At 34.1% G+C, this 108,975-nt stretch overlaps 9 protein-coding genes and 2 pseudogenes across 22 annotated transcripts; 5 read left to right on the top strand and 6 right to left on the bottom strand.

Annotated features, from left to right (window-relative positions):
• Positions 1 to 16,163: 16,163 nt before the first annotated feature.
• LOC110663451 (protein PLASTID TRANSCRIPTIONALLY ACTIVE 16, chloroplastic) lies at positions 16,164 to 20,284 on the bottom strand. Its single transcript, XM_021822743.2, has 5 exons — positions 18,189 to 20,284; positions 17,343 to 17,795; positions 17,148 to 17,216; positions 16,939 to 16,997; positions 16,164 to 16,843 (listed from the first exon to the last, which is right to left on the bottom strand). Exons 1-5 carry the CDS (start codon positions 18,753 to 18,755, stop codon positions 16,306 to 16,308), a joined length of 1,686 nt encoding a protein of 561 aa, XP_021678435.2. The 5' UTR covers positions 18,756 to 20,284; the 3' UTR covers positions 16,164 to 16,305.
• Positions 20,285 to 22,515: 2,231 nt separating this feature from the next.
• LOC110663452 (uncharacterized) lies at positions 22,516 to 30,209 on the bottom strand. 9 transcript variants are annotated; one of them, XM_058138028.1, is made up of 15 exons: positions 29,994 to 30,209; positions 29,770 to 29,859; positions 29,494 to 29,616; positions 28,983 to 29,150; positions 28,813 to 28,899; positions 28,542 to 28,675; positions 25,709 to 25,756; positions 25,565 to 25,618; positions 25,178 to 25,291; positions 24,494 to 25,093; positions 24,209 to 24,397; positions 24,048 to 24,101; positions 23,766 to 23,915; positions 23,426 to 23,617; positions 22,516 to 23,325 (listed from the first exon to the last, which is right to left on the bottom strand). In XM_058138028.1, exons 1-15 carry the CDS (start codon positions 30,012 to 30,014, stop codon positions 22,677 to 22,679), a joined length of 2,673 nt encoding a protein of 890 aa, XP_057994011.1. In that variant the 5' UTR covers positions 30,015 to 30,209; the 3' UTR covers positions 22,516 to 22,676. The 9 variants fall into 9 exon arrangements, with proteins under 9 accessions (XP_057994011.1, XP_057994012.1, XP_021678436.2 ...); XM_058138029.1 differs by having other exon boundaries at positions 25,595 to 25,618; XM_021822744.2 differs by having other exon boundaries at positions 24,494 to 25,291; positions 29,994 to 30,208.
• Positions 30,210 to 36,368: 6,159 nt separating this feature from the next.
• On the top strand, positions 36,369 to 45,906 carry LOC110663453 (transcription initiation factor IIA large subunit). Of its 2 annotated transcripts, XR_002496544.2 has the most exons (12): positions 36,369 to 36,761; positions 37,007 to 37,177; positions 37,510 to 37,731; positions 37,915 to 37,966; positions 38,041 to 38,099; positions 38,334 to 38,453; positions 43,997 to 44,149; positions 44,762 to 44,825; positions 44,948 to 45,114; positions 45,266 to 45,349; positions 45,461 to 45,546; positions 45,633 to 45,906. XR_002496544.2 is itself a non-coding variant. In XM_021822758.2 (11 exons), the coding sequence occupies exons 1-11, from the start codon at positions 36,636 to 36,638 to the stop codon at positions 45,482 to 45,484; spliced, it is 1,242 nt and encodes a 413-aa protein (XP_021678450.2). In that variant the 5' UTR covers positions 36,370 to 36,635; the 3' UTR covers positions 45,485 to 45,906. The 2 variants fall into 2 exon arrangements, 1 of the variants encoding a protein (XP_021678450.2); XM_021822758.2 differs by having other exon boundaries at positions 36,370 to 36,761; positions 45,461 to 45,906.
• An 804-nt stretch (positions 45,907 to 46,710) lies between these two features.
• Positions 46,711 to 50,828, top strand: LOC110663455 (D-xylose-proton symporter-like 3, chloroplastic). Its single transcript, XM_021822760.2, has 14 exons — positions 46,711 to 47,141; positions 47,231 to 47,319; positions 47,715 to 47,793; positions 47,929 to 47,988; positions 48,102 to 48,168; positions 48,257 to 48,381; positions 48,480 to 48,581; positions 48,672 to 49,049; positions 49,220 to 49,267; positions 49,369 to 49,431; positions 49,559 to 49,639; positions 49,752 to 49,850; positions 50,165 to 50,302; positions 50,424 to 50,828. Exons 1-14 carry the CDS (start codon positions 46,917 to 46,919, stop codon positions 50,556 to 50,558), a joined length of 1,689 nt encoding a protein of 562 aa, XP_021678452.2. The 5' UTR covers positions 46,711 to 46,916; the 3' UTR covers positions 50,559 to 50,828.
• Positions 50,829 to 53,074: 2,246 nt separating this feature from the next.
• LOC110663454 (L-type lectin-domain containing receptor kinase IV.2) lies at positions 53,075 to 55,784 on the bottom strand. The gene has a single exon (XM_021822759.2). It carries the CDS (start codon positions 55,539 to 55,541, stop codon positions 53,529 to 53,531), a length of 2,013 nt encoding a protein of 670 aa, XP_021678451.2. The 5' UTR covers positions 55,542 to 55,784; the 3' UTR covers positions 53,075 to 53,528.
• A 3,832-nt stretch (positions 55,785 to 59,616) lies between these two features.
• LOC110635293 (L-type lectin-domain containing receptor kinase I.8-like) lies at positions 59,617 to 62,005 on the bottom strand. The gene has a single exon (XM_058138323.1). It carries the CDS (start codon positions 61,918 to 61,920, stop codon positions 59,899 to 59,901), a length of 2,022 nt encoding a protein of 673 aa, XP_057994306.1. The 5' UTR covers positions 61,921 to 62,005; the 3' UTR covers positions 59,617 to 59,898.
• Positions 62,006 to 62,958: 953 nt separating this feature from the next.
• Positions 62,959 to 64,516, top strand: LOC110636245 (L-type lectin-domain containing receptor kinase IV.2-like; annotated as a pseudogene).
• Positions 64,517 to 65,902: 1,386 nt separating this feature from the next.
• Positions 65,903 to 69,750, top strand: LOC110635267 (L-type lectin-domain containing receptor kinase IV.1). 5 transcript variants are annotated; one of them, XM_058137626.1, is made up of 4 exons: positions 65,903 to 66,049; positions 66,436 to 66,604; positions 67,335 to 68,192; positions 68,268 to 69,750. In XM_058137626.1, exons 3-4 carry the CDS (start codon positions 67,445 to 67,447, stop codon positions 69,344 to 69,346), a joined length of 1,827 nt encoding a protein of 608 aa, XP_057993609.1. In that variant the 5' UTR covers positions 65,903 to 66,049; positions 66,436 to 66,604; positions 67,335 to 67,444; the 3' UTR covers positions 69,347 to 69,750. The 5 variants fall into 5 exon arrangements, with proteins under 5 accessions (XP_057993609.1, XP_021640242.2, XP_057993608.1 ...); XM_021784550.2 differs by having other exon boundaries at positions 67,335 to 69,750; XM_058137625.1 differs by having other exon boundaries at positions 66,436 to 66,615; positions 67,335 to 69,750.
• Positions 69,751 to 72,123: 2,373 nt separating this feature from the next.
• LOC110635283 (L-type lectin-domain containing receptor kinase SIT2-like) lies at positions 72,124 to 74,230 on the bottom strand (annotated as a pseudogene).
• An 11,285-nt stretch (positions 74,231 to 85,515) lies between these two features.
• Positions 85,516 to 87,401, bottom strand: LOC110635261 (uncharacterized). The gene is made up of 4 exons (XM_021784527.2): positions 87,268 to 87,401; positions 86,881 to 87,123; positions 85,922 to 86,731; positions 85,516 to 85,665 (listed from the first exon to the last, which is right to left on the bottom strand). The coding sequence occupies exons 1-4, from the start codon at positions 87,377 to 87,379 to the stop codon at positions 85,622 to 85,624; spliced, it is 1,209 nt and encodes a 402-aa protein (XP_021640219.2). The 5' UTR covers positions 87,380 to 87,401; the 3' UTR covers positions 85,516 to 85,621.
• A 14,680-nt stretch (positions 87,402 to 102,081) lies between these two features.
• Positions 102,082 to 108,633, top strand: LOC110635248 (protein TOC75-3, chloroplastic). The gene is made up of 7 exons (XM_058137517.1): positions 102,082 to 103,386; positions 104,022 to 104,243; positions 104,343 to 104,450; positions 104,565 to 104,756; positions 104,854 to 105,102; positions 107,596 to 107,850; positions 108,073 to 108,633. The coding sequence occupies exons 1-7, from the start codon at positions 102,190 to 102,192 to the stop codon at positions 108,310 to 108,312; spliced, it is 2,463 nt and encodes an 820-aa protein (XP_057993500.1). The 5' UTR covers positions 102,082 to 102,189; the 3' UTR covers positions 108,313 to 108,633.
• Positions 108,634 to 108,975: the final 342 nt, after the last annotated feature.

Raw genomic sequence — 108,975 nt, 5'->3', positions numbered from 1 at the left:
TTTTTCTTTTTTTTTTTTTTCCCTGATCTTCTATCTTCATTTTCATTTTCGACCCTTCCAAACATGAAACATTGTCATTAATTAGTAATTAACGCGTGAGAAGTCCAATGCAGAAGTTTTAGGAGAATTTTCTTGCCATTTATTTTGTCTTTTTCTTTGGTTAATTGGTGATGCATACATGCTTTTTGTCGTTAGTTAATCGTTTTTTCCGTTGGTGTCCTTGTTATCCTTGTTGTCATTGTTATGGCCATCGCTATCTTTCTCTTTCAGGTTGACAAGCTGTTCAATGATCATATGCTCTCTTAAAAAACAATTAAGAGTTTAATCATCATCTACCTCATAAAAGCCATAAACCTCATTAGTGTGTATATATATATATATATATATATATAATAGTGAGATTTTTTCTTGTTACTAATACATAACATTTTAATTTTTGATGTTACTACATGAAATTATAAAAAAAGAAGATTTCCTCTCGCTATTGTCACGTATCATTTTAAATTTTAATGCTTACACGTGACATTTATCATATAGGAATTATTATATTTAATAATTATTATAATGAATATAAATAAATATTAAAATTATTATTATAATTAAATATCTTTACTATTATCATTATTATCATAATTTTTATGACAAACTAATTAAAAATATTAGATATATTTCAATAATTTTATAAATTTTAATGATTCTTAAAATTTTAATTATTTCATTTAATTAAAAAATTTAAGAATTATAAATCTTAAAATTAATAAAATAATTTAAAATTATACTATAAAAATTATTACATAGAGTTAAATACTTTGCCATTTCTCCTTTTTATATATTCAATAAATTTTAATTTATTTTAATATTATTTTATTTTTGTTTATCTTATTTTAGTACACATTTAATAATGATATATTTTCAATTATATATTGAATGCTATGTATATAAAAATTATGAAAAAACAAATAAAGTTTTATTTTCATAGTTATGGCAAATAAGAAATTTATATTAATATTCAATTTTCATTATTTGTTTTGACATTTTTTATAGTATAATTAATAAATAATTAATATTATTACTTTGGTTCATATTACTCATGTTTTATTGTTTTATTATTATTTAGAAAAAATTTTAAATTATATATCTATGCCAAGTAATTTCATTAAATTCTTTTTATTTTTTATTAATTAATTATATAATTTTTTTAAGTTATAATTAAGTTATTAATTTCCTAATTATGTATATATAAATTACAAATTATTTGATTATTACACTTTAAAATTATAATAAGTAGCTATTATTATTATTATTATTATTATTATTATTATTATTATTATTATTATTATTGTTACCACTATAAATGCCTAGAAAGCTCAATTTAATTTGAGGTGGGGAAAAACTAAAATTTAATTAGATTAATTTATTAATTATACTCAATAAACACATATATCAATAAATATATTTATATATATAAATATAAATATAAATATATATATATATAAAATAGGAAAGTATTCATAAGAAAATGCCATGTGACACTTTTCTTGAAATAACTCTATTTTACATTAATTATTATTTAATTTTTTTTATTTTTCTTTCAATTTTTATTATTATTTACAATACCACCTTAACATTTATTATTTAAATTATTATTTTCTTTAAAATTTGATTTTAAAATTAAGATCTTTTTGTAATTAAATGCAATATTTAAAAATTATTTATATTATTTTTTTATAAATTTATTTATACAAAAATATTATTTACCACATATCACCCTTTATAATAATAATAATAATAATAATAATAATAATAATAATAATAATAATAATAATAATAATAATAATAATAATAGATCATTGATGGCCATTAATTTAAAAAAAATTAACTATTATATAATTTAATCAACTTCAAAATATTTCACATCTTTAATAAATATTTTTATTATATTATTATATATTTTATTATTTTTATTATGAAATTTTTGTAAAAAAATTGAGAGACAAAAAGTGTAGTCTACATAAAAATTATAAAGATAAAATATAAAAATTTGACTTATTTATAATTAGTATATATTATTTTTATATTAATAATTTAATATTATTTTTATTTCATTTTTTTTAATATTAATTAATACTTATTGTTATTATCATTATGGTCAACTTATGGTCGTTAAATTCAAATAGTCAAGCAAATGGGAAACATTTTACTATTAAAAAAATTGAATTTAAATGTTTTTATCACCATTTTTCAATTAAATAATATTTAGTTATAAAATTAAATTTTTATTTAAATGATTTTCATTTGTTTGTCTATATATAGTATGCCATATGAGACATTTGATACACATCAATCACTCTCTTCTCACTAAGTATTTTCATTTCACTTAAGTGATCTCAAATCTTTTTTTTATTTACTCTATTTTTTATTATTTTTAAATTTTAATTAAATATTTAAATTTATATACATAAATTAAATCTCAATTATATTTTTTATATAGAAGTAAAATTTTAAAAATAGATTGCAAATATGATTATATAGAAAAATTTAACTACAAATAAAAACAATTAAAAGAAACTAAAATTACAATATTAAAATTATGAGATTGGTTTTTTTAAAAATGGTATGTATTTTTAACATTTATTCTATTAATAAAAAATGATGATATTTTAAAATTTTAATTTTTATAAAATATATTTATTTTATATCATAATTTATATAAAATGATAATATTTTCGTGAAAGAATTATTTTATAAAAAATATATCATATTAATAAAAAAATTACACGTTATAATATTTTTAAAAAATAATATAATAAAATATTATTTTTAATTAATAACAATATTATATATTATTATTATTATTATTAAAATCAAATAATTTAATTCATTATTAGCCATTTAATATATTTTTTATTATATTAATAATAAAAAAATTATATTTATATATTTTTAAAATAACATTATTTTCTTATTAATCTAATATATTTTCTGTAATCTACAAAACGATTTCATAAGTCATGAGATAAAATAAAAAAAATTTTATAAAATTTAAATTATTTTTTAATAAAATAATTTATTACATTTTAAATAAAGTAATTATGAAAACTAATATATATATATATATATATATATATATATATATATATATATATATATATATATAAAGAATTAAATAGATATTTTTAATTAATTATATCATAAATTAATTAAAATTTTATTATTATAATAAGTAAAAATTTATTCAAATTAAATTAAATAAAAGAAAAATTTTAATTGAAATTAATTTAATAATAATAATTTCTTTATTTAAAATGTAACTAAAAATTAAATTAAAAAATAAAAATTGTAAATTATGCAAGAATAGGAATTATGCTAATTTATAGATAATGTTATTATCGACCGACCAAAGACGTGAGATAATCTTTCTGCTTTCTTATTATACAAAACTTAAGAATATACACCTTTGCACTGCCTTAGGTATGAGGTTTTTTTTTTTTTTTCTTTTTTGAATTATTAAGTTTTAATTTAAATAACGAAAGTGAATTTAATATATAATGTATAAAATTTAATTCATAATATTAATTTCTCTTTAAATTATTAAAAAAAAAACTTAAATCATAACCAATATCTTATAAACTTTATTTTAAATAAATCATTTTAAAAAATTAATTGAATTTTCATATAATTATATTTAATTTTTATTTTTTTATTTAAAAATAATTAAAATTTTTATTTTAAATATTTAAAAATAAATAAATTAATCAATTAACTCCAAGCAGGAAGATATAGTAATAATGTTTACTTATAAAATATGAACGGAGATTTTGTAAGGGCCATTTGCTTAGTTAGCTAACAGCATTTTGTTACTGAGAAGCCACCGAGTTTCATCGCTATAGCATTTAAACTATAATCAACATTTAATCATCTAATAATAATCATTATTATTATTATTCACAAAATAATTTTTTGTAATAAATATAAAACCACCGTAAAAAATTTCCATCATTTTTAATAACTCAATATGAATATACTATAAAAATAAATAAATAAATAAAATAGAGGTATTCGTTTTGGCGGCATTTTTTTTTTCTCACTTCCTGTCCTAGCCGTTTATAAAATAACGGCGGAGTGGGAATAGAAAAATCCCCTCCCAACACGTCCAAAAAGCGCGAGTATTTAATTTAAATTGCATCAAATCGGGTTAAATTATTATAATTAAATTAATTAAATTATTATATTATAAAAATTAAATTAAATTAAAATAAATAAAAATTTAAATTAGATCGACTTATTTTATTTCGATTTTATGCGATTTGAATTAATTAATTTTTGAATTTAAATAAAATTTTAAATTTAAAATTAATTTTTAAATTATTTAATATAATTTTGATTTTATTTTAAATATAATAATAATTAATTAATTAATATAATTCAATAATTTATATATATAATATTATATAATTCATAAATTTTTTATAAAAATAAATCAATAAAATAATTTTATTCAATTAAGTTTAATCGTTTTTTTCCTTAAAATCGAATCGAGTAAAAATGATTAAAATTTTTAAAATATAAAATAAAATCAAATCAAATCAAATTATCTTAAAAATTAAATTAAATTATCAAATTAAAGCGATTCGATTTGATTTATTCGATTCAAATTGAATAATACTCATCCTGCTCTTACTAAAATACTTCCCTAAATAAAACGAAAATGAGTAACAACCCACATTATAATAATACAATCAATTTAACTATTCAATAAAAGAAATTACATTTTTTTTTCTTTAAGATACTTTGCAAATGATTGGATGACCCACATGCTAAATTAAACAGAGTTGATCATTAAATCTCAATTACCAAGAACAGTCTACACTAACTATTGCTTAAAAAATATACAAGGTTTAATTTATTTAATTAATTAATATATATATATATATATATATATATATATATATATATATAGACAGAGGTAGAAATTTAAATTAGGGATCAATTTTTTTTTTAAACGGGGAGTTTAATTAAAATATATAATTTAAAAAATAATATATAAAAAATAAATAAAAATTCATAATAAAATTTATTTAGACAAAATTGACTTGTGAAAAATTCATTGATAGTGTCAAGAGGTAATGATGTTCAGGAATTATTTTTTAACAAAAATATTTATATTTCGTTATTGATATCATTTTTTCAATAAGATTACAAAGAATTTAGAGTTTTTTTTTTTATTTTTTATAATATTAGTAATAAAATATTAAAAGTTTTTAAAACATTAGGCACTCCATCAAAATCTGATAAATAATAATAAAAAGTACTGATTTTTACAAAATTATTACACTTCTTAAAAAAATTTTAAATTTCATAGAGTTCAGTACCATCAAAATTTAATAGGTAATAATAAATTTTTTTGTGAAATTACCATTACACCCTCAAAAATTTTTAAAATCCCATGGGTCCAGTGCCCCCTTGGCCATGAGTGGCAACATCTCTGTGTGCGTCTGTATATATATATATTACAAATTTTAATTCCACGATAATATAATTAAAAAAATATTAAAAAAAATTAAAATATATAATTCTTGTAAAATTATTATGTGTCAATTATTGTAAATGTCACTGTAATTTTTATACATTTGACTCCTTATAATTTATAATGGCATTTTAATGCCACAAAAATGTAATTTTCTTTTAGTGGTTATAACCATTTGACTAAATTTATGTTAAACTCAAAATAGCCTAATATGAATGCCACACAAAATTGAAAATTAATGTGATAATCTGCATGAATTTATTTGAAGCCGACTTGTAGTTGAACTAAACTCTTGTAATAAAATTAAAATAAAAATAATACTTATAAAATTATAAATATTAAATAAAACAAAACCTTTAAATTCTTTTTAACACTATGAACTATAAAAAACATTAAACAAAGAAAATAATCTCAATCAATCAAAGATGAATATTAATTTTAAAAATAAGCTAAAAGTACAATTCATAAGAAATTTTAGTTTTCTCTATATATTTATATCATTATAATTATAATTTCTTAAAAACTACTATTCTATAGCTATCGTTATAATTATAGATATGAATATCTATCTCTAAACAGAAGGTTATAGCTCAAATCCTGAAAGCCCTGACCCCTTTAAAAATTTTTTAATTATTTTTTTTTTTTTAAAAGGAAAGAATTTATCTCCTGGTTAGACCTAGCCTTGAAATTGCCTTTCGGAATTTTCACCACTGGTATGAGTCAGATTGTCCTCCTCAAATGCCTCGCAATTTAGAATTTAAGTTCTTGTAATCTCTTCGTGTTATTTTGCTCTCTTGTAGACTCAGTACTGTACAAGTCATTGCTCTGGCCTGAAAGTTCATTACTCCAGAGATAAGTGCTAATGGGAGAGCAATAAGTGCTTTGTCACGACCCAACCTATGAGCTGGACCGGCACTAGGACCTGGGCCAGCTTAAAGCCCCCGAAACTCGTAGTAAGCCTAACTATTCACTTAACCCAACTCTAAGGCCCATTTGGGCCCAATTTCAAGAAATTAACCGGACAGAGTCCAGCCATAAAATGGACCTTTCAACGGGGAGTTTTTGACTCACCCGACCTGTAAACACAATAAATACTCAATTGGGGAGCTCAGCTCACCCTCCACGTAATCATCAGCATAAAAATAAATGGGAGCTCAGCTCCCTCATCCAATCCATCAAACATGCATAGAATATTAAGTTTACATGTCCAAAATAATAATTTAGTTTACAGACCCATATCAAATAAATATTTCTAACACATGCGGAAATTCTAAGATTTAACAAGTTCATACAAACGTTAATAATCGACCTGCGAAGAAGAAAACAGGTTAATCTAAAAAATATCCTCCTGTGGCCTGAAAAAAAATATTGAACAGGAGTGAGCATTCGACTCAGAGAGTAAAATATCAATTTTAACCATAATCTCTATAACTATTTAAAACTAATACACCCTGTAGAGTGAAATGCAACATCAACCACATTTTCACATCATAACATCAAAAAGGTAATTTGGAGCACTCACGCACCCGATAATATCAATCATAATATATATGGGAGCTGATCCCCTATACAACTCTCTTAATTCCAACTGTGCCAGCGAAGAACTCAGCTCGGACTTCCACTTAATAACCAAATCGGGGTCCCAGCGAAGAACTCAGCTCGGACTTCCACTTAATAACCAAATCAGGGTCCCAGCGAAGAACTCAAGCCGTGTCTACCCCGAAGGACCGGGTCCCAGCGAAGATCTCAAGCCGTGTTTACCCGTCCTATCCATAGTCCACATCACATCACACGCACGCCAATGCACGCACACTGCTCCAAATTAACACAACAACATACATGGCACTTTCACAGTTATGAATGCAACATAAATTGTACCTAAAGTTTATCTACATAGATATATGCATATAAGTGATGCATGGGCATGCTTGAACATATAATAATAGTGAAATTACAATTAAAATTAATATTTTACTCACAGACATGACAACGGTCACTGTGGCGGCTGGGCGGAGGAAGAAGGCTGTCCCGGCTCACCTGACAATTACATTACAATTATTTAATACAAATGACTCAATACAATCAAGAAAACACCAAATACGTCCTAAGTCGTGCCGAAAATCTGGCAGAGTCTCCCCTATACCTAGGACCTACCCAACCTGCAAAAGGGCCCAAAACACACTTCTATATTCACAACCCATATATCTGCAACTCAATCACATCACATAGCCCCTCCTGGGCCCATCAAATCAGTCATCCATCACAATATGTAAAATTTTAATTTAGTCATTATAATTTATCATTTTTGCAAAAACTACCCAAATAAGCTCTAAAAATTCTAAAACTTTGTCTCGCGGTCCTTAACGATATTACTAGGCTATTGCAAAAAGAATCATAATTTTCTGAGCTACCACGAATATTTTATGAATCATAACGATATTACTGCGCGTTGTTTCTGGGGCCGTTTTCCGGCGTTCCAGGCGACAGTGTGGGGAGGGTCAAGTGGGGCGCCGAGTGGGGAGGCAGGTGGCGGAGCGGTAAGGAAAGGAGGGAGGAGAGAGAAAAGAGAGAGAGAAGGGGAGGAGGTCGGGACGCGCGAAAGAAAAGAGAAGAAGCAAAAGGAGCCGATCCGATTCGATCGGTCCGATCCGGTTCGGTTCGATTCGGCCGGTTCGATTCAAAATACAAAATTTTGAATTTTTACTCTGCCTCGGGACCGAAAACGAGGTACAAAAATTCCGAAAAAATTTCAAAAAACTCAAAAAAATTCGTAGACTCCAAATATATTTTTAGTTTTGCCACATGGTCTTTAAATTAATTTTTAAAAATCATCAAAGTTTATATTTTCAGAAAATCGAACCAGATTTTTAAAATCCGAAAAATCTCAAAAAAATTCCTAAAATTTAAATAAAATTAAAATACCAAAAATGCTCATAAAATAATAAAATTTAAAATTTTGGGGTGTTATATTCTTCCCCCCTTACAGAAAATTCGTCCTCGAATTTTACACAAGGCAGAATAAAGCACATGATTATACATTGAACAGATAAGGGTACTTGCTACGCATGTCCCGTTCTGACTCCCAGGTGCACTCTTCCACTGACTGGCTCCTCCACAAGACCTTAACCATAGGGATCTGTTTTGATCTCAGCTGTCTCACTTGGTAGTCCACTATGGCTACAGGTTGCTCCTCAAATGTCAAGTTCTCTTTTAGCTCTATTACATCTGGTTGTAGTACATGAGAAGGATCTGGAATGTATTTCCTGAGCATGGAGATGTGAAATACGGGATGAACGTGAGAAAGGTTGGGTGGTAGCTCCAACGGGTAGGCAACTGCTCCAACTCTATCCGTAACCTCAAAAGGTCCGATATACCGAGGTGCCAACTTGCCCTTCTTTCCAAATCTCATGACTCCCTTCATTGGAGAAACCTTCAGGAATACATAGTCGCCTACTGCAAACTCCACATCCCTCCGTCTGGGGTCTGCATAACTCTTCTGCCTACTGAAAGCTGTTTTCAGTCGTTCCCTGATTAAAGGAACTACCTCTGAAGTGTACTGTAATAGGTCTACATCATGCACCTTCGCTTCCCCCATTCCGTCCAACACAGAGGAGACCTACACTTTCTTCCATATAGTGCCTCATAGGGTGCCATCCCTATGCTGGAATGGTAACTGTTGTTGTAGGCAAACTCCACCAAAGCTAGCTGATCATCCCATTGACCTCCAAAATCCAAGACACTCATGCGAAGCATGTCTTTCAGTGTTTGGATTGTCCTTTCGGACTGTCCATCTGTCTGAGGGTGGAAAGTCATACTAAAGTTCAACTGTGTGCCAAGTACCTCCTGCAACTTTCTCCAAAATCGAGAAGTGAACTGGGGCCCTCTGTAAGATATTATGGAAGCTGGAACTCTATGCAATCTGACTATTTCTCGAATGTAGAGTCGGGCGTACTGTGCCACTGAATACGTAGTCTTCACAGGCAAAAAGTGAGCTGATTTGGTTAGACGGTCCACAATTACCCATATCGAATCATATCCTCGCGTGGTACGAGGCAACCCAGTCACAAAATCCATAGTGATCATTTCCCACTTCCATTCTAGGATAGGGAGCTCTTGCAGCTTCCCTGACGGTCTCTGGTGTTCAAACTTCACCTTCTGACAAGTCAAGCACTTGGACACAAAGTCTGCTATGTCTCTCTTCATGCCATTCCACCAATAGCTATCTTTCACATCATGGTACATCTTGGTGGAGCCTGGGTGGACACTGTACAGTGTATAGTGTGCCTCTCGCATGATTTCATTTCTGAAATTGTCCACATCGGGCACACATATCCTAGAACCTTGCACTAAGGCGCCATCATTGGCAAATCCAAACTCACCACCTTCACCTTGCTGTACTCTTTCTATGATTTTCATCAATTGTTGGTCTCTGTGCTGGGAAACTCTAACTCTGTCTCTCAAGTCTGGCCTCACTGAAAAATGAGCCAGCAATACCCCCTCATCTGAAAGATCTAGGATTAAACCTTGATCCATCAACTCATGTACCTCCTGAATCAATGGTCTCTTCTCTGCTGAAATGTGCGCTAAACTGCCAGAAGATTTTCTGCTCAAAGCATCTGCTACTACGTTAGCTTTCCCAGGGTGGTACTGGATGGTGCAATCATAGTCTTTCAGAAGCTCCATCCATCTCCTCTGTCTCAAGTTTAAGTCCCTCTGTTGGAAGATGTACTTCAAACTCTTATGGTCAGTGTATATCTCGCACACCTCACCATACAGGTAGTGTCTCCAGATTTTTAGTGCAAAAATTACAGCCGCCATTTCCAAATCATGGGTGAGGCAGTTCTGCTCATGCCTCTTCAGCTGTCTTGAAGCATAAGCCACTACTTTTCCATTCTGCATCAAAACACACCCTAGGCCAACTCTGGAGGCGTCACAGTACACGGTGTATCCTTCACCACTCATAGGTAGTGTCAACACAGGGGCGGTGGTTAGACACTCCTTAAGCTTCTGGAAACTCCTCTCACAGTCATCTGTCCAAATGAATGGAACATTCTTCCGGGTTAACTTAGTTAGGGGAGCTACTATCCTGGAAAAATCCTGTACAAAACGCCTATAGTAGCCAGCTAGACCCAGAAAACTTCGCACCTCAGTGACTGTTGTAGGCCTAAGCCAATCGATTCTGACTTCAATTTTCTTGGGATCCACTTGAATGCCGTCACTAGAAACCACGTGTCCCAAGAATGAGATGCTTTCTAGCCAAAATTCACATTTTGAAAATTTGGCATATAGCTGATGCTCCCTCAAAGTCTGCAACACCATCCTCAAGTGCCACACGTGTTCTTCCTCGGTCCGAGAGTATACCAAAATGTCATCTATGAATACGATGACAAAACGGTCCAAAAATGGCTTGAACACCCTGTTCATCAAGTCCATGAAGGCTGCTGGTGCATTAGTGAGTCCAAAAGACATCACCAAGAACTCATAATGACCATATCTTGTCCTGAATGCCGTTTTGGACACGTCCTCATTCCTGATTCTCAACTGATGGTAGCCTGATCGCAGGTCTATCTTGGAAAAGAATCTAGCTCCTTGGAGCTGATCAAACAGATCGTCGATCCGAGGAAGTGGATACTTGTTCTTCACAGTCACCTTGTTCAGCTGTCTATAGTCAATACACAACCTCAATGACCCATCCTTCTTTCTCACAAATAGAACAGGAGCACCCCAGGGTGAAGTGCTCGGACATATGAAACCTTTGTCCAACAGCTCCTGTAGTTGCTCCTTTAACTCTTTCAATTCTGCTGGGGCCATCCTGTAAGGTGGCATTGATATGGGGTTTGTACCCGGAACAACATCAATGCAGAACTCTATTCCCCTTTCTGGTGGCAACCCTGGAAGCTCTTCAGGGAAGACATCCATGAATTCTCTGACAACAGGAACATTTTCCATGTTGGCACCTTCTACAGATGTATCTCTCACCAATGCCAAATACCCTTGGCATCCACGCCTCAACATTTTTCTAGCACTAATTGCTGACACCAACTTATATGGAGCCACGCTCCTGTCACCATCAAAGCTAAACTCTTCCACACTAGGTATGTGGAAATGCACCTTTTTGTTCCTGCAATCTAAGATGGCATAATGAGTTGCCAACCAATCCATCCCCAAAATTACATCAAAATCCATTACTGGTAGAGGAATCAAGTCTGCTGGGAGGATCTTTCCATCCACTACTACTGGGCTACCCGGAAAAACCATATCTACATCTATGTTGTCACTAAGTGGGGTAGCTACCGACAAAGGGCATTCTAGAGTTGTAGGGTTTCTACCCAATCTCATGGCAAACACAGGGGAGACAAATGAATGCGTAGCACCCGGATCTATCAAAACACGAGCCTCATAGGAACAGACCAGAAGAATACCTGCCACAACTGCATTTGAAGCTTGAGCATCCTGGTGGGTCAGGGTGAAAACCCGAGCTTGACCCCTACCCTGAGTGGCAAAACCTTGATACTGACTTCTCCCTCCTGATCTGCCCCCAAATCCACGTCCCCCTTGTCCTCGGCCCTGTTGGCCCCGAATCGACTACACCGCCATCTTTGGAAGCACCGGATACAATCGACGAGGAACATTCGCAGAACCTCGTGACCCCATCGTGGCTCATTGAACACGGGGCATTCCTAGCAAAGTGACACAGTTGGCCACACACAAGCATACTCTGAACCCATCAAACAAGGTCTGAATGTCCTCTTCCACTCTGTGCAGATGGTGCCAAGGAGGATCCTAAACCAGACCCAGAACTGCTGTACCCCGAACTGTGACCACTGCTGGATCTGTACCCTGGTCTGAACCCTCGGGATTTGTGTCTAAAACCACTCCTCTTATTCCTGCTTCTTCCTCTGTAAGTAGTTTGGCCACCACTATCCGTAGTACCCATGTGGGGAACACCTGAAGAACCCTCTGCTCTGTTTTTCTTTGCTCTTTCATTTGTCATCCATGACATAGCTAATCTCTATCATGCAGCTCGATCAACTACCACATCAAGCAGTGATTAGACATCATGGCCAGGTTTGCATATCTCCTGTCAAGCCCCTTTAGGAATCTTTTCACCTTCATAGTCTCTGTAGATACTGCTGTGGGGCATACCGCTCGATTCGAAGTGCAGCATACTCATCTCTGCACTGCCATTCTGTCTTAAGGCCTCAAAGGCCCACTGCTTTTGATCCCTGAAGCTTTCTGGTACAAACCGGTTGATGAACAGTTCCACAAACTGAGTCCACGACAAACCCTCCATCCGAGGTAATATGTAGTCATTCATCCATTGTCTAGGCATAGGCCCCATGACATGCTGCATACACTCTATTAGTCTTCTATCAGTCAACTGCAATTCTGTTCCTGCCTGTCTGCAGGAATCCAAAAACCGATATGCATCGTCTGACACATCATAAGTACCAGGCACTAACTTCTTGAAATTGATGATCTGTTTGTAAGGTTCCCCTCTTGGTACAGTGGACTGCTGCTGCTGTGGAGGGTGGACCATATACTGCGCCATCATATCAATGGTCCTCTGCAAACCAGTTAGAGTAGCTGCCATGGGGTCCATGGGACCCTGGGCCATGAAAGACTGATCCTGAACTGTTGGCAGTTGCTCTTCTACTTGAGCAGCTCTAGGCCTCCTACCCCGCCTCCTCGGGGCAGGCGCCTCATCCTGTGCTGACACCTCGTCAGGCACATCCAGTTACAGTGCGATGGCGGCTCTCACCTTCTACGTATTTTCCTGAAATTCAGCAGCATTAGCCCACAAAATTCAAAACTGCACGTTACACAGCTCTATAGACTCATATTTACACACAATATATGAAGCAGAGACTAGAAGCAAAGATGACAATGCAAGACGAATGTGGACTCTATTTTTTCGCATGTGACCCCTAGTAGACTCTTCCCAACACTTTAGATGAACATTCCCTAAGAATCTGGAGCCTAAGCTCTGATACCACAATTGTCACGACCCAACCTATAGGCCGGACCGGCACTAGGACCTGGGCCAGCCTAAAGCCCCCGAGACCCGTAGTAAGCCTAACTATTCACTTAACCCAACTCTAAGGCCCATTTGGGCCCAATTTCAAGAAATCAACCGGACAGAGTCCGGCCATAAAATGGACCTTTCAACGGGGAGTTTTTGACTCACCCGACCTGTAAACACAATAAATACTCAATTGGGGAGCTCAGCTCACCCTCCACATACTCATCAGCATAAAAATAAATGGGAGCTCAGCTCCCTCATCCAATCCATCAAACATGCATAGAATATTAAGTTTACAGGTCCAAAATAATAATTTAGTTTACAGACCCATATCAAATAAACATTTCTAACACATGCGGAAATTCTAAGATTTAACAAGTTTATACAAACGTTAATGATCGACCTGCGAGGAAGAAAGCAGGTTAATCTAAAAAATATCCTCCTGTGGCCTGAAAAAAAATATTGAACAGGAGTGAGCGTTCGACTCAGAGAGTAAAATATCAATTTTAACCATAATCTCTATAACTATCTAAAACTAATACACCCTGTAGAGTGAAATGCAACATCAACTACATTTTCACATCATAACATCAAAAAGGTAATTTGGAGCACTCACGCACCCGATAATATCAATCATAATATATATGGGAGCTGATCCCCTATACAGCTCTCTTAATTCTAACTGTGCCAGCGAAGAACTCAGCTCGGACTTCCACTTAATAACCAAATCGGGGTCCCAGCGAAGAACTCAAGCCGTGTCTACCCCGAAGGACCGGGTCCCAGCGAAGATCTCAAGCCGTGTCTACCCGTCCTATCCATAGTCCACATCACATCACACGCACGCCAACGCACGCACACTGCTCCAAATTAACACAACAACATACATGGCACTTTCACAGTTATGAATGCAACATAAATTGTACCTAAAGTTTATCTACATAGATATATGCATATAAGTGATGCATGGGCATGCTTGAACATATAATAATAGTGAAATTACAATTAAAATTAATATTTTACTCACAGACATGACAACGGTCACTGTGGCGGCTGGGCGGAGGAAGAAGGCTGTCCCGGCTCACCTGACAATTACATTACAATTATTTAATACAAATGACTCAATACAATTAAGAAAACACCAAATACGTCCTAAGTCGTGCCGAAAATCTGGCAGAGTCTCCCCTATACCTAGGACCTACCCAACCTGCAAAAGGGCCCAAAACACACTTCTATATTCACAACCCATATATCTGCAACTCAATCACATCACACAGCCCCTCCTGGGCCCATCAAATCAGTCATCCATCACAATATGTAAAATTTCAATTTAGTCCTTATAATTTATCATTTTTGCAAAAACTACCCAAATAAGCTCTAAAAATTCTAAAACTTTGCCCCGCGGTCCTTAACGATATTACTAGGCTATTGCAAAAAGAATCATAATTTTCTGAGCTACCACGAATATTTTATGGATTTTTAATCCTATTTAAGCACTAGAAAATTACGAAAAAGCAAGGTTCGGGTTTACCTTTGCCGATTCTGACTTCGGGAACGCGCTCGGGATGTCTGACAATGGGGGGGTAGCCAAAACCTCGGTCCAATTCGGAGACTTTTCCGGTAACGGGTCTTTTTGGCTGGAAATTCACAGACCCGAGCAACTGTCGAATTTCCTTGAATTCAAGATACCTACATGAAGCCCACGACACGGGGGTTAGTACATAAATTTTTCAGAATTTTCTAAGCTCATTTAATGCTCGAAAAGACACTGCGAAGTTCCGTGGGACCCACCGAAAAACGGTGTCGGAAAAATTCGAAATTTATGTCCCCGCGAAGCTCTCGATGAGTGGAGCGTTCTGGTACTCTCGGTTTTCTCGTGGGATTCACGGTTTGCTAGAAATCTAGCCCAAAAGTCAAAATGGGCTAAAATTTCCCGGGCAAAAATTGGACAAACCGCTCGATGGATTTCGGTGTTCTTGGTGTCTATGGAAAGCTCTCGACGAGTAGATGATTTTAGACACAAGACCCGGTCCAATTGGTAGCCGGATCGGCCGGATTTTGGCCGGGAAGCCGAGGAGTCACGCTTCGTCTTTGCGTTGTTTCGGGCCGTTTCGCGTTCAGCGGCGCGGCCGTGGGGAGGGTCAAGGGACGCCGACGAGGTGGGGAGGCAGGGGAGGTGGCGGCGCGGCAAGGGGAGGAGGGAGGAGAGAGAAAAGAGAGAGAGAAGAGGAGGAGGTCGGGATGCGCCGAAGAAAAGGAGCCGGTCCGATTCAACCGGTCCGATCCGGTCTGGTTCGATTCGGACGGTGCGATTTGGAATACAAAATTTTAAATTTTTACTCTGCCTCGGGACCGAAAAGGAGATAAAAAAATTCCGAAAAAATTTCAGAAAACTCAGAAAAATTCGTAGACTCCAAATATATTTTTAGTTTTGCCACGTGGTCTTTAAATTAATTTTTAAAAATCATCAAAGTTTATATTTTTGGAAAATCGAACCCGATTTTTAAAATCCGAAAAATCTCAAAAAAATTCCTAAAATTTAAATAAAATTAAAATACCAAAAATGCTCATAAAATAATAAAATTTAAAATTTTGGGGTGCTACATGCCTGGAGCCTTTGAAAATTGAAGAAATTTTATTTATGTCACAGGGAAAATGATTGAAAAACTTAAAACAGTACACATTTTCTGTTTAGAATTTAAATGACATCTTAATCAGAGTAGCTCAAAAGATAAGGGTTACAAAACAAAGTATTATCTCATTCGTCATCAACATATATTGTTTCTTGCTGAAACAGGCCTCCAAATAGTTTCTTTACTTCGGTCTTTGACTCCGTCTCTTTGGCCTTTGGCTTTGGCTGCTCTCTTGGCTTCAAGGCAGGAAATTTCGGGGTTGGTCGTTTAACAACAGCTTTTTGGACAGGAAGAGAACGAGCCTTGGCTTGTCCTCTGACAGTAGCAATCTGCACATTTGGTTTTTCTCCATTAGTCGTTTGAACTGCAGTTGCAATCTGTGTACTAAGTTTCTCCCAAGAAAATCCTGCTCTGATGTCTTTTGCTCTATTCAGGAGGTTTTCCACTGAAGTCCCTGCAGCCTCAGCCTTTTCCTGGGCGTCTTCAGCTAGACTAGTTGCTTTAGCTTCTTGCTGTGAAAGCTTTTTCACTTCTTCTTTAAGCTTCTTCGCTGCATCAGCTGCATCACGAGCTTTCTCAGCAGCTACCCTTGCTTCTTCCTCAGCCCTTGCCTTTGCAAGAGTTTCTGCATAAGCTTTTCTTCTTCTATCTTCAGGAATGGCACTAAATGTAGTTGCTTATGATTAGCAAGCGCTTATTTCAGGAAATGCAAGAAGTTGCAATTTAATGATAAGAAGATAACAGAACCACAATTTTACCTGAAAAGTTCATCCACAGCCCTTGGGGGTGCTGATGGATCAGTAAAAACTTCCACCACCTAATTTGGAATATAAGCATAAACCAACCACAATTTTTCATTTCATTTAGAAACCAGTAATTGTTGTTGGGTATCCATAGAAATTAAGTTGGTCAGTTCTGGTATAACATGTTATCCCCGTAAAATGAGCAAAATCAAAATTAAATGCACCTTATTTTCTGTCACTTCTGTATTTGAGAAAACATCAGCCACTACGGTTGCTATCCGAGACTTTGCCACCTAATAAACATAATTCAAAGCATAAAGAAAGATAAGGAACGCAAAGAAAAGGAAAAAAAAAAAAAGAACAAAAAAAAAAAAGAAACTAAATTAATGAAACAGAAATAATTGCATACATTACATTACTTTGTAGTCGTTTGAACCAGTCCTTCCTTCAGCAGATACAACAACATTATAAGAACTCTCGGGTGAAAAATCTTCAGTCAAGCTTGTCTTAATGAAAGTATAGCTAACGTCTGTCTCGATTACTTTCTGCAGGAACTCAGGTATGGACAATGGCTGAGATTGTGAGAACAAGTTGTTAAAGAATGAAGTGAAGCCATCTAGGACATTATAAGTCGAAGCGCCAGCGGCATTTGAATCGTAGATTATTGCAACATGGCCAACACCTGATAGCTGAGCAGCCTGAATTACTTTCAAGGCGTCAGATGTAGAGACCTCAGAGGTAGGACCATTCTCTGCAGGACCAATTGTAACCACAACTTTGCTTGCATTACCAATTGCTTTGGCAATTGATTCTGCATCTATAAAAGTGGATTGAACAGCGTTGAGACGTCTTGATTCTTCCTTTGATATGATCTGAGATATGTACGTAGCATCAAGTATTTATAAACATAAAATTGATATGATCTGTGATGTGAATGTAGCATAAATAATAGATAAACATCAAATAACACATATTAGCTTTCTATCAGTAAGAGACTGTACGCTAATTGCCACTGAAACGTAGGAAGATTTTATCATCCCATTTTCGGTGAGTACAACAAGCAACGTAATAATTATCTGTGTACATTAAATAGAATGCACTTTTCTTGGCATATTATATTACCCTTCTGTCAATTCAATCGATAAGATAAAATTCACCCACAGCAGTAGCAAAAGGCATTGAAAATGCCAAATAACAACTATATTTTCCTGCCGCAACAAATTCAGATTGAATCACAACGTTACTAGTTGTTAAAGTTAGCTAACCTTGTACTCCGCCGCAAAACGAGCCAACTCCTGCGCAGCTTCTAGCTCTGGAACCCCAGCTCTAACCCTAAAACCTTCACGCAGTAAAGTTTGTGCAATTCGAATGCCTGCCTGGCCAGTAGCACCAGCCACAAACACAGTGCCAGGATCCTTCCTTCTTGGAAACGACAAACCAGAAGCAGGCTCACTCACAACAGGTATCAAGGACTTTACATCAGGTACCTTGCCAAAGTTGAAACTAAAAGGACTCGAATTGCCTGAACCATTAGTTTCTGATGCACTGTCATCTTTAGGTTTGCCAAGCTGAAATGGGGAGAAGGGTCCAGCTCTCTTGGCAAAGACTCTGAGTCTTGGGATTCTGACAGTGTGTCTTGAATGTGGTTTGGGGGTAAGGAGAAATGAATTGGAGGTCAGAGTTGGAGCCATGAGGGGCACAAGAGAAGTTTCCAAATGATGACTCTCCCTTCCAAGTTTAATTGTTTTGAGATTTTCTGGGAATCTCACTATATCCAATTGCCTTGCATTTGCTGCCTGCGGCAATTTTAGTAATTTTGGTTTAGATATCATCTAGATGTGGAGGTAAGGGACGGCTAGCAAATGGGCTAAAGCCACGTATTCGTAGGTTATCCACTTGAGAGAGTTGAACACCAGACGTTTTTGGTAGCATAATTTAGTGCGTTCAACCCCCTAGAAAATGACAAGAAGCAGGGGCCTATGCCAAATTCAGACTTACCTTATGGACATGCCTTGGGCCCAATACAAACAGAGTCCAACAAGAAAATAAATAATACAGATACCAGCACCACCCAGTAACCTTACTCAAAATAAGCAAGTCTCAAATAACCAAAAGCTAGGAGGCTCATTACCCATGCCCATGATCCAAAAGAAACAAAACAACTCAAATCAAAACAAATGAAACCGGTTGACAAGATAAAGAACCCTAACTAAAAGGACCCGAACCGCATTTGCAAGATCCAAAAGAGGAAGAGTGCCTCCTTCACACTCTGACAACACCCCAAGGAAGATCATGAACAACAGATGAAGCATCATAGGGTACCCATCTAAGCCATGAAAGAGGAAGAGTGCCTCCTTCACACTCTGACAACACCCCAAGGAAGATCATGAACAACAGATGAAGCGTCATAGGAGACCCATCTAAGCCATAGCTGAGGACTCCTCAAAAACTTGGCAACTCCAGAAAGTTTCGCATTCTAAAAGGACCCTAAATTAACGATTTAACCAGAGCCAAGGGAGAAGGGTAGCTCGACCAAAGCACCGCAGATTGCTTAAGGAGGGTGATAAGGCAGAGCTTGGTTGACAAAAGCCCTTGGAATCGACCATAGAAGGCAAAGCCGGCCAAAAACCCCCCAAGGTACCTGCATCCCCCAAGACAACTCTTTGCAGAACCATAAAGCTAGAGGCTATAAAAGAGCACCCAAAGCTGCACGCATAACCCAAGGCCGAACTAAACAGCATCATCCATGGTAGAACCGATGGAAGCTCTCCCTATTCAACACCATCTACAACAAAAATCATCAAATCCTCATTTCTTCACAATCTCCATCCGAAGATGAGAGAGCAAAACCCACTACCGAGTAGAAGAGAGGGGGGTCTTCCCTGCCCACATAGGACAAGGGAGACCGCAGAATCCGGCAAAGAAAGAAGCTGAGTACCTCAGAAATCAACCTTACAAAGAGGAAATTCTGTCTCTAAAATCGTTAGAAAAGAGTGGAGATAATATTGTTCTTTCCCAATCAAATGATACTTGATGATTTCCCTTTGAACGTATTGATGTTGATAGAACTCACTCCAAATTTGTGATCATAGCCAATATTTGGATGTACGATAGTTACCAGATTAAAATCGGGCACTGGAACCAAGACAAATTGGGCATTGTAGCCTCCACCCCCAATATTATTAGATTCAGAAATCGTTCAGTCATGGAATACGGTCACACGGTCGGCCTAGCTTTCAATCAGCAAATACATGCAACGCACCAGAAGTCTAAAGTGTCAGATTAGTGAAATGCACAAAACCTCGCATGATTTGATTCCGCCGTCTGAACCTTTAAGCTGCTAATGTCAGGCGCAATCAGAGATGAACCAGAAATCTATCAATAAAGGAAGATATGCCATCATCTTAGCATCATAAAAACAAGCTGCTCGAAATTATGTTCATAAGGCCACGTTATAAACACAAACCCAAGCAACAAAATCCATATGAAATTATACACGTTTAGAGGTAAATACACTTTATGCCAAACCCCAAATTATTGTGCTTGAGCATCTTGATCCACTAAAATAGGTTGTGATCAATATGCTTTTCCGTCCTCTTAAATTTCTCCACAGTAATATTGGAACAGCAACACTGCCGCAAGTGATTGAAAACCATACTCATAAATGGGACAAAGTCTTTTTTTTTTTTTTTCTCTTACAAAAAAAAGTACTCATCTAACACAAGAGTGTGTGAATGTGCATGCACATCCAGTCCACAACATACTAAAGTATCATTTGTCACCGGACGGAAGACCGAAATGTTAACAGTACAAAATGGCATTCATCGCAAAGCAAATTCAACATCATTCCTGGTCAAATCATTTGATCATTTAAATTATGGCCGTTCCCAAGGCATTGCATTCCACTTATACAAGTACTTTTGATCCTTCCACTTGAAACCACCATCAATTAGAAGAGCTTTAATAGCTTTGACAATTCTGATTCTAATTTTTCTGAAGCTTTATTTGTGAGATTCCATAAATTCTTGTACTTATTTACAATCATAACATTCCTCACATGGAAGTCAAAAGGTAACAAACAAATGAAAAGCATGCTTCAGTAGAAATTACCAACATCAGGATTCAGGAGACCGGTAGGAAAAGGGGAGTGAATAATTTGACTGCCAGAATAATTCTAAGACTAGGAAGATGAATCTCCATGTGAATATCAGTTACTGATCAAAAGTCATACAATCTGTCTAAAGATAGCATAAAACAAATTTTTTTTCTCGATGATTTTACAATATGACATGGTCTGTTTTTTCTTGATGATTTTTGTAATGTTCTTCATGGCCATGACTAGTGCCTAGAAAGATCAATAAAACAACCAAAAAGAATAATATCAGGCACCATCATCACTTCTAGAGTCTGATCTAGTTCACATACAGTTAAAGTATTGCCCAAAAAATGCATACCAATGAATACTAATACGGAAAAGAATACTACTGCAAAACCAATACCACACAACAAAAACACATATTACACCATGGCAAATTCATATCCCAAAAAGGCTCAAAAGCAAAAAACAATCAATGCAATCCTAGCCTTCCAAAAATATGACACCACTACCATCATTGCATTATCAATTACACAAGCTAGTGCTGACATCTCAGGTTAATGTTGGCATAAAAAGAAAATATAAATCAACAGGATCAGCTAACCCCCAAAACTGCTGCCAAAACCTCACCCCCATGAGTTGACCTAAAGCTATAATGATTCCAATATTTCAATATTTATAGCAGTCTATATATGACCAACTTTCTATTCTTAAATATTTGCAGTGCCTGAAATGGTCAAAACCAATAGCTCATTCAAAAGTGCAAGATATCAACACCTTCAAATTGCAAAGTAATGGCCATACATTTGCAAAGAGATCTAATCATTGCAATGCCATCAAATAAACTCTAGGCAGATATCAGGATAACGCGTGCGTGAGAACAATAGCACCATGGAGAATTTTAGAAAATGAGGTCCCGGGAACAACTCTTAAGCTGCCAACCATACAGAAGTAAACCAAAATACAGTGAGAAACCAGCCAGCAAAACCAAGTTGGTTCACCAACGGACATTGAATTATTGTAAAGGAGACGGTAAAGAATGAAAACCCTTCACCTCAATTGATGTTCAAAATGAAGATCTGCGCATTGTCTGCTCAAGCAAGTCATCTAGTGGGCAATAATTTCATCTACCAATTGGACCAGAAAGCCAACTTTAGTATTAACCTCATACTAGTTAAACTGACTAGACCTGTAGGTTTAATGTTTACACTAACAAACAAAGCTCAGTTAATCTTACAGAAGTCATTTTCTTATTACTGAAACTCACACGTCGTTTCACAGAAACTAACAAAATAATCTGTAAAAGATAAATATCAAAAAGATAGCACCAGCAAGACAACGAGATGCTTCATTATCCGTATCCCTGCTAATAGCTGTTTTCATCATGACAAAAGTAGTAATCATAATAATAATAACAATAAGATTCCCAACCAAGGGAAAACAATTGTAACCAGAAAATCTAGCAGCAAGATCTGCATAAAGTTGCACTCAGAGAATAGCTCAGGAAACCCTCATTTATCCATTTCAGCTGCCAGCAGTAAACAGACTACATTAAACAGTTGCCAATATAAAAGAACAGCCATTCAAAACAAAGTTCCTAGCAAATATGTAAAGAACAACACAAAAATAAAATGACAATGCTCATGACAGCAATAAATTAGTGACTAATGCCCTTCTTTGCTTTAAGTGATTCAAGAGCCTTCTTCCTCAACTCAGTCTCAAGTTTTTTCTGCTCAGAATGTGTATCTTCACCATCACTTGGATCTCTTCTCCCAGCAAGTTCATCATCAGAAGAATTAACATCATTTAGATCCTTCAACTTGAGCTTCTCTGCACGGTGTTTTTTCCTTCTACGACGTCGCTCCTCACGCCGCCGATATTTTTCCTCTTTTCGCAGTTTCTTTTCTTCCTTGCTCCTCCTCTTAGCCTCTTTCCTTTCTTCATATTCAGAATCATAGCTGTAATTATCATCTGAAGCCATTTCTTCTCTATATGATCTTTTATGCTTTCGCCTTTCCTTATTCTCAGTTCTGCGCTGGTCGCTTTCCTCAGAACCAGAATCAAATGCACCAACACCACCATTACTATGATCAGCTTTTTCGACTGATATTTGTGTAGTTTCTGACTTACGTTGCCTATCACTGTCCTTAACCTTGTTTGAATTTGAATGGTTTCTCTCATCAGAGTTTTTACCCTCTCCCACAAAAGGCATTTGCCTCTTCCCCAGCAAATGGTCCTCATATGCAGTTGGAGATTTCTGCCCTTCAGGAGTTTCAGGATAAGCCCCCTTCCGAGAACACTTTTCACTGTGACAAATGTGCCAAAACATCAAATCTGTCAGTTAATGAATATGTCCAAATTGATCAAAGCAAGCAGGAAAAATGTCACCCTATAAAAAAAAATTACATCTTTATTTCCTTGTCTTTCTTCCTTGATTCCGCAATATCAAGACGGCTCTGAGATTTAGTAAGTCGATGACCCGCCACTCTTTCAGAAGAGTGCTCATCCTTCAAATGGATCTCCACAGGAGAATCTTTCTGCTTACTGGTGATGGATGAAAGCATAGAACATTTCTGTGAAGACCTGGATTTATAATCCCTGATCTCCCATAAAAAGAAAAATTGAAAACCAATTAAAAAAAAAAAAAACCAATCAGCAAAGTCAAATTAATCAAAACAATTAACCCACTAACAAGAACAAAAAAAATTAAGAATAATCAGAATTTGCTAAAAATTCTAAATCTAACCGAGCATGATCAGTATCTTCATCCTCTTTGCTAGATGGACTTTCTTGATAAGGTTTCTGCTCTTTTGGCTTCTGTGGAGGGCTTAAGCTGTTATCATATGTAATTTGCCCCCTTCTTTGCCTCACAGGGCTCCTAGATGAACTAGAAGACCTATAATGGCAGCCAAAGCACATTCACACACATAAATAAATAAAAGATACATATCCAGCAAATTATCAAAAATTCATAAAAAATGTCGGGGTCAAAGTATTGAGCGAACTATTAATCACCTTCTTATCTTACCTATTTCTTCTCCCTTTTCTTTGCCTCGCAAGGCTCACATATGGATGAGTTGACCTTGAACAGCAGCCAAAAACATGTGAGTACGTGTATACAATATTTAAAAATCATTAAGATAGAATATTTTTATAGAATGCTAAGGCATTGCAAGAAATTATAAGTACCTTCTGTCCTCACTAGAAATCCTATTCCTAGTAGGTGGTGGAGAATCTGACCGAACTGAAGACATCTCTGGTGAAGGCGACAAAGATGGTGATTTATCATGCAAATCCTTCTGATTCTTTGAATTTCTTGGCGGTGACCTCAAAGAACTAATGGATCGACGCAGCACAGGGGATAATTTTTCCCGCACACTGCAACATGAATTTGCACAATATGGTCAATGTAACAGGTCGCTAATGAAAATAAAATCGGGTAAGAGAAAGTGCCCACCAGGGTTATGAACGTACCTAACTCTTTCCCCAACAGATCGCACAGGTGACCTCCTACGTTCCTTTGAAGAATTCCTTACAGGTAAAGGAGACCTATACTGGACAGGAGGAGAAATTGATCCATAAGGTGAAGGAGACCTTCGACGGGTAGGAATTGGTGATCTCCTACAGGCGGGAATAGATGACCTATGTCTTGGATATGGAGACCGACGATAAGGAGTTGATGGAGATCTCCGATACCTAGAGCAATAGGGAGAGGGTGATCTACGTCGTATGGGACGCGATCTACGCCGAGGAGGTGGGGGTGATCTATGCTGCACAGGCGAGGGTAATCTACGCCGCACAGGAGAGGGTGATCTCCGTCGAAAGCGCAACGGTGATCTTCGGCACCCAAGAGGTGAAGGAGATCTACGGCGTCGAGTGGGTGAGGGTGATCTATGACGACGAATGGGTGAGGGTGATCCGCGACCCCGAATAGATGAGGACGATCGACGACGCCAAATGGGTGAGGGTGATCCGCGACCCCGAATAGATGAGGGCGATCGACGACGACGAATTGGTGAGGGTGATCTACGTCGAAATGGAGAGTGCAATCTACGTCCTCCTGGAGAAGGCAATCTGCAGCGTGAAGATGATCTTGATCTTTGCCTAGAATACAATGATCTCCTTCTTGAAGGTGAAAGGGAGACCCGAGATGAATACCTCCAATGAGGTGTAATAGACCTTTTTCCTGGAGAGCGGTAGACAATATCCAAAGAAACAGATTTCCTTTGTGCTTCTGGTGATCTAGACAGATTCCTGGACTTGTGCCGGTCGCTAAAATATTTATAAACCGTATAAGATGCTACAATTTAAAAGATAAAGAAAGAAACAGATAATTAACAAACATCCATGTTATTCCTGCAATCTCTTATTGAATGTGATGTTTAAAAAATTTGGTACATGCTCACAAGAATGCACACACAACCCCAGTACTACAATCAAAATAAATAAGTTAATAAATAAAACTGCTAGCAAACAGAAATGAATAGCAACAATAACTTCTTGGATTTAAATAAATAAATCACTGCTGAAGCACATATGACATACCCTGAATAACTTCTTGAATTTGAAAATGACCTGCTGTTCTGAGAAGGTGAACCCCTGCATAAGACACCCAAATTACAGTAAGTTAGCACGTTCAGACATAAGCAGAAAAGCACAAATGAACCATATTAATGCAAGGTTAATTACCGAGCAGATGAAGAAGAACGATCAGAAGAAAGGGGAGATATAGAAAACCTGCAGGAGTTTATTGTTAGTTGCTAGTCTTCCACGATTCCACGTCTTACAGAAACATGGACACTCATGTAACTCACCTAAAAATAAACAACACTTATAAAAAAAATTTCATATATCTCAAGAAGTAAATGCTAAAAGATGAATAAGTACTGACAGGAGACACTTCAAGACAAATTTTGGTTCTTATTCCATTCTGCAAAATAATTTGTAACACGATGTCATGTTTGACTTTACTTTGACTTGATGACAAATTTTCGCAAAACTTTATCTTAGTGTGTTTTATACAGGAAGATATAGTATAGTATTTTCTCAGAGGTGATGCTATGAGTTCTTGCTAGACCGATTAGTCTATGTCATCCAGATCAAGTGTTTTCATTTTTTAAAGGATATGTTGCATGGGTTAACAGAATCAGACCACTCTTATGCATATAGGATACCAATCAAAGGGGTGGTACAGGGTGAACAGAATCAAGGCTGCGGCCCTGTGGGATGCAGAAATATAGGCTAGGCCAATCTGGGAATGGAGCAATAATGGTGCATTAAACAGTCAACTAAATTGTTAAAACACTACCACAAACCTACAATTCAAATTCATTAACTGCTCAAATTTAACCGCAAAGAAAAATAGACTCTCTTACAAATGGAAGAAATTGCTGATCTATTGCTCCACAAAACACCAATATTACACTATGACTGAAGCTAATATCAGTATAAATATAGCTCGTATTCCCAACAACAAAAATGTATAGGCAATTTCACGCAAGTATACGTGCATCACATGCTTGTGATCTGTAGAGCATCCAATAATATTGTCATGCAGTAGTATTCCTAGTTGCAGTATGTTTGTATCCTATACATAGGTGCAAACACATAATACATCCAACATGGGCACAAGTCATAGTTGAAAGACATTAATTAATGTACTAAACACCACTTAAGAGCAGCATGCAATAAAAAATAAATTTATTTCATATATTAGTACTTATGAAGTACAAATGCAAACACATAATACATCCAATATGGGCACAAATCATAGTTGAAAGACATTAATTAATGTACTAAACCCCAGTGTTATCAAAGGCGAGCGAGGCGCCCAGGCAAGGCGCCAAGCGAGGAGAGGCGCCCCTTTGTCACCTCTACTGGAACGCCTGGCTGGGCTTTGGAGAGGTGACGCAAGCGAGAGGAGACGCCTCATCAAAGCAACGGTAAGGGTTTTTTTTTTTTTTTTTTAAAATGACAAAACTAATAAACCTACCACTTATCTGATGCCAACAAAAGAGCCGCACCATGAAGACAGCAGAGCCGCTCTCTTCCTAGACCTCACGCTCGCGACAGAGACAGAACAAGACTAACAGGTACGCCCTCTCTCTCTCTCTCTCTCTCTCTCTCTCTCTCTCTCTTATCTTCTTCTTCTTCTTCTTCTTCTTCTTCTTTCCTCTCCAATCTCTCTCTCTCTCTCACGTCTTCTTCTTTCCTCTCTCCAATCTCTCTCTCTCACGTCTTCTTCTCCTTTCCTCTCTCCGATCTCTCTCTCTCACGTCTTTTTTTCCTTGGCTTTCTCCCTCTCCACTTATTCAGCTTTCCCTGCTGCGTAAACCACCTGTTTTTTATTTTTTATTTTTTCTTTTTTTCCCTCTCTGCTCCTTCTTTCAACAGTCCCTTTTTATTTTTTTTCTTTTTTTTCCCCCTCCCCTCCTTATTATTAATTAGTTATTATTAATTATTTATTTATTTGTTGTTAATTTAATTATTTTATTTTTATTCTTGTTAATTAATTATTTAAATTTTATGGCTAAATTGATTATTTTACTTTGTATTCTTGTTTAATTAGTTGATTAATTAACATGGGTATTGTTGATTTGTTGGTAATTAGTTTAATTTTTATTTGTTATTTTTGTTAATTTGATTAGTTTTACTTTTTGCCTTGTTAATTAGACATTAGTTGTTAATTAATTATTTATTTTATATAAGTATTATTAATTTATTGTTAATTTGATTTTTACTTTTTGTTATTGTTAATTAATTATTTAATTTATATGGGTATTGTTAATTTGTTATTAATTAGTTTACCTTTTACTTGTTATTCTCGTTAATTAGTTTTAGTTTGATTAATTTTGCTTTTTGCTTGTTAATTAGATAATAGTTGTTTATTTTATATGGGTATTATTAATTTATTGTTAATTTAATTATTTTCTTTTTGTTCTTGGTAAGTAATTGTGTAATTTATATGGACATTATTAATTTTTTGTTAATTAGTTTACTTTTTACTTCTTATTATTGTTAATTTTTTTTTTCTTTTTAATATGCCTTTTTACTTATCAACTATTTAAAAGTATGAATTTATATATATATATATATATATATATATATATATATATATATATATATATATATAAAATTTAAGCAATTAAGGTTATGGCGCCTTACTTCAAAAAGGCTCTCGCCTCGCCTCTCGCCTCACCCCTAAAGCCATAGAGTACTCTATCGCCTTAGTGTCGTCTTTCGCCTTGATAACACTGCTAAACACCACTAAAGAACAGCAAGTAATCAAAAATAAATTTATTTCATATATTAGTACTTATGAAGTACACTACTATTCTGCTGAACTATCAACAAATAGAATGATAACATAATTAACATGTTCCTAAACCACATCTTAGGACCCCTTCTACAGAGATCATTCCACAAACATATTAATAGGATTTTCTGCTTTGAATTAGTCAATTTAGGTAAGAAAGGAACAGTAAGCAGTACCACAATAAATTCAAAAAGTAAAACAAGTAACCTGTTTCTTCCTGTCCCAACATTCCTATTGTCAGTTCCTTTATCATCCTCAGGATCACCACTAGAACCCTTTGCCATATGCTTTGAGGCTGGCTCCAAACCAGCAACATTGGCCTTTGTTTCAGCCCCACCATCCTACAGTAGTTTGAGGTAAAGGACATGAACCCAAATAATTGCAGAAGCTAGCTGAATGCCATGAAAACACAAACTAAGTTAAAAACAAAAACTCAACTCTAGGGAATCTAACTCCTGCATGAATAACTTAGTCTTACCATCTTCTTTGATCTCTCCTGCTCAAATTCTTCACCCTCCTTCTCTTTCTTTTTCTGAATTTCATTTGTTATCCTATCCACCTCTGCCTGCAAACCATGTTTATCATTATTAGAAAGGAGCACTACCAGCGCTGCTAAGAGCCACATCATGACTTCAAGATACATCAAACCTGCTTCTTCCGGGTTTCCTCTTCTTTCGCATCCAAGAATTGCTGAGGAACACCACTTTCATTCTTCTGAGCACTGAGAAGAAGTGTCCAAAGCTCCTTCATAAACTTTCCAGTGTTTTTCTCCATAAATCCTGTAAGTGATATTTGAACCTCCTTTCCATTCACTTCCTGGATTAGAATTAAATACACACAACCGTCAACCAACTAGGCCATATTGTGAACTAAAAAAGTGCAGAAACCCAACCATATTGTGAACTAAAAAAGTGCAAAAACCCAAGCAAATTCCTGTCAATAGACCATGAGACTAGATCATCATTCCTTAGCTCGAAATCTGGGAGTGGTGGGGTTTGCTATGCCAATTAAGTCAATTCCTAAAGGCAAGTATGCGTACAACTTATTAGTATAGACCCACAAAAGAATAGGGTTTCATATTCAAACAAATAAAGGGAAACATGCATCATTTCTTATCTTAAAACCAAAATGAGTACAGTTGAATGCTGAATTTCAATACCTTTGCATCAAGGAGACCATAAATAAAGTTGATAAGAACTTCATCTTCAAACCCAATAAGCTCTGTCACCCTATTAGCAATCCATGGTCTAATAATATCCATCTTCACTTTCCTCATATCGACCTAAAAACGCAAACCATTAGCACTAATAAATACGACACCCCAAAGAATTTCTACTAAAATTTTAACACTACCCAGCTCCAATTTCAAATAAACTGTTCAGATGTAAGAAATATAAACAAAATAAGAAATCAATTAAGCTACGGAAAAACTAACCAGATGTTCCAATTCAGGAGCGAACTTCTGCGATTTCAACAACTGGGCTTGCTTGTTCGAGAATCGAGTGTCTTGATCAGCAGAAGTACCCTGAAAAAACAATAGGTAATCTACTATTAATACACAGAGAGGTAGCCATGAATTCGTACTCGTTTCGAGATCTATAACTTACAAATTTGAGTTTAGATCTAACAAAAAGGAGGCGCATGGTACAAAAGACATACCCGGAAAAACCCGCCCGACATTTTTAAGGGTTTTGATGAAGGACGATGTGAAATAAGGTAAAATCCGTGAGCGATTCTGCGATAAGAGGGAGAGTCGCAGTGCGAGAGCTGAGAGGTATATTTGGGAAATGAACTTGGAGATTGAGCTACTCTCTCTGGATTCTCTGGTTGCGCCTCGACACGTGTCAGGACTAAAGAGGATGAGGGCTAATTTTTACCAGCCTTCCTTTTATATATATATATATATTTTATTCCCTCTTAAAATTTCTTAATTTTAAAATTTATTACATTTTATGTTCTCCACTGTTAAAGTTATTACGTTTGACTATTCATCTGCAATTAATATCATACAATCTTTTGACTTTAAAATTTGTTAACACTTCAATATCTCAAATCAGAAATCTCTTACATCTCAAGTCAACTTTATATATGCTAACATCACGGTGTAAAATAAAAAAAGTGAAAAAAAAGCCACGTATGAAATTTGAATTAAACATTACTGCGACTAATTTGAAAAGTAACCAGAAAGTATATTGAAAGACTAATAAATAAATAAAAATTTCTTTTTATTTGTAATTGATTAAAAAAATCCTTAAAAAATTATTTTTAAGATTTTTCTTTAGAAAAAAGGGAAGGCAGTCATATACTTTTTGTTTTTATCGACATACAAAATAAAGAGGGGGAGTGATAATAAAGAGTATGAGAGGAATTATATAAACAGTAAGGAGAGAACCTGAGGAGAAAGTGTAATATCCTGAATTTTTAATTTTATTAGTTTATGAGTAATATTAATATTTTATTTTATTTAAATTTTAGAAAATTATTTAAAATTTTTTGAATTTTCAAAATCAGATTTAATTTTCTGAAAATATAAAACTTTTATGATTTTTAAAAATTAATTTAAAGACCACATGGTAAAACTAAAAATATATTTAGACTCTACGAATTTTTCTGAGTTTTCTATAATTTTTTTAAAATTTTTGGGTCTCGTTTTCGGTCTCAAGGCAGAGTAAACATTCAAAATTTTATATCTCGAATTGGACCGGCCGAATCGAACCAGACAGGATCGGACCGATCGAATCCGACTGGCCCTTTTCTTTTTCTTCTTCTTCTCCCTCGCGCGCTCGACGTCCCTCCTTCCCCTCCCGTTTTCTCTCTCCTCTCACCTCCCCTCGCCGGCTCGCCGCCTCGCCCTTCCCTTCTCACCGGCCGCCGCCTTGAACGCCGGAAAAGCGCATGCGAAGACCATCCGACGCGCAGCGCAGCGCTTTAACTTCCAGGCCGAAATCCGGTCGATCTGGCCACCGATTGAGCCGAGTCTTATGTCAAACACCATCTACACCTCGAAAACTTTCCATATACATCAATAACACCAAAATCGATCGAGCGATTTGTCCAAAAAGTTATAGCACGTTTTGACTTTTGGGCTAGATTTTTCACAAACCGTGAACCCTACGAGAAAACCGAGAGTACCAAAGCGCTCCACTCATCGAGAGCTTCGCGGCAATATAAATTTTAAATTTTTTCGACACCATTTTTCGGTGGGTCCCATGAAACTTCGTAATGTTTTTTCGAGTATTAAATGAGCTTAGAAAATTTCGTAAAAATTATATACTAACCCCCGTGTTGTGTGCTTCGTGTAGGTACCTTCAATTAGCGGAAATTCGACAGTTACCCCGGTCTGTGAATTTCAGACCAGACAGACCGACTACCGAAAAAGTTTTAGAATTGAATCGAGATTTTAGCTACCTCACCATTGTCAGACATCCCTAACGCGTCCCCGGAGTCGAAATCGACATAGGTAAACCTGAACTTCACTTTTTCATAATTTTCTAGTGATTGAATTGAATTAAAAAATTCATAAAATATTTATGATAGCTCATAAAAATTATGATTCTTTTTGCATTAGCTTAGTAATATTGCTAAGGACCGCGAGGCAAGTTTTAGAATTTTTAGAGCTTATTTGGGTAGTTTTTGCAAAAAGGGTCAATTATAAGGACTAAACTGTAATTTTACATATTGTGATCGATGACTGTTTGGATGGGCTCAGGAGGGGGCTATGTGATGTGATTGAGTTGTGGGTGTATGGTTTGTGGATATAGAAGTGTGTTTTAAGCCATTTTGCAAGTTGGGTAGGTCCTATGTATAGGAGAAACTCTATTAGATTTTCGGCACGATTTAGGACTTTCTGGTCTTTTTCTTAGTTTGTATTAAGTCAAATTTATTAAATGATTGTAATAAAATTGTTAGGTGAGCCGGGACAGCCTTCCTCCTCCGCCTAGCCGCTGCAGTGACTTCGGTTGAATCTGTGAGTAAAATATTAATTTTAATTGTAATTTCGATATTATTATATGTTTAAGCATGCCCATGCATCACTTATAAGTATGTATCTATGTAGTTAAACACTAGACACATTTTATGTTGCATTCATAGTTGTTAAAGTGCTATGAATGTTGTTGTGGTAATTTGGAGCAGTGTGCGTGAGTTGGCTTGCGTGTGGTGTGGTGTTGGCTATGGACAGGACGGGTAGACACGGCTTGAGATCTTCGTTGGGACCCGGTCCTTCAGGATAGACACGGCTTGAGTTCTTCGCTGGGACCCCGATTTGGTTTATTAAGCGAAAGTCCGACTTGAGTTCTTCGCTGGCACAGGTTGAATTAAGAGGGCAGTATAGGGGATCAGCTCCCATATATGTATTGTTTGACATTATCGGGTGTATGAGTGCTTCAAATTGCCTTTTTGATGTAATTTGTATGAAAATTATGACCATATTGCATTTCACTTCACAGGTGCATTAGTTTTAGATAGTTATAGAGATTATGGTTAAAATTGATATTTTACTCTCTGAGTTGAACGCTCACTCCTGTTAATTATTTTCTAGGCTACAGGAGGATATTTGTTGTGGTTAACGTGCTTTTCTTCTTTGCAGGTCATTTATTAATATTTGTATAATTCTATTAACTCATAGAATTTCTGCATGTGTTATAAATATTTATTTGATTTGAATCTGTAATGTAATTACCATGTTGGACCTGTAAACTTATTATATGCATGTATGTTGGACTGGATGAGGGAGCTGAGCTCCTGTTTATTTTTGTGACATTTGAGTATGTGTATGTGGAGAGTGAGTTGAGCTCCCCAATTGATTATATATTGTGTTTACAGGTAGGGTGAGTCAAAAACACACCGTTGAAAGGTCCATTTTATGATCGGACTCTGTCCGGTTGAATTTTTGAAATTGGGCCCAAATGAGGTATAGAGTTGGGTCAATGTATAATTAGGCTTATTACGGGCCTCAGAGATTTTAGGTTGGCTCAGGTCCTAGTGCCCATCCGGCTCAAAGATTGGGTCGTGATAGAAAGAGAGTGAGAAAAGAAAGTGACTAAGGGACTTTCTCAATTTAATTTGTCACCACGAGGGACTAAAATATTGCATAAGAGACTAAATATAATAAAATTTTAAATTGTGTGATTTTATGATAATAAATTAAATATAAAATATAAAATTATAACAATTTTAAAAATTAAGATAACTCCTAAAAGTTAACCTCTTATTAAATGATTCTTATTAACACCCATTTAATTAAAAATTAATATATCAGTAAAATAATAATGAGTGTTAATTTATACATTCTTATTTTTTTAATAACTAGAAATTTATCCATATCAATGTACAAGATTATTAATAATTTTAATTTATATATATTTTTAATTTTAATTTATAAAAATAATACAATATTTTTTATTTTTTATTAATTATTTTAAATTTTATTTTTATTATTTTTATCTATTAGACTTTTTAATAAAAATTTTATAATATATATAATTAAAATTTTTTAATTTATAATATAAATATATATAATTAATATATATTAATATATTTTAAATTACTTTATAATAATATTATTTATTATAATATTAATAAAATAATTATTATAAAATAAAATATTAAGTATCAACCACACAATAACACTAAAAAAAAAAAAAATTGTCAAGTCAGATTTTATTGGGAATAATAATTTCCTGCTTTAGACTTGCTCTTTTGTTCATGCTATTGTGGTCTACTGTAATCCGTAGTTTACAATTTACCCGCCATTTACCTCTAATTACTTGTGGCTAGTTATTATTTAAAAAAAAAAATCTAAAATATATATTTAAATTATATCAAGACGATCTATTTGTTTGCAAAGTGTTTGAATATTACGCAATGAATAAAAAAATTAGAATGTGGACGGAATATTTTAATAACATTGAAATGTAATTGATGCATTTTAAAAGAATGAAAAAATATTGTTACTTTTTAACAGCTTAGAAACAAGATGGGTTTTGTCTTTTTAGGTTTTTGGTTGGATATGAAATAGAGTTGGATTTCTTAACGCGTTACTAAAATTGAATAATAAATTAAAATATTAATTTTAATTATAATTTATCTTTAAGTACTTATATTTATTTTAAATTTAATTATGGTTATTTGAATACTATTTAAATTTGTTTAATTTTTTATATTTCATTAATAATTTATGTAAAAGACATTTTGATTAATATTTTATATTTAAAGAAATTAATAATTCTATTTAATTTTTAATTTCTAAAATATGATATTCTAAACTTTGCAAATAAAAATTATAAAAACATTTATTTTATTTTTACCTAATAATTTATATAAAGATACTTTAATTGCAAATATTTAATATATAAAATTTAATGTAACCGATCGGAGGACCCGACTTATCCAACTTACAGCACCGTTCACCTTAGGAACGTCTATAGCTGGAGCTCTTCATTTCTGTAGTAGCCAAACCGATGGTCAATGGCAGATAGACCATACTAAAACACACCAGGAAGAAAACTGTAGCTAAGAAAACCCCTTTAGGACTATAACAACACACATAGGTCAAAGACAACAAGAATCGTTCAAGCTCAGATCAGCGGCTTGCGAAGGAGACAAAGCAGAAAAATAGGTAGAGCCCATTGTGGCGTCTCAGTATCGTGTAGTCAGAAAGCGGCGACACCCATTCAGCTGGCTCTTTCAACCATTGGGGAACTTCCTCCTTTCCTTTCGCAACAAAGAGTAACCACTGTCAATTCTGCATGCAGCTCGAACAACCACCATCGATATGCCCTAAGCACTCAGAAAATATATGCAACAGGAAAGTTCAAGGTTGCTCAGGTCAAAACTGTGACCCCTTCCATTGAGAGCACTGGATATGCAAAAGAGAATAAAAACATATACATAAACCATCCTAAAAGTGGGAGGGATGAGACTCACTTTTGGACAAAAAAACGAAGGCTCTCATGCCCTCAAGGGATAGAGGAGGCCGCCAAATTTCATTTTATTCGTATCGGAATGAATAAAATATTATATTATTGTCAAAGGGAGTAAGGGACCCGTCTTATCTTTTCATCGCTTAGAATCCCTACTCTAAATAGGACAAATAGCTAAACTCAATGTTTTTAGAATAGGATTCCCTAAAAGATATTTTTAAAATTGTATCGGCCATGGCATAATGATTAATTTATTAGTCCAGCTATTTAAACCATTCAATTCAATTAAAATATTTTTTGAATGGCCACTCATTCAAATTTAGGTTTGATGGGTTATACCGAGTTCTAAGAATATTGATTAAATCTTCGCAATTTGAGTTAGCAAAAGTCAAGGTGAAAGATAAAAATGAGCTTAAAAAATGTTATTTTTTTTTTCTTTTTCACGAGATAATTAAGAAAAACGATTATTTGTCTGACCATAAAAATGTCATTTGCTCTTTCCTGAAAAGCTCAACCCTACAAATACACACTTAACCATACGCTTCTAAAATCACAATGCTAATTCCTCGCTTTAATGGAAATGGAATGCCACGCTCTAATTAGTTACTGTGAGTCTGCAACTGCAATTGACAATAGGCTAGTATTCATCCACTTAAATCCCATCCAATTTGATTAAATTAAAAATTAAATGTTGAAAATATAAAATTTGAATAAGCTAAGATTAAAAATTTTAAAATAATTTAATATGTATTTAAAAATAAAAATAAAATAAATTTAAAATATATATTATGTTTATTAATTGATCATATGAAAGGATGTTTTATCTTTATTGTTTTAGAGGAAAAACACAATGCAAACGCGTCTAGAGGATGTTTCGAATGATATGGGCGGTCAACGACAAGTGCAACCGAGAAACATGCACATCATTGGCGGTTGCGAATTAATAGTAGAAAGTAGCGACTGTGTAACAAACACAGTTAAATGCTGGTACACAAAGCGTAGCATCACCAGTCTCTCTATCCTCCGTTGGGGGAAAAAATCTACACCACTGCAGATCTTGACACGTGGACCCACTCCATATAATCGGATGCAAACCTATTTATATTCCGCTCTTTATTCTTCTTTCTGGTCCGTTCCTCTCTCTCTCTCTCTCTCTCTCTTTCATTTCCCTGCTTGCCGTTCTTTCTAGTCTCTCCCTCTGTCCACAGCCCCACCCCTCACAGCCCCAAACCCTAGACCTCTCCTTCTCTATCCATCTCTTTCTTCAGTTTTATCATCTAGATTTTAATTTTCCGTCCGAATTTTCCCGACAAAATTGAAAGGAAAAGAAGTAATTAGTCGAATTGAAAAAGATTTCCCGGAGGAGAGAATTGTGGAAATGGCGACATCTTCTATCACCAGCACGGTGTATATCCACGTCATCGAAGACGTCATCAACAAGGTACGCGATGAGTTCATCAGCAACGGCGGGCCTGGCGAGAGTGTCCTCAATGAACTCGAAGGAGTATGTGCAATATTTGCATTCTTTCGGTCTCTTTGTTATTTTCTGTTACTCTGTATGTTTATCGAGTTTATTTTTATGTCAGGGTTTCTGCGATTTTTCCTTTTTCCTTGATTGGGATTTTGGGATTTGGGGTATTATTTTGGATCTGATATTGAGTTCTAGGGTTTTCAGATACAATACTTGTTCTTGATTTTGGGAGCTTTAGAGTAACTGAACTTTGATTTCTTTTGGGCCATTTTGGTTAGATTTGGGAGATGAAAATGATGCAAGCGGGTGTAATATGCGGTCCAATAGAGAGGTCATCAGCTTCTAAGCCGGCACCTGGTGGTCCTATCACTCCAGTACACGACCTTAATGTACCTTATGAAGGGACTGAGGAGTATGAGACTCCTACTGCTGAGATACTCTTCCCTCCCGTGAGTACTCGCTTCTCTATGTGATGACAATTGTGAAATCTATGAATTCAACTTACTGAGGTGATTAAGCTCGGATACTGTTTCCTCAAATGATTAATTATCTGTCCTTGTTTTGATAATTGAGGTATTATTGAATTCTGTGCGAGTTCTGATTTGAATAGCTAAACGGTTGGTGGGTTTTGTTTTTAGTTTTTAAAAAATTTTTGACTGGGAACTTTTTTTAAAATCCACTGAACATTCTGCCAGCAAATATCTATTTACTGTATGCAACTATTGGAGTGAATTGCTAGTGATTATGACCTTTATTTTGATGTGGATTTTTCCAAATGTAGACACCACTTCAAACCCCCATTCCAACACCACTGCCAGGAAGTGTGCAAACACCTTTACCAGGAAACGTGCAGACACCTTTACCAGGAAATATGCAGACACCAAGTGTGGACAACTCCTCTATGTATAACGTTCCTACTGGACCTACTAGTGAGTATCCCACCCCTGTAAGCGATACTGGTGGCAGCATCGAGGCAAAGTCTGGGAGGCCTAGCCCTTACATGGTAAGCTCTAACTTACCATCCCATTTTAGGTCCTAATTGCAAAGCTTTTCTTTCAGGTTCTCACTTTCTGGGGTTTTTTTTTTTCTGCTAGATTAGCCAACCAGAAGCTTGCTTCACTAATTTTAGTTTTGTGAGTTAGTCATGGATGTGCTTAGTGACTTTTTTACTGTTGTCTTTCAATAGCAACCTCCTTCTCCTTGGATGAATCAGAGGCCTTCTCTTGATGTTAACGTTGGTAAGCTTGATTATATATTAGTTAGTTGCTTTGTGTTTAATGGTTCTTAACTATTGAATGTGATGTTATTGTAGCTTATGTGGAAGGGCAGAATGAGACAGACAGAGTAGCCTCTCAGCAACCGCGAACGCAGGTAATTTTTGAAGTATGTGCAGTTTTGTTGCTTGTATATGTTGAAACTGCAGAGAATTGTCTACTTTTGTTCTTTGAGGAAAATTCACATTCAAAATGAATTTAAATTCTAAATGTTAAATTTAGTTTGTGTACTTTGAAAATGTTTCCCCTGGTTCTTCTTCTCATCCTAAAATGATAGTATACTGTTGTCACTGTAGTTGGCTGGCAGTTCTAATATTTGAAAACATTTCAGGATTTCTTCATGATGTCTTCTGGAAAACGCAAGCGTGAAGATTTTGGTACACAATATAACAATGGTGAATTCATACCCCAGCAGGATGGAGCTGGGGATGCTCCCTATGAGGCTTTGCAGGTAGAGCTGCATTTCTCTCTCTCTCTCTCTCTCTCTCTCTCTCTCTCTCTCTCTCTCTCTCTTTTTGGGTATATGCTATCTAGTATCCATTAAGACGTTCTATCAGTTTTCTGATTTTCCCCATTTTGTATATTTTGCTTGTCAGTGTTCTATTGTGTCATATATAAAAATTTTTTATTAGCTGTTAGGCTTTGGGGGTGTTTATAAATGTGAGGTTTTAGAAGTTGAGTGGCATTTTTTTAATTGTTTAAATCCATTAATAATTTCATAATGAGTTTAGACTGTTATTAGTTTACCCATTTTCCCATCAGGTCAGACTTATACTGCATTCTGCTTTTAAGATGGAATTTGTTTGCAGATGTCCTGCTTGAATATTGAAGCTTAGCCAGGAGTAGAAAATAACTACCTCACACTTTGTCTGAGATGCATTACACTTTGCTGACCACTAGCCTCTGCATTATGTTGTGCCTTGTGAGCTTTGAGCTCTTATATTCTAGTTATTGTGGGAGTCTTGGGATTGTTGATAAACGTTCTCATTTTATGGGGGAAGTTTGTTTGTTGTGTACAATTTGTGTTGAATCATTTGGTAGTCAAAGGTGGAAGATGATGAGAAGGTCAGAGCACATCATGTGTCAATATGCATATAACTTTGCAATCTGGTGGCTTGTGATCTTTTGTTGATTGATCACAATGTTCAATATTTTGTTCTGTATTTATGTGTTTACTTAGAATATCATGGGAAAAACTGTTTACTCTGTGTGTTTCCTTATTGTTTATCATGGCAAATGGAAGAATGTTTTGATTCAGTTGAGTTTTCTAGTACAAAACATCTGGATATCATTTTGTTATTGTTTGTTCCTTTTGGATGGCGAAAAAGGATTTATGTAACTGACTCCAACTAGTTTGGGATTAAGGCTTAGTTGTTGTTGTTGTTACTGCTTCTGGACCATTGCTTTTTCCTCCCTTGTCTTCAATTCATCATATTTCTATTTTATCGTATCTTCTTTCTTTACTTCTTGATTCTTGTGGGATGTGTAGATCATGGCATTGCCAATCTTCTGAAATGCTATTATTATTCGCAAAGTATTTCTTGGTTAATCGGGGAAAATATTTTGACTTTTGTTAGATCCATTCCAGCAATTATTTAGAGTTATCATGTTAATGGTAATGATCAGTTGGGCTAGCGATGATCCAAATGAGGCTATGACCTTCATTGCACAGCCTTGTTAATGTGCAAGCGCCATTGTATGGCCCTTAAGACACTTAGATGGGTTGAAAATGGTGATGGCCATCCACTCAATGAATGAATTTGCTGCTCATCTTTTCTTCTATCTACATATCTGACTAGGGTCAATAGTGCCTAGACTACTTTGGATTTGTAATGATAAGTATTAACAAGTAGATTATCTGCTTGTTTTGCGATCTGGTGTTACAGTTCCTGCTTTTGAATTTTTGAACCGCAATGGATTTATGGTAAAGTGCATGATAACATGAATATGACAAGAATTATTAAAAACTATGTTACTCAGACTCAGGTATGGGTGTCGGAAATGGATACATATTCGTGTGTTAGACTTGTGAACTTTCTAAATAGAAAATATAGGGATATGGAGCTAAGTTTAGATACCAGTACTCGAATATGTTATGTGGGCTGAAAGGGTTGAAGTAATCTATCTAAAAGGGGCTAGCCACAATTAAAATTGTGATGTGCAACCATGGGATTCTCAAAATATTTAATATTTTTTAAGCTTATTTTATACCTAACCTTTAATTCAAAGTTGCATTATTTTTAACTTGGTTTTTACCTATCCTTTAATTCAATATGCTTTTTATCTTGAGAGATCTCTGACTCTGTAAATTAAGTATCTAACTGTATGAATATGTGTTGGACACATATTCCATGTCATGTTGCGTCGACATAGGTACGGCAAGGCAAAATGAAGAGTGGGAGTATCAGAGATTAAAAAGATTGAATTTTTACTAAATTGAATAAATAATACAACATGTACCTATTTTCATTACTTTGTGTAAGTTCATTACTTTGTGTAAGATCTGTTGTTGTTAATGTACTTTCAACTAAATTACAGTTTTTCTTATGAGTAATAAGAAGAGTTTAAGTTACATAATGATTTCATTTTGACGAAGCTTTCTAAAGTTCATTGTTTGAGGCTTTTCCTTAAATGCTATAAATTCTGGAGTACTTAAACTGCTTCAATAGCTTGGCTTCTAGCATTTCAAATACAATTATTTCTGCAGTACTTAAACTGCTTCAATAATTTGGCTTCTAGCATTTCAAATACAATTATTCATCTTTAGGCTTGGACCAAATATTAATCATCCCTATGTGTAAACTTTGCTGATTAATTTAAGATAACTGTTTGAGTTATTTGTGTGCTTTTTGGTGAGAGTTGGAACCATATTTATCTGTCTTCCATTTAAATTGCTGGCACTTTGCAGTTTGCTATGCTTTTCTGGTTGACAGTTATAGAGGAAGCATGCAACATGTGTTCATGCATATGCAATTTGTTTATATGCTATGTGCGTTGTTGGGGGTTTTGAGCAGAGTTTGGGGATGTTACCTACTTTGAGTGCGCTGACCTTTCAATTGGTAGGAGATATGTTGAACTTTATGTTGAACTTGAGGCGCAAACACTTGTTATTTTCTTTTGAAACATGCTGTATGAAGCATAAAGTTGTATTTCTTGTCAATTTTTCCTCCATGTGCTAGTGTGATTCGCCTCTGTATAACTCAGAACTGTTCCATCACCCTATTAATACGATGATCTTCATTGATAGTGATGAAAAATGTCATTTGGATTCAATACGACTATTCTAAGGAATTGAAGTGGGTTGAAGATTTCAAATCAACTTTAACATGCTAACAGTCCAGCTTAGATTTTGACCATTGAGCATTGAAGTTCTTTTTCCTGTCAAGGACATTGAAGTTTGAGTAAGAAAAATTGGTTATGTAATCAGTAAATTATATAAGGGTCCATTTGGATAGGTGTGCATTTGAAATGAACAGGGTTTTGAATTCTTGTTTTAAGTGGAAAATCATAAACATTAATGATGCCTTCATTTCATATCATTATCTATCCAAATGGAGCCTGAAGGAGTTCCCTTTATAAGTTGATTGTCATGTGGGAAATGATGCAAAAGAATATGTTAGTTATGGAAAGAATCCATGAGTTGGAATAATTTGCTTGAAAGTGAACTACGTATATGGTGGTTGCTCAAATTTGGTCTTTGTAACGTGGAAGTAAATGGAGTAATATTATTCTCCTTCTCTTTTGTCAGTTTGTCATTTGCTGTCTATCAATGCCTGCTTGCTTGACAAGCAAAGCTTGTTATAACATGCCTGATGTGTTTTGCTGTTCTGAGGTGTTTTGACAAGATATGGTTTTAAAATTAGTAAATAATTGAAGCAATTATATGTATCTGTCATTAACTATTTTGAGCATGTATCGTTGAGTTAAAAATGGTCTGATTTGTTATTCAATAAAATTTATAGGCCTGTAGATCATGACTATGTTTTCGACTATTTGGTATTATTTTCAATTTTTGGTTTACTTATTTTTGTCTGGTTTTGTTTCTCAAGAAATAATAACAAGTTTGAACCAAAAAGCACAACAAAAAATAGCTTAATGCTTAATTTCATCCCTGTTCTTATTGAGGATGTTCAATTTAGCTCATTTTTAACTTTTTATCCAAAATTAGCTTAGAAGTTTCAACATAAGCTCAAATTAACTCAAAAATCAAGAAAATAAAGAAATTGAGCTTCTTGATTTTTGGGTTAAATCAAGAACTTTATCCCAAAAAATAAAGAAATGAACTTATTTTTTGTCTAAATCAAAAAATAAAGAAATTAAGCCCAAAAATTAAAATTTTTGGACTAAATTGAGCGTAAATTGACTTTTGGGTTAATTTGGACGAGAAATTGAAAATGAGCTAAATTGAACATTCCCAATTAATACAGGGGTGAAATTGAACATTTAGCCCAACTAAAAACTGTTGGCTTCGCTCTTCAGTTGGCTGTGATTCAATCAGTGATCTCCAGAACCTTCATTAAGTTGATAACTGACCTTTAATGATCTTTACTGACTAACAATTTGGTTGAAAATTGGCAAATACTGGCTGTTTGGTGATTGGTTTCAATGACTTTCTGGATTGGCAAGATCTCTGGTTGGAATGGATGGTGAAAATTTCGAGGGACAGATGTCAAAAATGCGAAACTCGAAGTCACTAGAATATTTACTTGTTCAAAAACTGAAAACAGAACCAGAAGTCATGTTGGACAGCTTCTTTGTATTTCTTTTATGATGGTGCTTTGTCACTTATGACTGATTTAAGCATCTTGGCTTAAAGACGAGTTTTTGAGGTGTTTGGCATTATCTGAGCCGTAGAAAGGGGGGGGGGGGGGGGTTGTGCAGATGGTTGATTTTAGAGGATCTTTTTTTTCTTGAATTTGGGAATCTGTTGTTAGCCTTTTCTGAGTTGACATATTATGTGCGCAAGGTGCCTGATGGATGTTTGTGAACATGTGGGATGATTTTCTAGTATATTTCTTAGCAAAATTTTGTAGTCTTTTGCTCTGAAGTTTTTGGAATTATTGTGTTGGATTAGGCATCATTTATGAAGAGTGCTATCAAAAGTATATTTTTGTTGCATGCTTGCAAATTATGAAAAATAAATAATATTGCATGTTATTGAGTAATAATGTGTAGGTTATTGAAGTTTAGCAAGCAGTAGTTGCTGTAATAGATGGTATACTTGTGCTCTGAATGAGAATTTGAGATGGATTTAACTTTGGGTGATGTAGTTGATAAATTCTGGTGATATGTCAAATGTTCGCAGATTAGTTTAAATGTCTACAGTATGTTCCATGTTTACAAGTTGGTGGTGGTCTGATGAGTTTTAGGCTTTAGCAATGATAATTGTCAGTTCCATGACTGAATTTGATTCATTCTTCAATTTGCGATACTTGTTGCTTCTCATTTTAGTATATTGTGATCCAAACTTGCAAGTTAGAGTCTATTTGTTCTTTTTTGGTGTTCTTCCTAATTTGAGTGATTTAGCTGATAAATTCTTGTAATATGTCAAATGGTCGCAGATTAATTTAAATGTCTACTGTCTGTTCCATTGGTCTGATAAGTTTAAGCAATGATTATTGCCAGTTCTGTGACTGAATTTGATTCATTGTTCAACTTGCGGCAAATGTTACTTCTTATATTAGTATATTGTGATCCAAACTTGCAAGTTAGAGTCTATTTGTTCTTTATTGGTGTTCTTCCTAATTTTTCATTTCTTAGGATGGCTCTTATTTTCTTCTCTGGTAGTTTTAGCATACCCCACTCCTCCCCCAACACCCACCACAACCCCCCCCCCCCCCCCCCCAACTCCTCTTCTTTTCCTTCAATCAATCAATGATAAAATCAATACCATCATGAATATTTGAGTATTAGAGTTTGTTTAGCCCATCTAGAAGGCATGTTTAATTTAAGAAACTTGCTTATCTGTTTGAATCATGGAACTTTAAATTTCAGGCAAGCCAAGGGAATGGTGCCCTTGGTAGACATGACATGATCACCAATGCAAATATATCGATCTTATCGCATGCAACAAGGCAGGCTTTGAAGATTCCTCAACTGGATGGGCCCATACCTGATCCTTATGATGATGTGCTTTCAACTCCCAATGTAAGTAACAGCAGCTGCCCTTACTGAAATTGCCTTGGAAAACAACCTAATTCCTTGTTTTTAACTAATTTATGCATTAGTAGAAATTTTGTTGTGCGTCCTTGCTTATACTTGTTTGTCAAATCATCAATATTTTATGCACCATAAAAGAAGATGCAACTAGTGTTGGTCCAGCCATTGCAGGGTCCCATATTTCTTGATTTACATATCCTGTGGCACTTCTCCTAATATTCTATCCATTATAAAAAGGGATTACCCTGATGTTCTAGTCCTTTTGATCAAGTGTCCTATGAGATTTGTCTGGTTGTCAGTTTTCTGGGTATCCTCTCATCTGAAGTATATCTATGGTTGAATGGTTACATGCATCTGCTCACCCTCCCTCCTTTCTAGGTGCCTTCATCACTTGCTTTGGCAAAACTGGCCTGAACTTAAATGTGGTGAGTTAGGTAGATAGTAGGCTACTCTTGAAGGATGATGGGAAATTCATTATCTATTTGCTGCATGCCATTACTTTTTGCATAAGTTTCTAGAACTTTGTTGAGAAGATTGAGAAGATTCGTGTATTCATTTGCTAACCAAATGATACCTTTTCTTTTCAAAAATTCGTTGAAGATATACAATTATCAGGGAGTTGTTAATGAAGATTACAACATTGCGAACACGCCAGCTCCTAATGGTAAGTCAGTGAAATGTGTATGAAAGTTATATTTTTTTTCTGATGGTGAATTTAGCGTGTGTATGTGTGTGAGCGAGTGAGAGAGATAGCTAAGTTGTGTTTTTTGGCTTTGCAACTCCTAGACCTACAAGCAGGCACTCCTGCTGTTGCTACTCAAAATGATGCTGGAGATGATGACGATGATGATGAGCCGCTGAATGAAGACGATGATGATGATGATGATTTGGATGATGTGGAGCAAGGAGAGGATATGAACACACATCATTTGGTTTTGGCTCAATTTGATAAGGTAGTATTGGTCAAATATCTCCCCCTTCTGTTTTCCCCCTTTTTTTTCCTTGGGGTTGGGGTGGGGCTGTGTGGCAGCAACAGTGGGTTGGGTGGATAGTATAGTTGTGAATAATATAGACCTTATTATGATTTGTAATTGGCATGGACAGGTTACTCGTACCAAGAGCCGGTGGAAATGCACGCTCAAGGATGGCATCATGCACATAAACAATAAGGACATTCTCTTTAATAAGGTGAATTTTTAGTGAATATATGAAGGATTTCTTTGACACACTGTTTTGTAATTCTGTCTATTATCATATTTAAATTGCAAAATTGTAATTGCAAGTCTAATTTTTCTGCAGGCAACAGGAGAATTTGACTTCTGATTTTGTGAGAGAAAATGTCTGTGTCATCATGTAGCATTTGCTTTAAAAGAGCAAATTCTAAGGTATCATTGGGTGTTCCATAATTTTCTTTAATTGTTAAGTGCGATCGCGGAAGTAACTGAGATGCTTGGTTTAATGTCTACTGAAGACCATGTTGGATGGATGGCCTACTGTACATAAAAGAAGAGCTTTTTCAGCCTTGTAATGGATGGCAACTCGAGGAGTCTCTTGAAGTTCACTTCTAATGAAATTTGTAATCCTATTTATACTGTACACCTGGATATATCTTAGGAATTTCATTTTTTTAATGCTTATTTCTCTTCAGCTTGAGCTGTGAAAACAACTTTGTGCTTTATTCTGTGTCAGTTGATTGGCGAATTGTGTATTGTTGGAAAATCGGTCAAAATTTTGTTTTAATCCTAGTCCGGAATAATATCTGTAAACTAATGAACTTGAATTAGTAGTATTTCAGTTAATGCACTGAAGCTTATAAGCTAATGAACAAATCTGATTGATTGAAAAAAATTATATTTTTAGCATAATACCATGATGAATGTATTCGGGGGGATGTTTTTGTACTTGTGCCAATTTTGCTTTTTGAATCCCAGGAATTCTTCTGTCGTGTTTTGGTATGAAACTAGCAATAAAGTGTTGATACTTTGCCTGCCTCACATACAACTAAAATGACAGGTTTTGATTCTCTCTCTCTCAAAAAACACAAGTCAGGGACAGAAGCAGAGTACATGGTAATGTTATATTAAAGGAAGAAGCCCGAAGAAAGGGATTGGCTACGGATGGACGGTTAATGACTGTCATTTACTCAAAAATGATACCTAAACCTGGTGTGAATGCCTAAACCTTGCTGTGGCAGTTCCATCAATAGAAAGTCAATACTCAAAAATATTGGTTATAAATTTTTTAACTTCTTTTTGGAATTGATTTTCCTTGTTTGGGGGATCAACAGAAGAGCTCTTTGGATTTCTATAGAATTGCTACTCATGTCATTAAAATGAAAAATAAACAGGATTTGTCACACGTTCTTCATGTAATTATCATTAGTTATATTTAACGCATGAAATTTGGAATTAACTATAAAAATATAAATAATCTTTATATTAAATATTTTAGGAAAAATATTTTATGGTTCAAATATTAATATCTTGTTAACAAATTAATTTTTAAAAATAAACATTATATAAAATTTTAGTTTTGTAGAAACAATAATTAATTTAATTATTACAAAATTATAATACACCAGAAGAAGACGGGGCCCTTTTGGGTTAGGAGGAGGACCGCATGAGATATGGTTCCTAGTTTCCATTCCAAAAGCATCCAATTCCAAGTTGAAAAGTTAGGGTGTAGTAAGCCACAAATATCTCTCACAACAAGATAATGAAGAGCGGGAACGCAACAACTGCCAGCCGTTTGATCCATGATCAATCTCGCCATGGCTTCTACCTCCTTAACTTCTCCTTCCCTCAGACGCTCACAATTTCACCCTCTTCTTCGCCAGCAACCAAAATGCAAACCTCATTCTGTCTTCGTCTGCTCCTTCAATGTCCCAAACACAAAATTCAATACTTCTTCTCATTTCAACCCCAAGTTTCCCATGTCCTCAATGGATACATCGCTCTCTGGTCGAAAGCTGGGATTCGATGTAGCTATAAGCAAAACGAACTTTCCTTTATGTTTTTGAAAGGTGATAGAAATTTTTATTTTGATTTTTACTTTTTGTGGTGTGGGTAGGTTGAGTTTTCTGCTGGACAGGAAGCAGAGTCGCTTGTACCTGACGCGACACAGGAGGAGCCTTTTGCTTGGTCTTCTGTGATTTTGCCGTGAGTTTTTCTCATTGTTTCTTCTATTCCACGGGTGTTTTTTTGCATTTATTGTTAATGGGTAATTCTGTTTTTTTTTTTTTTGGTTGAATTAGTGTTTGATAAGTGGATTCTTGAATAAATTGTAATGGGCGAGTGTTTGATTATATGTCGTGGGTATTCATAAGAGAATCTAATAGATAAATGTGACCTCCAATTGGGAATTTTGTTAAAAGTAGGAAGATTCTTGGTATTACTTCTCTTATTATCCTGGCTTTGAAAGCGTAGGGGACAAAGTTGTTTTTGTGCTGTAATCATACGCAGATTTTTGTCTATGTTTGTCAAGTTTTTATTGAATGTGTTTTGCATGTTTGTGCATTAATTGTGTCTAATTACTTTGGTTTATGGGATTTTAGGTTTCTTTTCCCAGCTTTGGGAGGATTGCTATTTGGGTATGACATTGGTGCCACTTCTGGTGCTACCATATCATTACAGGTATTTCCTTGTTTTAATGTTTCTTATAGTTTGCCGCACACATTTCGTTTCAGAACATAATTTTAGCTTACCATCAATGCAGTATTTTTTTTCTTTGTTAAATCTAATTTGTTCCTTTATCTACCAATTTATCAGTCAGCTGAGCTCAGTGGGACAACATGGTTCAATCTTTCAGCTATTGAGCTTGGTCTTGTGGTATGTATGCCTTGTCTGTTTCTTCTTGTCTGTTTCTTGCAACTGTTTTAACTTATTGTCTGTTTCTTCTTAATGCATGAGCCTTTTGTTATATTAGATTGCCGTGAATGTAGGTTAGTGGTTCTCTTTATGGGGCTCTTCTTGGTTCACTCCTTGTCTACCCAATTGCGGATTTTCTAGGTACATCAATTTGCTTTTAGGTTTATTTTAAAGTTCTGGAAGTTCTTACTGAATGATCTTACCCAATTGTTTGGATTCATGCATAAAGGAAGGAGGCGAGAACTTATTATAGCAGCTGTGCTATATATGTTTGGTGGTCTGATCACTTCTTGTGCTCCAGGCCTTGGTGTTCTCTTAGTAGGACGTCTTCTCTATGGTCTTGGCATTGGTTTGGTTAGCCTCATTAAACTTAATATCATTGTGTTTGGCAGAGCATATTGATAGTATGATATCTATTACCTATTCTATTGATCTCTGTTTTCATGTGATAGGCTATGCATGGTGCACCTCTCTATATTGCAGAAACTTGCCCATCACCGATTCGTGGAACTCTAATATCTCTAAAGGAACTGTTCATAGTTCTGGGAATTTTGGTATGTTGAAATGATTTTGTGTTACATCATCTTATTTTGCCTTTATTTTGAAAAAAAAAAAAAGAGCTAAAGTACTGAACTTTTGTGCAGTTGGGATATTTTGTGGGAAGCTTTCAAATTAATTCAGTTGGGGGGTGGCGTAACATGTATGGATTTGGTGTGCCAATTGCTTTTCTTATGGGACTAGGCATGTGGAGTCTCCCACCCTCTCCACGCTGGTTACTTCTCAGGGCAGTTCAAGGTAAAGGATCTTTACAAGATTACAAAGAGAAGGCCATTTTTGCCTTGAGCAAGCTAAGAGGCCGGCTTCTGGGTGACAAAGTGTCTGAGAAGCAAATAGAGGATACCCTTGTCTCTCTGAAGTCTGCCTATTCAGAGGAGGATTCTGAGGGCAGTATCTTAGAGGTGTTTCAAGGACCAAGTTTGAAAGCCTTCATTATTGCTGGAGGTTTGGTGTTTTTCCAGCAGGTGCTTCTTCCTCCCTGGGAGCTACTTTAATTTTTTTTTTTTGTTTTGGGGGGGGGGGGGGGGGGGGGGGGGGGTGGGGTGGTGGTTTGGGCCAGTGGGGTGGAGATAGAAAGAGGGAATATGTTGGGAATATCATGTTTATGAGCTGATTTTTGCTCTGATTGTGATAGATAACTGGGCAACCAAGTGTTCTATATTATGCCGGCCCAATTCTTCAGGTACTTGATGCATAAAGCCAAACCTTTCTATTTATGAGATGGATGGTATTCCTTTATCTCATTTTAGCCTATTGTTAATCTATTTTACTATGTTACTCAAGGGTGCTGGATTCTCTGCGGCTGCTGATGCCACTCGAGTTTCTGTCATTATTGGTTTGTTCAAGGTACCTATCCTATTGAAAAGTCTTTGAATTGTGGATAAAGATCACTTCTTCTCTCTCCTTTCCATTTGCCAAGTTTGATCCTATTGCTAATGTCAATTATGATTGGTTACCTATAAATCTTCTGCAGTTGCTGATGACATGGATAGCTGTTCTAAAAGTTGATGATCTTGGAAGAAGACCCTTGCTGATTGGAGGTGTTGGTGGGATTGTATGTATATTGTTATTCTTCTGTACATTTTATTTTCTTCCAATGTTTCTCTCTCTCTCATTATTATTATTATGAAGGTAAATTCTGCTTTTTCTCTCTGCATACCTTACAGGTTTTCTCCTTATTTTTGCTTTCTGCTTATTACAAATTTCTTGGAGGGTTCCCATTTGTTGCTGTTGCGGCTCTGCTTCTCTATGTTGGTTGCTACCAGGCAAGTAATTTTCTTTTGTTTGTTGGAAATGTCTTCTCTGTTCTCATCTGTGTTGGGTCAAAAACTCCTGCAATATATGTTATGTGAAAAATCAATAAGAATGCTATATCAAAACAAGCTTGATGAGCCAGAGAGGGGGAAAAAGAAAAGCAGAAATTTTTACATGGTCTGCTATCTCTTATGATGAAATTTTCCTTCTTCCCCAAAGTGCAATTGGCTTTGGGTGACAAATTCTCTTGTAACACCTTTTCCTTTTCTGTTGGATCAAGGTGAAAGTTGATTCTAAAATTTCTGTTCTTTACATATCATTTCAGATATCATTTGGGCCTATCAGTTGGCTAATGGTGTCAGAAATTTTCCCACTTCGCACTAGAGGAAAGGGCATAAGTCTTGCAGTTCTTACTAACTTTGGTTCTAATGCCATTGTAACCTTTGTATTCTCACCATTAAAGGTATTACTTTGATCTTATTATTCCTTTCTTGGTGTTTCCCCCCTTCTTAGTTGCTTGATGATAGACATTTTCTCTGCATTGTTAATGGAGTGATCCACAATGATATCTGTTTATTCTGCAGGAGCTGCTCGGAGTTGAAAACCTTTTCCTTCTTTTTGGGGCTATAGCTTTGTTGTCACTGTTGTTCACCATAGTCTTTGTCCCAGAAACTAAAGGTTTGAGCTTGGAAGAAATTGAATCTAAAATCTTGAAGTGAAAGCTCACAACTGTTGGAAACTTCTGTTGTATGTTTCCAGCAAACAAAAAAGTTATGGGTAGTTTGTCAGCATATCTAGTTGTGGTGTAGGAAGGTGATTGAATGCAACCTCAACTACGTATTTGTGAATATCATATCATGTGGAAATTATGTATTTTAGAAGCTGTTTGGTAAATAAGAATATACATTGGATATTTGTGTGGATATTATTGGATCTTCCAAGTCAATTCTAGTTTTTGAATAAGAATACGTCTTGGTGCTGCTTCTCTATCTCGCTTTCGCTCCTGACAAGAATAAAACTGTTGACCTTTAACATCCTTTGAGCATGTCATTGAATAAATTGCATTAACTATAGGCACGAGCTGGCACTTAAAGATCAATTCTCAAGCATCACAAAAATGCCTTACCTTTCAGGACAACTAAAAGACTTGATATGCCCCTTACCAGTTCATTATCCAACAAATATAGCGTTGAGATTATAACCCATTTTGATAAGATACTGTATATTAAACCTCCAGGAAAAGGAGGTCAACATTGTTGGCCTAGATTTATTATTTATTTTTTTTTTATCATGAAGGTATTTCTTGTATTTTATAATTTTCCTGTATACTTGCTGTGAAAAGGAAAATTCTACTCTATATAGGCCATTATAAACTTTCACTTTCTCAGTGAAAATTCGCAAGTGGCTTTGTGGATGTATCATTTCTTTTTCCTCTCTTTTTGATATTATATTCTTATTTATGTGTGAGTTGCATGAGTTATTTGCTTAACATGCTGGACTCATTGCCTTAAAGATGGTCTTTCAATTTGATTTTTCGTAGTTCAACCAAGCAAGTGTGAAATGTGAAAAGGGTCAAATACATTTTACAGTCCGGTATCAACATAAGTTAATTGGTTGCAACTTGCCAAAGTAAAGGGCGATCAATGGTTTTTCAGCTAGGAGAAAGATCAGAGCTCGTCTTAATGAAAGTTTTCTGGACGCATAAACATTCGATTATACGGAGTTCCAGTTGACATTGTTACCCTTTCTCCCGATATTCGCATTCTACAATCTGTTGTATTTTTTGCCCAACATATTCATGATTTGCTTATTAAAATTAGCTGAAAGATTGCTTTAAGTAATGAAACTTACAAACTTTCTATTGATGTGTATGGTAGGAATAAAGAGTTCAAAGTTGGTGACTATGACTAAAAATTTCTTGAAGAAATAAATAGCATGCTCGAGCCATCAGCCCATTCTCCATTTTCCAAAAACTTGAATTTAATGCATATTTGCTTGCCTAATCATATGAATGTTAGTCTTGTTTTCATTTTGGAGAATTTATCACCTTACCCTTCTACGTTGCCTTATAGTATTTCTATAGGTTAACATGTGCCAAATTCGCCATCTCTTCCTCAACAGAAATATGTCAACAAAATTATGTTAGATGATGAGTTTGTTATTTCCTTTCAAGGTGGTTTCTGTAGTTTTTTGTCAAGTGGCATGGTCGTTTTGATTCTTGAGCTACTTAGATTACTGAAGAGGAATTTCAAACTTTGAATCCTTCTCTCTTAGATTCTTATTAGTAGTTTAACTCTCTGAAATGAAGTTCTTTTCAATTAAGAAGAAATGATACTAGAATTTAGAATCTTAGGAAGTAATATTTTATTTCGAAAGTTTAACTTGATTCGAAATTCCTAATTAGTAAGAATTGATTTTAAAAATTATATAAAATTTGAGAATTATTTCTCATCTTCTTCTTCTTCTTTTTCTTTTTTTTTTTTTTAAATTTTTTAAATTTTTATTTTTTTAGTTTTCTATTGTGTTCTACATGAAATACAGAGGAAATTTGAATGTGAAGAGAGTCCAATTTGAAGACAAGTACTTCAGCTGGGCAGCTTTTGGAGATGCAATTGAGGATGCTATCAACAGAGGAAATTTCTTTGGTTAGCAACCCTATGCTAGAGTAAGTTCAGCAAATAGACGGGATTCGTTTAATCTCTTAGGATAATGGGATCCAGGTAAGGCAGCCCAACCTAACAATTGAATCTGCTGTTGCCTGTTGATGGTCATGATGACTCTTCTGTGATAAAAGTTTGAACATGATCTATGTCTAGCCTTCGAGGTAATGTTCTTTCTTTACACTTCCTGAAAATGATAAACTATTGATATTTCTTCCTTTATGCTTAATATTTTCTTAATTGACACTTTTGTTCTTTCATGCTGACAATAACTACTGTTGGGACCTTTGTCTTTTCCTGAAGAAGATTTCCTGTTCTCTTGATTATTGGTTGTAACATAAAAATTGTTATGTAAAGTGCCTATCATCACCTGTAAAGTGGTTTATACAAGGGTTAATACCAAAAAAACCCTCTGAGGGTTGTCTTAAAATATACTTTGGTCCTCCTTGTTTCAAAATTAGCAATTTTTAGTCCTATGCAAAGATCAGTTAAAAGTACAAGATTTTGAGGGTCTATACAATGTTTTATATAATATAACAGTTTAGGTACTAAAGTGAGATTGAAGTGTAGAGTCATTAACAATCACAAGGATCAAAATTACTAATTTTGAAACAACAAGTTCTAAAGCAACAAATTGTACAGTATCACAATCTCCTTTCTTGTGCCTCATCACTATAGCAGTGTGTAAATGAACCATCAGGCAGCTACATTTTGATAAACTGCGCCTTAATCCTAACAATCTGATTAGTGGTTGTGAGATTTTCCTCTTTCTTAAACTGGCAAAATGACATACATCATAACTGTTCCATAGACACCCACAAAACCAGATTAACCATCCATAATAACACAAAGCTAAGTAGACTATCATGTCAGTTACAGAAACTTACATGATCGGAACTGTGTACATTATATTCTTCCAAAGATTCTTCCCCTCTATTCTCCATCATGTTTTTTCTGTAAGTTTTGTTTGCCACTGTTTAATTTGTCCAAAGCGAATGTAGCCTACTCATATTATGACATATCACTGGTTTAACGACCTCCTGTGAGGATTGAATCAACGCTAGAGATGGAACGCCCAGATCCCTTCCCAACAGAGGAAGGAAATGACATTACAAAATCAGATGCTTCATTAGGTGTTATGAATGTACCAATAGCAGCACTTTCTAGTGATACATCTGGCAAAGTAGCATCACCATCCAAATACTGCATCACTTGCCTCATGCTAGGTCTTATTGTTGGCACAGAGTGTGAACAGAGGAGTCCTAGTTTCAAAACCAACTCCATTTCCTCTATCACATAATTTCCTTCCAACCTAGGATCACTGGCATCAATAATAGCCCCTCTTTTCCAGTACTCAATGACCCAATCTACTAAAACTACCTCTTCAGGAAGTCCTATTGGCCTTCTACCACAAGCCACCTCAAGCAGAAAAGCCCCAAAAGCAAACACATCGGTACTGGTGGTTGCTTTTCCAAATCGAGCAAGCTCTGGAGCCAAATAACCCACAGTCCCAACCACATGGGTGGTTTGAGGATTGGAACCATGATTGTATAGTCTAGCAAGGCCAAAGTCTCCAAGTCGTCCATTTAAACTACTATCTAATAGAACATTACTAGCCTTTATGTCCCTATGTAGAACAACTTGTTCCCACTCCTCATGGAGGTAAAGAAGGCCAGACGCAACTCCTTTGAGGATTTGAAATCTTTGAGACCAATTGAGGACTGGTTTTTCGTTGGTAAACAAAAACTTGTCAAGGCTTCCATTAGGCATGTAATCATAGACCAACAGAAGCTCCCCCTGTCGCCTGCAGTAGCCAAGGAGTTGCACCAGGTTCCTGTGCCTCAGCCTTCCAATGCTGACAATCTCAGCAACAAATTCCTTCATCCCTTGTTTTGAATCATGTGAGACTTTCTTCACTGCAACTTGTAAATTTGAAGAAGGGAGTACTCCTTTATAAACCTTTCCAAAACCTCCTGCTCCAAGTAGCTCCTTGTCTTTAAAGCCTTTGGTTGCTTTGTAGAGATTCTTATAGGAGAATCTTTGAGGGCCATATTCCCTTTCCCAATCTTCACGTATTTCCTCATATTTCTTCCTCCTTACAATGTAAATACCTACAGTTATTGTTATAAGAACAGCTATTACTGTTGCAAGTATAACTATAATCATCACTCCCGGTTTCTTTTCTGCTTTCCTACGTGGAGGAAGCGAAGGAAGCTTTGAAATATCAAGGTTTAGTGCTTTTCCAGCTTTGTTGAAACTCCATCCAAGAATATAATGGTCACTTGCAAGTGTTCCAGTTGCTGCAGAAAAACCAACATACATAGATTCCAGAAGAATTTCAGAAAGATTGATGGGTGTTGACAAGAGCAGCTGGTTTGGTTTTGGGCTACTAATTGGAGCGAGAGATACATTGAGCAATGTTTCTGCTTCATCATAGTCTATCCATACCTGTATGGGATCTCCACTAATGAGATTCAAGCTTCTGTTTATCCCTTCTGGATTGGAAAAATAAGTAGCTGAAGCTGAATCAATAGACTTCAGGCTGTTCACATCAATTCCCACATGGTTTTCATCTATATCTTGGACATCAGGGCTACGAATGGTATCAAGTTCAACTGCCAACATGTGGTTGGTAGAAAGACCATTGTTTGAAGTATTGAGGAGTCCCAAATACTGACTTGCTACAGCTTGGCTGAAATCCAAGGATGGTGAAATCGTGAATGCTATGCCATGGCCGCTAAGATTTTGCAGCTCAGGAACCATGGCAAACACAAAGATAGCGGAAAATGACAGAGATTCAGCTGGACTGGATGAATTTGGGCTGAATTTCAGAGGGAATTGATAGAAGGCATGACCCATTTTCTGCTTTGAAGTGTTGGTTAGCTGCAACAGACCATTAGGATGGATTTTTGCAATTCCATCAAGATGGAGTTTGGCTCCCAGGAAGCCATTATAGACAAATTGGCCTACATCTTGAGCCAGGTTGAAGGAAATCATGGACAAATGGAAATATATGAGGAGCAATCTTACAGCATCATCCATTGAGAAAAGTTGGAAGAGGTTGGTTACTTTTTGCAGAGAGTTTCTGTTTGCTTAGTAATCTCTGAATTCATGGGATATTAATTTTCCTACTCAGATTCAAATATGAGACCTATTTCCAAAATCAAGATTTCAAATTACTATTGTTGTTATCATCATTCATGTCATTTTCTGAAAGGGCGCGAAATAGTCATTTGTTCACACCTGGTAATCTGGTAAAGTGTATTGCCGCCATAGCTTGTTAGGTGGGTTACGTAGTGAAAGATGAGATCTCTTCTTACCCATTCTTCTTAAATTAGTATTTGAAGCTTTGACTTAGGTTATGCACGAACAAAATCCTATAGGCCTATTACTACTATAGTTTCAAATGCAGCCTGCTCCAGTTATGCAAATCTTTAATGCTATGGCCCACTATGGACAAGGTTTATTATCTTGTGGGGTGGAGCAGCTGCCAGTTTTTGATGATTGCTTTATCAGAAGCATAAAAATCAGATCCAACATGGATTTTATTCACATGTTTGTTGGAGGCTACAGAAATATTTCAATCCTTTTAATGGCCAAGCTTCTGTATATAACTGAGAAAAAAAGGGGAAAATGATGGTTTTGGATGTTTTAGGGTGGTTTATAGAAATTTGATTTCTTTTGCTTTCCTTCTACCTAACTCTTGTTTTTCATGTTAGGTTCAATGCAAAATAAAGGTGCCTTACAATTCAAAGCAATTATCAATGAAGGACATACTAAATGCTAATTGAAGAAAATTGATCCTTATGTTTTTGAAATTTTGGCGAAACTTCCAGGAAAAATAGGGAAAGTCTAATATCTGAATGATTCTAACATTTGGACGTTAGCAAGAAGCCAAGAAGGCCTAATTGAAGGTGATGTTACATGCCCTTTTTATAGTGATTATTCGTATTAAAACATTGCTTTATGTACTTTTGTCAAACAGCTAGGTACAACTGCTATTTTTGAATTTTTCTCTGTATTATTTCTACTAGAAGTAATGAAAAACAAATGTAGTCTAATCATGTTTAATTTTTTGCTTGTGAGATGACATTACAAAATCAGATGCTTCGTTGCTGGCTATTGTGTGCCAATAGCAGCACTTTCTAGTGCTATTTCTGTAAAACTTGAATCACCAGCAAAATTCTGCTTCACTTGCCTCATGCTAGGACTTCTTGTTGGCTGTGAACAGAACAGGCACAGTTTCAAAACCATCCCCCTTTCCTCTATCATAAAATTGCCATTCAATTTAGGAGCACTGGCATCAAGAATAGCCCCACTTTTCCAGCACTTAATGACCCCAAATTAATTACCACTTCATCAGGAAGTCTAGGAAAGCTCTATAGGCCTCCTTCCACAAGGCAGCTCAAGCAAAAAAAGCCCCATGGATGGTTTAAAGATTGGAACCATGATTGTATAGTTTAGCAATATCAAAGTCTCCAAGTCTTCCATTTGAATCTGCATCCAATATAACGCTAGCGTTTATGTCTATGCAGATCAACTTGCTCCAACTAGGGTTGTTGCTAGAAATTTGATTTCTTTTGCTTTCCTTCCATCCATCCAATTGTTGTTCTAGAGGTTGTTTGTTTTGAGATGAAATGTTCAGATTATGCAAAATTTTCCACAAGCTTTTGCTTTCATGGTACCTTAAATTTCATAATAGAAGACTATTAATCCTTTTGATTTTGGAATTTTAGCGCAACTAACTTTTAGGAAAATAGGGAATGACAGTATAGTATCTGAAAGATCCTAAAATTTGCTGAATGCATGCATGCAACTTTCTAATGATTAATCGTCTTTACTAAAATATAGCCTTATGTACTCTTATCATTAAAAATAAGAATAAAAATCAGTGGGGTCAAGTTAATGGTAGATTTTTCTCTATATTGTTCCCACTAAAAATATAAGACTATTCAAAGATGATGCTTGGGATCATAAGAGAAGAATCTAGTAAACATCTTAAAAAAGTATTAAACCAAATTTATGGAAATATAAGCAAAAGTTATTATAATAAAGGCCAGTATGCTACGAACTTTTTGTCAAAAGCTCATATATTAATACAAGAAATTCAAGAATGAATTTTAATACTTCCAACATTCTCGAAAATCTTCTTTTTAAGGAAAATTTTACCCTACATCTATACGACCGGCCATGTTATATGTTTTGGGCAATGAAGGAGCCGCATGTGTCTAAAATGAGAGTTGCAGAGATGAAAATGTTAAGGAGGATGAGTGGCAATACTAGACTAGATAAAGTCGGTAACGAGAGTATTAGAAAAAATGTAGGAGCGGTGCCAATTGAGAATAAGTTGAGAGAAGGGAGATTGAGGTGGTTTGGTCATGTGAAGCGTAGACATACGAAAGCTCCAGTTAGACAAGTAGAGCATATTGGATAGAAATAAAAGAAGAGGTAGACCTAAACTTACTTGGAAGAGAGTAGTACAACATAACTTAGAAGCATTACACATTTCCGATGATTTAACCGAAAATCATTTAGAGTAAAGAAAGTGAATTCATATAGCCGACCCCAATAAATTTTTGGGATAAAGATTTAGTTGAATTAAGTTGAGTTGAGTATTCTCCAAAATCTTCTTTCTTGACAAATGATTGTTGCATTCATAATTTTAATTGGCAGAAACTACTGAAATTTCAAATTATTTGACGGGTCCTCAGATTTTTGGTCCCCTCATTCTTTGGCATTGTATTAGATCAAGCAATCTGTTAACTTTAAAAAATTTTGGAATTTTCATTTCATCTTTTACCAACAAGGGGAAAACTACACTTGAAACTTGATATCCTTATTAAAGAGTGAGTCAATGCACAAAGCATCCCGTCGTCTCCTGTAAATTTTAAGGAGGGTTAATGTATATAATTTTATCTCTGATTCCAACTTGTGATCTTCATGTCATAAACGTATTACTGTTATATTAAAGCCATCCTTTGAAAATTGATGTTGTGTTTAATTTTTATTGAACTGTCAGATATCTCCATCAGAAGGTATCATCTTTAAATTTGAGTGAAATTCCAGCGTATAAAACAAAATTATTGTAATTAACTGTGGGAGATGAAGAAAAAAAAAAAAAACTGTGGGAGCCTCTAACTGCTAACAGTTAATGGACTAATTCAAATTCTACATGCTCTCCTCCTTGTCTTGATAAAAAAATAGAAAAGAAATATTTATTTAAAATATTTTAAAAAATGTTTGTAAAATGAACTGTAAAAAAAAAAAAAAAATAAATAATAAATTGAAAATAAATATAAAAATTAAAATATATAAATAAATTTTAATAAAATAAAGATGACATTAGTGATATTTATGTAAATTGTTCTCCGCTTCCTTCTAATGCCTTGGTGTAAGTTTAAGAGAAATTTTTGATTTGATATTAAATCATCTATTTGCATTAAGAGTTGAATAGTTTGATTTTGAAGGGTGATATTGTGTCATAAACGGCAATAAATAGGCATTTAATATTAATATTGTAACATAATGTGTAATTTAAATGGAATGAAAGATCAAAAGAAGTTAAAAAAATTATGATAAACTTGGCTGTTAACCTATTTAAAAGCTTAGCTTTAAAACATTTTTATATATATACAGATACGGCTAGTAGTGGGTAGTTTATTTCTACAGTCAGCGAGTGCATGACAATAAGATAAATCATAACCATATATGTCAAAATCAAGAGTTGGGAATGTACGAAAAGGCTCAGTCATATTTATACAAACATGAGAGAATAATCATCCAATCTAAATACAAAATATAACATGTATAATTTTATGGAATAAAAGAAAAAAAAAATTGATTTGCAATGTTTCAATTAAGTTTGACACACTGGCATCCCCTCCACCCCACAACCCAAGAACTATGAAAAATTTTCTGTTGCTCAAATGAGACCCTTGGTAACTGTGTCTGTGTTGCCTCATTAATTAGTTTCTCTTGCTGCTGATTTTCTACATCCTTGATAAGGTAAAATTAAAAATTTATGTGAAAAAAAAAAAACAGATATCCATAAATTTTTCAAGATTCAAATTACAAAACATAATCAGCTATTAGAAGCTCAAAACCAGTGACAGGAACATGTACAACACGACCCTTAAGATTCTGCTCCACCCTTTACATGAAATTGGTAACACCAATTTCAATCTTGCAGCTACAGCTTAGAACATGTTCAATCGGTTTTGCTGTCACTCAACCCTACCGAGAATATTATATACGAAAAACAAGGTAATTACTACTACTTAATAGAAAATTAGATATTATATGATACACCCTTACTACAAGTAATTTGTGGCACCAATTTTAAGCTGGCAACTGTAGGTCTAACGTGATCAGTCTCTGGCTTAAGGAAAATTTTTCAGATTCAACGACCGCAGCTAAGGATGGAGTCAGTAATTGACAACACAGAATAATCATTAGATGCTGGGAAGGACAAATTGCAATCTCTAGTGGCTTCTTGGCAAACTGTGACCAAACCTATACCTGGACCATCCAATAGTATATCTGGTAAGGAAGCATTTCTATCCAGATACTGCATGATTTGCCTCATGATAGGCCTTGCTGCTGGTGTAGGGTGAGTACAAAGCAACCCTAGCTTCAAAATCAATTCCATTTCCTCCACCATATATTTACCTTCCAATCTAGGATCACTTGTCTCAAGAATGATCCCTCTTTTCCAGCATTCAAGAACCCAGTCTAACAAAATTACTTCCTGAGATGGTCTTTCTGGCTCTATAGGCCTCCTTCCACAAGCCACTTCAAGCATTAAGATCCCAAAGGCAAAAACATCACTGCTGGTAGTGACCCTTCCTGTTCTTGAGACCTCTGGTGCAAGGTATCCCACAGTTCCAACCACACTGGTTGTTTGAGGAATTGATCCATGATCATAGAACTTAGCTAGCCCAAAATCTCCTAACCGTCCATTAAGATTAGCATCTAGCATAACATTACTAGCTTTCACATCTCTGTGCAGAACAACTTGTTCCCACTCTTCATGGAGGTAAAGAAGGGCAGATGCAACTCCTCTCAGGATTTGATATCGCCGAACCCAATTCAAGTTTGGTGTGTCATTGTGAAATAGGAGTTTGTCAAGGCTTCCATTAGGCATATAATCATATACCAAGAGTAGCTCTCCCTTTCGACGGCAATAGCCTAGGAGCTGTACCAGATTCCTATGCCTTAGCCTCCCCATGCTAACAATCTCAGCAACAAATTCCTTAATTCCTTGTTGAGAATCATGTGAGACTTTCTTAACCGCAACTTGTGTATTGGAAGAAGGTAATTCTCCTCTGTAAACCCTTCCAAAACCCCCAAACCCCAGCAGCTGTTTGTCTTTGAATCCCTTAGTTGCTTTGTCGAGATCCCTGTAAGAGAATCTTTGAGGACCATATTCCCGTTCCCAATCTTCGCACAATTCTTCAAATCTCTTCCTCCTATAAATAGCTGATCCAGATATTATTATCAGCACAACACTTGCTGTTATTGATGGGACCATGATTCTTAAATCTGGTTTCTTACTTGATTCTCTTTTAGGTGGCAGTGAAGGAAGCTTTGATGCATCAAGACTTTGAGATGGCCCACTTCTGTTGAAGCTCCACCCAAGAATATATTGGTAGCTTGCCATTGATCCAGTGGATGAAGAAAAACCAACATACATAGAATCCAAGAGGACTAGAGAAAGATCAATATTTGTTGACAATAGAGGCTTTCCTGGTTTCTTGCTTATTACAGGAGCTACTGTTACATTGAGAAGCTTCTCCACGTCATCATAATCTATCCACACCTGCATTGGATTTCCACTTATGAGCTCCAAGCTCTTATTTTTCCTTTCATTATCTGGAAAATAGGCCACTGGAGCTGATACATTGGATATCAAGCCATTTACATCAATTCCAACATGGTTGTTGTTGATGTCGTTAAATTCAGGTGTAGATATAGTATCAAGCTCAACAGCAAAAACATGGTTTGAGGACAAGCCATTGTCTGTCGAATTAAAAAGTCCTAAGAACCCTGTTGCCCACGCCCCTGTGAACTCCAAAGATGGAGAGATAGAGAAGGCAATGCCATGGCCACCAAGATCAGGCAACTGAGGAACAATTGCGAAAACAAAATTGGTAGAAAATGAGAAAGACTGAGAATTGATGGATGAAGATTTACTGAATTTTAGAGGGAATGGAAAGAAAGCGTGGCCAGTTTGTTGGAATGAAATGTTTGTTAGCTCTAATAGACCATTGGGGAGGATTTCGGCAATCCCATTAAGATGCAGGTTGGCTCCATTGAAACCATGGTAGATGAACTGATTTGCCTCTTGATCTGCTATTGTCAAGTGCTTCAAGAAAACAGAACTACAGAGCAGAATATGCAGCAATTTGAACGCTGTCAACATGGAGAGACACGAGTTATTAGTCTAATAAAATAATCAAAAAGTTTGTGCTCTGTGTTTTTCCTTTTCAGATCCTTATAAAATATCAACATTTCTCTTTCAATTTTAATGGTTTACCGAAGACTTTCCAAAGCTGATACAAGGTCAATGGAAAGAGTACATTAAAAAGTTAATATTTGTAAATATTTGCTTGCATCTTGCAGTTTAAGTAAATGGACTATTACAAAGGAGGAGCTAGAAAATTAAGTTATTAGAGTTAAAAAAAAAATTGTTTTACTCAATTTCAATAAAAAAATATATAAATTAATAAATTATAAAAAAAATAATAATATATACAAATTTTCTATGTATAACAAAAATAGAGTAAAAAGACAAAGTTAATAGATAGAGAATTAAAAAAAAAAAAAAGAAAAGAAATGAGAGAGGGAAAAAAATTAAGATTCTTGCGAATATAAGAATGAGAATAAGACACACAAAAAAAGTAGCATTAGAAATAATAGTTAAAGCTTTATTGAAATATAATATTAAGAAGGTTTTTTTTTTTTTTTTAATTTTCAATTGATTTAAAATTTCACAAAAATATATGGAGAAATCTTATTAATTTATTTTTTATTTAACGATATACTACCTTTTGTATAATTATTTTTTAAAAAAAGAAAAAATTGAAAGAATTATTAATTTTTGTTGATTGGAATCATTAATAATTTTTTAAAAAAATTTTCATTATATATGTATTTATGAAATTTTTTCAATTTAGCGGCTGCATTGACGCAGTCCTTTCCATGTGTTTCCGGCCATGTCTGACTAATAACCAGTTTATTTGGGTCATAAACTATATATGAAAGAATAATATTAGATGACCATTTCAACATTGGTTGTATTTATTAGTTGGTAAGCTGTCTGTATCATAAGAAGAAAGATGCTATTTTAAAAATTTAATGATATGGATGAGAATATAATTTTGGATGTTGTTTGATTGTAACATCCAACTGCTTAGCGGGATGAAAAAATCCAACATTAGTGACCTAAAGGTAATATCGCATGAGTACAATCATTATCTATTTATTATTTAATTGAATAAAAATGTGAGTATATAGTGTTTCTTATATATATTTAATTAATTTATTAAAATGTTGATAAAAAAATATTATGAAATACGAAGAAAATAAATATAAAAAATAAAAAATAATATATCAATAAAATTATATAAATAAATTCTTATAATATAAAAGTTACCTTGATGATATCTATGCAAATTATTCTTCACTTTTAATTGCTAAAATATCATTTCATAAAACTGAACAAAAAAAAAATCTTGGTTGTATAATGTATGTTCTATTTGCATTATGAGATGGCTAGATTAATTTTTTATATTGATTTATATAATTTATAATTATGACTCTTAATTTTTTTTAATTTTAATTAAATTGTAACTATTGTCATAACTTTTTTATTAGAAGAAATTAAGTACTTGATTTTATAACTATGGTTTATATAATTTAATTATAACTATAACTTTTAGTTCTTCTAATATTAATTAAATTGTAATTATTTTTATATTTTTTTAATATAAAGGATTAAGTATATAATTTTACAATTATAGTGGACAATGGAAAGGATCTTTACAAAGCAACCAAAGGTTTCAAAGAAAAACAGCTTCTTGGATCTGGAGGTTTTGGAAGGGTTTACAGAGGAACATTACCTTCATCCAATGTGGAAATTGCGGTCAAGAAAATCTCACATAATTCAAAACAAGGAATGAAGGAATTTGTAGCTGAAATTGCTAGTATGGGCAGGCTAAGGCATAGGAATTTGGTGAGCCTTTCTTGGTCTATGACCATATGCCCAATGGAAGCCTTGATATGTTCCTTTTTAGCAATGAAAACCCCAGCCTTGATTGGGTTCAGCAATGTCAGACCATCAAAGGAGTAGCATCTGCTCTCTTCTACCTACATGAAGAGTGGGAACAAGTTGTTCTGCATAGAGATGTGAAAGCTAGCAATGTTTTATTAGATGCTGATCTCAACAGACGATTAGGAGATTTTGGGCTTTCTAAGTTTCATGATCATGGTTCAACTCCTCAAACAACGTCTGTGGTTGGAACTGTGGGATATCTTGCACCTGAACTTACTACAATTGGAAAACCTACTACCAACAGTGATGTTTTTGCTTTTGGGATCTTTCTGCTTGAAGTGGCATGCGGAAGGAAACCTGTAGAGACTAAAAGATCACTAGAGGACGCTGTTTTGGTAGACTGGGTTCTTGAATGCTGGAAAAGAGGGGACATTCTTATGACTGTTGATCCTAGACTGGAAGGCAGCTTTGCGGTAGAAGAAATGGAATTGGTTTTGAAGCTAGGTCTACTTTGTGCACACCGTCTGCGCAGGGCTAGGCCTACAATGAGGAAAGTGGTGCAATATTTGGATGGAAATGCCACCTTGCCTGAGAAACCACTACGTGGTGCGGGTATTTGTGTATTTTCAGTTAGCCCTGAAGCACCTAGAAATAGGTCTTTTCTTGCATCTGCAGAGAGTATTTCTTTCTTTTCCTTCTCTGATACCGACTCAATCCTCAATGGTCGTTGAATCTCTCATGGCCTAATGGCTCAATTTTCATATGTTTATTTTTGCTAATTAATTATATTTTCTACTGATTTGTTTAAGCAAAAATTTCTACTTCTCAAGGGTTTGTTTGGATTAACTGTTTAATACAACTGATAGCTGTTACTGTTAGCTGATAGCATAACTGATAGCTAACGATAGCTGTTTTATATTAAGTATTTGGTAAAATTATATTTAGCTTAATATGTGAAATGACTAATAAGGTTATATATCATATAATTTATTTTATTATTTAAATAAATATAAAATTATAAATTTATTACATTATATTATTTATTTTATTATTAAATTAAATATATAATTATTAAATTAATATATTATATTATTTAAATAAATATATAATTATTAATTTTTTATATTATATCATTTATTTTATTATTAAAATAAGAAAATAATTATTTTTTAAGATAGTTAAATAATTTTAGAAATATAGATAAAATAATAAAATAATTATTATTGTTAATAGAAAATAATTAATTTTAAGTTTTTGGATATAAATAAATATTTTATATTTTATGTTATTAATAAAATAATACTTTAACAAAGTTGAAATACGTTAATTATAATGTTAAAATTAAAAATAAAAAAATAAAAATATTAACAATATTAATTTTCAAGTTAAATAAAAAAGAATAATATGGTCAAAATAAAAAATAAAATCAGATCAGCTATCAGCTGATTTAAAAGTAGAGCTGATACAAACTGCAGTTGATGGGTATCATATCAGTTACCTATTAGCCATCAGATATATTTTTTTAAGCTTGTCAAACATTATAATTTATCTATTTAAATGTCTATCAGCTATCTATTATATCCAACAGGTAAACCAAACACCCTCTAAGACTTTTGGCAATCCTCCAGCATAGAACTGACTAAAGATGCAAAACTGTCATGAAACAGTAAAAACTTAAATGAGATGTATACTACAGCAGAGATATCTGAATGTTACAGAGTTTTTTAGTTCATTGTTAAATTGAATTTTTTGCATTATATAGCTTTTTACTCTTGGTTTGTGTAGCACTGAAAGGAAAACGCGAATATGAAAAAATATGAAAATGGACACGAAAAAAATAATATTTTAAAAGATTTGAGAAACGAAAACGTGAAGTAAATACATATATATAAAAAATATAAGGTTATATTTATAAATAACATATATACATATATATGCATATATATTTATGAATTTAAAAATTTTAGTTATAATAAATTTAAATATTAAAAAGAGGAAAAGATAATAAAATTAATTACTTGATTAATTAATTAGATTATTTATATATTTATAATTATAAATAATTAAAATAATAAATATATAGAATAATAAAATTAATATTAAAATAAAGGGTCAAATTTTTAATACAGTAAAAATTAAATAAACAAAAATAATAATGATTAAAAAAAAAAAAAGTTGTCAAACAGAAAATAATGTAGGTATCCGGATTAGGGGAAGGAGCAGAGCCATCGAAGAAGGAGCAGCGCCATCGGGGAAGGGAGGCTGATTGACAGACCAGGTACTCCTCCTCCTCCTCCTCCTCCTCTTCTTCTTCTTCTTCTTCTTCTTCTTCTTTTTTCTTTGCCTTCTCCTTTCTTTCTGGAGGTGCGACTTTTTCTGGTTTGGCGAAGGAAACGCGTTTCCGATTTCAAGGAATTACGGAAACGGCCCGGAGACGTTTCCTCGACGTGTCCTAACGTTTCCGGCAAGGAAACGTTTCCAGGAAGGGGAAACGCTCCCGCCTCCCGTTTCCGTGCATCCTAGCTCTTGGTTGCCCACATTTTTAATCATGATATGTTTTTGCAGCTTAACCTTTGGAAATGTTCAAATTAGTGATTGGATGCTAATGGTTTGTTTCAATGAATCTTTTGCTGCTATATCTGAAAATATTAATGACTACCGTAGGATGCATTCTATCAAATTACTTTGGTGATGAAGGTTTCAAGAAACACAGATCAGGAAAAACATTTCTTGATGACTTTGTTTTAATGTAATGGCTTGTCGAAGTTGCTTTACCAAATTTCTGAGGCAGAGGAATCAGAGCAGTAGATTAACATTTGAGTCACCCTAACAGGTTTATTCAAGGCAGTTTTCCCACTTGCTATTATTATATGTTGTCAATAATTTGTTTATCTAAATTCAGTCAAGTCAATGGATTCCCAAAAGTCTCCATTTTTTTTTTTTATTCTTAAACAGCTGTTACCTCTTCTCTTAATTGGAAAAAAAAATGTAATATAGCTAATAGAATTAATTAATAGCTATGTCAAATTGAAAGCAATTGGACTGCAGAAGCATGCATTTCTTGAAACTGGATGAAAGTGAAAGCAAAAGGAAAAGGAATCAAACTCACAACAATGAAAATTACATTTTCATTCATCCATCAAAGTTCACTGTTTTATCATTAATTTTCTAAAATGACATCTTTCTTCTTATGATACAGGCAATTTGCTACCTAACGAATATAATGAGTGTTCAATTAAGTGGCCATATAATATCCTTTTATAGTTTATGATCCATTTAGGGTCAAGCATGAATATATGTCAACTTGATTAAATAAATTGATTATTAGTTACAGTCTATTTACTTTTAATGCAAGATGCAATCAAATATTTATAAATATTACTTTTTTTATTGTACACTTTCCATTGACCTTGCACCAACTTTGGGAAGTATTTGGTAAACCATGAAAATTAGAAGAGAAATGTTGATATTTCAATTCTCAGGATCTGACGAGTAAAATCCCAGAGCACAACCTTTTTGATTATTTGTTCAGACTAATAACTCTTGTTTCTCCATGTTGCCAGTGTTCAAATTGCTGCATATTCTGCTCTGTAGTTCTGTTTTCTTGAAGCATTTGACCATAGCAGATCAAGAGGTAAATCAGTTCATCTACCATGGTTTCAATGGAGCCAACATGCATCTTAATGGGATTGCTAAAATCTTCCCCAGTGGTCTATTAGCGCTAACAAACATTTCATTCCAACAAACTGGCCACGCTTTCTTTCCATTCCCTCTCAAATTCAGTAAATCTTCATCCACCAATTCTCAGTCTTTCTCATTTTCTACCAATTTTGTTTTCGCAATTGTTCCTCAGTTGCCTGATCTTGGTGGCCATGGCATTGCCTTCACTATCTCTCCATCTTTGGAGTTCACAGGGGCGTGGGCAATAGGGTTCTTAGGACTTTTTAATTCGACAGACAATGGCTTGTCCTCAAACCATGTTTTTGCTGTTGAGCTTGATACTATATTTACACCTGAATTTAACGACATCAACAACAACCATGTTGGAATTGATGTAAATGGCTTGGTATCCAATGTATCAGCTCCAGTGGCCTATTTTCCAGATAATGAAAGGAAAAATAAGAGCTTGGAGCTCATAAGTGGAAATCCAATGCAGATGTGGATAGATTATGATGACGTGGAGAAGCTTCTCAATGTAACAGTAGCTCCTGTAATAAGCAAGAAACCAGGAAAGCCTCTATTGTCAACAAATATTGATCTTTCTCTAGTCCTCTTGGATTCTATGTATGTTGGTTTCTCTTCATCCACTGGATCAATGGCAAGCTACCATTACATTCTTGGGTGGAGCTTCAACAGAAGTGGGCCATCTCAAAGTCTTGATGTATCAAAGCTTCCTTCACTTCCACCTAAAAGAGAATCAAGTAAGAAAACAAATTTAAGAATTATGGTCCCATCAATAACAGCAAGCATTGTGCTGATAATAATATCTGGATCAGCTATTTATAGGAGGAAGAGATTTGAAGAATTGTGCGAAGATTGGGAACAGGAATATGGTCCTCAAAGATTCTCTTACAGGGATCTCTACAAAGCAACTAAAGGATTCAAAGACAAACAGCTGCTGGGGTTTGGGGGTTTTGGAAGGGTTTACAGAGGAGTATTACCTTCTTCCAATACACAAGTTGCGGTCAAGAAAGTCTCACATGATTCTCAACAAGGAATTAAGGAATTTGTTGCTGAGATTGTTACCATGGGGAGGCTAAGGCATAGGAATCTGGTACAGCTCCTAGGCTATTGCCGTCGAAAGGGAGAGCTGCTCTTGGTATATGATTATATGCCTAATGGAAGCCTTGACAAACTCCTATTTCACAATGACACACCAAACTTGAATTGGGTTCGGCGATATCAAATCCTGAGAGGAGTTGCATCTGCCCTTCTTTATCTCCATGAAGAGTGGGAACAAGTTGTTCTGCACAGAGATGTGAAAGCTAGTAATGTTATGCTAGGTGCTGATCTTAATGGACGGTTAGGAGATTTTGGGCTAGCTAAGTTCTATGATCATGGATCAATTCCTCAAACAACCTGTGTGGTGGGAACTGTGGGATACCTTGCACCAGAGGTTTCAAGAACAGGAAGGGTCACTACCAGCAGTGATGTTTTTGCCTTTGGGATCTTAATGCTTGAAGTGGCTTGTGGAAGGAGGCCTATAGAGCCAGAAAGACCATCTCAGGAGGTAATTTTGTTAGACTGGGTTCTTGAATGCTGGAAAAGAGGGATCATTCTTGAGACAAGTGATCCTAGATTGGAAGGTAAATATATGGTGGAGGAAATGGAATTGATTTTGAAGCTAGGGTTGCTTTGTACTCACCCTACACCAGCAGCAAGGCCTGTCATGAGGCAAGTCATGCAGTATCTGGATAGAAATGCTTCCTTACCAGATATGCTATTGGATGGTCCAGGTATAGGTTTGGTCACAGTTAGCCAAGAAGCCACTAGAGATTGCAATTTGTCCTTCCCAGCATCTAATGTTTATTCTCTGTTGTCAATTACTGACTCAATCCTTAGCTGTGGTCGTTGAATCTGAAAAACTTTCCTTAAGCCAGAGACTGATAATGTTTGACCTATAGTTGCAAGCTTAAAATTGGTGCCACAAATTACATGTAGTAAGGGTGAAGCAGAATCCTGAGGATCATGTTGTGCATATTTACAATGAAGAGTTGATGTTCCACGGCTTCAATGGAAAGAAAGAGGCCCATATGAAGTTTCCCTGTTTTGAACATGTTTTGAGCTCTAGCTGCAATGTTGAAATTGGTGTTATCAATTTGATGCAATGGGTGGAGCAGAATCCTAAGGATCATGTTGTGCATATTTCTGTTACTAGTTTTGAGCTTCTACAACTTACTATGTTTTGCAATTTTAATCTCGAATAATTTTGTGGATATGTGTTTTCTTTCACATAGTTTATTAATTTTACCTTATCAAGGATGTAGAAATCAGCTGCAAGAGAAACAAACTAATTAATGAGGAAATACAGACACAGTAGCCACTAGCGAAGGTTCTCATTTGAGCAACAGAACATTTTTTTTTTATATAGTCCTTGGGGAAAAAAAGGAATCAGGAATAAATACTCCAAGCATACTGAGAAAAAAAAAAGCATTTTCCTAATAGCAGTGTAGCAAACTTAATTGAAATAATGCAAATCAATCAATTAATAATTAATATGTTTAAAATAAATAAATAAATAAATATTTACATTTTTATTATAAATAATAATTTGATACGTATATATTAAATAAAATTTATTAGTCTTATTATTATCGTTAATTAATATAATTTTTTATTTTTTATTACTTAATAAAAAGTTTTAAATAAAATTAATTTATATTATTATATTTAATTTTAATGCATCTTATTTCTATTTTTTTTAGCTATATTTTATCATTAATTCTTAATAACTAATATGTTTATATTAAATAAAATTTATTGATCTCTAAATTTGTGGTCATATTATTATCACTAATAACTTATCAAGGTGACTTTTCGATTTCTACATAATTCTTAAAATCTATAATAAAGCTTCAATATAAAATTGAGTTATGCTAAGAAGGTAAATAGACAAATGACATGTAAAATGAAAGATAATTAATAAACATAACAATGAAATATAAAAAGCCATAATCACAAGTATATATTCATGAATGAATATCATGTAAAATTATTATTAAAAATATAATTTTATTAAATTTTAATAACAAAATAGCCAATATAAAATTAAAATCATTATAAATATTCATTATTAGATCTTGATTGTCATTGTAAAAAAAGTATATGAATACATTAAACAAGAGTTTCTATAAATTTATAGTTTTTTACATTTTTAATATTTTTTAAATTTAATTATTATATTTTTATTATTCATTTTAATTTTAAAAAATAAAATATATTCACCAAATATGCAGATAAATATCTAGTATAAATAAATCATGTAGATTAAAAAAAAGTAAAAAAAAAAGAAAGAAAGTGTAGAACATGTAAGAGTAGTCCATAATATAAATTTTTATTTGGTATAAATATTATACATATAATAATTTTATTATAACTATTAATTATAATGAGATCTATCACAATTATTAATTATAATAAAATTATTATGCATACATCGGCTTAATTGTATGATTTTTTCCGTAATACACAAATAGGCGGGGAATAACAGCATGGACATTCTCGCAGGATCTCCAAGGAACCGAGCAGCCACAGCATCCAGGTTACAAAATAAAAAGAAATGATAAAAACAAAAATTAAGAGACAACTCTGAAATTTACTTGGTATTTAAATTAAAAAAAAATAAAATTATTATTTTATTTTATCTTTTACTTAAAAAATATTAACTATTTTAACTACCATTTGAAACAATTACAACAATATTAATACCATCACAATATGCTTTCTGAAAAGAAAAAGAATTTATCCTATACGGGAAAGCGTTAAAATTATATTTGAAGATGTTATATTATAATTTACAGGAATTTTTTTAATTTAAAAATTTATTATCATAAGTTATAGGGATTTTTTATAAAATAAAATTAAAGCTTAAAAAAATTTTAATAACCAATTAAAGTAGAGGAGCGGTGTATAAAAATTACTCTTGATTCTCTCATGTTTGTGTAAATATGACTCAGCCTTTTTGTGCAAGCCCAACTCTTGATTTTGAAATAAATGATTATGATTGAGTCATGCACCAGCTCTACTGAACAGTAGAAATAAACTACCCATACTGCAACAAAATTTAAAATTGCTGCAAATGATTGTTTACTACTATTTCTTTTTAATTTTTTTAGATCAACACAAGATTTTCAAAGTATTATCACGATACAGGGATGAGTTTGAATGATTTCAATTAGCACTAGAAATATCAGTACCTCTACCTTGAGTTCATTTTTTGTTCTTGCAAATTCTTGAAATAGATTATTGGAACAGAATTAAATATGAAACATGCCAATTGATGGTCATAACTTATTCTGCATCAACAAAGGAAAATGTTTCTTTTTTAGCTATTGAATTCCCCTTTCAGTATTCTTCAATGAGTTTTCTTCATCAGCAACAGCAACAATAACAGATCTCATCAGAGAGAGATTTATCCCAAACTTGCATTACAAATTTTGAACCCTGTGCATAGCAGGTTAGGAGAAACACATCAATAGCGAACTAGCATAATTAATTTTTTTTACAACATCGACAATTATATGAAAGCAAAATTATGTTTGCCTCCCTTTTTGGTTACCTTCTTTTCTGGCAGGCCAATGATACAGAAAAGTATATGTTAATAAAAGCTCATATATATGTGAAAATGGGTATTCAATTTCAGATAATGCTTACCTCATTAAGCTGGAAAAGATTCAACGGCCGCTGAGTAGGATTGAGTCCATCTCGGACAAGGAATAGGAGGAAATAGTATCTGTAGATGCTAGGAAAGGCCAGTCTCTAGGTGCTTCATTGCTATTTGAAACTGAACCAATGTCGGGTAAGGTAGCATTTACATCCAAGTATTGCACCACTTGCCTCATTGTAGGCCTAGTTAATGGTGAATGGTGTGTACAAAGCAGACTAAGCTTCAGAACCAACTCCATTTCTTCCACCACATACTTACCTTCCAATCTAGAATCAACACTGTCAAGAATCGCCCCTGTTCCAGCATTCAAGTACCCAATCGATCAGAACTGCCTCCTCTGGTGGTCGTTGTGATTCCATAGGCCTCCTTCCGCAAGCCACTTCACGCATGAAGGTCCCAAAAGCAAAAACATCACTGCTCGTAGTGGGTCTTCCCGTTCTAGTTAGCTCTGGTGCTACATACCCCAGAGTTCCCACCACACAGGTCGTTTGAGGAGTTGATCCGTGATCGTAAAACTTAGAAAGTCCAAAATCGCCTATTCTTCCGTTAAGATCAGCATCTAACTGAACATTGCTTGCTTTCACATCTCTGTGCAGAACAACTTGTTCCCATTCTTCGTGGAGATCGAGAAGACCAGATGCTGCTCCTTTGATGATTTGAAATCCATGAACCCAAATAAGGTTGGGTTTTTCATCGCTAAAAAGGAACTTGTCAAGGCTTCCATTGGGCATATAATCATAGACCAAGAAAAGTTCTCCTTGTCGCCTGCAGTAACCTGGGAGCTGCACCAAGTTCCTATGCCTTAGTCTTCCTGTGCTGGCAATTTCAGCTACAAATTCCTTCATATCCTGTTTCAAATCATGCGAAACTTTCTTGACTGCAACTTCCGCTTTGGAAGTAGGTAAAACTCCTCTGTAAACCATTCCAAAACCTCCGCGTCCAAGGAGCTCTTTGTCCTCAAAAGCTTTATTAGTTGCTTTATAAAGATCCTTGTAGGAGAATCTTTGAGGACCGTACTGCTGTTCCCAGTCTTCACGTATTTCTGCATATCTCTTCCTTGCTATATTGATAGTTGCAGAGATAGTTATGAGCAAAACAATTACTATTACCAACGGGAAAATAATTCTTAAACCCCCTGACTTTTTTCCATGAGGAAGTTGAGGAAGCTTTGAAGGGTCAAGGCTTTGCGCTTGCCCACTTCTGTTGAAGCTCCATCCAAGAATATAGTGGTGACTTGATGCTGAACCAGTGAAAGAAGAAAAACCCACATGCATGTAATCCGTGAAAACAAGAGAAAGATCTGTAGGTGTGGACAAGAGAGGCTTTTCTGGTTTCCTACTTCGTGCAGGAGCTAGTGCTACATTGAGTAGCTTTTCCATTCCATCATAGTCTATCCACACCTGCATTGGATTTCCACTAGTTAACTGCAAGCTCTTGTTTTCATTCTCCGAAAAGTAGGACGCCGGAGCTGATTGAATGGATTTTAAGTTGTTGACATCTACCCCAACATGGTTGTTATTGATGTCTTCAACTTCACGGTTTTCTACAGTATCTAACTCAATAGCAAGCAAATGGTTCGAAGACAAGCCAATTGTTGACGTGTTAAAAAGTCCAAGATATTGAGTGTCTGCTGCCCCTTTGAGCTCTGCAGATGGTGAAACAGTGAAGGCAATGCCGTGGCCTCCATTATCAGCTCGAAGCTCGGCAACCATGGCAAACACAAAGTTGGTAGAAAATGAGAAAGACGATAAACCAGAATTGTTCAATAAAGATGTATTGTAATGCATAGGTAACGGAAAGAAAGCATAACCAATTTGATGGTGTGAGGTGTTTGTGAGCTCTAACAGACCATTAGAATGGATTTTTGCAATCCCATTGAGTATTAGATTGGCTTCAGTGAAGCCATTATTGTAGATGAACTGTTTTGTCTCTTGAGCTAAGACTAGTGGTTTAGAGTACACAATAAACGCTAGCAAAAATTGAAGTGATCTATGCAATCTCACCATTGGAACAAAGGAGAAAGGACGTAGCTAAGGATGTTGTTAGCTTATTGGAATCATTAACTTGGGAAGAAATTTGATGAATAAAAAGGAAAAGTGTGAATTAGTTAATTAAAACATTATCCTTCCATCCATTAAAAGGTCTTTTTTTTTTTTCCCTAGTCAAGGCAAACATGAATCGTCAAAGATGAGAGAAGTCCTTATAATATCGAAAACACCTATCCTTTCATCACTATCACAAGCATCCTATCATCTTCTCGCCAACAAGAAATTTTACCTTGTACCCAAAATCTGGAAATTATAATATAAAAATAAAATTACAGTACAAGATTAAAAAAATTAATAGATTCGGAACATGTAATTGTACCCAAAATCTGGAAATTTGCTTGTGCTCTTTTCTGAGAGCAGTTTCCTTGTGCTTTTGAATTCTTTATGAAAAAGTAATTTCCTTTCAATAGATGCTATTATTTGGGGCCATTTGGCATTGTAGATATAATTTTTATTCGGTCGGTCCATTATCAGCAATTAAATATTAGATATTAAAAAATAAAAAAATTATTATAATTATAATTTTAAATTATTAATCTTTTGACTTCTAACAGTTTGCTTTTTAACGTTATATTTAACAAATGATGTGGAACAATTCGTATTGAATTTGAATTAATTTTAGTAGGTAACAAAATGGAATTTGAACTCTCTTTCTGATACCTTTTTTCAAATAAAATTTTAAAAATAATTTAATTTATAAATATAAAATTATAAAAACAAAATGAAGAAAATGAGATTCACATGTACACTATTGAAAAGGAGGTGAAAGCAACATCATCATTAATCCAATTCTTTGCTATGAAAATTCAACACAATTTAAGTATATGCTAGAATTAAATGATAAAACACATATGGTGTAACACCCCTGATTTTTTATATATTATTATTGGGCTTCGTGTAGGTATCCTCATCGCGAAATTAAGTCATGCATAGATAAATATGAACTATAAAATTACAAATTACTGGAAAAAAGTCTCGAATTGGATCGAGGTTTTAGCTACCCCACCATTGTCAGCATCCCGGCGGCTCTCAAGTCGGAATCGGCAAAGGTAAACCCGAACCTTGCTTTTTCGTAATTTTCTAGTGCTTAAATAGGATTAAAAATCCATAAAATATTCGTGGTAGCTTAGAAAATTACGATTCTTTTTGCAATAGCTTAGTAATATTTCTAAGGACCGCGGGGCAGAGTTTTATAATTTTTAGAGCTTATTTGAACAGTTTTTGCAAAAATGATCAATTATAAGGACTAAATTGAAATTTTACATATTGTGATGAATGATTGATTTGATGGGCCCAGGAGGGGCTGTGTGATATGATTGAGTTGTGGATATATGGATTGTGGATATAGAAGTGTGTTTTGAGCCCTTTTGCAGGTTGGGTAGGTCCTAGGTATAGGGGAGACTCTGCCGGATTTTCGGCACGACTTAGGACGTATTGGGTCTTTTCTTGATTTGTATTGAGTCATTTGTATTAAATAATTGTAATATAATTGTCAGGTGAGCCGGGACAGCCTTCTTCCTCTGCCCAGCCGCCACAGTGATTGTCGTCAAGTCTGTGAGTAGAATATTAATTTTAATTGTAATTTCGATATTATTATATGTTCAGCATGCCCATGCATCACTTATATGCATATATTTATGTAGTTAAACTCTAGGCACGATTTTTGATGCATTGATAAATGTTAAAGTGCCTTGGATGTTGTTGTGGTAATTTGGAGCAGTGTGCGTGCGTTGGCGTGCGTGTGATGTGGTGTGGACTATGGATAGGACGGGTAGACACGGCTTGAGTTCTTCGCTGGGACCCGGTCCTTCGGGGTAGACACGGCTTGAGTTCTTCGCTGGGACCCCGATTTGGTATTTAAGTGGAAGTCCGAGCTGAGTTCTTGGGGCACTGAGTTGGATTTAAGAGAGTCAGATAGGGATCAGCTCCCATATATTATGATTGATGTTACAGGGTGCGTGAGTGCTCCAAATTATCTTTTTGATGTTATGATGTGAAAATGATGTGGATGTTGCATTTCACTCTACAGGGTGCATTAGATTTAGATAGTTATAGAGATTATGGTTAAAATTGATATTTTACTCTAAAGTCGAACGCTCACTCTGCTCAATATTTTTCCGTGCCACGGGAGGATATTTTGGGGTTAACTCGCTCCTTTCCTCGCAGGTTGTTTATCAATGTTTGTGTAATTTTATTAACTCCTAGAATTTCCGCATGTGTTAGAAGTATTTATTTGAGTATGGTCTGTAATATTATTATCATGTTGGACCTGTAAACGTATAATGATATGCATGTTTGATGGATTGGATGAGGGAGCTGAGCTCCCATTTATTATTATGTTGATGAGTATATGGAGGGTGAGCTGAGCTCCCCAATTGACTATATATTGTGTTTACAGGTCGGGTGAGTCGAAAACTCCCCGTTGGTAAGTCCATTTTATGGCCGGACTCTGTCCGTTTGTTTTCTTGAAATTGGGCCCAAATGGGCCTTAGAGTTGGGTAAATGAATAGTTAAGGCTTACTACGGGCCTCGGGGGCTTTAGGCTGGCCCAGGTCCTAGTGCCGGTCCGGCCCATAGGTTGGGTCGTGACAAATGTGGTATCAGAGCTTAGGCTCCAGATTCATAGGGAAAAATTATCTAAGTGTTGGGAAGAGTCTACTAGGAGTCACATGCGGAGTATAGGATTCTGTTTCGTCTTTTCCTGTAATTCTTTGTTTCTAGATTCTACGTTATACCTCGGGAAATATAAGATTACCTCAGTTAGTGTCTTGATTTTCGTAGAGTACACAGAAATGTGAAATAGAGTTAGTAGACATGTGAGATCTATCATGAGGATACGTACTCCAAGAAATGTTATATTTTTGTCAGTATGGGTTTAAATGGTGTGCCCATTTCGTGTAAGACACGAGTACATAAAAGTGAGTCTTAAAAGTACAGTTGCCCTAGATAAGGATGAGGATACCACTACTGGCAGTCATCAGTAGATGACCCAGTCAGAATAAGTTTGTGATAATAGAATATTCAGGAGAGATAAGAAATTAGGAGACCTAGTCTGTCAGGACGTATCGTAGTAACTATACAATGTTCTCGATGTTTGCTGTAGTCGCAGATTCTGATCGACATGAGATTATTGTGTAGAGCTGCGTGCATTCCCGTGGTGCTCCATAATGAGGGTGTTTGAGATGGCTTCTATTTTGGTACAGTTATGCCAGAACAGAGTTCTATATTTGCAGAGGAGTTGGGAACTCCTGGCTAAGAGTCTAGAGTTAGAATATTGAAAGGTCACAGTTGGGTGTAACTAGAGTCAGTGACTCAGTTACCCCAGCACGAGCTAGAGTTACATCAAGAGTTGCCATCAGACCAGAGGTTTCGGACTAGTTGCAAAGTAAAGGTGACACTTATAGAGTGAGAATAGTATACCTTGTGTGTATCAGTATGGAATAAAGTACAACTCTACTACCTAGAGAAGGTCGAAACTATGAATTGATGATTTATAGAGCTATGATATGATAAAAGAGTCATTAACTTTACATGGTTCGGCAAGGTGGTAGATGTAGTACCTTTGTTCTGACAAGTTTGGATATAGTACTATCTTTTCAGAATGGAATGAAGGTTATTAATGATAATGATTACTTATTGAATAGTGTCCCAGATGGGAATGTATAGTGTGGTATAGAGTAGTTGGCTCGGGTATCATGGAGAGGATACAAGTTCCATTATAGGAATCATATATAATCGAGATCACGATGGATGTAAATCCTTTGAATTGGATGACGGGTTTGGGTGCGAAATCTTAAGTTTTGGAATTGAGTAAACATGGAAAATAATAATAATAATAATAATAATAATAATAAATAAAATTACTGCAGAATCAGTTCTCGAGGTAGTAAGGGTATTATGTAAGCTAAAGGATAAGAATAGAGATCATACAATAAAAGTATGACTGTAATTTGCTGAGTTCCTTTCTAATTTCAAATTATTCAAAACAATAGTATAATCTAATTATAATAGTGTTAAGAGTAATAAATTAGCGAAGATAAATCACAGAAGGCCAATGGATAAAGAAAGTGCAGAATGAAAGTTTGGGCAATTGATTGCAGATGCAATATAATCTAAATGCTAGTGGAAGTACTAGCTAGAGTGGTCAAAGGACCAAATCTGAGTAGCACAGACATATGATAACGCGATAGAGACTCTGAAAGATATAGTTAGCAAGTACAGTTATTATGTTAGGAAGAAGAATGGAACCAAGGATAGAATAGTCAAGTTTTATTTTGGGTAAGACAAAGGAAATAAATGAAAGGACAACCTAAAGAGCGCATAATAAAAGGAACAAAGTTAAGATATAGGATAGGCTAAGTGTTATTCTTGGCAAGGAGAATGACAAGGATGGAAAACCCAAAATGGGACCACATTAGTGAGAAAAGTGATGGAGGTATGGAATACAATAATAATGAGTAAATGTTAGAAGGTGTGCGATGGTATTGCGGACTACCTAAATAGGTAGAGAAAGAGAAGTTAGTAAGCAGTAAGTTGAATAAAAGTCAGTCTAAGGGATCAAATAGATATGATGAGAGGAAAAGAATGATAGATAATGACACATAGGTTTTAGGTTAGACTTTTGAGATAGTGAGAAGGTAGTTAGAGGTTCGTTATGAATGTCAGGCAAACATTTTTAGTGTGATCAACAGAATCACTTTGTAGTGAAGCAATAACGACAGGACAATAGTAGGGGTAGAACGAAAAGTGACAAGTCTGGATGGTTATAAATCACTAGAAAGTTCAAGGATCAAATTAATGACCCTAGATAAGGGTGGAATTAGTGTTGGAAGAATTTATTAGTGAGATAAATCTTTCAGGAATCAACAAAAGTTAAGGGCACAATAAAAACGATGATAGATATGAATCATAGGTCGAGTATAAGTAAAGTTAATAAATTATAAAATATTATGTCAAGAAGGAAAATGGTACGGTAAAGGGTTCATGCAGATGATACCTTATAGGTAGAGCATAATTGTGCTAGGAGATGATGAAATTTGGAGAGAAAGACCAAGAAACTTAGGTGAAACGTTATAATATGACAATCGGGTGTAGTTGAATATAAGAGGATATTTTCTTTCTTTTCAAGTTTAGCTTGTGCTTTTGGTTCTAGAAGGTTATATAAGGAACAGAAACTGAGTCAAGGAGACCTAGTTATTGAGAGTTTAGTAGGCACAAATTCATACATAATTTCCTGATATGAGAATGACAGTAAGTGCATACCTAGTATTAAGTATGAAAGGACGAACAGAGTAATGACATGAGTTAAATTGAGTTAGCTACTAAGGCTTGCAACTGTTTTAAACTATGAGCTGGAGGAAGTACTATTTATGGTTGAGATTCAATAGATGAAATTGTTGCTGATGGGTAATTTGAGGTTGAAGTTTAGAAAGCTATGAGCAGTATATATGATTATATTAAGGAGAATGAACACGTGAAGTATCTTGTTTGGAATTAAGGCATGACACATATTTCCTACAGCCGTGTTAGTTCAGATGGAACTTATAGTTTATGGGGCTCATATTCATCCAGGATAAGCAATTTCCTACTAAGGCTGATAGGGAATGATAATGTTCTGATAGTTAAGTTGGAAAAAAGGGGATACAAGAAAAAAAAAATTTTTCTATGGGTAATTATAAGTGTTACATAAGGTGAAGAATGTGCTGGTAGGAGTAAATCATAGGGTTAGAATTCTTGAAGTAATGAAACTAGTATTCAAGATAAGACTAAGAAATAAAAAGAAAGTTAAAGTTGATGATGGGATAGACATCTTTGAAGGAAAAGGTGTAAGGATGAGATAGGACTAAAATTAAGGAATAAATACAGCAGGTTAAAATGATACCAACAATACCAAAAATAGAAAAAGGGAAGTGGATAAGATGCAAAGGACAGGAAGAGAGCTCGATAGAGTCAGTTATAATGATGAGGATAAGGAGTGTCTAACCACTGCCCCTGTGTTAACACTACCTATGAGCGGTGAAGGATACACCGTGTACTGTGACGCCTTCAGAGTTGGCCTAGGGTGTGTTTTGATGCGGAATGGAAAAGTAGTGGCTTATGCTTCAAGGCAGCTGAAGAGGCATGAGCAGAATTATCCCACCCATGATTTGGAAATGGCGGCTGTAGTCTTTGCACTAAAAATCTGGAGACACTACCTGTATGGTGAAGTGTGCGAGATATACACCGACCATAAGAGTTTGAAGTACATCTTCCAACAGAGGGATTTAAACTTGAGACAGAGGAGATGGATGGAGCTTCTGGAAGACTATGATTGCCCCATCCAGTACCACCCTGGGAAGGCCAATGTAGTAGCAGATGCTTTAAGCGTAAAAATCTTACGCAGCTTTGGCACATTTCACAGAGAGAAGAGATCGTTGATTCAGAGGTACATGAGTTGATGGATCAAGGTTTAATCCTAGATCTTTCGATGAGGGTATTGTTGGCTCACTTTTCGGTGAGGCCGACTTGAGGGACAGAGTTAGAGTTTCCCAAAGCAGACCAACAATTGATCAAGATTATAGAAAGAGTACAGCAAGGTGAAGGTGGTGAGTTCGGATTTGCCAATGATGGCGCCCTAGTGCAAGGTTCTAGGATATGTATGTCCGATGTGGACAACCTCAGGAATGAAATCATGCGAGAGGCACACTACACACTGTACAGTGTCCACCCAGGTTCCACCAAGATGTACCATGATGTGAAAGATAGCTATTGGTGGAATGGCATGAAGAGAGACATAGCAGACTTTGTGTCCAAGTGCTTGACTTGTCAGAAGGTGAAGTTTGAACACTAGAGACCGTCAGGGAAGCTGCAAGAGCTCCCTATCCTAGAATGGAAGTGGGAAATGATCACTATGGATTTTGTGACTGGGTTGCCTCGTACCATGCGAGGATATGATTCGATATGGGTAATTGTGGACCGTCTAACCAAATCAGCTCACTTTTTGCCTGTGAAGACTACGTATTCAGTGGCACAATACGCCCGACTCTACATTCGAGAAATAGTCAGATTGCATGGAGTTCCAGCTTCCATAATATCTGACAGAGGGCCCCAGTTCACTTCTCGGTTTTGGAGAAAGTTGCAGGAGGCACTTGGCACACAGTTGAACTTTAGTACGACTTTCCACCCTCGCATGCATCGACAGAAAGAACAATCCAAACACTGAAAGACATGCTTCGCATGAGTGTCTTGGATTTTGGAGGTCAATGGGATGATCAGCTAGCTTTGGTGGAGTTTGCCTACAACAACAGTTACCATTCCAGCATAGGGATGGCACCCTATGAGGCACTATATGGAAGAAAGTGTAGGTCTCCTCTGTGTTGGGCGGAAATGGGGGAAGCGAAGGTGCATGATGTAGACCTAGTGCAGTACACCTTAGAGGTAGTTCCTTTAATCACGGAACGATCAAAACAAATTTTCAAGAGGCGTAAGAGTTATGCGGACCCAGACGGAGGGATGTGGAGTTTGCAGTAGGCGACTATGTATTCCTGAAGGTTTCTCCAATGAAGGGAGTCATGAGATTTGGAAAGAAGGGCAAGTTGGCACCTCGGTATATCGGACCTTTTGAGGTTACGGATAGAGTTGGAGCAGCTTGCTCACCGTTGGAGCTACCACCCAACCTTTCTCACGTTCATCCCGTATTTCACATCTCCATGCTCAGGAAATACATTCCAGATCCTTCTCATGTACTACAACCAGATGTAATAGAGCTAAAAGAGAACTTGACATTTGAGGAGCAACCTGTAGCCATAGTGGACTACCAAGTGAGACAGCTGAGATCAAAACAGATCCCTATGGTTAAGGTCTTGTGGAGGAGTCAGTCAGTGGAAGAGTGCACCTGGGAGTTAGAACGGGACATGCGTAGCAAGTACCCTTATCTGTTCAATGTATAATCATGTGCTTTATTCTGCCTTGTGTAAAATTCGAGAACGAATTTTCTGTAAGGGGGGAAGAATGTAACACCCCTGATTTTTTATATATTATTATTGGGCTTCGTGTAGGTATCCTCAATTCGCGGAAATTCGACAGTTGTCCGGATCTGTGAATTTCCGGCGAACAGCATGCACTAGGGAAAAGTCTCTGAATTAGATCGAGGTTTTAGCTACCCCACCATTGTCAGGCATCCCGAGCGCGTTCCCGAAGTCGGAATCGGCAAAGGTAAACCCGAACCTTGCTTTTTCGTAATTTTCTAGTGCTTAAGTAGGATTAAAAATCCATAAAATATTCGTGGTAGCTTAGAAAATTACGATTCTTTTTGCAATAGCTTAGTAATATTTCTAAGGACCGCGGGGCAGAGTTTTATAATTTTTAGAGCTTATTTGAACAGTTTTTGCAAAAATGATCAATTATAAGGACTAAATTGAAATTTTACATATTGTGATGAATGATTGATTTGATGGGCCCAGGAGGGGCTGTGTGATGTGATTGAGTTGTGGATATATGGATTGTGGATATAGAAGTGTGTTTTGAGCTCTTTTGCAGGTTGGGTAGGTCCTAGGTATAGGAGAGACTCTGCCGGATTTTCGGCACGACTTAGGACGTATTGGGTCTTTTCTTGATTTGTATTGAGTCATTTGTATTAAATAATTGTAATATAATTGTCAGGTGAGTCGGGACAGCCTTCTTCCTCTGCCCAGCCGCCACAGTGATTGTCGTCAAGTCTGTGAGTAGAATATTAATTTTAATTGTAATTTCGATATTATTATATGTTCAGCATGCCCATGCATCACTTATATGCATATATTTATGTAGTTAAACTCTAGGCACGATTTTTGATGCATTGATAAATGTTAAAGTGCCTTGGATGTTGTTGTGGTAATTTGGAGCAGTGTGCGTGCGTTGGCGTGCGTGTGATGTGGTGTGGACTATGGATAGGACGGGTAGACACGGCTTGAGTTCTTCGCTGGGACCCGGTCCTTCGGGGTAGACACGGCTTGAGTTCTTATTTGGGACCCGATTTGGTATTTAAGTGAAAGTCCGAAGTGAGTTCTTATTGGCACGGAAGTTGGATTTAAGAGAGCTGTATAGGGGATCAGCTCCCATATATTATGATTGATGTTACAGGGTGCGTGAGTGCTCCAAATTACCTTTTTGATGTTATGATGTGAAAATGATGTGGATGTTGCATTTCACTCTACAGGGTGCATTAGATTTAGATAGTTATAGAGATTATGGTTAAAATTGATATTTTACTCTCTGAGTCGAACGCTCACTCCTGTTCAATATTTTTCCAGGCCACAGGAGGATATTTTTGGGGTTAACCTGCTCCCTTTCCTCGCAGGTTGTTTATCAATGTTTGTGTAATTTTATTAACTCCTAGAATTTCCGCATGTGTTAGAAGTATTTATTTGAGTATGGTCTGTAATATTATTATCATGTTGGACACAGAACGTATAATGATATGCATGTTTGATGGATTGGATGAGGGAGCTGAGCTCCCATTTATTATTATGTTGATGAGTATATGGAGGGTGAGCTGAGCTCCCCAATTGACTATATATTGTGTTTACAGGTCGGGTGAGTCGAAAACTCCCCGTTGGTAAGTCCATTTTATGGCCGGACTCTGTCCGTTTGTTTTCTTGAAATTGGGCCCAAATGGGCCTTAGAGTTGGGTAAATGAATAGTTAAGGCTTACTACGGGCCTCGGGGGCTTTAGGCTGGCCTAGGTCCTAGTGCCGGTCCGGCCCATAGGTTAGGTCGTGACATATGGCTAAAGCAGAAAGATTCATATCTAAATAAATATTATAAAGTTAAACTATACTTATCTCAAAAATTAAGTCATGCATAGATAAATATGAACTATAAAATTACAAATTACTTGTTAAATTATAAAGCTAAACTATGAAAAAGGATTATTAAAATATTGTCAAGCGACACTCTATTATTTTTATATGTGACATTTTAAAAAATTTTCACACTGCATTTATTAAAGTTATTAATAAGACGTAACTTTTCATAAAATTATTATAAATTATTAAAATTTTTAAGCTATATCTCATTTAAATATAATTCTATTTAAGAAAAGTACAATTAAAATCAAAATATAAGAAATTATTTAGTGTTGTCTTTTTTATTATAGTTTTCATAAAAATATATAATTCAGTTATTTAATATATATTAAAGAAGTAGTAGATATCTTTAATGTTCGTTTCCTAGTAAGCGTACCTTATTTTTTAATGACGGGCTTTAAAAAATTGTTCCTATTTTCAGGGAAAAATATCTAATTTATTGCTATGCTTTTAATTTTCTTAGATGTAATGAGTTATCTGAGTTCATATATCTTAGTGATTATCTAAAGATATAAATTAGTTTAATTTGACAATTTTGATACAGTGGTCATAAAAAAATTAAAAAATTAAAAACTTATTTAAAAATATTATATTAATTACTATATTTTTATTAACATTAATTAGTATTCTCTATATTTTTTATTTATTATTATTTTTAGTTTTTAATTAAACCAGTCCAGGGACCCAAAAGTATATAACACTTCATCAAACAAACTCAAATTCATCTTTTTAATTGGTTAAAAGTATAAGCACACACATGGAGGAAGTTACACACCATTTGATAAAATCATGTCAATTTTATCAAAATATGCTAAACCTTATATCCCACAAACACGCTGTCCGTAAATGATATGGGATCCTAAAAAATCTAGTTAAATTTTAGTCTAATAACTAGTAGGAAACAAAAATATGCATATGTATTCTAATTAGATAAACTTTTAATATTATAGACCATAATTTTTTCTACTAATTCATTAAATATTACTTGCCATTTTCAATTAGAAATTGAATCTACATTCCTTATTTTTATAGAAATAGAGACAATAATATATTTTATTTCCAACATATTTAATAGGGGACAACAAAAAATATCCCCTATTGTTAACATTAATAGTGTTTAGAAACGGCATATATACTCATTTCTTTTGTATATGAAATTTATATTATTGAGAAAAAAAGTTTTAAACGATCCTCTTTTATTATTTCTATAAAATATTTTTGAACCATATATTACAATCAAAATTACTATTCTTAATTATTTATAAAAAATATTTTTGGATCATAAATTTTAACTTGTCCCCTAGTATATATGGTATCTCATTCTCACAAATTTACTAGTTTTCAGAACCCTTCTTCTGAGTGCATATACATTGAAGTTGTAGAATGCATAGGAGACTGAAGCAGTTTACAGTTACACGCATTAAAAAAATGTTAATTTTAATTTTAAAACAAAAATGTAACATTTATCCATTGTTTAAATGCAGAAACAGATTATTATTATTATTAGAACAGAAATACGGAACATGGAAAGTACTCTTGCTAAGCTCTTTATCAGTACATAGAACTTCTTTAATAGCCAATGACTTCCTCTTTCAGTTTGCCTGAAGTATTCTTCCATGATTTTCTTCCTCCACAACTGCAAAGCGACACATCTCGTTAGAGATATATAAGACCCTTTAGCATGTCAGGAGAAACATTTCAATGGTAGGAGAATTAATTATATTTGACAAATTCCAACATTCAAAAAAAAAAAAAAAGAAAATGTTAACAGAACTAACGCTGAATGTGAAAAGGATCAGGCCAATCCTTACTCTTATGTTGTTTCAGATTACTTCATATAACAATAGCACGGAGTTTGGCTCGCGGAATGGAATAGATACTTATATACTTACTTTCATGAGCATTGGTTGAGATGGGAATCTGTGATGATGAGTTCTGAGCTGAATGATAAACTGTACGTTCTGAAGACTCTTCATTCCGGAGCAAAGATGTTACAGCTTCTTTCACCTTCTCCACCACACTGGCATCACGAGGACTTTTTCTTGGACTAATTGCCTCAGATATCACTTGAGAAAGTGCCTTCTCATCCTGCCCTGGCTCTAGTTTCTGCATTATATACTCCTTCACTGAGACCCCTTTATCCCATATTTGCTCGCCGGTACTAGGATGATTTCTAGCTGCCGCAGGCGCTGACTTTGGTGCATCCTTTTCCATTGAAGTTGGCGCTTGTTTTCCTAGTTTTGTTGCAATGGGTAGTGCTGGCGGAGTTAATGCCATTGCTTTAGGACTTGCTGTTGGTGGGTTTGATGTCTTCGCTGTAAGTTTTGGTGCTAATGAGGCTTTTGTGGCAAGGTTTGGTTCTGGTGGTTCTGGTTCTGGTGCTGGTGCTAGTGCTGGTGCTGATGCTGGTGCTGGTGCTGGTGCTTGTGCTTGCGCGTCTGTGTTTGTAAGAGTGAGACTTTGAATTTTCGAAGCAATGGCATGTGTTGCATCAGTTACTGTGGCATAAGCCGGTGCCAGTTTTTCTGCCACAGTTTCAGTTATTGTCTTGGGAGCCTTAGCAGGAATAGGAGACTTTTGATCAGAGTTACTACTGCTAACACTGCTTGTTAAAATATGCTTCTCAGATACCACAGGAATTGCTCTTGGATGCTGTCTAGCTGTCTCCTTGTACCCCTCAGGTGCCATCTCTGATTCATACACTGAAAATGAAATGAGACTATAGTAATTAGTAAGGAAATTAGCAAAATAATAGAACGTACAATTTGTTGGGCTCAAAACTGTAAAACAAATCCTATTCTAGCTAGCTACTTATTCAAAGGAAAAAAAAAAATCTTTAAATGCATGTTACTTGGGGCTCCAAGATATTCAGGATCTTCATCTTCATCATCCTCATCCTCCAAGCTAACACCCCACGAGGGTGTAGCATTATCATCCTCATTGTGCTTCTTCTTGCTCAGAGTGTGTCGCCATTTCCTGGCCTTCTCCTTCACTTTGGCAAGAACAGATTTTCTATGTGGTGTATGATCATCCTCCATGTCATGTTCCCTCCCTAATGGTTGCATAGCACTCAGTGACCACCTTGAATCCCCTCCTGCAGGGACAAACCTCAGGACTTAAACTTGAAATTTTCTTAGATTTGGGATCAAATTTGTTGTCCGAGAATAATTGAACATAAAAAATGCAAAAAACCCATTAATCAAGTATGCGTAAATTTTGTAGTTATGACATACGTTACCTCGCATAAGTTGCTCAACTGTTGGAGAGGATGGAGTTCTAGGAGCTTCACCTGGCCTCTGCATGCCATCATGTGGAGACATTGCTCCAATTCTTGGTTGAGGGTGGGTCATAAATTTTGCTCCCTGAAGTATGTCTTTCCTAATGTCTCTCAAATTTTCTACCTCTATTAAAATGGAGAGGGAAATTTAAAAGAAACAGTAATGCTCAAGCATCAGTTTGCGGGGTTCTTGCACAGGCGGAGAAGAGGAGCCACACGTCCTGGTAAATGGATGAAATGGCTTGTGGCTTACATTTTTTCACATGGCAATAAAAACTACGTAGTGTTATTTGATTGCTAATTGCTAGTCACAAAATATTGTCTCCTGAAATAGCTAAATGACTAGGCCTGTATAACTATTTCCCTTTCCTTAGCCTCATGCCCTGGCACAGGAACTTTTAATTTGTTCAATCAAAATCTCCACCTTGAGTTTCTTGTTCAATTAGGAACTTCAGTTGTTCTACACCATATGATTGCGCTATACTGGTACTTCCAAACTTTGTCATATTGCTCTGAAAGATTAAATAAAACAAAATTTACAATTTTCTAAGGGATTATATCGCATTGCAAAAGAAAATATTATTAAGAAAAAAAAAAATCTTAAGCCAACTAGGGGTGGCCACGGTCCGGTTTCTAATCGGAACCGAATCGGAACCGATTCAGTCAAAATCGGACTGAAACCGGTCAAAACTGGAACTGGCTTCGAACCGGACCGAAACCATTCTTCTACGGTTTGGTTCAAGTTCATATTTTTTAGAAATCGGTAGTTCCGAATTAGATTAAACTGACGACTCTGAACTGGACCAAACTGGCTATTTAAATACAAAATAATTCAATAAATACCTCATTTTACTCCTAATTCATATATATATATATATATATATATATATATATATATATCATTAATTCTCTATACAATTATTCTCTACACTCTCTTTAATTCTTAATACTCTTCCAATTTCTCTCAAATTTTCTAAATAATTATTTTCTACACTTTTTTTAATTCTCAGTACTCTCACAATTCCCTTACTTTATTATTTTATATATTCACTGAAATTTTTAATATTATCTCAATTACTCTTATTATTTTATATCCTCAATAAAATTTTCAATACCCTCTATTTTAATTTTTTTTTTCTTTTATACTTTTTCAATTATTAATTATCATATAATTTTTTTAAAAATGGCAAGTAATACTCAACTCAACTCAACTCAACTAAGTTTTTATCTCAAAAATTTATCGGGGTCAGCTATGTGGATTCTTTTTCTCCACTCTAAACGATTTTGGGTTAAATCCTCGAAAATGTGTAATGCTTCTAGCTCATGTTGTACTACTATCCTCTAAGTCAGTTTAGGTATACCTCTTCTTTTCTTTCTATTCTCTAACCCAATGTGCTCTACTTGTCTAGCTAGAGCTTTCGTATATTTACGCTTCACGTTACCAAACCACCTCAATCTCTCTTCTCTCAACTCATAACTGAAAATTTTGATTCCTCTAAATCCTAAAGGGATACATAGGCAAAATTAAGTTCATGCACCATTTTCTTTTTTTTTTTAAATTAATTTTATCTCTAGTTTTTTAACAAGTTCAAGTCTTTGCTTATTAAATTTTTCTTAAAAATAAATTATTTTCATTCTTTTTTTTCTTATTTTATTTTGATTGAAAGATTTCCAAAAAAAATTAAAATATTTTTATAAATTTAATTTAAATTTTAAATCAATAAAAATTTTTCTTTAATTTTTTCCTTTAAGTCACTTTTAAACTGACCCTAAACCGCTTTCAAACTGTCCTCTAAACAGTTTTGAACCGTCATTTTTCGAACCGTCTTTTAAACCATTTTAAACCGGGGCTCGAACCGAAACCGACAGTTTAAGAACCGTCTTCCAAACTGTCTCATTACTGTTTGGTTTAAGTTCATAATTTCATTAAACCTGAATCGACGGTTCCAAAACCGTGGCCACCCCTAAAGCCAACCTTTCCCTCTCAAAGGAAAAATGAGAAATAAAAAATGTTTAAAAAATAAAGTATTGTATAATTTCCATTATTAGTTCTTGGAACAAATACTAACCCCTTCTGGTGTCATTTAACCTTGACATCTCAATATTAACGGCAGTAGGAGAAAACAAACATTATATCATATAGAATATTAATTTTCTTGCCCCCAGTGGTTTATCATGCATATTGTAGGCACCATATTTTGTTCGAGCTAATAAAAAAACCTTTTTTATAGACACTATATTATTTTGTTTAGGCCTATAAAAATTTTAAAAAATAACAAATAAAAAATAAAAAAAAAATTAATTAAAAATATATGTACAAAAATACAATTTTATTAATTAGGTTGTTATTTTCACTATTACTTTAATTCTAATTTAATTTTTTAATTTTATTTTATATTTTGACTTTAGTTTTAATTTTAATTTTAATTCTCTAGCTTATTTAAGTTTTTTTCAATTGAATTCCACTTTTATTTTAATTCTAATTTGTAATTTAATTTTAGTTTCTTAAAATAAAATAATAATATTGAAAAGTTTTGATCATCAATTTTATGAAAATCTAATTTCATACATTAAATATAAAATTTTTATTTTTAGAAAAATTAAAGAAAAGAGCGAAATTGTTTCAAGTAATCTCCACCCTTTATTTTCTTTTTAATTTTGTTTCTTCACCTTTAGATTTAGGAGAATAAAACAAAATGGTAGAATTAAATCTCATTCATCAAAATTTATTAGGGTTTTTTAGCCATTAGATTTAAATTACTTAAAATAATTGTACCTTTTAATTTTAACTCTTTATTTTTCTAAGAATAAACCTAGACTCTTAGATCAAAAAGTAATTAAACAAAATAGTTCTAAATTAATCCTAGCCATTAATGTTTTTGAAAATTAATTTTGAACTATTAGATTAGGGGTTTATTAAAGAAATAAAAACGAATTTTAGTTTTTCAAAAAAAAAAAGACGAATTTTAGTACTATTCAATCCTAGCCCTTATTCTTTTTTTTAGAGATTTAATTTTCACATTTGGATTAAAATTAGTTAACAAGTTTTAGTACTATTCAATCCTAGCCCTTAATATTTTTTAGAGATTTAATTCCCATCTTTGGATTAAAATTAATTAAAGTAAAGAAAATAAATTTTATGCAATTTAATTTGTAAGGATGGATTCTTGACCCTTAAATTAAAAAGAAAGAAAATAAAATAGTCTTAATTTAATCTAAACCTTTCATCATCTCTTTAATTTTTAACCGTCAGTTTAAGATTTTAAAAAGAAACAAAAAAAAAAATTGTACTTTTAAATATCAACCCACCATTTTCTCTCCTCAAGAAAAGTTGCCTTTTTTAAGCATATATATATATAAATCCAAAACGTCTTCCATCACTGCCGTTTCACCCTCTCCCTTTGCCTTCTCATTCTCTAACCCACACCACTCTTGAATGCAGTCTTCTATCAAAATCAGTTTCCTTGTGATCTTCAATGCCATTTATCCTTACAAAATCAACAAACCCAAATAGTTCATCACCTCATTGTTCCCCCTCTTTACTGAAATCACCAGATCCATGGCACAGAACAAAGTGGCACCAGTCTTTTGTCAAGCTTGGCTCGAATCGCGTCCCAAAGCACTATTTTGGTTCAGACATAATATGTATTCAACACTCATCCTCTCAAACAAGCAAAGCCAAGAATTTGATTCAATGGGGTCAAAAAATTTTGCTTTGTTTAATTCAAAGAAAAAATTATATATAATAATAAATTATTTATTAGGGAAAAAAATTCATTTTCAACATATAATTGAGTAGAAAAAAGAACATAATTTTATAAGTAGCTATAATATTAAATTTACTATTGTCCTTGATTAGTTTTTATTTTTTGAATACTTTTCAATATGTGTAATCAAATAATCATATATAACTGATATCTTATTCAATTTTGTGATCGAGTTTTCACATTTTTCATTGTAAAATTGCAAATGTAACTAGTAATATTAATGCCAATTTCACAAGCAAATTAAACAATCCAATAGATACACTAGATTTTTCTTCGTTTGGATTAGCTTTTGAATGAGACTACTAATTCTCTTAATTTACCTTATGAAATTGAGTTTGTTCACTAGTTTTATTAACACAAAAATAAAAAGAAAAAAAGACGGTCAATTGTCATAGAATGAGATAAAAGAATAAAAAAAATATGTTAAATAAAGAAATTGTGATTTTGTGAATACGAGAAATAACAAATATAAAAGTTAGAAAAGGAAGAGTCGGAGAAAAAAAGAAATGTATTTTTAGAGTTTAGAGGATAGATTTTGACTATTTTTAGATATTTTTTATTCACTTTAAAAAATTAAAATAATGTGTATTTTTATAAAAAAAAATAAAATATTAAGTATTTAGTGTTAACATCTAATAACTCTAAATTTATTAAATATAAAAATATTTTTTAAATTTTAATATAGTAAAAAAATTATTTGTTATATATATATATATAGTTTGTTTTTCATAAACATTGAGTGGGGTCAATTGAGCCACTCAATTACACCTAAATCTGTCCTTACTCTCACATTCGGAGGATGCCAATCTCCACCCCTACTAACATTGTGTTCTTCATTCCAAGTCGTCTTTTGTGCTGTTGGTAAAGACCAAACTATAATCTTATGTCTTTGAAATCTTTTTTTAAGTTGTTTTTTTTTTTTTCCTCATTTGGATACTGATTTTCTGGTTGTGTTTGGTTAATAAAAATGGGTCTCATTTTTGTTATGTGAATTCCCTATTAAATAATTCTCAATGGATGTTTATTTATTGTGAACGTCTCAAATGGAGCTTAATATTGTTAATATGATAATGAAGTTCTGTGTTGTTTTAACTTTAAGATTGGATATTTGAAACTTGATTTGATTAGCAATTTTAGAGATTCATATGTACCAATGCTTTGCACTACCGTCACTCATAATTGTTTAATTGATTTAGTATGAATTTTTGCTAGTGGGTCTCTATAATTTCTTATGAGTGCTATGATCTGGTAGCTGTATTCAAGTGGGTATGCTTCCGTTATTTTGAAAATTGAAGTCTTGGTTTGCTGGCTCATTGGGAAAGCATACTTAAAGTGCAATCGGGTATATGAATGAAAGTTGGGTAGCTCATTCGTTAAGAAGATAATCAATTGCAATGTTATTCATTTTCTGATATTTTTAGTCTGTGAAACTTAGCAATCAGTCTAGATGTTTTGTATCAACAGTGCCTCCTTGCTAAAAAGACTTGAGAGGTGAAATATTTTTTAATATTAAGGTTTTGATGTTATTAGCTACAATGGACACCTTAATACCATGGCGTTTATGATTGTAATATTTAAGCTAATAGTTTCATATTTGCAATTGCATTTTACATCTGCGTTAAAGGTGTATCAGTATGCTAGATGGTTATTTAAGGAGAAATGTGATGCTTTTTCAAGCTTTAACATTTTCCCGTGCTTGCTTTAAATTTGTATTATGAATTATTAAAGAAAAAGGTTCTTTTATCTCATTGTTTGTCTTGTATCATATGACAATGCTAATAATAATTATAATAATTCTAGAATTAAATTAACATGGATTTTAATTGATGGTCTATCTTAAATTAGGCCATTAATTTGAGATAGATTAAATTGAGATCCTATTAATTATATTTATCAATTTTAATTTAGTTTATTTTTATTTAATTATTGAGATTGATTATCAATAATTTCATTTTCTCAATAAATTAAATTAATTTAGATTTTAAAATGTGCATTGATTGCCTTTAATGATGAAATTTTTAGCGATTAAGGGAGTAACCTTTTAACTATTATACTTAAATAAAATATAATTTTTTATTTAACAGCAAATTTACCTTAAATCATTTTAGAATTAATTTAAAATATTTTTGTTGAAATTAAATTAAATATATAATTTTTTTATTTAATGACAAACTTGTCTTAAACCGTTAAAAAAATAATAATTATAATATAATTTTTGGTTTAACAATAAGTTTGTCTTAAACTATTTTATAAGTTTGTCTTAAATCTTTAAAAAAATTTAATTAAAATATATAATTTTGATTTAATGACAAATGTATTGATTTAATGACAAATTTATCTTAAATCATGAAAAATAAAAATAAATTAAAAAAATTAATTAAATATATAAATTTAGATTTAACTTTAAGTTTGCCTTAAACCATTTAAAAAAATAAATAAATAATAAATAAATTTAAAAAAATTAATTAAAATATATAATTTTAGGTTTAATAGTAAGTTTGCCTTAAGGCAGTTTGCTCTGAATCATTTTAAAAATAGAATTAAAATTAAATTTTTTTTTATCGACAAATTTACTTTAAACCCTTTTAAAAAATAGAATCAAAATTAAAATACTTTTTTTTAGTGCAGTAAAACTTTTTTCAAAAAAAAAAAAAAAATTCAGAAGGCAATAATCGATCATTCTGGTTTGACAGAAAGCTATCCTTAAATCATATAAAGGTTTATAGTTTAACAGAAAGTTTCTTTTACATCATTTCTTTAAATAATTACAAAAAAAAAAAATTAACAAAGATAGTGATATATAAATAGAAATGGTAAAATTATTTCCCCTAGACACTAAGTCCCTCATCTTATCAAAATTTAATGAGCGTATGAATGTCAGTATATCATTTTTTATATAGGAGTAAAGTTATTGAGTACGATTTTAGGAAATTTCTATTGAAATATCAGTAAGTCTATAAATAATATATGTGCTTATGCTCATTTACTTGCCCATTTTGTTATTAATTACATCTCATATTATTTGTCATATAAGACTCACTTCAAATATAATACATTCCATTGTTCGGATACCAATAATAGGATTAATGATATGCGGTTGAAAGTTTTTACTATTTATTAAAAATTCATATAAATTGAATGACATATTTCTTGGACTTAGAGTTTCAATCCGAGTAAGTGAGGAATCTAATAAAAAAAAATAATAAGTCACATGCATAACATCCATGTTGAGATCTTAGCTCCATTTTAACAAATTTCATTTTTTTTTCCTAAAAGCAAACTAATATGAATACTTTCATAATAAATATAAAATTTTCAAGATCTTTTTTTATCATAGACATTTCAATAAAATGATCAAAATTATGTATTTCAATGCAAGTATTAATTTTCCCCTTTCAAATAAAATATAGCTTCTACTTTTAACAATGTGACCAAAAAAATTTAATTTAACAAAAATTTAAATTGCAAGTTCATTTTCCTTAATGCTCTTTTATTTTAAAGTAAAATTAATTTCAAGTAAATTTAATTTTATAGCAAAGAACTCAAGGTTCATATTTTATTTTTACTTATTCACTTTTGACGCAAATTTATTTTCCGGAGATGATTCAAGATTTATATTTCAATTACCTTCCAGTTTTTGCCTATAAAATTTTTTAAATTACAAATAAGATTTGACTGTTGTCAAACTTAGAGCCTCATTTTTTAGATGGACTTTTTTTTTTAATTTTATTAACAAGTTCAAACTAAACATTTATTTTCTTTACAATTGATTAAAACCTAATTGTTTTAAAAAAAAATTAAATAAATGAAATAGATAAAAAAAAATGAAAAATGAGTTAAAATTCACTTTTAGAGTTACACTACTTATAAGATCTCGAACCTGAATCTCTGGATTAGAAGTGATAATTTTTTTTTTCTAAAATTAAAAGGATTTCTTTAATTTTTTATTAAAATTAAAGTGGCGACTCTTTTCGACTTTAGTGAGAATTGTCAAGTTACAGTAAAACCCTTACATCACATATGAGAACCTACAAAGGGATTTAATCCACTCCAACTCTCCAGGAACAAAACGATTAGAGACTTGAAAGCTTTGAACTTAATGCATTCTGACATTTGAAAACCAAATAATCCAGTCTTGTACCCGCAAATACAAACTGGACGTAACAATTATGACGAGGTGATAAATACAGTTGAGAAAGAGATTGGTATTATCCATTATTTTATCCATAACTATAGCGATGAGATGATCTCAGGTAAATCTGTAGTGCCACTCCTATGGAAAATATTGCCCAGTTTTCTGTCACACGAATCACTCAACCACTGTCTGACCCTGAAAGTTCCCAATCATCTGCCTACTGCAGTCACCAGCTGGATTGTTATTTGCTAGGTGATTAATATTGCAAATAGAAACCACTCCTCTGTTATTTTAAATCCAACTGACTATAAGCAGGCTTCTTTGTCACTCCTCTATCACACATTTAGTTTCCGTACATCTGCTGCATCGTACCAGCAGCCTCCCGACGTCAACACATTTGATGGTAATATGTATGTCTCAGGATCATTGGGCCACGGCTCTAGAAGCTCTTTTGCAGAACAGGCAGCAAATTCTCTATTTCCATGAACTAAACAAGATCTAAGCAGAGCTTTTGTAAAGAGGGCTCTGGATCTTTTGACATGCTGTTATGACAGCTTCAGCTTCATTTAGATTAGATACCCAGCTCCACCAAAAATACCAACACGCTTAATGCTCTATATCACTTCTCATCAAATCAAAATACTTAAGAGTCCGTTATCAACAAAACCAGCATGGATGTAAGCAGATAACACTGCAAGAAAGGCGGTATTATCAGATTTGATCTTGGTTTTTCTCAAACAATTCTACGGCCTACACATCCATGATGAGCACATCCTGTTAGAAGTGTTGTGGCAGTGGTATAGAATAGACTTTGAGGCGTGATGAATCACTATCTTTAAGGTATTAATTGCCCCCACTAGATTGCTGCAAGGTTATGGCAATATACCTCCAGGATACAACAAAGCCTGAAATCTGCAGACAGCAACTCCTGAAGATTTACCTTAAGAACTCTTTATATGAACTGAATTTAGAGAGACTAGAAGAAAAGAAGAAGAAGTAGAAGTAATATATCTCTGGATTAAAAAAAACTCATCCATATTTATAATGAATGAAAAGTCATGGCACCTTTACTAGATAGACACATCTGTCTATCTCCAATAGATACAACTGTTTATGTAATAGACATGTCTGTTTATTAAAAGATACCTATACAAATAGTTGTGACTATTTGTATAGAATAGACATGTCTGTTTATTAACAGATACCTATACAAACAGTTGTGACTGTTTGTATAGAATTGATATGTCTGTCTATTAACAGACACATCTATTTGTTAAGTGCCATAATAGAATAATATATATTGAATTATATATATATAATTCTATATATATTTCACTCTTGCCATTCCTTCACTTTCTTATATTTTAACAATATAGAAATTCTTTCTCTCTATACTATCTAACATACAAGCTATTTATAACAATCCCCCACTTAGCTTGTATTGTTAGATTCCATTGTTTCATGCATAATGAAAAGTATCTTTTGATTTAAACTTTTCTTTAGTGTAAGTATTTCAAAGTTCTAAAGAAATCATGGTGGCCTTAGCTTAAACCTAGATTCCTATTAAATAGAACCGGAAATACTACACACATGAATCAATTAGTTCAACTTAAAAAGTTCACCAAAATTTTAGCACGAATATGGCCTTGTGCTACCTCCTGTTTTCATGAATATTTACAAAAGTTATTCTCACTTTTGTTGAAGCGGCACCACTTCCTATGTTCATATAGGTGAAGTTTCCTTTGTAATAATTTTAAACTTCATTAAGAGTATAAACACTCATCCTCATTCCATTAACTTAGTACACAAAGTACTTTAATTACACTATTTACTAATGACTTGTTGTTACCCTTTAAACTTTATTTAGTAATAATACTATAAAGTAGGGTTCCCATCATTAGTAAATTTAATGGAATATTCTAAATCCTAATCAGCACATGTGCTTATGATCATAACTCTCGAGAGCCCTTTTATTAAAGGATTTGCTAGATTATTATAGGATTTAACATAACCATGGTAATAACACCATTAGAGACTAATTGTCTTACATTTTCATGTCTTAAGCTTATATATATATACTTTCAATTGTATATTTTACTATAAACTTTAACCATCATGATTTGACTATCACAATATAAAGAAATAGATAGCACAGGTTGTGGCCACAACTTAATATCCGATAACAAGTTTCTCAGCCATTCTACTTCTTTACCTACATTCGCCAAAGTTATAAATTCGGATTCTACCGTAGAATAAGTTATACAAGTTTGTTTCTTTGATGCTTAAAAAACAGAATCTCCACTTAAAGTGGACACCCAACTAAAAGTTGACTTATTATCCTTAGTAATACATATCCAATTGGTATTTATAACACTTTAGGATCTCCAATTATATTTGTTTCACTAGTCAATCATATAATCACATGTTTATAACATGAACTGCATAAATAATTCACAGTCTAGGTTTGTACCTTATTTGCAGAAATAAATTGCTCCATAACTTGTTTAAAATGAGAGTATCCAACAATAAAGAACCAAGCTAAACTTGCACACACACACAAATGCATACTCATTTGTTCTTTTGTCACTTCTTACAAATGACTTGTAAGGCTCTTATTTTTACTACTCAAAATGTACCAACCTTTTGGCCAATTAGTTCATCTCTTCATGCATGTAACTATTTAGAAGAATTGCATCTTTTCATTTAGTTACATCTTTTGGCCAAGGGACATAACTCTTTGCATAGATACAATTCTTTATATGGTTTTTATACAATTGAAAACTTATCACAGAATAATCTATAGTTTATAATTCCTTTTTTAAATATCCAAAAACCCTTGAAATTTCTTTTCAATATTCCACATTAGGATTATTAGTATATCTTGACAATTTATACATTGCAAAAGCAATATCAGGAGTAGTGCAATGCATAACATACATTAAGCTACCAATAGCACTAGCACACTCAATTTGAATAATTATTCTACCAAAATTTTCAGTCAATTTGTAATAAATATCATATGGAGTATTTACTTCCCTCAATATAATGAAATTGAAAAAGAGTAAAACCCCCACTATGTTATAGCTGGGTAGTTTTAGGCAGATCCCTCAAGGATAATAACCAAAATATAAATCTAGACAGCAATTTTAAAATTCTCCCAAGAATAAATTAAAGAATAATAATGTTGATTATCAGTAAAAATGAAGAGAAGAGACAAAAAAAAAAGTTAATAGATTTTTGTTCCAAACTACTATTTATAAAGCATTTGCATCTCTTCAAACATATACAATAGTTCACTTTGTATCTATTAGAATAATTGTATCTGTTCACTTACACCTTTTAGAATAAATACAATCGTTTGCTTTGTATCTCTTAGAACATTTACATCTTTTCACTTATACCTTTTACAATGTATACAACTGCTCACTTTGTATCTCTTAGAACAATTACATCTGTTCACTTATGCCTTTTAGAACATATACAACCGTTCATTTATACCTCTTAGAACAGATACAACCATTCATTTATACCTCTTAGAACAGATACAACCATTCACTTTGTATCTCTTAGCATAATTATATTTATTCACTTACACCTCTTAGAACATATACAATCACATTTATACCTCTTAGAATGTATACAATCACATTTACTTATACATTTTAGAATAGATATAACTATTCACTTATACTTCTTAGAACAGATACACCTATTCACTTTGTATCTTTTAGAACAATTATATTTGTTCATTTACACCTTTTAAAATAGATATAGCTATCGGTAATGAATAGTTCATTTTGATGCCTTTTAATGAACATACATAACTCTTTCAAAATGAGATAAATTTTATTATCACTAATATTTTTAACAATATCCCCACCTAGTTAGTGATAGACACAATTAATATGAATTAGGATTTATGCATATAAAAGTGTTTTTCGACTTATGCACATAAATCTTATTACCTTCTTTATTACATTCACCATGAGCTTTAGCATCATAACATAACCTTATATTTCTTCAGACATATTATCAAGTATTTAGAATTCAAAATATTTCATAATGAGAAATTTATCCATACCTTTTTTTTTCTGTATTATATTCGAATTCTAACGAATTTCAAATTTCTTTTGGAGACTTGACAGAGGTAAACAAATCTTATAGCCTATCTGATGAGTTGTTGAGAATATGACCTCTGCATGGCAATTCATCTTCTTTTCCTGATCTGCTTTTACCTTCTCAGTGAACATAATTTGTTCCTTAAAATGATCAAGTTTCATGAACTCTTGATTCATCACGGAAACAGCCTTAGACTCTATTGCAATTAATACCTTAAAATTGTTATGGCAGTGGGTATAGAATAGGCTTTAAGGCGTGATGAATCACTATCTTTAAGGTATTAATTGCCCCCACTAGATTGCTGCAAGGTTATGACAATATACCTGTGATACAACAAAGCTCAAATCAGACAAAGAACTCTCAAGATTTCCCTTAAGAACTCTTTATATGAACTGAATTTAGAGAGACTAGAAGAAAAGAAGAAGAAGTAGAAGTAATATATCTCTGGATTAAAAAAAACTCATCCATATTTATAATGAATGAAAAGTCATGGCACCTTTACTAGATAGACACATCTGTCTATCTCCAATAGATACAACTGTTTATGTAATAGACATGTCTGTTTATTAAAAGATACCTATACAAATAGTTGTGACTATTTGTATAGAATAGACATGTCTGTTTATTAACAGATACCTATACAAACAGCTTGATTGTTGTATAGAATTGATATGTCTGTCTATTAACAGACACATCTATTTGTTAAGTGCCATAATAGAATAATATATATTGAATTATATATATATAATTCTATATATATTTCACTCTTGCCATTCCTTCACTTTCTTATATTTTAACAATAAATAAATTCTCTCTCTATACTATCTAACATACAAGCTATTTATAACAAGAAGTGCATTCCACGAAATCACATCATGTTCTTACATCAACCAAAACACTCTCTTTGAATCATTGATGGCTGGCACCGCATCTTGCATACATAGAAATAAGTTCATTCTGAACACAAGTTTCAATCAAACCCCATTTTTAAAATATGCGCATGCATTTTCCTTCTGCATGGGCTGAAATATGCTCTATTGCTCCTAACACTTGCAAATGTGTAGAAATCCATATTGACGCCCCGCCCTCTCTAAAAGTAATTTTGTCAATCAATTTATAATATCAGTTCGCTACTGGATAATTTTATCAAACAGTCACTCAATTTTGCTAATTATTTCATTTCATTAATTATATTTTAATTTATTTTAATAAAAAACTCATTTTTTATTTTTTATTCACTCACCTTTTAATTATATTGCTATGTGACGTATCTCTTTAAACCATAAAAAAAACATATTTAATTAAAATTTCTTTTTCTTTTTCTTTTTTTCTAGAAATAGGGGTTAGCAATTTGTTTCTTTCTATAGTTTTTTAATCTGACTTGGCAAATAGATAATTTTTTTATTATTTAAAGCCACCCATTGGGATTCCATTGGATTCTATTCTAATTGATTGATAGTGAAAATAGAAAGATAAGTGATTTTATTAAAATAAATTAAAATATAATAACTAAAATAAAACAATTAACAAAATTGTGTGACTAGCAAGAAAAAAATTTTTTTTTACTACATAGCTTTGCAATATCATTTAATTTTAATAGAAAAACTAAACGGTTAGCAAAATGAAATTTCAACAATTAAGTTGTTTCTCTTTTAAAATAGTTGAGATTAAATTTTACTTTAACCAAACCTTGAAAATTATATTATAAATTACCCTAAACTAAATTTTATGTCAAATAAAAAAATTAAAATTTTGATAAATTAAATTATCTATGATTAGTTATTTTTTATTTAATTTTAATTAAAATTTAACTTTAAAATTACAATTTTAAAAATCACTCTCATTATTATGAGACTTGAAACTCTCTAATAAACTTATTTAATTAGTTATCATGATAATGGACAACTTAACTTTGCTAACTTTTATCAAAAGTATGCGAAATGATGATTGCAAATACATTTTAGTTCAATATATAGTTTTAGTCAAAATTTTAATAGTGATCTATTATTGTTATTGAGCTATATATGTATGTATCTCTGTCTTTGATAATAATATATATATATATATATATATATATATATATATATATATATATATATATAATATTAATTTTATTTTTTTTAATTGAAAATTTTTATAACCTTGTTGTAACTTTAAATATTCCGAGCCCAAGAGTAGGAGTGAGCCTTTTTCGGTTCAATTTGAATAAATCGAATCAAATCACCTTAATTCGATAATTTAATTTGATTTTTAAAATAATTTGGATAGATTCGATTTTGTATTATAAAAATTTTGATTATTTCGATTTAATTCGATTTTGAAGAGAAAAAAATTGATTAAATCGAAACGAACCGAATAATTTTATTAATTTTTTATTTGATTTATTTTTATTGAGAATTTATGAATTATATGTAATTATATACATATAAATTGTTTAATTTCATTGATTAATAGTTATTAGGTTCAAATCAATGTCAAAATCAAATTAAATAACTTGAAAATTAAGTCTAAATTAAAAAAATTAATAAAAAATAAGACCTATTGGTTTGAACTAAATCAAAATAGAGTGATTCAAATCGATTCAATTTTTCTTTAATTTCGATTCGATTCAGTTTTTAAAATTTATAATTCAATTTTTATGATTTAATTCGGTTCGATTCGATTCGGTTTGAACCGAAAGCCTGCCGCCAAGGGTTCACCCAGGCTGAACCAAGGTGCACCTGCGCCCATGAACCTCAGTCACCAACCAAAGCCGACCCCATCCTCCTATGCCTGATGACTGTTGACTGCTAAAACCCCATTTCCTATCATCTGCCTTTCTCCTTCCTCTCTTATCCCTCCATACTTTACAGGGCCATTGCCATGTCCTCTTTTGCCGCTCCCACCAATCTCATAGCCAACGCTCCTCTCTCCTCCTCCTCCTCTCTACCTTCACGCCGCAAGTCACGTGCTAGTGCTGCTGCCCCTCGTGCTTCCCCCTTCAAATGCGATCTTTCCTCCTTTTCGAACTTATCTTCATCCTCGCAAAATCCTAAACCCCGTGATTCCAACTCACACAGTTCAATTCTTAAATCCTTGTCTAAGTCCCTAGCCCTTGCTGGAGTTGGCGCTTCCGCCGCCACTTTCCTCCTCCGACTCACCCCCATCTTCAACGAGGGCCCTGGCAGCTTCGGCGGTGATAATGGCGGCGATTGGTTCGGAGGTGGTGGTGGAGGCGGGGGCGGAGATGGTTTTGGTGAGGGAGGAGGGTTCTGGAAGAGACTGTTTTCTCTGGCGCCGGCAATTGCGGACGAGTCGCAGTCACAGGAGTGGGATTCACATGGTCTTCCGGCCGACATTGTTGTTCAGCTAAATAAACTGAGTGGCTTCAAGAAGTATAAAATTTCAGAAATCCTCTTCTTCGATCGGCGGCGATGGGCCACCGTGGGCACCGAAGACTCTTTCTTTGAGATGGTCTCCCTACGACCTAGTGGAATTTACACCAAAGCTCAGCTCCAGAAGGAGCTCGAAACTCTAGCCACTTGCGGAATGTTCGAGAAAGTGGACATGGAAGGAAAAACTAAACCAGATGGAACCCTAGGCATAACCATATCATTCGCAGAAAGCACCTGGCAGTCAGCTGATAAGTTTAGGTGCATTAATGTTGGATTAATGCCGCAATCAAAACCCATTGAAATGGATCTGGATATGACTGACAAAGAGAAGCTGGAGTATTACAGGAGTCAGGAGAAGGATTACAAGAGGAGGATAGAGAAGGCGAGACCGTGTTTGTTACCAATGGCGGTGCGTGGTGAGGTGCTTCAGATGTTGAGAGAGCAGGGAAAGGTTAGCGCAAGGTTGTTGCAAAAGATTAGGGATAGAGTGCAGAAGTGGTACCATGATGAAGGGTATGCGTGTGCTCAGGTTGTGAATTTTGGGAATTTGAATACCAAGGAGGTGGTCTGTGAAGTGGTGGAAGGGGATATTACCCAGTTGGTCATTCAATTCCAGGATAAGCTTGGGAATGTTGTTGAAGGGAACACCCAGCTGTCTGTTGTCAAGAGAGAATTGCCCAAACAGGTGAATTCAAAATGCATTTTCCCTTTTGTTTGTTATGCCTCCCTGATTAGTGAGATGTTAGATGACAGCCTGTTAGGCTTCAATTTTATGTTAGGTCTTATTTTTATCCAGGTTAGATCAAACATAAGTTCCATGTTCAGCAAAATACTGTAAATACAATCGGATAAATTACTTGATTTTATAGGAAAACAACAAATGAATAAAGCTAAGGATACATATCCAACCCCAGGAAATTGGTGATGGTCAGTTCAGTTACATGAAATTTGGGCAATGAGCCAATGATTACATCGATTCACTTGCATACGCTATAACAGCGAAAATTATACATTTTTTATCAATCTACGGCACATATATGCATAAATTGATGCATAAAACAAACTATTTAATGGGTGATTGGCTGTTTATTCAAATGTTCAATTTCATAATAATGGCATGTGATGTAAGTGAACTATCATTGCATTTGATAGAGATTAATACTTAATGTTTGTCTATAGTCTCAAACTTGAAGGAATTGTTTGTTGTTAGTTTGTAGTTCTTCTTTGGCAATTCAACGGTTGTTAATTGTTCATTTACATCTTCAATATCTAAAGCTTTATGTGCTGATTTAATATTTTATTTTAATTGGTGATATATAGCTTAGACAAGGTCAAGTTTTTAACATTGAAGCTGGGAAACAAGCTCTCAGGAACATAAACTCATTGGCCTTGTTTTCAAATATCGAAGTGAATCCAAGGCCTGATGAGAAGAATGAGGGAGGAATAATTGTTGAGATTAAACTTAAAGAACTAGAGCCAAAATCAGCTGAAGTTAGTACCGAGTGGAGTATTGTTCCTGGACGTGGAGGGCGTCCTACATTGGTATGTCTATCAAGTTATGTATTTTGAATTTGTTTGTCAATCGATAGAATTTGGGGCTTCAATACATCATTTAATTAATGTTATACCATTTCTGTTTAGGCTTCATTCCAGCCAGGTGGAACTGTTTCTTTTGAACATCGGAATATCAAAGGGCTTAATCGATCCATTCTTGGTTCAATAACCACCAGCAATTTCTTCTTCCCTCAGGTGATTTCACCTAAATTTATATTTTGTTATTCCTCAATAATGCCTATGGATGATTCACTATCCTTTCTGTAATATTTTACATCTAAAAATTTCCATTATTAATCTTGTCACCAGGATGATCTTGCTTTTAAGCTTGAGTATGTTCATCCATATTTGGATGGTGTATATAATCCATCCAACCGTACTCTCCGTGCAAGCTGCTTCAACAGTCGGAAACTAAGTCCAGTCTTCACTGGTGGGCCAGGAGTGGATGAAGTCCCTCCTATATGGGTTGATCGTGCTGGCCTTAAAGCTAACATTACAGAGGTGATTGGCAATGCCTCTTTTACGTCTGCTGATGTTTGAGAAGCCTTTTGAATTCTAGTGTTTTCTTAATGCATGCTTATTAATATGCGTGGAACAGAATTTCACCCGTCAGAGTAAATTCACTTATGGAATTGTGATGGAAGAGATAACAACACGTGATGAAAGCAGTCATATCTCTGCCAATGGTCAAAGAGTGTTGCCGAGTGGAGGAATCAGCGCAGATGGACCTCCAACAACCCTCAGTGGTACAGGCATTGACCGAATGACATTCTTACAAGCAAATATCACGCGTGATAACACCAAGTTCGTAAATGGAGCTGTAGTTGGTGAGAGGAATGTGTTTCAGGTTAGCTCATGTTCGGATAACAATAAGTTTAATTAGTTTTTTTTAAACTAGTTTTATCCTAATTGAGGTTGAATTGTTGATTATATAATATTCTGATTTGAACACCCCCTTGTTGTTCCATTCTTTCTCTTTGTTAATTGACTTAGTGAGGTGAGGAAAGTAAAAAGTTCAATTATGATTTGGCAAGGAAGCATTTGGATCCTTTTTTAATTATTAACGTGGTGCACAAATCAAGACCAGACTCAAAAGACTGTGTTTTCCTATTTTCACAGGGATTTCTATTTTTAATTGGGTTATTTATTTTCCTAGATAAGTTTTATTTATATTTATTAGTTTATTTAGGACTTTGAAATATTATTCCTATTTAATTTAGGTTTTTTTAAATATCTCTTCTGTTGATATTAGGATTTTTTTAATTCATTTCTACTTAGATTAGGATTTAAAGCTCTATAAATACCGCTTACATTTTCATTGTGTGAAAGTTTTTATATTTATTCAATGAAGTTTTATCCTTTATAAAGTTATATTTATTTTATTTTATCTTTAGATTCTGAATTGAATCTTGTTATTTTAAGGTCTTGGATTAGATATTGGTTATTTAAAGGGTTTGATTGTGTGTCAAACTTTTTTCGCACTACACGCTGCGTCAAGTGGTATTATAGCAGGGATTTTTGCTCTTGTTATTATGTCCAATACTAGTGGTAGTGGTAGCAACCAACCTTGTGATGATGATCAGGAGTTGCAAGCTCTTTGGAGGATCATCGATGAATGAACATCTACTAGCAATATTGAGAAGCAATTGTTGGAGATTTGAAAGCTAATGCTTACTTTTTTTGGAGTTGCTGACCATGAGGATGGGAACAATGAATTGAATCAAGCCGGAGGAGATAGCCATGGTAGATTCAACGATTAACCTGTCCTTTTAAATTCTAGGAGGGTAAAAGTTGAACAAAGATATCAACTTGAATAAGAAAAACAACCTTAAGTTGAAGACCATAAGCTTGAAGAATTTGAACTTGAGCAGACTGAAACTTTGATTGTATTGCCTTTCGTTATGATTGATGATGATGAGCTTGAATTGGAATTTCTTGATCAATCTATCATAGAGAAGGAAGTTGAAATTCGTAAGGAAGAGGAAAGAGTCCTTTTAAATTCTAGGAGGGTAAAAGTTGAACAAAGATATCAACTTGAATAAGAAAAACAACCTTAAGTTGAAGACCATAAGCTTGAAGAATTTGAACTTGAGCAGACTGAAACTTTGATTGTATTGCCTTTCGTTATGATTGATGATGATGAGCTTGAATTGGAATTTCTTGATCAATCTATCATAGAGAAGGAAGTTGAAATTCGTAAGGAAGAGGAAAGAGAGTTGGAGGTATCAATTGAACATGAAGAACAACCAGCTATGGAGGAATCAATGAAGATTAAATATTTATCTAATCATTTAATTCCTATTGCTTTCATTGATTTTATTTATCCAGATGTAACAATGGATGCAAAGAACAAAAGTTATTTAACTCAATTTTATTCAAGTCAATCTTGTTGATTCCGTTCAAGAAGGAGACATGGTGTAAGCTTCTATGTAATCTTCTAGTGGTGTTTTTTATTCTTCAACACTTTAAAATTCGAAGTCAAATTTATTCGAAAGTGTGAGCTAATAGCGCGGTGTGCAAATCAAGATCACACTTGAAGACTTGTGTTTTCGTATTTTCACAAAGATTTCTATTTTTAATTGGATTATTTATTTTCCTAGATAAGTTTTATTTATATTTATTATTTTATTTAGGATTCTAAAATATTATTCCTATCTAGTTTAAATCTTTAAATATTTTTCCTATTTATATTAGGACTTTTTAATTTATTTTTACTTAGATTAGGATTGAAAACTCTATAAATACTTTTTATATTTTCATTATGTAAAAGTTTTCAAATTTATTTAATGAAGTTTTTTTCTTCATAAAGCCACGTTTGCTTTATTTTATCTTTAGATTATAGATTGAATCATGTTATTTTAAAGTCTTAAATTAAATCTTGTTTATTTTCAAGGGTATAATTGTATGTCGATCTTTTTTCACGCTACACGTTGTGTCAATTATCATCTTCAGAAATCAATCTTTCATCAACCTTAATGTTTAGATTCAGGACCTGAGTGCCATATTACCATGCTGGTGTTAAAAATAAACAAATCTAGGATTACAAGGGTTTATGAAAATTTTTGAGAGAGAATAGTGCATTTGAAGTGTAAGTTACTGCTGTATGCATTTCCTGAGTTTCTTGAACTGCAATGATTTTTCATATGCTCGATGTTTCCTTCTCAAGTATTGATGTTGGACAAAAAAGATGAATGTGCATTTGGGTCTCAGCTGCTTTCTCCACTACACATGGAGTTGAAGATTTGGGTTATGCCCTTCTCATTTTGTCTTTCATATCTTCTTCATATGTAACTTGTTGACTTTCCTCTAGGTAACCCACAGATTTTGTGTATGAATGCAGGTGGACCAAGGCCTTGGAATTGGCAGCAAGTTTCCTTTCTTTAACCGTCACCAACTAACCATCACGCGATTTATACAGTTGAAGCGAGTGGAGGAAGGTCCTGGTAAATCACCACCACCTGTACTAGTCCTGCATGGTCATTATGGTGGTTGTGTAGGAGATCTTCCGAGTTATGATGCTTTTATCCTTGGGGGGCCTTATTCTGTGAGGGGCTACAACATGGGTGAATTGGGAGCAGCCAGAAACGTCCTGGAGGTAAGAATTACTGGAGACAAATTAGTGTCTGGGATGAACCATCTTCCATGCTATCATTTTATTGCTGTTTCATGATAAAGTGAGGGGTGAGAGATCTTTACGAACCATTACAAGAACTTATTATTTATACATGGAAATTGTGGCTGTTTTCATATACATTATGCTGAATTGCAGACAAATATTTGATTTTTTTTTTTCCATGTTTTTCCATGTTGCCTGCAGCTTGGAGCTGAAATACGGATACCTGTGAGAGATACACACGTGTATGCATTTGCAGAGCATGGAAATGATCTGGGAAGTTCCAAGGATGTCAAGGGGAACCCAACAGAGGTATACAGGAGAATGGGTTATGGTTCATCGTATGGTGTTGGTGTTAAGCTGGGTTTGGTGCGAGCGGAATATGCTGTTGATCATAATACTGGTACTGGATCATTGTTCTTTCGGTTTGGGGAAAGATATTGAAAGGCAGTCAGTTTCATTGATTTACTTGGTGCATTTCGGCCATTAGGCTTCTGGAAGAAACCAGCGGAATTCTTGATCAACTGAAATTTTGTGAGATCCATAGAATTAATGTGTTTTAAGCAGCCCCCTTTTCCAATAGGTTTTGGTTGGTCTTTTACATCTAGTACTTTAAGACAATGAGAAGATTAAGATGATGTCTTAATCGTCTCATTATTCCTTCAGATTGCCTTTCTCTGAGCATGTTATTTTATATTTGATTGTGCAAAACTCAGAACAAATTTTTATGATCAAGTGATTTAATTTTCTCCCTATTATCGTTAAGCTTTTCTTGCATTTAATTTATTTTGATGCAGAATTGATCTCAATAGAGTTGAATGATGAAAAATGAATCTTGTAGTTGATATCATCTAATTTGAAATGACAGCTTAATTGCTGTTGTTTGAACTTGATCTCTGTCCACTCCTTTCCTCGACTGCCCAAGCTGAGAACTACGCTCAGGTTACTCATAACTGACATGATTTATTCAGAGAAAAGATTTTTTCCTCTTATATGCCAATACGTTACACGATTTGATGGAAAATTATGCTGTCAAGCAACATCCTTTATCTCCAGCCTCAACTCTGGCTTGGGATTTTCAGTAGGGTTATTAATTTTAACAGGCAT

The sequence above is a fragment of the Hevea brasiliensis genome, chromosome 16 (genome assembly GCF_030052815.1).
Source record: "Hevea brasiliensis isolate MT/VB/25A 57/8 chromosome 16, ASM3005281v1, whole genome shotgun sequence".
NCBI classification, from domain to species: Eukaryota; Viridiplantae; Streptophyta; class Magnoliopsida; order Malpighiales; family Euphorbiaceae; genus Hevea; species Hevea brasiliensis.
This window is presented reverse-complemented; position numbering and strand designations above follow the sequence as displayed.

Coding starts and splice junctions, on each gene's coding strand:
- LOC110663451 (XM_021822743.2), bottom strand. CDS start 18,755: ATGATATCTAAACCAAAATTACTAAAATTGCCGCAGGCAGCAAATGCA. Junction 16,998..17,147: donor CAGAAGTGACAGAAAATAAG/GTGCATTTAATT, acceptor ATTCCAAATTAG/GTGGTGGAAGTTTTTACTGA. Junction 16,844..16,938: donor GCTGTGGATGAACTTTTCAG/GTAAAATTGTGG, acceptor AACTACATTTAG/TGCCATTCCTGAAGATAGAA.
- LOC110663452 (XM_021822744.2), bottom strand. CDS start 30,014: ATGTCGGGCGGGTTTTTCCGG. Junction 28,676..28,812: donor AGGAGAGATCAAAGAAGATG/GTAAGACTAAGT, acceptor AAACTACTGTAG/GATGGTGGGGCTGAAACAAA. Junction 25,619..25,708: donor CGTTCTTCTTCATCTGCTCG/GTAATTAACCTT, acceptor TGTCTTATGCAG/GGGTTCACCTTCTCAGAACA.
- LOC110663453 (XM_021822758.2), top strand. CDS start 36,636: ATGGCGACATCTTCTATCACCAGCACGGTGTATATCCACGTCATCGAA. Junction 36,762..37,006: donor TCCTCAATGAACTCGAAGGA/GTATGTGCAATA, acceptor CATTTTGGTTAG/ATTTGGGAGATGAAAATGAT. Junction 44,150..44,761: donor ATGTGCTTTCAACTCCCAAT/GTAAGTAACAGC, acceptor AATTCGTTGAAG/ATATACAATTATCAGGGAGT.
- LOC110663455 (XM_021822760.2), top strand. CDS start 46,917: ATGATCAATCTCGCCATGGCTTCTACCTCCTTAACTTCTCCTTCCCTC. Junction 47,320..47,714: donor TGGTCTTCTGTGATTTTGCC/GTGAGTTTTTCT, acceptor ATGGGATTTTAG/GTTTCTTTTCCCAGCTTTGG. Junction 50,303..50,423: donor TTGTATTCTCACCATTAAAG/GTATTACTTTGA, acceptor TTTATTCTGCAG/GAGCTGCTCGGAGTTGAAAA.
- LOC110663454 (XM_021822759.2), bottom strand. CDS start 55,541: ATGGATGATGCTGTAAGATTGCTCCTCATATATTTCCATTTGTCCATG.
- LOC110635293 (XM_058138323.1), bottom strand. CDS start 61,920: ATGTTGACAGCGTTCAAATTGCTGCATATTCTGCTCTGTAGTTCTGTT.
- LOC110635267 (XM_021784540.2), top strand. CDS start 67,325: ATGTTGCCAGTGTTCAAATTGCTGCATATTCTGCTCTGTAGTTCTGTT. Junction 68,193..68,267: donor TCCACCTAAAAGAGAATCAA/GTAAGAAAACAA, acceptor TATCTGGATCAG/CTATTTATAGGAGGAAGAGA.
- LOC110635261 (XM_021784527.2), bottom strand. CDS start 87,379: ATGACCCACCCTCAACCAAGAATTGGAGCAATGTCTCCACATGATGGC. Junction 86,732..86,880: donor TGAATATCTTGGAGCCCCAA/GTAACATGCATT, acceptor TTTCATTTTCAG/TGTATGAATCAGAGATGGCA. Junction 85,666..85,921: donor CTCAACCAATGCTCATGAAA/GTAAGTATATAA, acceptor GTCGCTTTGCAG/TTGTGGAGGAAGAAAATCAT.
- LOC110635248 (XM_058137517.1), top strand. CDS start 102,190: ATGTCCTCTTTTGCCGCTCCCACCAATCTCATAGCCAACGCTCCTCTC. Junction 104,244..104,342: donor GTGGAGGGCGTCCTACATTG/GTATGTCTATCA, acceptor ATTTCTGTTTAG/GCTTCATTCCAGCCAGGTGG. Junction 104,451..104,564: donor GCAATTTCTTCTTCCCTCAG/GTGATTTCACCT, acceptor TCTTGTCACCAG/GATGATCTTGCTTTTAAGCT.